At 42.4% G+C, this 129,888-nt stretch overlaps 3 protein-coding genes across 5 annotated transcripts; 1 reads left to right on the top strand and 2 right to left on the bottom strand.

The window, feature by feature from the left end:
• Nucleotides 1-20,284: 20,284 nt before the first annotated feature.
• On the bottom strand, nt 20,285-45,689 carry MOGAT1 (monoacylglycerol O-acyltransferase 1). Of its 3 annotated transcripts, XR_015773442.1 has the most exons (7): nt 43,944-44,092; nt 33,945-34,123; nt 33,333-33,534; nt 30,580-30,754; nt 26,907-27,106; nt 23,699-23,940; nt 20,285-23,556 (listed from the first exon to the last, which is right to left on the bottom strand). XR_015773442.1 is itself a non-coding variant. In XM_014256191.2 (6 exons), the coding sequence occupies exons 1-6, from the start codon at nt 45,468-45,470 to the stop codon at nt 23,786-23,788; spliced, it is 942 nt and encodes a 313-aa protein (XP_014111666.1). In that variant the 5' UTR covers nt 45,471-45,689; the 3' UTR covers nt 20,285-23,785. The 3 variants fall into 3 exon arrangements, 2 of the variants coding, with proteins under 2 accessions (XP_014111666.1, XP_087917089.1); XM_014256191.2 differs by lacking the exon at nt 43,944-44,092 and adding an exon at nt 45,440-45,689 and having other exon boundaries at nt 20,285-23,940; XM_088060963.1 differs by having other exon boundaries at nt 20,285-23,940.
• FARSB (phenylalanyl-tRNA synthetase subunit beta) lies at nt 45,043-82,283 on the top strand. The gene is made up of 17 exons (XM_005527026.3): nt 45,043-45,134; nt 46,094-46,149; nt 47,077-47,231; nt 47,733-47,805; nt 48,097-48,212; nt 48,664-48,814; nt 50,018-50,126; nt 52,361-52,431; nt 53,718-53,779; nt 53,866-53,917; nt 55,380-55,441; nt 55,852-56,059; nt 56,483-56,563; nt 59,558-59,650; nt 61,743-61,860; nt 67,094-67,246; nt 82,011-82,283. Exons 1-17 carry the CDS (start codon nt 45,077-45,079, stop codon nt 82,160-82,162), a joined length of 1,770 nt encoding a protein of 589 aa, XP_005527083.2. The 5' UTR covers nt 45,043-45,076; the 3' UTR covers nt 82,163-82,283.
• Nucleotides 82,284-87,001: 4,718 nt separating this feature from the next.
• SGPP2 (sphingosine-1-phosphate phosphatase 2) lies at nt 87,002-120,994 on the bottom strand. The gene is made up of 5 exons (XM_014256130.2): nt 120,809-120,994; nt 107,254-107,412; nt 97,733-97,912; nt 95,479-95,568; nt 87,002-90,405 (listed from the first exon to the last, which is right to left on the bottom strand). The coding sequence occupies exons 1-5, from the start codon at nt 120,992-120,994 to the stop codon at nt 89,863-89,865; spliced, it is 1,158 nt and encodes a 385-aa protein (XP_014111605.2). The 3' UTR covers nt 87,002-89,862.
• Nucleotides 120,995-129,888: the final 8,894 nt, after the last annotated feature.

Raw genomic sequence — 129,888 nt, 5'->3', positions numbered from 1 at the left:
TCGCTGTAGGAGGCAGGGTCGCTGCAGGGCCTGTGGCCGCCCTTCGGGCTTGGCCGGGTTTGAGGATTTACAGGCGCGTGGCAGCTGCTGCAGGGGTTCCTGGTCTGCATCTCTGCTGGCAGGGCTCACAGAGATCGCTCATTTCACATCCACCTGACCAGAGCTGCCGTCACCTCAAAGGTTTTGGTCAGTGCTGCTCAAGGCTGAGTTCCTCTTTAACAATTCCTGAGGATCTTTTGTTAATACTGACTCATCCAGGTCCTGCACATGTTCCTTCAGAATTAAAGGTTTTCATTTAACGTGTGTAATACAATACTGAAACAAAACAACCGAGCGCCTGCCAAAGAGAAGCGAAATAAAAACAACGAATGGGAAGAAGGTTTCAAAGCGCAGAGGAAAGCTTTAGTTCCTGCGGGTGGTGACAGCCACCATTGTCACAAGGGTAGGTTTGTTTGGCTCAGTTGGTGCAGGTCAAGCTCCTGGCACAGCACATGGCAAGGGCAGAGCAGGATTGCAGAGCTGAGGGCATGAGCCTGCACACTGATGTACCTGCAGACCATCAGCAGTGAGTTACTTTGAGCCATTTATAAACCCTGCAGCTGCCACCGCCTGGGGCTGTGTCCTACCTGCAGCTGTTCCTCCTTCCCCTCACAGACACCACGTTTCAGAGGCAGAAGACTGTTTGCATCTGCAGTCATCTGCAGAGTTACTTGAGTGGCAGAGAATGTGCTCACTCTTGCTAAAAGCAGATTAACAGGATGTATACTTCTAATCCGAAGACCAACTAAGTCAGTCACCTCAGTTACTGGACAAAACACTTCCAAGTGTTTAGAACTGGAACACAGGAGATGGCTGCTGACTGTTCTGAAAAGCAGGAAAATAGTATCCACAGGAGTTATCTGAACTGTAAAGGTCATGAGCTGCTTGAGCAAAAGGGATGCTACCTGAATTATGGGTAGGAGTACAGAGACATACTTAAAACAGTTGCACATTCACTGGAAAAAAAGTGAAAAAGGATAAGCAGACATGGAAAGAGAAGAAACTCAGTTTTCAAAGACTGAAAATGCAGACGTTTGTGCAACAGAAGGGAATTCAGGTGTTGTCTGCCAAAAGATTTATTAATGTTGGTAGAGACATAGTAAAGTCAGTACATACGTTGTGGTCATTAGCACAGGGGAAAGTCCTAGATTTGTGTTACACCATCTTTCACATTTCTTTCAAGGCAAGGAAGACTCAGGATAAAACTACAAAAGTGATGTGATGCAAAGGAAGGTGGGAGATAAAGCACTGGACAGCACAGAGCTCATCTGCTCAGCATCAGATCTCATGCTGAACCCTCTGCTCTTATTTATATCTGGGTTATCATCACCAACTGACCCATAAAACACCTTGGCAAAAGCCTCACTTTAAGAAATGTTTGGAATCCATAACTTGAAATTAGATGTTATCCTTATTAAACTGCTAGATCTGAATACTATCAAGTTCTATGAGAAGGAGATTTCAAAGAAACTTTAACATCCAATACAGATTTGTTTGTAAATTTTGTACTTCAGCTTCACCTTTATTACAGTAGGGTGCATCAATTTAAGTTTGTCTGAACTTTTCAGTCATTGGAAATCCAAACATTAACTGTGTAACTGGCTATATTTATTCAAAATAGACACAGCTATTTGCTGTATCCATAACAGGGTATGGATAGGAGTAAAGGAGGAGTTGATGGCACCTAATTCAGCTGAGCATCAGAAGAAAAACATCGACTGCAACCTACAGTGATATAGTAACTTCAACTTTACAGACACCTAAGGCTTAAGAAATTATATATGTATATACACAAACATCCACATGCTGATTTAAAGGCTCATACATGTATGTAGTATTTTCACAAGGTTCTTCAAAGATTCCCAATGTTTATATACAGCAGAAGTAAAGCTCTTCATGATATCAGAGATATTACCACACCTTTTGCTTCAATGTAGATTTTACAGAGCAGGGCTTTGGAAGATACTGGTGTTGTGTTACTTCAGCACTTTCCTTGCACAAGTCTATGCTGAGTATCCCCTGGGGAAACCAAAGAACGTGGGGCTAGATAGCACACATAAGAGTCACCAATAAAATGAGGGATAATGGGTGTAATTGGAAATTTACCCTGCACAAGGCACTACACTAGTGACTGTGGGGGACAGTGGCCTTTCCTACACAAGTTATGCATAACGATAGGAAATTGAAATAGTAGCTTATTTATATTTTCATTAATAAAGCACAACAGTGCAATTAAAAGCAGGAAAGAAGTAGTTGTATTGCCCTAGAGCATTCAGACAGGGAAGGAGTATATGGGAAAACATGCATGGCTGTTCCTAACCACATTAATGTATTCACAAATTCTTATTTGGCTGGGTTCTTTTTGATTTCCAGAAGGAGCAGCTCATTAACTATTCTCGCTTTCCCTTTTAAAAAGTTTCAGGCATGAAGTCGAGGAGCAAAAAACCCTGCCATGTGTTTTGTTCAACAACAGAGAATGAATAGCAAGTGGTAAATAGCAGGGAAGATTGCAAGTGATCTTACAAAAATACTGATTTGGAAGTCATCTGACTCATCAGGAAAGAGAACAGCAAGCCAACGTTATATTTGGCTAATTCTAGCTAATATCCAGGGAGAATTAATAAAAACAAAACCACGAGTCACACTGAAAGAGGAGAGTCTATGAATGGGTAAATATGTGTGGAAGGTTGGCGTTAATCTTTCATGAACAGGCTGCTGCCCACTGATTCTTGGGAAGAAGCTGGGGGGGGAACCCAACAGTGTCACAGATATGACAGATGTGGGAGCTTTTAACTAAAAATACTTGGAGGGACACAAAATTAAGGAGTACAGGACAGTATATATGTTTAAACTAAAATCAAACTGACTTCTTATGTGAAATAAAAGAAATCATTAAAGAAGGGCTTGAGTGGGACAAAGCTCATGGTCTCAACAGAATGTATTTCAGTGTATGCCTTCAAACCTGTGAAAAATGAATGACTCTAAAATTACAAGACTGTCTTCATGACTCATTAAATAATTGAATGCTACAAGTTAATACAGTGTTAGTTTAAATTAAATTTATTGTAACTAAAAATAACATTTTTCAACAGTTTGCTTGGAACTTACTTTGCTTTAGTTACAAACAATAACCTGTTCAACAAAGGGATTCATACCCATGGTCATTGTTAATTAAACATTCAAACTGAGATAGTAATAATTTATATCTAAAGATATCCTGTTAGTGTGGCATTTTGAATGCCCTTTTAATCATAGAGAGGGCTGAGCTACTACTGACGGGGCAGGAGGAGCCAGCTGGGATGCAGGTTCTGGCAGCAGAAACAGCTTGTGATCCTGAAGTGATCATTCTCACAGCTGTTAATTTTGGGGTGTTGCTTTAAAAGATGGAGAAACATTTCTGGACCAAGCAACATGAGGTTTCATTGCTAAATAGTCCTCGTGTACATATCAGTACATTTGACTAATTTTTATCTGTGAAGGTTTTTGTTTCCAAATAAAGAAACAAATGAGCAAGTTGCTAAGATTAAATTGGAAAGCAGCAAATTCTGGCAACATGCCCCAATGATTAATTATTTAGTAGAACACTTGGTCATATGGGCATGCCTAGAGCCACTTTTCACGGAGAGATTGATGACATTAATAATAAGATGATCAAGGGTATAGTGGAAAATTTATCACCACTTGACACAGTCTCAGCTTAAAATACTTCTTTAAATTCCTAGCTTGTATGTTCTCATCCTACATCTCTGTTGCTAACCCACTGTGATAAATCAGAGTGTCATTCAGGTCATAGCAGGATAACCCTGCAAACCTGAAATTTCTAATTAGGGGAAAGCATATACACGGGTTAAATCTGTTAAACAAGCTGCAAGGCACACTCGGCAATACTGCCGCACCCTGGAACTGCCATGCCATGAGAAACTGCGTCACCCACGGAAAATCAGGGAAAGGATTAAAAATAGAATTTATTTCTGCTCCTGAACTTTCTTGCTCAAAAGCTGCCTGTCGTTTTCTAGGCCAGTGAAAAGTTACAGTGGAGCTGAGGTGTCAAAGGCAGCCAAGAGGAATCAAATCATCAAATGGTGTCTCAAACCTGCAGAAAAACATTCATCCCTATGGGCCCCAAAGAATGGTATCCTGAGAATCTCACAATACAATTTAATCATCAAATAGGCCATTAAAACATCCAAGCCTAGGCCTAAGTCCATATCTGAGCCTTCCACACTGTACTCCAGCAGCTGCCCAGAGTGGGATCCCCCATGACTTGCTGTGTGCCCAGGTGTTGCTCCGTGGACATGGATGCACTGGACATGCTGCAGCCCAGTCCACCACCACCCTTCCCACCTTGGTGCAGAACAGGTTCAAGAGTGTTTCTTCATTCAAACAGCACTGGAACAGAGCCCTGTTGCTTTTTAGACCACCCTAGTAAGACTCATTAGGTTTGTCTGGATTACCCTGTGTGCACCTGGTATTTGAGAAGGATAGAGAAAAGCCCCTTCTCTGCACAGATCTGCTTTCTTTTATTTATTCTGAATAACATAGTAAACAAGTACTGTTACATATAGAGATGGCACATTATAAACTCTGTAACAAGACAGTGAGTGGCCAAAGCAATCCAAGAGTGCTTTCCTGGTCTACCACGTGAAGACTGCAAAGGCTTCCAACAGTTTGGCTTTATTCAATGGGCTTTGTTTAGTCAACTACTCTACAATGTTTTCAGAAAACAAAACCACTTTGCTGTCTAAGGCTTCAACCAGAAAACAAATGTGGCCAAGGGTTTTCAAAAAAGAAGCTTAAATTTGGGCTCTTGTGCAGGTGGGATGTTTAGGGCTATTTGAGAAAATTGAGGTAAACTACCACATCTTTGGCAGCTTGAGAAATGCCATGGCTTAGGTGGGTGCCCAAATGTACCCAAGACATGTTCTGGGAGAACATCCTCCATTTATCCTGTCTTCTGTGCAAACCACATTCATGGTGGAACTTCCCCTCACAGCTGGCATGTGTAAAAGTCAAAATTAGTGTATACACTTTAAAAAGAAAGATATTGCAAGAAGTTCCAGGTCTGGTGTGTAAAAACCAAGTGTTAATGATTAGTGACTCACAGACTCCAAGGTGCTGTTAGTCAGTACACTCAGAGAATGACTATTCAAACTGCATTATGATTCATACATAAAACTGATTTTGAATCTGGGGTTGCTTGCATCCTAACAGTTGCATCTGATTTCACTTTGGGATAACAAATCAGTCATGTGAAATTTAGTTGGCAAAACTTACAGTTCATTGACACACTTGGATTTCCTTTGTAGTGCAGTACAGCAATGCTTCCATAAAATTGTTAAACCTCAAAAGAATGGCTTTCAGTGTGTTTTATAAAGGAAGGAACATCTTTCTTCTGGCACAGATATAGAAAGGGAGCCAAAGCCATCCCAGTTTCAGTAAGCTTAACTAGGGAATTCTTCAAAGAATCAGGGCTGTAGCAGGAGTGTCTGATTCGGCAGGCTGAGCTGATCAGTGCCAGGCTGTCTCCTGCTCTGCCCCTGCAAGGCAATGCTTTGGGGCTTGATCTATTTAGTGCCATTTGCCCATCACCCTTCTGCAGAGCACTTCGGAGTCACTGCAGCTACACAGGAGTGCAGGGGCAGACATGTGCCAAGCAGAGTGGAGAGAAATGTGAACTGTTTCCTTAAAGCCTCACTTATGACATTTGTACATGTGTAAAAACAGGGATTATTCAGGGGCTTACACGTCCATGGGTTCTTCTGGGAAATGTTGAGCTGAATGTCAGATCTGCTCAATTTTACATTTACAGTGCTCCTTACTGATTGCACCAGACAGTCCATACAACCTACTGCTTATGGGAACCCTCACTCTCTAAATCTCTCATCAGTAATGATAAAATGAGGCTCATTAAATTTTGGCTGATGGACATATTCCTTTGCTTCATAGCAATTTCTCAGTGATTCAAAATTTAATATCAGAAACAACAGACTACGAAACAGAACTTCCCTAGCTGATAGGTTTTATATGCCTAGGAAAATAATTATATGTTAAATAAAGCAATTGCCAAATTCAGTACTTCAATAACAGTACTTGCAAAATTCCATATATTTTAAGGCTATCCCACTGCAGTAATAGAGATCACCGATTTAAAAAAAATCTAAATTAAATACTAATATACTTACATTTTTACGTATTACATACACTAACATTCTATTCTATACCATGAAAACATATTAAAAACATATTAGAAAGCGTTAGAAACATATAGAACTGAGAACTTGCAGTAACAAGTACAATCAGAAAATACACAGAAAATAAAAAGAGAATATGCATAGGATAAAGGCAGCAGCATTTAAGAGTAAGGTCTCATTCAGGATTTTAGAGCTGAAGGTGCAATAATGAAAGTATGATTTTATAATCCTTCTACACCTTGGCATTATTCTGAAGTAAATCTATGAAGGCATAAGTAAGTGAAGACAGTGCAATCTCTTTGATGATTAAAGTGATACAACACTGAGTTCACATATAGGGTGGTCTGGGTTTAGGGAAACTAGGCCAGTGATAGCTGGGAGCACATGGAGGGTTCATCCTCACCTGCTAAGGATTAGCAGGATTAAGATTAAGGGAGACAGTTTATGCATGAGGAAGACTACAACCACGCTTGCCTAACGACACACAGACCATGATCTGCATCACTGCAAAACGTTCACTTCTCAGCTAATGGCACATATGTGTGTTCCTCCAGACACTGCATTCTGTACCTTTTCACTCCTCTGATATTTCAAACACATAAACATTTTCAAGAAATAAAAGTAGAACATATGCAAATATGTAAAAATTGGAAATAACAAATGCTTTGTATGTGCTATGAATGTTTTTTAAAGGATATCCCCTAAATGTTTCAGATAGGAGACCAAAATCCTGCTACATTCACAGGAGAACACCATGGTTCAAAGAAGTCTGAATGTTCTGAGTGGTGGTCACAAGCAGCATTTGCTCCTGAATACTGATGCTGGACCTTTCTGGAGACAGCCCAAGCCAAGAAGTTCTAACCCCAGTCCAAATAGCCGTTACCTTTGGCAGGAAGATAATAAACATAAATTTATCCTCACACACTACAAATCACTCACAAAATACACTCGGAGTTGGTCTTTCCCAGCCAGTTAAGTTACTGGGCCAATATTCTCTGTATTGGGTGTGGACTGGGAGCATTGTGCTTCTGTGCTGTCAGCCAGCACCACCACAGCACAGGTGTTCAAGGGACCTCCTGCAAACACACATTCTGGGGTTTTAGTATTCTGAGTTCCCACACATACCAATTTGGGAAAAACTGAGCATTCTTTAGCTGGAGATCACCCAGTTACTCACTGTAAATTTTTTTAATTGTGGCTGCACTTTGCTTAGTGCAATTTGGGTTGTTTTAAAGGCATTTTGTCTCATCTAATTCTCTACTTGAGGCGAAAGCCTGGAATTCTAAATCACGGTCATTAGCACAGCTCACCAAGGTCATAATCTCATATAACCTGTTTTACTCCTGGAAGACTGCTCTGAGGACTCGACTGCATGCACTGAGTCAGCTCCCTTTTCTTCCAGAATAGGATGTTACCACAGCAACAGCATTGTTATTGCTTGAAGTAAGGTATTGCTGGTCACCAGGGGATGGTTTGGCAATAATTGCTTCTTATGTAAACAAGCAGAAATGAATGATGTTTTGTGGAGACCTAGATAAAAGTCTTGTTAATTACTTTCAAAGATGTATGGATGTAAAATCTCAGATAAATAACCTCTCTGATAAATATTGAGTCATTATAGACTTAAAGTTCTATTTCATCTTTTATGTTAAAAGAATAAAGCAATAGTTTTGTAGTATGTGAATGTGTTAGAAATGTCTGAAAACTATAGGGCTGTTTTATTGTACAGTATTCTTAGAATATATTAGAGCCTTAATTTTTTTCAAGGTATTAAGTCTGCAATAGACAAGTAGACTACTCAGCTGAGACTGTAATTACTGTGATATAAAGGTAGTGGTGAATAATGAATGTTGTTGCTGAAAGTATATTGTGGAATAAAAAAATCCATGTGTGGAATCTGGATACCTTCAGGATAGGATCAGCCAGAAGAACTGCCATTAGATGTTATTTGCTTTGTTCTATCTGAGGCGAACAAAACATGGTACAAACCATTAAGAACTAGTATTTATTGAGAAACATACTTTAAAATGCTTTCTTTAACTCTCCTTACTACTTCCTTCTTTGACTTGTGCAGGGGGGATATCAGATTTCATAGCAATGCTAAGTTTCCTCTGACTATCTGAAAAGACAAAACTCCTGGAAAAAAGATGTCTAACTGTTCCATCTTTATTTCTATACTTAACTTATGCTAATTCATGAAGCCTTTTATACTTCTTTACTAGTCCATCAATCCCCTCCTTGGTACCCAGCACTGAAGGTAACAATCAACATCACAGTCATTACACCATGAAAGGAGCAGTTATTTTTTAAGTGAGAAAAAAATCCTGCTTGCAGTTTGATCTTAGAAATTCATTGGTACCATTCTGCAAACACGATCATGCAGTGTGGAACAGATCTACACCCCATCACCCTTATTGAATAGTGTGATATTATATTTATTAATGTCTTTTGCCTAGACAAATACTAAACAGCCAACTCTCAATTCTAAGGAGTCAAGTGATCTCCTAACCTCCTGAAAACACCACTCCCAAAGCTCTTCTAGTCCTCACAGGGAGTCTTGGAGAAACCCACAGTTTTCCTATGTTTCATTTGCCAGAGACAAGTACAAAAGAAAAACTAATCTTCACCTAAAAAAATCCCATCAAATAAGATGCTGGTGTTTCTATAAACAAAGTCTGAAATCATGACAGTCTTTGAATCCAGAAGGATGAGTCTTAGATTTGCTATTAACATTTTTTAATTTTTTCTGTAGTGCAAGTAAGGATTTTTTTTTAGATTGAGGCTTGAAGTGGGGCTTTCAAGAGACACTTATTGCCTACAGAACCCAGTTCTTGGTTTAGGAAATATATATATGCTATGGCTATATATAGGGGATTGGCTAACCTAAGTCCCAAAAAAGGGACGTTTTTGTAATGTTTGAGGTGCCAGCTGCAGGGCAGACCAGCTGTGAAATGCAGGCAGGAGAGCTGCCACTGGTATTTCAAGAAGATACTGTATTTCAGCAAGGGCTCAACAAAACTGGCACCAGGGAAGGGCAGGCCAAAACACAGGTAATCCTCCTGTTGAATTAAATATTTGGGTCCCCTGAAAGTTCTGATTTTTCCCTTCCTGCAAGAGCTGTAGACATCAAGTACAACTTTTTCTGGAGCAGGCTATTGCCAGCATGTAACTCACACAACTGAGCTGCTGTAACCCCTGCTCTCCATCATCCCCAGTGCTTGTTGTGCTAAATGGAACACAGCCCTTGATCTCACAGCAGTTGTGCTAGACTAGGATCAAAGACTAGCAGCTGGCAAATTAGCATGTGGGACACCAGCCACAAGGAAAAGGCCTTTTCATACTTGAAAAACAACTTGCATACTTCTGCTGCCATGTAAGAGAAAACATAGTTATGGTTACATACGTGATAATGAGTAACAAGGATACAGATCACTGGCTCTTGAATGCATGGAAATGTGTCCACATCATCCAAAATGCTGACAGTGCCAGGATTCATCACTTGCTTTTAGTGACACCTCCACCTACGTGTTTTTTTCCATCATGAGCTAAAATTTCAAGATGCAGCAGTACAAGCTAGATATGGATGTCCTGAAATGACAAGTTATTCACAGAAAGCCAGATACATATACATATATATATAAAATGGGAAGTTCATGCATGTGTATCCTGTTTTGTCAGCATTATTTGTGGTAACAGCCCAGTGGTATCTGTGGAAACATGACAGGTTTGGTGATCACCTCTCACCAGCTGCATTCCAGGCCCCTTAGCCTGGCCAGGAGGTGGCTGACAGCTTCTGCTCAAATAAGACATAAATAAGGTGGGAAGTTAAAACTGAGACAGCTTCTTCAGACCTTGGTGGCCCTGAGCAGCTCTGATTGATTTTCAATCAGTCCTTCAGTGGGAGGTGAGGAACACAGGGCAGTGGGCCTTTGATGTCGTTGGCAGTGGTAATTCTGGGACCTGCATCCTGTTGGCAGGATGACAATTCTCATTGGGATCAAGGAGGCACTGCTGCTCCCCAAAGCCAGTTATTTTAAGTCACATCTAAACAAGGAATTATCAGCTCAAGATCAGCCTTTCTCCCCTGCAGGTTCAATTAGGTGCAATACTTGGTAACTGAAAAGCAAAATCACACCCCTCTCACTTGAGCCAGACTGCTCTTGGCTTCAGTGGGTGTTTGCTGCTGAGCTGAAGAATTCACAGCCTGGCCAGAGGTATGTGGGTAAATACCTGGGAGGCTGACATGCCCTGTGTGCCTGTTTGCTTCAGCAGAGGCACAGCAGTCTCATTTCAGACACTTCCCTGCATGCCAGTGCCTGACATCCCTGCCTGTGGGAGGGCAGGTGACTCTGCACCATTTCTTGTACCACCTGCCTGGCACCACGGCGCTTTCAGGTGGTGGTTGTTTGCCTTCTCTCTTATCTCCTGAGCAAAATTAAACCAACGCTCCACCAGAATCTAAACTGGACTCTGCACTTCACAGCTTGCCCTATGCACACTCCTTTCCCTTCTTCCCTCCATACTCTGCAGTGATTTGCAGTGGGTGTTTGCTGCTCCAGCCATTGTGTACTTGGTGGCAGCACATTTGCACCAGCAGTCTGCATCACTGCTGTAATGCAAGCAGAGACTAAAAGCCTATTGCAGACAAGGTCTTAGAAACATGAAGAGGCTTGCAATAATGAAAACAAAACAAAAATGCTCTTAACACATCTATAGGGTTTTTTTCTGTGAAACTGTTTCATGAGGTTGGGTTTTTTTAATTCATTGCTAGGCCCCTATGAAATATTATTGCCCATTAAAAAAGAAGATTTACATACCAAAACAAAAAGACGCACTGTATTTACTAACAACCAAATGCCAACATCTTTATAGGTTTCCAGGAAACCTCAGGAAACCTCTTTCTGGGCTATAGGGCTAAGCACCAGCCAGGGCCCCTGGCAGACATCAGAGATACACCTGGGCAATGATGGCCAGCTCCAGAGTGAAGCTTGGCTCTCCTTTTCCCACTGCTGCATTAAAAACAGCATGAGTAAACCCCCTTTCTCCACAAGTCAGAGCATCTCTGTTAATGTCTGTTGGATGAAGACTTCATCCTATATCCAAATACCTCTGGAGTTGAGGTGGGTGCAGATCCAGCGGTGGCTCTTGTGTCTTTCTGCAATCCATGGCGCTGCTCCTCAGTTTCCTCACAGCATTCCTGGCCCACATCAGAGGCTGCAGCTCCAACAACTTCTCCTCCAGTGCGTGGGGTTCCAGAGAGACCCCGCTCAGTGGCTGTGCCCTCGGCTCTGGTCTGTCCTCTCAGCTCCTCCAGCTCCTCTGGCTGTGGCTGCCTTCCCAGCCAGCCTTCTGGAGTGATTCAGCTCAGCGAATAAACAAAATGGAGTTTCCTCCCTGGGGGAGAGGCATGAGCAGCAGGTGAGCGGTGAGAATACCAGCAACCTGCTGTCACAGCCCAAGACTGTCATTTCCTTACACCACATGTAATTAAAGCCACAACTCAGTCACACCAAATTCATTTGTTCAGTCCTTGTTCACTTGCTTTTAGTGGACGGGAATAATTTGGAAGCAGCTGGAATCATGGCATTGGGTCACCTAACTACACATGGGTCTCGGCTGTGAAGTCAGATTCCAGGTATGTATTCTTCAAACTTAAAATCAGAAAACCTCTGTCAGACCCCTTTCCAGTTCTTTCTGCCTATTTCTTCTGTTGCAAAGATTTGCTTGAAATTACTGATAAATCATGTTTGAGGTATATGGGCAGACCAGAAATCCAGGCGAATTTTGTGTATATATACATTTTTAAATGTTCCATTTAATGTCATCAATATTGCTGTACTGAGTGAAATAGTTTTGAGAATCCAGATATGCACTTCATCTGAAAATATGGAACAAGCCTGGGCCTGATGAGAGTGCTGATGGAACTAAAGTACACTTAAAAAGAAAAACCTTGTATTAATTTGATCTGAGCTATTGTAGAGCAATCACAGCCCTCAGATTGCTTTTTATAGTCCAGTAAGTTAAACCTAAGTGCTTTGTGAGAGAATTAAGAGAACCCAAGCTATGAAAAACATAATTCAAAATTTCTAAGAGCTATTAGGAGTGGAAATCAGCTCCAGAAAGTTCTGTCATTTTATTACATATGTGTTCACAAATGCATGTAGAACTACTTATTTACTCATTAATTAACTTTTTGTATCTCCCGTCCATTGTAGCTCCTTTGCTGCAATCTTCTAATCCAAAATTAGGATTGCAATACACGCTTTTTCAAACATTAACAGGTCCTGGGTTTATGTTCTAATTCTTTGTATTTCAAATGTTCATAAGTTATTAATTTATGAATTTAACTAATTAATTAGCTGCCTGTGCTGTAGAGAAATCATGTTTTACCTACACTCACACTGTTTTTTTAAATGATACTGTTTATTCTGATCCCTGAAAAATTAAAATATATTCCCAGTGAACACATAATAGAAAGCTACTTTTTCTGTTGAAAATTTAATTGAAGGTTATCCCAAGTAATAAGGAAAGCCCACAGCAGCACTGGCATTTACATCAAACAGTGCTGGTGCATTACAAAGGCATCTCTGTACTGCTCATGATGAGAGAAAAGATTAAGTGATACAAAGGGCCGGCTGGCGCTTTTTTAATAGATTCTGGCAACAAGGTTACAACTCTGGACAGTGGCCAAGAGTGCAGTTTTCATGTGCAATCAAGGGTATAGCTTAAAACGGAGAAGGAATCAAATCCTCCTTTGCTGCCAGGGCTGGAGAGGGGACAAGCCAGCAGGTGGCCAGAGTGGAGCCCAGGAACCACAACTGGGGACAGTTGTACACTATACTCCAATTAATTTTCATATATTTTTTAATGCAAGTGATTAGAAGCACAGCTGTCCCTGTGCACTGCCCAATGACAGGTGGTTTTGCCTTCTCCCAGATTAAGTAAAGCCAGTCAGTCTCCAGAGGGCACTGAGACCACCTCCCAGTGGTGTCAGCCCCACGCCCACGGCACCACTGATTCCACTGGGACACCTCCATGGCAAGGGCACTCCAGAGGCCTTGCTAAGACAGGCCAGGCTGGGGAGGCTGTCCCTGACCCCTCAACCACCAGAGCAGCCCTCCCTTTGTGGAGATGGGTCGGGAGTGGCAGCAAGCTGAACGGGAATTGTGAAGGAAGCAGAAAACATCGTACCAACATGGCCTTGGAGGAGCACCTCACCTCTCAGCTAAAAGAACGCCTTTTCACAAACACCACTCTGCCCTAAGCAAAGACATTCTGTTTGTATCAGAAAGGGTCACAGGAATCCTGCAATGTGAATCTTCATTGGAAGCAATATCAGATGTTTTTGATGCAACTGTGTAAAAACTGTAATGGCATATGATTAGCAATTTCACAGGGAATTCACAGGGAAAGAATCAATTTCATGCTCTTCTCTGTATTTTCTAGCTCTTACCATCCTGCACGGTGAAATCCTAGACAGCAAACAGCAATACAGTGAAGCAATATTAGAAGAATATCCTTCCAATACTGAAAAGAATACATCACATATGTTAGCAAAATTTTGTAATAATGCCCTACAAATATCAAGCAGGTCATCATTATTATTCAGCTGCCACCACGAAGAACTTAAGACAAACAGTGTAATAAACAGTTCTAGAACTGGTAATTTCCATGCAGGTATCCAAACCAGTCAGGTTTTTCCCAAAGGTTCAGAGTGCCAGGCTATCATCAAACAAAATCAGGTGAAGAGATTCTTGTACAAACAAGACATGGGGTTTAGTATTCCAACTCTAAAACAATTAGTTGAAGTCATTCAAAGTCATTTCATGTTATTACCTTCATACTTTTGGTTTTGTTCTTTTAAATGGGGATCATTTTCTTGTACTTTTTTATTTTACTAATGTAAATAATGTGTCCACTTAATTTTTTCCATATCTTACAGAAAAGAGCATATATGGAGTATATACCAGCTTTTAAAACAAAAATTATTGTCTAAAAGAGGAATTTAGGAACTCTCCTTTGTATGAAAGTAAATTTCAGTGCTCAGAAGAGAAGATCCAAGTTGATAACAGTATCACTTTCTAGTTTTACCTCCATGGCATGCTCAGACAGAGATAAGAATCAGAGCATTTCACACCCATGAATGGTTTTCTTCAGAGGGGAATGAGCTTCTCAAGATACTCCAGATAGGGCTGCTCACTCTGCACTGAGGTTCAGGATTTCAGCACTGGATTTTGAGAGACAAGACAATTCAGCCTATTTCTCTTCTCTATATTCTCAAATTCTCTTCTGGTTTTTACACCAGTGTTTGTACAGACTGGTTGTCAGAAGTGGGGTTCCAGGTGCCACAGGGGAAGCATCCATGACACAGCCCTTCTTGCCAGTGAGTGCCAGCAGGATTTGGATCTGGCCATAAACTCCCAGCACTTTGCAGCAACAGATACCTGGGAAGCAGCAATCATGCTGTGCCATAGAATTTAACCCAGGCACAGAGAATGAGGGCTCGTTCCCTGATCCCAAGGCAACCAGTTAATGAACTCTGATTTATTACAAAATGGTCAGTCCTTTGTCAACCTGTTCCCTGTTTGACAGCCCATTGTCCTGACTTCTAGGCTAGACTGTTTAGACTACTGGGTCAGACCTACTGTTAGCTGGTTGATAGGATTGAGGACAAGTTTCCCTTTTGTATTTGCTTTCACATGCCTCAGGGAAATTATTGCACCATCAGCACCTGTAATCGGAATTCATTGGCAGTAACTTCTCCCAAGGTCACTACAGGTTTTCAGGACTCAATGCCTCTCTGAGGTGCTTCATGCCCACAGGGTTTGTGACACTGCTCTGAAGTCCATCATACCTATGGGCTCTGTTTTCTTCAGCAGTGCACATTTCTCAATAGTTCCTAAGGCATCTGCACTCCTGTGGGACTATCTGGGTGATGAAAAAATTTGCAGTGCTTTGCTCTGAAATGTCTGAAGACAACACACCCAGAAAGGCAAAAAGGTCTTGAAAACAGATTCCTGTGAGGTTTGCAGGAGGACCCTGGGTCTGCAAGTCAAACAAACAAGAAACCCACATGGGCTTTGAGTCAGACTGATCATCTCAGAGGATCAACCCTTTTTCCGCAAGGTGTAGCAATTTCAGCTGACCTGCTGGTGACTCCTGACTTTAGTCTCATGTAAAAGTAAAACAAGCTTCTCACATGAGACCCAGGATAACACACTGTATAGTGGGAAAGTGAAATCTTCTCAAGTTTTCCTGCTGACTTTGAGACCTTTCCCCTGGCACCATATGTTTTCAAAGAAAAAGAAATTGCTACGGACCAACACATTTCAGCCTTCCCTGCTGTTCCTCTGATTCAAAGCAGATCTGAATTGGCTGCATCAGATATATTTAAGAGTGAAGAAAAAAGACACATCACTTTGGACTTATTTCTGTAGTGTTTCTCGAGATGGATGCCTTAAAGTCTACAAACACTTGGTCTGTGACCAGAATCCAGCACTCAAGGACAGTGGAGATTATGGATGTACCTACATTTTGGTTCAGCTTAGGGTTGCATATTTGAACTGAATCTCCCAAGCAAAGCAGTAAGAATTAGTTAAAGGTATGACTCCTGATGAGTAAAAACTATAAAACTGAAGGAAAAAATTCCTAGGTACAGTTTCACTTCTCACATAGGAATAGCACAACATGGGACTAGAAACAGACATTTCTTCCATAGTTTTGTTGATTCAGTGAAAGCAGTGGATACCAGTGCCCATCCTGCCTTTTCAATACCTGTAAGATTTTCAGCACACCTTGACTCCTGAAAAAATGACAACAGCTATTTCATTGTGACCCTGTGTGCTCCTGTTCACTGTTTCCAACTGAAATTTCATCTTTCTTCGCTTCTCCCCAACTTCCCCCGTTGCTGTACCCAGCCTATAGAGGCCCTACACTACACACACAGGACAGACTGCAATTCAAAGGCCAAAAGTTGCTAAAGCGCTTATACAAGTTAATTACTGTGCCTGTTTAATCCCATATAATGCAGATTACTGCTGTCAGCTACTGTTGGGAGAGCAGTTGATGTAACAGGGAAACCACTCTCCTCAAGAGTGAGGAGATGCTGACCAGTTCTGGGAACAAAAACCTCTTGTGCTGTTCCCCAGCTGCTGTCAGGATGGAGGAGCTGGGAACAAAAGCTGGATATGAAAACCAGGCAATTTTAAAAAGGGTATCACCCCCCTTATTTCAAGAGGAGATTGTCAGCTTTGGCCCCATGCCCCACTTCTGCACCTTGTGATGAAAGATTTGAAGTTCCAGAGCCCACAAAACACCCTGACATCAAGTCATGAGTCATGGTGAACTCAAGCCACTAGACCCTACTTACCTATCAAACAAAAAATCCTAATAATCTTTCCTTCAAAATGAATACCAAGAGGTCACAGAAAACCATCCAGTTTGAAAGGCCTGTTGTCCCTCTGGGCAGGAGAAGGTGGAAAGGTGGAGGGAGGCCTTCCTGGGAACTTCCAGTTCTCTCGAGTCCAATCAAACAGGATTAATTTACAGACATTACTCAGGTGAAATGCCCTTTGGCAGAAGGTTTGCTTACACAGGGCCAGCTTATTCCCCGAAAGCACACCGCATTCAGATGGCTCAACCCAAAACTTAATGTCATGTTGTATTTCAGGATTTCAGCTTTTCCTGTTCTAAAGAGTGAAATAATATGGGTTGTCTTGATTTGTAAGAGGTAGCCAGGAGTACAGAATTTCACTTGACACCATCGGTAACCCAGTTACAGTAATAACATCCCTTTTCTCAACCCACGCATTATATGACAGTTAAGCAAATATTTTCCACCTCAGCAGGTTTTATGGTCAAATTACAGACTTTTCTCTTTCTGGTTCATGGCTGATAAAGCTTTGACTGATGGAAGTAATAATGACAGAATATGTGATAAGGTGGTCTGCCACTGGCTGAGAGTCAGGGCACGGGACACTAAATTTCCACATTTTTAAAAGCCCTTTTTATTCCACATGACTTACAGATGCTCAAAAATTTAACCATTATTTTTAAGAGTATAATCAAATCTAAATCACATCAATCCTTTGCTTAAATGAGAAATCTAAGTCATTTGTATTCTGAAAAATTAGATTTTACAAACAAAAGATGTGAGAGATTAAAAGATTAAACTTTTATTTCCCATAATTTGTTTTCTTTTTGTTGAAGATCAAAAAGCAGTTATATATTACAATAGTTTCCAGAGCAGCAACGGTTGTGTTACTTTTTCTGCGCGTTCCTTCCTCCCAGCGTCAGGAATTAAAATGTCAGGCTACGAAGTCATATGCAGCCAGAATTTTTTCCAGGTGAGACACTGAAGCAGCAGGAAAACAGGCAGCGGATGAAGGCATCCGAGCAGCAGCACCTTCCTCGCACAGCCTTAAGCTCCCCGGAGCCCGAGCAAGCAGCAGCTCGGTCCAGGAGGAGGAGGAGGAGGAGGAGGAGGAGGAGGAGGGCACCTGCCTAAATCCCGATACCCGTGGACGCGAGTTGAAGAATATCGTGCCCTCTCCCGTCCCCTGAAGCCCAGGAATGCCTGTTCCCAGCATCCCGTTCCCAGCACCCCGGCCCCGGCTCCCGGGCCCGCTCCCACGGGGCAGCTCGGCCCCAGCCTCCCCTCAGCGGGGCGGCGGCGCGACGGCGCCACCTGCCGGCCACCGAGCTCACTGCGCCTGCGCCGCCCCGCACAGCTCGGCCCGGCCCCGCACAGCTCCGCCCGGCCCCGCACAGCTCGGCCCGGCCCCGCACAGCTCCGCCCGGCCCCGCACAGCTCGGCCCGGCCCCGCACAGCTCCGCCCGGCCCCGCACAGCTCGGCCCGGCCCCGCACAGCTCCGCCCGCACAGCTCGGCCCGGCCCCGCACAGCTCCGCCCGCACAGCTCGGCCCGGCCCCGCACAGCTCCGCCCGCACAGCTCGGCCCGGCCCCGCACAGCTCCGCCCGCACAGCTCGGCCCGCACAGCTCGGCCCGGCCCCGCACAGCTCCGCCCGGTCCCGCACAGCTCCGCCCGGTCCCGCACAGCTCCGCCCGGTCCCGCACAGCTCCGCCCGGTCCCGCCCAGCCCGGCGTTCCTTACGTTTGTGAAACTTTAAAACCCAATGCTGTGTCACTTGCCAGAGCACCGCTGAAATGAGAAATAGGATAAACTTTAGCAATAAATCAATCACCTGTTTTAACATGGACCTCAGTGCGTTTGCAAGCACATACATATCCGTATTATTTTGTGTAAGACTTAGTCCTAAACAACTTCCCTTGGAAGACACTATAATTCACCTCTCTAGAGGACAGTATCTGTTCTGTAAATAGGGAGAGTGCCAGATTTCCAGGTAACACACCTATTCCCTAGGATTAAATACTGCTTGCTGACAGAATGGAAAGGTGAGCCCACTGTTGATTCTTGTTAGCCAAGAAAAGCTCACATCCAATGTGACAGGCTCTTGGACTGTTCATTAAATTTCATCATAGCCATTCCAAAAGCAACAGGGATCCATTTGTGCCAGTGGGAAATTTAACTGAAAATAAATTGGACAAACAGGTGTCAGCTGGCCAACAGTTTTAGTTGTAACTACTGTCCAAGATGGAAAAAGATCCAGGCTAGATGTACACCAAATTGGGCAACAAGTATTTCTTATTCCAGAATACTTTAAAGAAGTCTCTCTCTTTGCACTGGAAAAGGCTTTTCCCAAGCTTGTGCTATTTGTGAAACTTAATGTTAGGGTATGAAAAGCAACATTAAAGGATATGGTTCCTCACCTATAGTTTTTAGTTACTTTTATAAATGGATATATTTCTCAGCATATGACAAAGAAAATCTATTTCCTTTTTTTTTTTTTTTTTTCCTCTCCTCACCCTTTTCTGCAGCTTTATTCTGTCTATTAAACTGGGAAAATACAAGGGAAGTCTGGGATCTGCACTGTAGGCACTGTTTGAGCAGTTCAGCTGACATGAAATTGATGCCAACCTTAAGAAACCTCAGCTGAAACACTGTCTACATCCCTCAGGCCACCCAACTGCCTTCAGAATCCACTACCTGGCTGAGGAGGTAACATCACTCACCTATCACAAGCAGTGGTGATAAGGATGAGTGTTGCTGCAGCACCTTGGGAAGCATGAATGTCCAGTTCCTCTCCATTCCTTGTTTTCCTCCACTCCTTGCTTTACAGGTATAACTTGTTTTTTTTTTGTATTTCAGCAAAACCAGGATGTAATGTTGATCCATTGATGAACCATGACGCACCTCCAATTTACACATGTGCACACACATAATGGGGCTACTTCAAAACAATCCAAGGCCACTTTAAACCCATTTTTCCTCTTTATACTCTTCTGAGATGTAAGGTGGCATCATTCCATAAAAAAAGTATTAAGCTAGTAACAAAATACTATTAGCCTTTGCCAGTCTTTGGAATTGATACTTGTCACTACAGCTGTTAATGCTCCATTAAGCAGCTGTACTTAACCCCAAACAACCAAATCCCAATAAATACATCGCTGTTGCCAGGTGAGCGGTTTTCCTCTTCCCAAGAGACAAATGTAACCCATTTTTTACTCCAAGCAGCTGTTTACCTCCCCACTTCCTAAAGTGAAGCAGAGTCTCTGTAGGGAGTAGCCTTTCTAGGGTTTGGACTAAGATTTGGACTCCTTCATGCAACTTTCACTTAAAATCCAAACCTTTCTTCAAAACTCCAAAAGCTGTTATTCCATCAGTTCCTCATAAGATTGCCCACCCTCCCATGTTCCAACATCCCCGCTGTGCCCCTTGGCACTGATTGAAGGCTGCTGCAGCCCAGCCCTTCCCTGCTGTGGGTCACTTCTTCCTCAGACCTTTTGGAACCCCATCAGGAACCTGGCTTCAGGCTCTCCTCAGGAGATTGCAGCAAGCAATCCATCCAGATTTCTCAGTGTGATACGAGCACAGCCTGACAGCCAGGCTAATGTGACCCCTTGAGTTCAGCCAGGATCCTCACCCAAAAGCAGCGAATTCCAGTATCTGAATTCCAGTCAGCACAAGCCCACTTTGGTACAAACCTTTATTAGCTGACACCTCCTTGCCACAGCTATCATTGAAACAGCTGACATTCATATTTTACAGGTACCATAAAAAGTTACAAAGTATAAACTATGCTGCATAGTCCACAAAGTAAAAATACTCAGGAATGACTTTCTGTCAACAGAATTTGGCACAGAGGTGTTCACACACGAGGGAACAGGCAGGTAATTCATCCTGAGTGTGTCAGGGAGGCAGTGTTTGCACGGTTTAGAGGCAGAGCTTCTCCTGTTGATGGATGGCTGGCTTCTCTGGGATTACCTGTGCCATTAAAAGGCACAAAGAAGAAACACCCCACGAAGCAGGCCCCAGGCAGTGTGGCATCCCCACCAAGAATCTGAGTACTGCCCAGTTCTTCCAGTTGCAGCTGTGGGAGGGTGTGTCACCATTCCTACCAGCTCCCTGCCCTTGCTTTGTCCAGCATGAGCTGCAACTGGAGACTCTTGCTCCAACAAACATGGGCAGCTTCCTCGTGCCTGTAGCAGCGCTGGGATTGGTGCCTGTGGTAGCCAAAATGGGTCTGTGGCTCCCAGGGCTCTGGCCTTTAGGCTCAGAATTGTTTTATAGATCCACACACTAACACACAGGTCAATACCTTAGATAACACCATGTCTGTCACATTTAGAGACAGAAGTTCTACTTTCAAGTAGTCCTGGGTGCAGTAGACAATAATGAAAGGTACTTTGGAAGGACCATCATAAGCAATATGCAGTGGTAACTGAGCAACAATAAATATTTGAGTTGTTTGGAGATTCTGTTGTTTTTTGTTGGGCTTTTTAGTTTTTGGTGTTTTTTACCATCTCCATTGTTACAAAACAATGACAATATCAGTAGCCATAGCAACACAATCCCTACTTCTTCTTCCTAAGCCAGTTATGGATGGTACAGAGAGCCCACAGATAATTTCCTCATGGAATTCAGAGGAAAGCCTGTTTATAGGGTATCCTTTGGACCAGATATTGTCCCAAAATCAGTGTCCACATATTCCCAAGAAATTTTGATTAATTTAATCAACAAAAAAAAAATGTTACTTTCCATCCTCAACCCAATGCTAATATTTTTAAAATTTACAGCCTGATTTTCTCTATCATTAAGGTAATGGAAAAAGAGCAGACTGAGAATGAGAGGAAATATCTCATTAGAGCAGATGATCTAGGAGAGAGCAGTCTGACATAGACTCCAAATTCTTCTTTCATGAATAATCCTCACTGCTCATCAGGGCAGGCAATAAAGAGTCAAATCCAAAGGAAATTTCACATAGCTGACTAAGAAAAAGCAAGAGCTCAGGGGTCATCCGTCATTTGCACAATCCTCAGGACCCTGAGACCTCTTCCCAGGTAACAAACCTGCCATGTCTGATCTCCCTAGAAACATGCCCTTTCCAGAGCTGAAACAGTCCTGATTTTAAGCTGGTGTCAAACTTGCAAAACCACAGTGCTTCCTCTTCCCAAACCCTTCTCCTAAACCCCATTTTTGCTGAATGACAAGCCAGCACTCAGTATTTTCCATGCATAGAGACCAGAGATCTCAGGCCAGGGAAAGGTGGGCAGAAAGTGAGGAAGCAAGATGCCTACACCACAGTGATCATCAGTGATCAGCAAAGGCATGGAAAGGGAGGGCAAGCACACACGGTACCAAGCTCAGGTAGAGGTGGATTGTGGGCACATTGACAGCAGTCTGTCAGGGAAGAGGGGCTTCTTCAAGCACTGAAATTCCAGCCCTGGTTCCCAGAAAGATTGTGTCATTGTAGGGAAAATGAGAACACGACTCAGTGTTGGCTCAGTGTTGTTTACATCCGGATGACAAATGGGCACTAGAAGGAAGAGCCCTCTTAAGGAAACCACCTTGTTGCTGGAGGGCTTTTTGAAGCACATACATCTGCTCTGTCTGGCAAATACTTGTTTGGCTTTGGGATGTTGGTTCAGCTGGAGCTCAGTCCATTTCCACTCTTTTCTTTAAACACCTTCAAATTGCTAAGATATTTTCTTTCCAGAGTTCTACCTTGTTCTCAAGTCTGTTTCTTCTAAGAGCCTACAGCCCATTGAATACACAAGGTGTCCAGTGCTGCTGTTCCTGGAGCACCTCAGTGCTCAACTAAGCCAACTGAAGATACCCAGGCTGCCTGACAAGCCCATGCATGACCTGTCAGAGCACCTAACTTATGTAATGTTTAGGCACCAAAACTGCTTAGAATAGAGCAAACTCTTCACTAACATCAGATCTGCAAAGTCTGCAAGCAGATAAAAAGCATTTACAAATTCAAGAATTTATCTCATAAAAATTCAGTAATATATTACAATTCTTCCCATGCACAATACTCTCCAAGACCTAGGCATTTTCACTGAAAAATAGTTTGGCTAAGATTTTTTTCTTTTCTTTTCTGAAGTGGATATCCACATTTAGGATAGACCTTTTCTCAAATTCAGGCACCTGGTTTATATACAATGCATCCTCTTAACCTGCTGCACCCTAGAGCTATGCTCACACTGCCTCGGCACTGCAGCTGTGTCACCCTGCAGCACCAGCTTAACACACACTTCCCCACATCTGTCAGTGGGGGAAAAAAAGGCATTATCAAGTACACTTTCCTTGGTGAAATTTCAGAACTGACTGAACAAATTTGGCTCCCTTTCCTTCTGCGCAAGTGCTTGACATAGGATCATTTTTAATTTGTACAGGATGAAGAGTTCACATGATTCCCTCACTTTTCCTGTTCTGTGCCTGCCATCTCTTCTGAAGCTGAAACCACCAAAGCTGCTTCATCTTCCAAACTTATGATCCAAAGCACAGATTGTCCAGAAAAGTCACATCATTCAGTGCTTCCCACCACCCAGCACACACATACACACAAAAATCTCAACACACTGTTCTCCAAACGGAAGGTTTGCTCTGCTCCATGACTTGGACAAACCATTTTTTCCAGTATCCTATTCAGGGCTGAAGGCTCCTATTTATTCTTGAATTCTCATGTAAGTGGTTTACAGTAGCCATCTGCTGAAATCATACACCTTCATTCCTGTGGAAAAGCAGCAGGGGTTTTTGACGTTCAGAGAACAATCTGATATCATGTTTGATAAATGCTGGTAAATCTCTCAACCTCTAACCAAAGGCTTCTTGGGTTTATACTTCTGCTGCTGATCTCCTGCTGGGGCAATTTCCTATGCTCAAGCTGTGGGTAGGTACCATGGTGGTGAGAACATCTGTGTGGAGTCTCTCACTCGTATTTCTGGCACACATGAACCTAAAAGGACAACTCAAAATAGCACTGGCTTCGAGGCTTACATCCCAATGATCCCTCCCCCCACTGCCCAAGAATAAGATAAAAATCAATAAATCATCTAATAATCCATTCTTAAAAGTATTCCTTATACAAGGATAATTACAGATTGCTAAATGTGGATTGCAAGAAAGACATCTTTCAGCAGATACTGTTTCTTTGCACGAGATTCGGAATTACAAATTGTAATTTGCTACTCGAAGATGAGAGACTTATGTGCAGGGATGCCATAATTGCTTTTGTGTTCTTCAAATAATTTCTTTAGTTTCTGTAGATACAATGCATGTAGCTGATCAATCTCTTCAGTGGTGGGGTTCAAGTTCTGTTTTACAGGGATGGGGCTTCCCACTGTAAATCAAACACAACAGCATTAGTGTCATTGATATCTCTTTTTAAGCAGAACTGCTGTCCTTTCTGTAAGAGCTCCACCACAGCTCCCAGCCAGATGGCAGAATCACAGCACAATTTTCTTATCCTGGGGTCTGATCCTGCCTTTCACAAGCCTGAGTCCTGGGTCTGGTTTTTCACTTCCTTTTGCTCAAGTTCAGGTAAAATTAATTAAACCCCACCCCAGCATTTCAGTTTGGCAGCAAAAGAGTGAATGAGAAGAGAGATAAACTCTAACTTGAAGGAGCAGTTTACACTTCAAGATACAATCCTGTGTGTTATGTGCTGTCTAAAAGTTCAACACAGTATTTAAAAAATACACTTTCTCACTGTCTTCTGATTTGAATAGTAAAACTACTCAGTGTGAGGAACTTGCTTAAGAGGACAGTGGTGCCCTCAACCACACAGTCACATGAACATGACTGAAGGAAATATTTATCTTCCAATTTATTGAAAATGGATATCACTGCACCAGAAACGTTGTTGGTAACCTCAGCCTAGGAAGGGGTAGCACATAAATCCCCTAAACCCTGTGAGGTGTCTCTGAACCATCCACTGCCCACAAATGTCCCTGGAACCAAAATGTTATCCAGACACTGTGCAAAAGCCCACTACCTGCAGGTGACTCCATGGGAATCCAGAGGGCAGCCTTCTCTTCCACAAAAAGCTATGGCTAAAAAGTGGATTGCTAAGAGAAGTTTCCCATGATCTCAGTCTTTCCTGTGTTGTTCAATCACCATTTTTTGACAGCTGTTCTTGCATTAGAAGCACTAAGACCTTAACAGACCCGACGGGGATTACAGAGGAAGTCTAGAAAAACAGAGCTAAAAGCACCCTCAGGAATTTTCCAAAGGCACCTGAAAATTCCTTTCAACAGATATTGCCACTTCAGATTGGATGGTGATGATTAAAGGGAAGCCTAGCCAGAACCACAAAGAGCTGAGCCTACATTTTCCTGCTGCAGCTTCAGCTGCCACCAGCTCTCAGACCCTGTGTGGTGCTGAAACTCAGACTTTACATGGCTGGGGTGGGAACCCAGCCCTGCATTGAGCAACACCTTAGAGGGGTGTGAAATCAATATACATACAATACAGGATTTCCAGAGACAGGACAGGAAAGAGCAAACAGACCCCAAGCCCTTCTGCAACAGTCTCTTCTCCCAAGAGTGAAGATTTCTTGTGGGACTGAAAACTACACTCATCCCTCTAATATTATGTGCAGCTTTAAGGAACTTGCTTAATTTGATATTTTAGACTTGTTTCTATTCCTGAAAAGAAGTAATAAAAAAAAAAATATATAAAAATAAAGGAAAAACAAAAGTACTTCACTCATCAAGCCCCAAACACTCAAAGTTCACAGATCTTGGCTTAGCTGGATGGCTCTTGGATCCATGGCTCCTGAAGCAGGACTGAAATCACCCATACCTGGCCACGTTGGCAGCACAGCTGATCACCTCAGGTGAGCTCACTGTGCCTCTGCAGCTCTCAGGAGCTGAGCCAATGCTTTCAAAGCCATGTTGAGCCATACCAAGAGCACCCCACACACTTCAAAGGACACAGGGATGTTGTGATAGTTCTCAAACATGGGGGAAGAGACACAAAAGGCAAAGAACCTCGTGAGGTCTTACAGGTCCTGTTGCAAGACTCGAGTCTTGCTGATTTGTAGCACTCCTGTGCTTTTGTCATGATGAAGAAATGCCTCAATGAATAAGACATTTTAAGCTTCAGAACAGTCCTGGTGTCATCAGCCCAAAAATAAAAACAGATTATAGATCTCATCCAATACATCTCATTCCAAAGCTTTGATAAACTCTTTGGCTTTAAAATAAGTGGCATTTTTAGCCTGCCTATGTATAATGCAGGCTTTAAAAATTAAATATTTTCAAGATATTCAACTGCATGAACTGATAAAACACAGATCTGCTTGAAATTTCACATAAAAAGAGCTGTTTTTGTCTTAAACATTTTTATTTGTTCCATACTATGATCAAGTCAACCACATATAAAGGGAGGGCCACCTTCAAAGTCCCTTGTGGAACACCAGAAAAGCTCAATTTTCTTTAGTTCACTCAGGTCAGAATCTGGCTAAAAATGATTTATCAAAAAATTTACAGACAGACAACAATTGCCTTTGCATGAGACCCAGAATGACCTATTTTGCAAAGGTATGGTTGTCAATAGCACTTGTAAAACCATCAAAAATATGTTCAGTTCCACACTCCAGTGAGAGTAGATGAGCAGTAATGAAAGCTTTTGGGGAAAAACACTCTCCCAAACTGCCTGGCATGCACACTCACAATTAAACATGACAGGCTCTGTCCAAGGGAAAAAACCAAGAGGGAAGGAAACACCTCAAGACCTGCAAAGCCATCCAGGTGGCAGCCTGCCCAAGGGCTGTGGCACCACAATGCATCCTCTCCCTTTCCTCCTGCATCTCTCTCTCTGTCCTGAAGAGCACCAGGTCAGGACCACATAAGCACCTTCCAGTAGCCCTGCTCCAGAGCTTTCCTGGGGTGGCTGTGCATCAGCTGGAACATCCAACTGCTACTTCTCTGCAGAGCTAAGAAATTAAGGTTCTGGGTTTCTCACAAAACAACTGCAGCATCCAGAACCCACAGCAACTGCTGCAGAGCTGTGGCAGCCCTCTCATAAAAACTGGACAACACTTGGATTTCTTTATGGACTGTCAAGGATAGAAACCTATGGATAACTGAGAATGAAGAGTAACATTTGGGCTGGGACAGAAAGGGGAAAGGGAGAAAAGAACTGCCCCCTTTAACTGGGAAGGACAGTAAACCTCACATACTTGTTTTACATGCACAGTAATCAATTCTGTTAGGACAGATTTATAAATTTATAGATATTAGCAGCACACTGATGAATTTCAAAACATTTGCAAACACATTAGAAAAGGTGCAGGGAACTTACCAACAGTATGAATAGGTTGCCTGTAAGGTATTAAGCCAAAACTGTACTGGAATACTCCTCTAGCATGAAATAGTGGTAAAGCAAAGCCCATTATCTTTTGCAGCTTCTCCTGTACATTCCTGAGCCATGAACCTTTGGGGTTTGCAACTTGCTTGAATAGTTCATTTTCACCAAAGGAAAACACCGGGACCAGATGAGCCCTGTAAAACAAAGAGGACACTGAGAATTCTACATCAGCCTGCACTTACACTTCAATTCACATCAGCAGCATGGAAACAGTTTCACAATAACCAGCACAGAGAGTTTCAGCAGCTTTGGATTTCATCAGCAACAGGCATTCAGCTCTTCTCATGTGCAGCAGCTTTTTGGATGCCTTGGCTGGTTGGTGTTTTAAAAAAAGAGTAACTGGCACACAGCTAGCAACTTGCTTTTGGCAGTATTTAGTTGGTTGATACCTATTGCAATTTGTGACTGTTTGGAATTATGAAAATGAGTAATTGCACATATCATAAGTGTGTCTTTATCCACCATTATTTCAGCAAGTCCACCTTTGTTCCACTACATTTTTTTCCCTTGGCAAGCAAAGAAGCCTCATTGCTAACCTTATAATGATCTCAGCTGGATGGCATCAAAAACAGATCTTGGCTTTCCCTTGTCTTTTGACTGTAGTAATGCGTGCCCTTGATTTCAGCACAAAAACCATGATAAAAACCAGACACCCTCACAGACACGAGTGCAATGCCAAATTCCTCCTCTGCTGTCCAATTCCTAGTGAAACCCTGCTTCCTCTGGACTTCTTCAGAAACAGTAGCACTAATCCGTTATTATCAGAGGTCACATCTTACCCACAGAAATTGCATGAACCCACTTTGGCTCTTGCACAGACTAGTGAATTCTCATTCAGTTCATGAATTGGCCTGGAAGGAAAGGCACTGACTAGCTCCTGGACAAACTATTTGAGTGGGTAGGATCAGTGCAGCTGTCTTCAGCAGGTAAACCCCATCATTGTATTTAAAACCTTGGCTGCAGTATGGTTTTTGATTAATGCTTAGTTTCATTAACTATTCTACAGAGTTTAGAGGAAAAAAAAAACCCAGGGTAATCCTAAGCAGCCTCTGAATATTTTAGGGATGTTTTATTTTCTTTACTTAAATCTTGATTTCTGTATCTTAGTTCTATTCTGTTGGCACTACCTTTGAGAAAAACCTTACTGCAAAATAGAAGTATTGCTAGAACATTGTCAGAATGAATTTCTGCAGAGCTGTGAATGCCTGAGGAGGATGCATTAAGGACAGAGCTGGCTGGAAAATGCTGTGGACAGTCAAAATCCACCTGTACAATAAAAAACAACTGCTTCAACAGCTTCTTTGGCCTGAGAACTTACACAACTATCATTCCCACATACTATCCTGACTAGTGTCTGCTCAAAGTTTCTTTCTCCAGTGGATTTATCACCCTGCCACCTGTAAAAGAAATATCATAAAGCCTGGTGCTTACTGTGGCTGTGTAAACACTCCACTTTTTACTACAACACAAAGACAAACAGGAACATCTTGTGGTGCAATAGCTGTGGTGTCCTGACACTGTGGGATTTGTTTTAATCTAGTGAAGACTTTTGCAAGATGCTATGTAGGAGGCTGAGACAGAGAAATAAGTAACTTACGATTGTGAAATTAAAGATAAGTTATCTGATTCATCATTTGTTTTGTGTCTTTAGGATTTCTTCACTTCATATCAGGTATTTGTACTACCTTGGACCAAAGTGTATTTTGCAGAAGTGCAGAGGATTTTTGCTGACATATTCAGGCCACATTTGACAAACCCCTAGCTGAGGAACACAGCTTTTCTGTGCTGGCAGCACAGGAGCCAGGGCCACAGAGTACAGCCCTCTGCACTGCCCCTTCCTTCCTGTGATGGTATTTGCTGCTGCAGACCATGAGCACCAGGAATGTGTGCAGGCACTGGTGGCAGATGGGTCATCTCATCTGCATCCCATGAGCCTCCCTTGCCCTGTCATTTCCACTTGATTTGGAAATTTTCTTCCCATTTTGTTAAAAACAAGACATCAAAACCAGAAGTGATGCTGAGTCTTTGGGCAAGAGCTCTGTTGGACTCACACTGGCCCACTGCCCTGCTGGGCAGATGAGAAGTCAGCATTCCTGTGCTTCACACAGAGGCAGGTTTTTGTGCTGGTGTTTGTAGGAATGACCTGGAGCCTGCTGGTTACAGTGACCATGTGGGTTGTAGCCCTCAGCCACTCAGGCAGAGGTAGGAACTGCCAGCCAGGGGAGGGCTCTAGACAGCCATGACCCTTTTAGAAAGACAAGGACCATCACTGGAATCTAAGTAAGTGAAGGGGTAATGGGGCCATTCCTGTGTTTTGTAAGTGTCCCACTCTTGCTATTATGTGTTGGAGATACTTTTGAAATCAAGGTCATGAGAGGCACAGGTGTATCTGATTTCTCAACCCAAATCAATTTAGATGAGAGATAACCACCAACAACCTTTGTGATATTACAGACCAGACAGCTACCAACATACTCAGAAAAAAAAAAGTACCTAATATTCTTCTAGTCTTTATGGTTACAACAAATAAAATCTAGTGACTGTTGAGGATTCCACTGAATTAATCAGCAGTTGAGCAAAGATTGAGTAAAGACTCACTTAGGCAGAAAACTCCTAATTCAAATACACAAGATTTTTTTCTGGGTACAAATTAGATTAAAATGTTACATTCCATTAGCAAACAAATTCTTTATGAGGATCCTAGTGATATGTATAAGAAACATCCTTAGAATTTTGGCACAGAACAGTTTCTAGAACAGTTTCTAGTTTTTTGCACTCTGTGTAAAAGCAGAGAGCTCCTCTTCTCAGAGACTGCCTTTTCTCCAGTTAATAGCTTAAAAAGCTCTTACAGATTTCTCAAAACAAGTATTTTTTTCTCATTGCTTCACATGTCAATGTATAATCCTGGGAGCTGTCCAGAAAGTATAGCCAGAACAAATAATTGGTTTCAATATTTCTAATACACAAACCATCTAGACCAGACCAGAACAAATACAATAGCTTTGTGTAAATCACTCAAAAGATACTGATACCATCTCTGTTTAATTACATACTGATGGCTGCTTGATTGTAAAAAGTTACCTAGTTTTTCTTGAGATTTTCACCAAAAATTCCCAGGAATTTAGTTTTGCAAATGGCAATCTTCAAAAGAGAGTCTTTAGAATAACAGTGAAAACAAATCTTCCTCGACCATAATTTTCAGTGATTTAATGAAACAGGGCCTGGCTATCCAATTTGTTTGCTTGTTTGCTTAAAATGATAAAAAATTTCTACCTTATTGTGTCTTCAATTTACAGAACAGAAAGAAAGTCTGCCCTACTCAGAAAACCAGCCAAGATTTACTAATATTTTTTCATAATTCTTACTCTCTGCAAGAAACAACCGAAATAAAACAAGATATGCTAATAACACCTACTGTTACAAATTATGAAAGTCAAAGCGAGTTTTCAACACTCCCAGATTGGATTTAGGTGGACAGACTGGCTCCTGTGCCAGACATCTGCACATTCTTAGATACTTAGACTCTTTCAAATTCTCTAATTTTATATAATATGAACTATATTTAAGAATCAACCTGCATTCAAAGCAAGCTTCATGGAAGACCTACCCATGTTTCAGGGCCATTTTAATAAAGCCTTTCCTCTTGAGGATGTTCAAGGTCAGGCTTCCAGGATGTGCATTCAGAGATTCCTCTGCTCCTCCAATCACAATGACGGATGCATGGCCACCTCCTTCATTGTTCAGCACATGTGAGACACTTTCCTTGGATGCAGAAACCATTCCTTCAGGAGAAAACATTTTAAGAGTGACCACTGGATCTTCATGTACAAGTTCAGTGGAATTTAAGAATATTTTTAAATATAGAAATGATGTTTCAAAATTATAACAGCACAGAACGGGTTTCAAAGGTTTGTATTCAACCTCCTCACTCTGCAATACTGTGTTTTGGGCATGTGCTTTGATTTCACACTGATGATTTCAATGCTGTTGCCTATTGCAAGAGTTTTGAGTTCTTCAGGGTGTGCTCTTCTGGCAACTTAACTCCCCCTCAGAGAGACTCTGTGCCCAAGAACAGAGGAGGTGAACGGCAGCAGATACAGCAGATACTGCTGAGAGGCAGCAGCTAAAGCTGTGCAGCAGGTGGATATAAACACAGGCACAGAGGGGTTAACAGAATATACAGAGGACTTGTTAACTCAAACATGGAGTGCCAAGAATACCCCTCCATTCTTTTCAAAGCTATAAAGCAGCAGCTCCATCTAAGGCAATGGCATGACATCATTAGAAGAAGCAGAAAAGACTCATTTCTACCATTCCTAATAGCTGCATCAGCTCATTCTCTATTAACCAAGCCCAGGCATTCATCAATATTTATGCTAAAATAGTAGATTATATGAAGCTTTTCTGGTACTCCTGCTGATCCAGACACTTCTAATCAGAGGCACACTGCTGTACAAGACTTTATTATCTCCTTAGGTCTTGCTCTGGACTTGGTGCTTTGAAAAATCCCTTTTCCAGCAGATATGCACCTAATCTTTCAAAGGTTCCTTTTCCTTCTTGCTCTAAGTTTTATTTCAAAGGTTTATAATGATCTCATTTACCCAGAAGCCATGTTCAATTACACTGTGTTGAATTAATATAATCTAAGTGACAATTTAGAGATCAAGTCTAGTTTATGTTGTTGGTTTTGCAGAGCTGAAATTTTGGATGTGCTGCTCCCTGCTTGGTCTTTTTTCTAATAGGGACATTACAATGTGGATTATAAGAATTTTGTGAGAGAGGGAAGATGCCTGGGATCTACATTTGAGAGCTGACCACCAAGAGGAATAGCTTGCAACTGGAGCAAGTCCAGACATCAGTAAAAAGCTACATCCATTTGCCACATATGCTTTCACAGTCACCGCTACTCTGAAAATGCAGCTGACCTGAGACTCACAAGTAATTCAAGTGATGCTCATTCATGTCAGCATGCATTTTCCCTGGAAAGGAAAGCAGAAGCTGCTGCCTTTCCCCAGGACAAATGTGCCTCCTGCTGAAGCTGAGCTGTCAGGCTGCACACAGGGCAATGCTCTGTGCAGCCCGGGAGTGACGCAGCTGTGCTGCCAGAGGCAACAACTGCACGCTTTAGACAGGCAGAAAAAGACTGGGAAATGAAACATTGTGCCAGGAGCATGGCTTTCAGGACATGGAAGATTTTGCAATTGTTTTGTGATTTGACTGGTGACCTGTAATACACCAAAGGTCCCCTCTCATTTATCAGCTGCATACCTGTGAAAACAGAGCTCCAGTGCTGGCTATTCTTTAGTGTTTTTTACTGCAGTCATTACTCATTCTGCAGGTAAATATTTGTTCCCATGGGTCAAGATGCCAAAAACATGTAAATCTGACTTCCAGACAATGATTAAAAGACAGTGTTTAAAATTGCAATGTTCTACCATTGCCAATCCCTTGTTTAGCAATAAAGAACACCCTTAGAAATTACATTTGCACGGAAAGGCATTCTCTGATATGTTGAAGTATGCACACATAAGTAAATCTGATATTAATCTGGGCAACATCCTAGACATGTTTCTGTGAATGAAGCAGTGGAACAGCTTCTCTGAGATTGCAGCGTTTGTGTTGCAGTCATGAATAAAGTTAAAACTCTGCCTCCCAGACTTAGTCTTGTGTATCAGAACATGCTTAAATGCTGTAGTTGAGTGAATTTAAGTAAAATAACTCCTGTATTAAACCACTGGGGGGGAGCGCTGGTGCTTATTTCATTCTTCTCATTTTCCTGTTCCACCAACTTGATTGCTTGTTATTTTTTTCTTTTATTACTTAGTACCCATCATGAATATCACCCCTTTTTGACAAATGCTTCTCAGAACAGAGCAAAAAACTCTTTAGAGTTTACATATCAATTAAAATTACCCAGATTTGCAACATGGGATTTCAATGAGAAGCAGGTAATTAAGTTCTGAGTATAAAGATATTTGTAATGTGTAAGATTAAGCCCTTCGGGTAAGAGATTAGCCTGAATTTGTTTTACGTGTGCCTGCTAAATAAAATTACAAATTATTATGTCCTTCTCTTTTTGTACATAATGGATACTCAAGACTGCTGTCTGATAGCTCAAAGGAAAATCAAAAATTTATTTTCAGAAAAAAACAACAGCTCAGTAATATAGTTTATAAAACTATTAGTAAAACCTTCCAAAATTTTTTGCCACAACAGTTCATTATAAAATAGTGGTTAAATTTAGCACCCACACTGATCCTTCTGAAATTACTTATCATATATAAGTAGAGGAATAGGCTCTACATTAGTAACAGAAGCTAAAAGATGGAACAACAGCTGAGACATTCTGCTTTTACCTACCAGCACACATTATGTATTCTCTGAAGAAGGGACAGCCAAACCAGATGGGCATGATATGAAGATATGGAGTAAGCCCAGGAAATAAATTTTTGAAATGAGATTCGGTGCAAAAGTTTCCAAAGGCTCCAGCTACCAGGACCCCATGTGGGTGAAAGCCAAGTAAGTAGTTGTGATTTGGGTTCAGTTCTGAAGTTTTTATAAGCTGAAAAATAGAGTCAGTGGTGGGCATTATAATATTTACCTCAAAAACAACAGTCATGGAGATTGCACATTGACAGGACATAGAAGCAATGACAGTGAATTTCCTTCTGAGCACTTAAAACTACTGTCCTGCTTTACAGATAAACACAGCTTAAATAGGTGTGTCAGGATACCATTTAGACACCATTTACAGTCTAGCATTTACTGTCCTGAAGCACTACCTTGTCACCCAACAGTCCAACGAGAAAACCAGGCCCTGTCCCTTTTGTCACTAAATCTCAGATTTCCCATGCTTTAGAAAGAAGTTAAGTTCACCCTGGAGCGAGTATTAGAATTTTAGCAAAGATAAGTCTTAGATGCGTGCCCATGCTTATGGCTATTCAAGCTGTTTGTGAGAAACCTTTCACTCACATGAATGGGAAAGTATTCTCTGAAGTACTTCCAGACAGTCCAGCTTCTGACCCACTGGGACCGTCTGCCCCCAGCACATGGTGTTTCCCAGTCGAGGTAAAGCCACAGCAGGTACAGAACAGCAAGGAACCAGAAGTTGCCCAGAATCAGGATCACAAAGAATCCACAGCAAAACTCTGCTACAAGAGACAAAAAATGAAAGCATAGCAAATGTTAATCACATCTGTGTCCTTTTAAGACCTGGATGCCCAGCCCTGATATGTTTCTACAGATTTACACAAAATGCACACAAATTGAACTCAGCTTATTCAACATTGCGTTGTTACAGTGAAGGTGAAACATCGCAAGGGTGTATCACCTCCATCTATTATTTCTTCCTCTACTGCATAACTGGATGTTTGGCAGAGAGCATCTGGTTTACCTAAGGCAAAATAAAAGGAGACAGCAAGGGCTAACGAGGATGTAATGCTTCAGGGAGTGAGAAGAAAGGAAAGCTGGGTAAGGAAAGAAGGGAAAGGAAGCCATGGCAACATCTCTTCTAATTACAGGGATGTTGGGTAATCATTTTCTCTTTCTAGCTTCACTACCTATAATATGGGGATGGTAGTTCTCCTCCCAGCCAAAAGTGCTGGGTCAAGGAGATGCACTAGACAAGACCAAAACATGAAAAGGTCCCACTTCAGCCACTTAACACGTCAGTCAATGGAGAAGTTCAGCGCTGCTATGGAGGCACAATAGCAGGCAAGTCCTGATACTTTCAAACCCAATTAAGTTGAAATTGTAACATCCTGCTACAATAGTGATACAAAAGAGTTGTATTATACACAATTCAAGGAGCAAGAAAAAGCTGTTTGGTTAAATATAATGTGTTACTTGTGGCTCAACCTTGAAATAATTACTCAGGGAAATCCTATGGAAACTTTACGTTTGTAGAACTTGCAGAATTTTAGTCTTGCAGCGTGTTGAGCAGCCCTGCTCTGAGATGTCTGAGGAGTAGAAGCTGCTGCTCTCTGCCCTGTGGTACCCCTGCAGCAGCCTGCTTGCTCTACCACCTCCTGAACAAACCCCATCAGGCTCATGGATCAGATGCTGAAGTCCAGGTTGCAAGGGAGCCAGGGCTTTAGCATCACATACAAGCAAAACAGGACCTAGTTCTCAGTGGAAGACTCAATGGGCAGAGTTGCAGGAACCCAGCGTTTGTCAGGGATATTTTAACAATGCAGAAGCAGTACTTTGTCTCACAATTGTGTGGCCTTCATGAGGGCAATATCCTGTGAAGTCCTAGAAGAAGTTACACCAGTGAAACATACTGAACTAAATACACCACTAAATAGAGCACACTTTAAAAGAAACAACAGAAGTACTTCAGGCAATAATTTGGCTCACACAATGCAAAATATTATCAGAATAAGCAGATGAACCAAGAGTAAAACCCACTCATCCTAGTTCAGATCACCTTCATTCAGGAGAGATATTACTTGGGTGTTGAAAAGTCAGTAGATTCCCTAGACTATGCAGATTTCAAGCTGAGATCTCAACTTGGTCTACAGGCAGACTTGCATTTCCTCCAGTCTGAATATTTACTTTTTCTGTACTTTAACCAACTTGCTCCTGTGCCTAGTTTGACTGTGCCTTCAAAATAAAATTGGATATCTTGTCTAGAAGGGGATGAACATTTCCAGCAGGAATATGAGCAGAAAAATATGGAATTGCATTTGCTCTGAAGAAGGGAGAAGGAAATGACCATAAAGAAAAGCAGGAGCAGGATAAAATCTACCATTTTCAAGGATACTTCATTCTTCAGTACAAAAGTTCACTGCTTCCTCCTCAACAAGCAACTTCAGTCTTACACAGAAAAGCATTTGAGTAAAAGCTCTTGAAAAACACCACTGTTAACTGAGGCCCACAGACCCCCAAAGTCAATGTGGAAAACTCACAAGAACTGAAACAAGTTCTAAGGAACATCATTAGTGCAGGACAAGTAACACAGGTGAAATATGACACTCAGTTTCTCAGGGAATCCCACTCTAGCACCACTCCAAAATAGGGCACAGAAATCTATCGAGGAAAAGTCATTACCTGTTTCTTGAAGAAGAGATCCTGAAATTATAGAAATTTCTAGGAAATTATAATATGGACAGGACGCCAAGGTTCTTGGTTTAAGTTTGAACAAGTATGAGAAGTTTTTTTTCCTAGCTGCTATAAATCAATTAATCTGCTATGCAAAAATTAGCAAGTATTTATATTTCCTACCCTTCCTTTCAGAAGCACTTTCGACTTAACAGAGAATCAATCACATGGCTTTTTAAACACAGAATCACATGGCTGGCTTTTTACTCTCAATTTGCTAGCAAACAGCCGAAAAGAGCTTTGTAGCCAAGCATCCTTGCTGTGAGAGCTAATTACATCAACAGTGAAAAGGCCCAGACAGCAGTACCCAATCCTATGCAGATAAACACACACCAGATCAACAAACTGCTGCTCTGCTTTAGCTAGGACACCTTCCTGAGTGTACACAAGGTATGGGGAGATAAGTATACTGTTAGCACTTCCTAAGGGGAGCACAGCATCCTGTAGGACTAAGATGATTAGTGCATTTCCAATGAGACATGTGAGGCGAATTCCTTTTACCATACCTCCTCATTATTTCAAGGAATTAGCAGTCTGCAAGGTGATGAGCTCCCCTTAGGATGACTCAAACCCAATGAGCCTATAAACACAAACCTGATGTTTTCTCCCTCAGACAAGACAGTGAGTAAATAAATAACAACCATTTTAGCTAAATACATAAACAAGTTCCAGGCAAAAGGTGAATAACTTGGGATTTGTCATTCTACAGCATCATTGTGTCCTTGGATGTAGTCCCAGTATACGTTCTAAGTGTAATTTTTTGGTTGAACTTGAATTAGAGCTTTGAAAAATCTCTCTGTATATATATATATATATATATTGGATTTTGGGGATGGGTGAGGGGAAAGGAGGAAATATAGATTAAAAGACAAATCACTGGCATGGAACTCTGAACACTGGGTTTGTGAATCAATGTTGGTGTGTCACTTCTCCTCCATTTCCTATTTACAACATATGGATACTCATATTTGGCAACAAACGGATGAAAACCACTCTGTGTAGTGTTAGCTACCAGCACTGAAAGCCATCCTGCCCAATGGTGTTTGTTCACCTGATTCTTCAAACATTAATCAGGCTCTAAGCTTGCAGCTGGGGGCACCAAATTTATAAAATAGTTAAATACCAGAGATAGGAAGCAGGAAAAGAGCACAGGTTAAATCTGGAAATTGGAAGGTTCAAAGTCATTTGGAGTTACTAAGGCATCAAAAATGTTCCATTAACATCAGCTGTGAAAGCCACCAAATGCAAGATTGTTCCTAGGAGAGAGGGCTCCCATTCTGCTCAGAGCAGTCATGGACAGCATGCCTGGGCAGTGCAGGCGTGTCCCTGGTGCCAGGGGTGCTGGTCTCACCCCAAGCAGCACTACAGGCTCTCTGCAGTGATCCAAAAACTCTGCAAAGGAGCTCACTCTGAAATCTCAGGACAGCTCTGAACACTGAGCTGGTTCCTGCCATGTCCCACATACAATTAGCAAAGCTTTCTCTAAACACATGATGCTGCTCTGTCTTAAACGAGCTGGAGATGTTCAGAATTCAGCAATTTGAACCTCATCCCACCAAGGACACGGTAAAAAAACCCCATCTTTATCCCCCTAGCAAATATACAGATGCAGAAGTGATTCTTAGTATTGCCCCTCCTGGGGCTTTAGGAGTATGTGTGTGTGCCAATACACACTGCAAGGTGAAAAGCTCATTTCTTACATCTGTGGACACAGGGGAAAAACAAAAACCAAAAAGGAAAATGACATTCTTCAACAACCATGTTGATGTATGTACAACAACAGTGCTGTTCCCATCCTTAGTTTTCAGAGCAGCAATGTCTCTGAGCTAGGTTGGGAACAGAACTTTGGAGGGAACACAGAAGAATTGTACCATGATGTTTTCATCCCTAATGAATATCTGCTCCTCGCTATCATTCCTCAAGCTACCACTGATCAGTGGATTTTGCCATTAAAACAAATTTCCTCACTTACAGGATACTTTCATGAAGAAAAAGGAATTAATCAGCCTTAATTTTTGAAAATATTCTCCAAATTATTTATATATATCATGAAGAAAAGGACAGAAATTCAAATGAAGGAACAACTACAGTAAATGGACTCCAATATTCCCAGCAAAATAAGACCTGAGACAATAGGCAATATCTGAGAATAGGCAGTCTGCCAAGGCAGCAGTAAGCAAGTTCATGCCTCTGCAGAATATTGCTCTGCAGCTTTTACATAGAAAGCCTTTTTAAAAGAAAATGGGGACATAATGTTAGTCCTGTCCTGTTTAAAGCCCACTGCTCTTCAATTCTGTCAACGAATTTCCACAAGTAACACAGGAACCCACTGACACTTTATCCATAGCAGATAAGGACTCCCCAGAAAAAAGGAAAAAAGGTGGGAGTTTATTTAAACTGACTGCACTGGAAAACTGTTGGCATCCCCAGGAATTTAGTAGCCATGGCCAGAACTGAGGTGGTTGGGCAGCCAGCATTTTTTGGATATGGGTCAGTCTCCTGTGAGGGCCTTTGTCAGGTTATTGGTTACAATTAGAGTCACAAAGATATCTGAGCATTCCTACCAAGGAAGCTGTATCTCAACAGTGCTGTGATAGCAAACACAAACCCTCAGCTTTAGAGGCCTGTTTTTGCTGAAATTTGGTTCCAAGTTCCCAAGACCTTCCACTAGCAAATACTGATAAACTAGAGATATAGAGCATTACACACAACTGACTTGGAGGTAGAGTGGCCTGGGTACCATAAATCCCCAAGTTACTAATTGCCAAATACCAAGACAGCATGCCAAATTTAGTCTACATATTTCCCATTTCTTTTCTTTCTCCTTAGGCATTCACAGTCACTTATTTTCACATAGAGGTTGTCAAGCTAGGGTCTCTGGCCTGACACAGAGACATTTTTTCTCATTATTTTTGAGAGATACAAACAAATATACACAGACATATGGTTAAATTCCCTCCCTAAGATGTAGGTAACAGAGGCAGCATTCCTAGAAATACTAGTCAGTAAGTATCCTGTTATTCTCTGTGATCACACTTTAGTCCCTATCCATAGATCACCAATAAACTTAACAGATAAATGAGCACAGAGTGACAAAAATAAGTAGAAATACCAGCCAGCTTGCTTAGGGAAGACTCTTGGAGTTTAGCTGAGTTTTCCCAAAGCATCAAAAGAGTTTTTTTAAAAAAGACTTTGAGAAAAACAAAACCATATTAGTTATTCAGCTGTAGCTGATGAATTAAATCAGCACCAGAGAATAAAACATCATGACATGTTTGCAGAACAGGTTAATATTTGCTTTAGCACATTACACTGACACCTTCTTTCTCAACACAGAAATCACTTATTATTCCAGCAGCAATCTCTCACTCTATGGCAAACGTTTCATCATTTCTATTCTTTTGGGGAAGCCAGATCCACAACTCAAAACTGTGTCCAGCAAGTTCAATTAACAGACTGCTTCATCCTACATGCACAGAAGTTTAATCACTAGAGAACAGGATGTAGTTTAATATATACCAATGTCTTCAGCATATTATTTTGTGGTTTTGTGCATCTATTAAAGCATACCTTATGTTATATACTGATTTTGCATTATTAAGGGTTTCACAAACAAATACAGGGGTGCCTGCATAACAGTCACTTCCTAAACCCCCAGTGAGGAGACCAGGGACACTGCTGGGCCCCAAAAGTGGGCCTAAAAAGATGCACCATTCTCACTGACCATCATCTTTTCTCAGAGAGGAACCCTGGTATCCCTGCTGGAGGGTTAAACTCTCATTTCCCTCTCTCTTTGTCTGGCCCAAGACTCCACCACTCCAACCAAGTTGCTCAGTTTTGCATTTGATTTTGTACATGCTCAAACCCCACACGCAAAAGCTCCATTTTCACATCAGGGGCACAGAAGTTAGCAGGAGCACATAGCTCACCTTCTAGCTTTACTTACTTCAAAAACGTTGTCATTTGATTTGTGTACATTAGAGAGAAAGGAAAACAAAAGGCTGAAGCACTGGGAAAGCAGCACTCCAACCAAATCTGACTGATTTTTCTTTGTTTTAATGGTTTTGCCTTTAAATGAACCCTTTGATCTACCTCCTACCTGGGTGCTACTCACCTCCTGATACAAACTGAACCTCGCTGACAGATGTGCAGTACTGAGGCACACACCTCACATACACCAAGGATAAATGCCCACTGCTGTGTGCTGTGTGAGAAACAGAAAATCTACACCTGTTCCCAATAGGAGGATATCAGACATAATGGCAAATGCAGCAAAATTAATTCAAAGTTCTTTAGAAAACTATTTCCAAGCTAAAAAACAAAGATTTCCTGCAAACACCAGGCACATCCGCTGCATTCATTGGCAGTGACAATTTCTTTAGTGCACATGAACCTGTGATACAAAAATGGAGGTTATGTAACCTCTTTGCTTTGTCAGTCCAGCAGCACTTACAGGCTTGGAGATTTTATTTCTCCTGGTGACTTTCTGCCTGGGGTTGGGTTGGACAATGGCACAGAGAGATCACACAGGCAGCACACAGCCTCACAGGCAGACATGGTGTGGGTGTTGCACGAGCTCGGAACAGGGCAACACCTGGCCCAGGACTGTCAGCCCCTGGCCAAGCGAACAAATCTCTAATAACTGTAATTACAGGCATAAAACTACCATCTGTAAAAATTTTCTGGTTTGGCCTTTTATAAAGTAGATACTACAACACTGCAAAACTTAATGTCTTTGCTGTTTCAGAAATATAACACTAAAGGCTTGACATTATGCTTCAGCCTGAAGCTGCTTAGGATTTGTGCTTAATACGGTGAGAAACAGCAAGACTTTAGCATTTGCCAGTTTTCAGTTTTAACAGCTTTAGTTTTCTAGACTCAAGATTGATAACACTTGTCTTTCAAAAGACAATTAAAACACTTTTCTCTTTCATGGAACTTATACCCAAACTTTTCTGGTCTGCTGTACTCGGAAAACATAAGATAGAAACCCACATGGCATTTTCAGCCAACACACGGTGGGAATCCACTAATGGGCTTTTCTCTCATCTAATCCAGAAACTCTCACATACACAGCCCAGTGTTTCAGAACTTATTTTTGCTTCTGGTGTCATGCCCCTGGATAATGAACAGGCAAATCACTGTTACAATGAAAACTTGTCTTTTCCCTTTGAGGGTGAACTTTGGCAGCTTGCAGCACACAACAAGGAAGCACAGGAACTTACAGCCAGAATTTTAAAGAGGTTCCTTTTGTATATAATGAAATTCTGTGCACATCTGTACAGCTTTTTTTGAGACAGAGGCATGTTTACTCTGCCTACACTGCACAGCAGAAGCAATGGATCTGGAGTACAGATCCAGCCCAAGCTGGTACACTGCATGAAGAAGCAGAACTTTGCTTGTACCAGGCTGCTGCTGCCGTTTTTTCAGTATTTGTAGACTGATTCACTCTTTCTACAGTCGGGATGAGATTTAGCCTTCAACAACTACTTCATATCTATATGTCAGGCCAGCTCGTGAGTCTCACAAGTAAGAGGGCATTTTCAATCATCAATTCCACAGTGTCAGAAAATCATGCAGCATTATAACAAAGCAAGCCTGGAGAGCAAGGGCATTTTACATTTTTCAAGATAAAACCAACAGTCCTCTATCCAAGTCACATTGTTCATTCTACGTTGTAATAGGCTCATATTCCCCTTACAGCTTACTCAGTGTGCAAAATCACTTTTTAATGCATCTCTCACCAGATTTGAAGAATATCACTGACCAATTCAGCTTTTGTCATTCAGGACACTAATTTTCAGAGTTCCCTTACTTGATCTGTTAGTCCTGTAGTTCATTTTACTAAGCTATGGCACGTTACAACATACCTAGATGGACAACTTTAGCAGCTAAGCCAGTACCCAATTATTCACTGCTCTGAACAGAATCCCTCTATCTATATCATGAATCATTAGTTGTCATAGGGTATTATCTGTTCAAGTTTTCACATGCAGATATGTAACACAAGACAGACAATCAAGATTGTGCTTGGCATAAACTAGTTCCACACACACATAAACCCCCAAAGAACACCTAAACCTCCAGCCTATTCTGTGATGAACTCACACAGTATTTCACTTGTCCTGAGGCATCTCCTCCCCGATTTGAAAGTGTCACTATTGAATCCAAAGCTTACAAACAAACAACAGCTGTTCAGGGGAAAAAAACCAAAACCAAAAACTGAAAAATCCATACATGGGGCACTCAAGAACATCAGAAACCAGCCCATTTCTCACCACTTTAAGTTATTTAGGATTTATCCACCTGAATTTTCCTGCAGCTAAGTGAAACTTTTTGGCCAGATCACTGGCTGCCCTATCACTGAAACTGTCTGCCTACAAAATGACAAGGTCACCTTGGTCAGCTCTAAAGATAAACATCCCCATGGTGCACAAACAGATAATTATTATTAGAATCAAATTGTTAATCAAGCATTCTTGCAAATCCATTTTTTCATGATCACATGAACTCACTATACTCAACATAACCGGCCATAAGACCATTTCCAAGTTGATTTTCCTTGACGTTCCCAGGCAGTGCCAGCTGCAGATGACAGCTCCCTACTTCGCCCACTAAACTACAAAGAGTCTTCTCAATCACTTCTAGTAAGCACAGGAAGATGTGGTTTTCTGCAGCAGTATTGCTACATTAGGGGAAAAAAAAGTTTCCTTCCACTGCCCCTGAATTTCCACTGCTTTATGAGACTGAAATAATGGCTCATGCCAAAACCTAATTCAATAACAGATAATTAAAAGTACAGACTACTTACAATGTAGCCACAAACATAAACTGTTTATCATTTAACTACATATAATTTGGAGGTAACAGAACATCTGCTGATTATTCTGTGAAGATGCTTCATACCTCCATACTTCCCCCAAATCTTTCATGCGTGGGCGAGCCTAAAAAAAAAATTAATCTGAAAGACATCAGACTACCTGAAGGATAATATATTTGCAAGACATATGAGGAAGATATGTGCCCATCCTTTTCTCCTTGTAAATCCTAGAGCATAGATGATCATGAAGTGTTCCAGCATTTCCAATAATACACAGGTGGCTCTGTACCTCAGAACAGACTGCTCAATAACCACTACCCAATTTATACAATCCAAGGATTTAGTCTCATAGAGTTAAGGATTTTCTTACCTTATCAAGTGATTCATTTCATCGAATTTGAGATACCTACCCATGTGAACTGGATTTTCTGCTGTGAATAGGTACTTAGTAATAGGTGTCTATTAAGATATTAGGAACATTAATTATAGAGGAATAATCAGTGGAAAAAGATTACCAAGTAGAATTAGCAACACTTTCATAAAGCCAGTGAGAATATTTTTCCTATATTTACAGAAGTGTCTGCATTTGAGTCAATTCACTGACAATGCCCATTAATTTTCATTACCTTGTTAAATGAGAATTTTATTGAACTACAGCATATAAAGTTATTTTACGAAATTACCAATGAAAACAGCATTAGTCATGTACCAGACTTGGTCACGTTCAATAAAAAAGTTGCTGTCAGAAACCTACTGGGCTTCTCAAGGAGGAGCCACAGACATTAGCTTTTTAAGATCATATTTGAAGAAGAACCCGTAGAAAGAAATAGACGCCCCAAAAAGAGGAAAAGCCATCCAAAGCTTTCACGGAAGAAAGAAGTGCGATGCTCTTGCCCGCCCGGGGATCTGCTCGCCCCCGGCCGCTTCTGCACCCACGTGGAGCCGCGGGCTGGCACCGAGCGATGCCCACGGGTAACGCCGGTCACCGAAAAAGCCGCTTCTCGCCCTTTTCTCTCTGGGGCAGGGGCAGGGAGGAGGAAGGCTGTTACCCAGAAGGAGGAATGAGAAGATCCACTGCAGCACGGCGACTGTCTGGATCCTCCTCTTTAGAGGGATATTGATGGGGGCAAACTCGACCTTCATGCTGTCGGAGAGCAGCGCGGGAGGCGCGGACCTGCCGGCTCCGGCTCCAGCCGCCGCACCTGCCCGCTGCGTGCCGCTCTGCCGCGGCCCCGGCCGTGCAGGAGGCGCCCCTCCCGCCGCCGGCGCTGCCCACGGCCGCGGGTCCGACAGGCGGGGACGGGGAGGCGGTGCCGCCCGCCCCGGCCGCGGGACCAGATCCCGGAGCAGGAGCGGGCAGAGCCCGGGCGCGGCTGCGGGGGCTGGCGGCTGCTGCACCGCCTCCTCCCACGGGTGGCCGGCGCGGCTCCCCCCGCCCACAGGCACCGCGGCTCTGCCGGAGCGAGCCCCGCGCCTGCGATCCAGGTGCGTCCGCACCCAGCACCTGGGCTTTTCCCCTCGGAGCGGCCGGAGACCCGGCACTCCGGGGCGTGCTTAAGGCTCTTACCATTAAAGAGCTTATGGAGCTGACCCAGAACTTAAGAGTTCCTGCAGTGTTTTGGAGTCAAGCGTTTCGTTTTTAATTAAACAAGAACACGCACAGCCTCCTCCCGCCCGCGGCGTTTCGCCCGGGGTGTTCGTGACAGGGATCGTCAAAATAAAACTTCGGAGTGAAAAAGAAACCACCCCCCGAAACTTGCACAGCGTTGCCTAAACTGACCCCCACTTCTGCACGGGGACGGCGGCAGCGCCGGGATTCCCCATCCTCCACGGGGACAGGGACAGCGCGGGGACTCACGGTCCCACACCGGGGCCGGGGACAGCGGCACCGCCGGGACTCGCGGTCCCACACGGGCCGTCCCTCCCGCCCAGCGCGGGCTGATGTCACCGCCGTAGCTGCCCGCCGCGGTGCCGGGGTTCGGCGCACCGCCCGCCCCCTTCCCAGCGCCCGGACGGGATCGGAGCAGACCCCCGGCCGCCCGGCCGCGCTGTCACGGCGCCGAGGAGCGCGGGGGGCGGCGGGCGCGGGCGGGGGGCTGAGGGCGGCCCGCGGGCAGCGCGGCGGGAGCGCGGCGGGGCCTGGCGGGTGCGCGGCGCAGGCGCAGCGCGGGCCCGGGCCGCCATGCCGACCGTCAGCGTGAAGCGGGATCTGCTGTTCCGGGCGCTCGGCAGGAGCTACAGTGAGTGCCCGCCATCCCCGCCATCCCCGCCGTGCCTCCGGACGCCCCCGCCGGGCTGCCATGGCCGCGCCGCCTCCGCCGCTGCCCGCCCCGGCCGGCGCGAAGCCCTGAGCGCGCACGGTGCCGCCGCCCTCGGTGCCCTGCGTGTCCCGGGGCTGTGCCGGGACTCTCGGGGAAGCTCCGGCCTCAGAGCGCCGGTGGCTCCCCTGCCGCCGGCTCCCGCCAGCCCACGGCACGGCAGGCACAGCCGTGTGTTATCCCTGGCCCCTTCGGGCCATTGCCCCGACACGCACTGCTCGCGATACCTCGGGAAATTGCAACCACGCGTCTCCGCATGGCGGTTTCTGGTTGGAGTGTCACTGTATGTTTCAGGATCTGGTTAAACGAAGAAGGAGAGAGAAAAGGGGAGAGCAGGCAAAGCGAGCAGTGAATAGCATGGGGTTATTCAGCTCTTCGTTCTCGGCTCAGGAAGCAGATTTAAGAACTTCTTGGCCGGAGAGGAGCGTTCAGTGGTTTAGACGAGAGGTGTTCAGCCCGGTGCAAATCTGCATTGTCAGATCAGGCATGTGTAACTCACATGTTACAACGCAGTTGATGCAACCTCTGTAGATCAACCTGAGTGATCAGAATAGGAGCTGCCCAGTTACTCCCTTCTGATTTCATTATCTGTTCAGGCCAGAGTTGCTCTGACAGACTTGGCTGAGGAGCTGAGCTCCAAAGATCAGAAGCCCTCTCTTGTGGCTGTCAGAATATCATGTCAGTAAATTGACTATGTACTTGTCCGACAGTACTAAAGAAGCTGGTCCTCAGATGCAAATATAAGGAAAATTCTTTAAATTACTTTTACCTTTTTTTTTCAGAATAGAATTTGTTACCTTGTTTGAAAACATTCCAAACTCAAACACAAAAATAAGAGCGAGGTCTGCTTATTAACCAAAGTTCACCCTCTTCTTTCACAGCGGATGAAGAATTTGATGAGCTTTGCTTTGAATTTGGTTTGGAGCTTGATGAAATTGTAAGTAATGTTTTTCTTTGTTGCTTTTTGAGTAGATATAGCATATAGACAGCATGGTTTTTTGGTAAGAGTTTGTATAGCACTGTTTCCAGCATGTCCTCTGGTATAGTGTTGTAATGGACTGTATTAACACCGGTGTTTTGAATCTGGAGAAAACCCCTCAGATTTACCAGAGTTACTGCTTTGGAAGCAAGAGACTCCAAGATGGCATATTGCAATACTTTCTGGAGGTCAACACTCTGTACCGCTTACTCTTCAGTCTCAGGCACTGTTTTATTTAGCAGCATAAATATGGCCACAGAGCATGTATTGCTCATATTTTACAAGATCTGTTTGGCTTTGTTTGAAATGCAGTTGTCTGTGGAATATCCACAAAAAACATTTGTCCTGGACATTGTTACCTGAGTTGTAACTAATTTATATTTCATGTTTTGATTTAGATTCTGTGCTTGTGGAGATTTGGTGGCCCTGATAACTCTATCCATGCAAATCTTGCTCAAGTAGACCTGTTTTGTTTTTGCCATTTAATTTTAATTTATTGGCCTTTTAATGATGTTTATCAAAAGATAACATCATATGTTACACTTTATTTCAGTATAAATTTGATTATGACAAGTCACTTGCTGATCTATTGCCAAAAATAAGGTCTCAGATCTCTACTGGGATCTGACACCTGGGAGATTCTTGCTTCTATAATGTTTTTACTTAAAATTTTAATACTGAATTTTTCTTTTGTTACACTGCTTTACTACACTGCTTTAATTTGAGGTTTTATGTAATTTCTTGTATTTAGTATGTCCATTTGCTGTATAAATGCAAATTAGTGTTAAACTTCTAATCAATCCAGTTTCTCTTTTGATATCACTATCATACTGCTGTCAATGTTGAGATATATGAGGTTAAAACTACTTTTTTGCTTCATTTCAGACATCTGAGAAGGACATTATAAGTAAGGAAAAAGGTGAAGAAAAGGCAAAAGGTGCGTCTGATGTCGTTCTCTATAAAATTGATGTTCCTGCCAACCGCTATGATCTGCTTTGCCTGGAGGGCTTGGTCCGAGGACTACAGGTCTTTAAGGAAAGGTAAGGCAGAGTTGTGAGATTTCTTGTGTTGTTTGTTATTTGTTGAAATATGGGTCCATTTCTGGTCAGTAAACAACTTCTTACTTGCTTGGATTTTGAGTATGATTACGTCTGTAGATCAGATTCATCAGATGTTCCTCTGGAGAGGATCTATTGCATAACTTATAAAGACTAGACTAGAATGTTAATGGATTTTGTATCTGTTCTAAAAAATTTTCAATTGCTGTTCCATTTGAGAATTATCTTCTATAAAGAACTTCTACAGAGAAACTTTCTTGTGATCCTTTGTAGTAAATACCAAAACAAATAATTCATTTCCCTTTTCTGCAATGATTTTATCTTGCTGAGTTCTATTTACTATCCCATAAAAAACAAGTTTTGCACAGTTAGCTAATTACATGCCAAGAAACATTAGCAAGAAAGTATTCTACATAAATCTGCTTCTACATTTGTAGAGTTTTCTGCATTTCAGCTACAGACTTACTTCTGTTTTTCTTTTAGGATAAATCTCCCTAGGTTTGAAAAGATAATACCAGCTGAGGGTGAAGGTCAGAGGCTGATTATCACTGAACAGGTAAAAATGTTTAGTGCACCTTTGTAAATGTATTGAGAGTTGCTGAAGCAGCAAGATCCCTATCAGTATGATTTTGTAAGAGCAGTGAGACTGGAAATCCTATTTGCAGAACAAGAGCTAAAGAAATTTAAATACCTCTATTTGGTGTGATCTGTTCTTAGGAATGAGGAGGGGAGGAACAATAGACAAATTGATTTGGGTGTAGCAGATAAAATCAAAGTTTCAGATGCAGCTCAAATCAAAGTTTCAAATGCTCTCCTGAAATCTGCTTGCTGCTGTTGTGAATTGCAGACTGCCCAGATCCGGCCTCACGCTGTAGCTGCCATCCTCCGAAATATAACTTTTACCAAGGACCGTTACGACAGTTTCATCGACCTCCAAGAGAAACTACACCAAAATATTTGCAGGTTAGTGCTTAAATAAGCAGGTTAGTGCTTAAAGTAGTGTATAATGTCTGTGTGTATGATTTTATCACATGTTAAGAGTGCACATCCCTGTTGCAGAGAGGCATTATGGTTATGCCAAGGAAAATCTTCTATAGGAGCTGTCTTGATCCTTCTCATTTCTTTCCATGCTCTTGTCTTCTGCCAATATTGTTCAAAATAAATAGCTGTTACAGTTCATTCAACAGTTGAGACAGAAGTGTTTAGCAACGTTCCCATTGGATTTGCCTTGACAGTTGTGTTGTTATTCATAATAATATTTATTAAAATGTTATCAAATAATTTCTAGGCTTCTCAAAATTATCCTTCTGTTTTTTCAGTAAGCTCTGTGAATGCATAGAAGTATAGAGCATCATACTCTAAGAAACTCCAAGTATTACTAGTAAAAACATTATTTTGCCTTCTTTATTTCTAGGAAAAGGGCATTAGTAGCAATAGGTACCCATGACTTGGACACCATCACTGGTCCATTTACTTTTACAGCCAAAGCACCTTCTGAAATTAAATTTAAGCCCCTGAATCAATCCCAGGAGTACACAGCCTCACAAATTATGGATCTGTATAGGGTAAGTGGAATTTTTCAGACTGATAAAGGAGGAAGATAAATTTCCAAGGCTAAATATCTCTCATATTCTTGTTATTAAAAGTTGTTCTTACAAATAAAACACAGTTCTTCTGTAGCTTAACAGCCAGTGAACGTTCCATATTTTGCTTATCATGAGAAATGCATGGTAATAGTTTATTTTTATTTTCTGTGAAAAATACATTGTGGTATTTTGGGGCTAACAGCAACTCTTAGAATGGGTTTGGTAGAAAACTTCTGATTTATCAACATGAAGATTGCTTTTCATGACGCTCTTAATAATACTGTAAAAGGCTTGTGTATTTATCTACTATAAATGTCTGGTGTAAAAGGGTTGGAAAAATTTCAGGTCGATATTAGCAGATTTTTTAATGTTACCTTCATTTGGCCAGTTTGCTTGGGAAAGATGGTGGATTATTTACCCAGCTGCATATTAGGCAAGTATAGCTTTTGTGTAAAAGGCTCGAGTTGTCTAGCACTGCTCCTGGCTCAGCAGCCTGATAAAACCAGGCAAATGCTAGGAAAAGATCCTATCAATTCTGATTTTACAATGTTTATGTGGGCCAGTTCCCATGTTAGTATTTGAAAGTGGTACTATTTATCACTGTCATTACAGTAGACAGCTCTGCTGGAATACACATACTGGCCATGGAGGCAATTCCTCAAGTATCTCTGACTAAAGAGTAAGGGAGCTCAGAAACAAGAGGGACTGAAAAAGGAAATTAGGTTTTTGGTACAGCACATACTTATGTCATTAGAATAAATGTAAGTTTTGAATCAAATTTTAATAAATAATAAATATGTCAGTATCCAGCAATTTATAAGTAAAAGTATTGAAGTGGTAATTTTTATTACTTTCAGGAAGAGTTCCTATAGACTAGGGGTATTTGGCAGCGTTTGCCTGCTGTGGTGAACAAGGGTATCTTTTGGGCAGCATGGCCTACACATGTTTGAGAGAATCCTTAAATAATCTTCAGCACTTTTGAAGAAAACCAAAAATCCAGTTCTCTCATTTCAAACTTTTCCTGCTGCTGGGAGCAAACACCATTTCCTAGTAAAGTACCTAACTCTAACCCAATCCTTCCCACCTTCTAAAGTCCCCTTAATTAGTCACCAAAGGATTGTGGCTCTATGGAAGTTCACCTGTGAGCTGCAGTGAAATTCAGGCTGTGCTTTGTTTTTCCAGAGTGACAGCCACCTTCGGCACTATTTGCACCTGATTGAAAACAAACCACGTTATCCTGTCATTTATGACAGCAATGGGGTTGTTCTGTCCATGCCACCCATCATCAATGGTAAGATTAGTTTTTGACTTCTTTGTACTGTTACTGCTGTTTTGTGTGTGAATTAGTGTCTGACAGAAACACTGATGTGTCATAGGGATTATTGTTTTTTTCTTAAAATAGTTAAATTTAAAACTTAAAATTTCATGAAGTCTTTTTTCCTTCTTTCAGTTTAAAGGTAGTAAAATATTTTGCTCCCTCCTAGGCTGCTAGTGTTCCTTTTTCTCATCTTCATCAGAAGGGTGTAGAAGTGCTACTGCAAACCTCTGCACTGAGCTTCTCATACTCTTCCCCAACTCGATTAAGTTCCTTGTGACAGGAACTTTTTTTAGGAAAAGAAGTCTGCAAGAAATTATTTTGTAAACTGGTAACAGTAACTGGTAACTGCAACTTTGTACTCCATTTTCTGAGGTTACATCAGGGAACTTAGCAACGGGAACTAGTTTTTATGGATCCTATTGCTATCGCACTAAGTGATTTCAAGACTTTAATTGCTTAAAGAGAATAAATTGGTCTAGGCTTTTTTGTATTGTTCTAAACATGGGTTTCCACTGAATGCAAAAGAAACCATGGGTCATTTTTGAGAACCTGGTTTACTGAAGCCATTTAATGGCATGGGAATAATTACTCTTTAAAGAAAGATAATTCAGTATACTTCTATACTGAAATACAGGTCAGGAATCAATAAATTTCCCTGACCAATAAATCTGCACTGAGAATCTCTTTGGATCTATGCTTCCTAATACACCTTACCCAGCTAACCCAAATCTTTAAAAGGCAGCTCAAACTCTGTGGCAGGGACTGGTAACAGTAGCTGTTCTAAATTGAATGGGGTGTAAACCACTGTGCTTGATCCCTTTTTGTTAGGCTCCTTCCAACTTGGAGGTGTTCCATGCATAAGTGCTGCATATTGTTTATATTTTATCAATTAAAAAGGTTGAGCTAAATTTAACACCTGCCTCTGCTTTAGAGAACAGTATCTAAGATGGGCTTCCAGGTCAGAGGTGCTTTCTAAACAAATAATGCAATGTAAACATCTCTATTGGTTGTTAGGATTATCTACAATCACTGAAGTGAAGGCTTGTATTTGCTTTGAAGTGAGTCCAGAGATGCTGAATACATTCCATCTGCAATGAGATATAGCACAGCTGTAAGGGGGAGTAGAAGATCCCTCAGTCCTAAGATCTCTGCTGCACCTAACTCCATCTGGCTGTGACCTAATTTCTCAGATAGGAAACTAAAACAGAGAAGCTAAGTCAGGGTCAAACAAAGGAAGGAGGAGTTTCCAGTTCCCATGTATATGCAAGTGCTTTCTTTGACTCTGGTGGGGTGCATCTGCATTAATGAATGGTGCAAGAAAAGGCAAGCAGAACAGAGGGGCTGGATATGGCATGTTCCCACACGATTCTAGGACTGTGTGTGCCCATTTCTGCATGGTTCCCAGCCATGGAATTCACTCCAGGTGTGCACTGCCCATCTGTACCTAACACGCAGAATGACTTCTCTGTACAGCTGCTCCAGATTGCTTGTGGCTTACTGACAGACCCCACTTTTGTCGGGAGCCAGCCACTGGGGGCCTTCATCCCAGTTTGCAAAAGAGACACCTCAGGTGCCTCTTCCAGACAAGAAAATCTTTGAATGCAACAGGGATGTGCTTCAGTGCACTCATAACTCCCAGTACAGACAAAGCAAATTCATGCCTAGAAGGGACCCGTTCTAGGACCTAAACCACTACTGTAGAGCAGCCTATAGGGTATCAGCAGACAGTGTCAAGAGACCACAGAATGACTGTTGATAGTCATTAATCTAAATCACTTTTTAAAAACCATTTCATTTGTTCCTGCCCAAGGAAATGACATATATCACAGGTGTGATGTGAATGTGAGACTAAACCCTGGGAAGATGGGATGCTATGGCAGTGCAGAGCCCTTTGCTAACAGCAGATGGCCACTGTTCTCTTAGCTGGCTTTTCCAGCTGAGGATACCTGTAGATCCCTGTGTCTTGCAATGTAAAGCATAATCCAGTCAGTGTGTCTGATCTTTCTTTTTCCTTTCATTTGATTCATAAATTCAAAAGTAAAAAGAGCTGCTATTCTGCCAACAGCTGTGAATGTTGGTGCAGGAGATAATGGGATTTTTACATTGTGGAAGATGACAATGATCTTTCTGACACAAAATGAGTCAGTATCAGTCTATTGCAATAAAACTAATATTTCTTAACATGTTTTTGTTTTCACATGTTTTAGGAGATCATACAAAAATAAGCCTAAATACCAGAAATGTGTTTATTGAATGTACAGGCACAGATATTACAAAGGTAAATTACTCTTTCCTGCTTTTGATATGCTTTAATATAATTGCTTTCCCTTTGGATAATAGAGCTCCAATACAAAGACCTACAACAAGGCATTTACTGTCTGGAGCCAACCATCCAATACAAAAGTTGCAGGACTGTGGAATTCCCTGGAAACAGTTTCAGCCTTGCTGTATAGATAGCATTGTGTTTTCATTAAATTTTGATTTTACTGTATCTTTGAGTTTACACTAAGTATTAAGCTTGTATGAGAAAATAATTGAAGCAAATTAGAGACTGTTCTTTTTGAGCACTTTTTCTAAATCTGAAAAGCTTAGAAAAGAGTAAAATTTACTAAGACTTCCTGTTTTGGCAGAATACTCTATCAAGATTCATGTCCTACTGAAAATTTGGGCTGAGGGAAGAAAGACAAGGATTTTTCTACTTAGTTATCTTTATCAAGCAGGGATGCCATGCAAATAATTGCTAAATTCAAGTCTTTCCATATGCAAATTCTGTAACTCAAAGCTGAAGCGTGAAAGCCAAGGAGTTATAATTGCCTGTTCTTGAATATAGGTTGTGCATTCAGTGATAGTTTCCCTAAAGTCTGTAACTTGATGCTTAAGAGCAAAACTGCTTTTAACTTACCCTACTACAAAATGGTATGTTAACAACACAAATAAATTTTCACGTTGGGGAGTGGCTTCTAAGCAAACTAATAAATAACTGTTTCTTGCTACTGCTTGTCTTGATACTAAAAATAAATACAGTATTATTCTGTTTACATGAAGGAAATTACACTGTCAGGCGTAAAAAAAAACCCTTTTTGGACTGAGAAGTTAATCTGAATCTTATTATGTCCCATTATACTCATCACTTAAAATATTAGCTGTAAAACAAAAAATTTGCAAATGAAGTTATTTGATAATGTATTGGTAAACAATACAGTCCTCCAGCCTCTCCTTTCCCAATTGAATTTCAGTAAAATGACTAATTAGACAGAAAGTTAGGAAGACCCAGCTCCAAATAGTAATAAAAACCCTGTGTTTCTAAAGAACAGAGTTTAGAAAAGATATGCCAAGGCTTCAGAACCTTGAAAACCAAAGATTTTCAAGCTTTTGCACAGATGTCTGCATCAGAAGGAAAATGTTTTTTGAAATTCAGTCTAGAATTCTAGACTGCTAGAAAATTGGAATAGAATGAAGAGAGTGTAAGATGAGACATTTTCCCTGGTTTTTGTTAAGGTATTTTATCTACTTCCACACAAGTAGATAACAGATTTTTATGTGATTATTATGTTTGTTTTGTAGGCAAAAATTGTTCTTGATGTTATAGTCACGATGTTCAGTGAATATTGTGAGAAGCCATACACGTGAGTATAAATCTCCAAGCAGAGAGACATTACATTTGTGCCATGTGTTAAAAACAGTTTCACTTATATTTTTCTGTCTCTCTCAGTGTTGAAGCAGTAGAAGTGGTTTATCCCAATGGGAAGACCCACGTCTATCCGGTAAGCACAGCATTAGGATATCTCTGTGTCCTTAAGGAGAGGGCTTTATTTGCAAAAAGTCTGGTAAGAGTTTTCTTTTCCTGTGGCAGCATGTGCTGGTTCTAAGGTGTAGGGTAAAAACCAAGCTTGGCACTTTCTCTGTATTAGTGAGTCAGAACCTCCTCTAACCCCACAAAAAATAACTCCAGCCCCAGCTTTTCCTCGTCTAGGAAAGTCCTTCTGAAGCCCCATTGAATTGTGATGAAGTTAAAAATACACTATTATGTTTTAGAGTGCCTGTGATAGGACCTTTTTCAGGATCAAGTAAAGATTACAATCAAAGGTCATCATCTGTGTCCAAACCTACATGTTCCAAATCAGGAAAAATTAATGCAGGAAGAGGTCCTTCAGCCTTAAGCCTATGGACAACTGAAATAAGCCTCAGCATAATGTACTTATCAGATCTGGAAGTTTTAATGCCCTTCAGTTAAAATAACCTTGTAACACTGCATTTCTGTCTCTCACTTTACAGACACCAACTATGTACAGGTCTAAAAGACAGAATGTTGACTTCAGTTCAGAGCCCCAGACAGACCTTTTCACAGTAATGGAGTCTTACTTTTTTATCCTCTTAATAAGTAGAAAGAGAGCAATTCCTCCTGTTTCCTGAAAGTAACTGAAGACAGATCTGTTTGAGTTCATAAAATCAGATATACCACGGAAGTACAAACTGTTTAGAGGGAAACTTATTTTTGCTGAGAGGTTTTCTAGTGTCATTTTATCTTTTTCTTTTTACAATGTCAGTTTTAATGACCAGAGGAAAGTTGTAGAATCCTGAAAAGATATCCAACAAAATAGAAATCTCTGCAGTCACCAAAGCAGCTTCCCTAGATAACATAGAGAAAAAAAATCCCCAAGTTTCAGTTGCTATGGTTTTTAGGGATTTGTATATCAAGAAGTTTAGAAACACATGAAATACATAAATACATACAAAATAACTTTCTTAAATACATTGCATACTTGCTAAGTAAAATACTGGTAGATATTTATGTGCCAATAAAGAAATACAAAGTTTTCCTTCCTTTTCCTCCTAAAGGCCATTTGATCTGTACAAGACCATGAGATCTCATGCATGACCATTCTGTGCTTTAGGGCTTTGACTTAGGATGAACTACTCACCATAAACTTTCAGTGACTGTGTTACTTGCATATATCAGAAATTATCAGAATTTTCAATAACGGGGATTTCATGCTGCATTCACCTTTCCAGCTTAACCAAGAACAGCTTTTGCATCATGTACTAGAGTATATTTTCAATAATCCTATTAACTTTAGAATGCTAAATATAGCCTAATATTCCACATTTTTCTACTGTGGGTGTCATTTTAGTATGGCAATTAGAAACTAGATTACTGAGATTGAATCCTCTTAGGTAGAAATGGCAGGCACTGTCTATGCTTAAAATCTTTGTCTTTCTTTTTAGGAGCTGGCTTATCGGACAGAGAAAGTGAAACCTGAATACATTAACAAGAAAGTAGGAATCAGGTGTGTTACTGCAAATGAAAACATAGTTTTTATTAACCATGACAAAGGTACTAGAAGACATTGATTTATTGTTTTAAAAATGTTTAGCTTATGTGATTTTTTTTTTTGTAATTTATCAAAAATTCAGGTGTTATCTTGGGTAATTAGATCAACTCTGAAACAGAGTCCCCTGCTTTCAGGGAAAGTGAATGATTCTTTATGGCTTCACACAACTGTTATGAAGTAAAGGAAAATGACCATCTCATAAGTGGGAATCTGAACTGGTTCTGTTTGAATGCTAAGTCTTTGTACAGTCTATAAAGCACTTGCAGATTCTCCAGGATATGAGGCAACGCAGAAAAAACATTGATTACAAAGCCAGTCAGTATAGTGCAAAATCCATAAATTACCACTCTCTTGTTTTGTTTCAGTGAAACTCCATCAAGCCTGGCAAAGCTGCTGACTAGGATGTGTTTGAAGTCACACGTCACAGGGAATGGGAACCATCTAGAGATTGAAATCCCTCCTACCAGAGCAGACGTTATCCATGCCTGTGATATCGTAGAAGATGCAGCAATAGCTTATGGTTATAACAACATTCAGATGGTGATTCCGAAAACGTACACCATAGCTAATCAAGTAAGATTGCCCCTTCAAATGAATGCTCTGTTGTCAGTAAATGACTGCTGCATGCCAGAAGGGCTTTGGGGAAAACAGAACCTAGGAATTAAATATTTTGACATGCTTTGCCTTGAGAAGTATTTACCGTGGATGGGATACAAAACAGATGCCCCACTGATTTGAATAAGTCTAAGACCAGTGGTTGCTGGTACTTGAAAAAAGACAGGGTTTAAGTAGGGAGCCTGTATTAAATCTCTAATTGGGAGATTCATTTCCTTAGGCAAGCCTAAAGGCAGCTGGCTAATGCTTTCAAAAATTTTAAGCATACAAGCATAGTCCCTCCCTTGTGAATTCACCATCATGTGGCAGGCAGAATCACCCCGGGAAAGAATAGCAAAATGCTTTTAGAAGGAAGCTGAACACTGTTTTGTTTCATTTTAGCTTCCCCTCAATAAGCTCACAGAACTTCTGAGACTGGACTTGGCAGCTGCTGGATTCACTGAAGCACTCACTTTTGCCCTGGTATATTACGTTGATTTCATGTTTTTCTTAATTGCGTGTTTGAACAGTGATGCAATCAAAACTGCAGAGGGTGGTCTGAGGATATGTTGTCATATAAATGTACCAGTATTTTCCAGTACTGTTTTGGCAGCTGGTTGTTTACTAGGACTTTGGAATCATAATATAATATTTGGTGAGTTTGTAGGTCAGAGAAATTAAATGAGTCACTGTTAATGTGGTATGTAGTTCTAAGTATAGAGAGGGAAGTAGCTGCTGAAAGACTGGTTTTAGTTTAATTTGATTGGATGGAATTGTAAGACAGCAAATCTCTCTCAAGACTTGGGTCACCAGATGTGAAATTCATCATAATTCAATAATTGGAAAACCAACATGAAAATTTAGTACTTTCTGGTGGGTATTCCTACAGTGTATTGAGAGTTACCTGTTTCTGTAATTTTCTTTAGTATTGTCACTTGCCCACGATTCCTTGCATTAGATAATTCAGTCTGAAAAGAGCTTATTTTAATAGCCATGAAAAAGTTACAATACACAGACACTAAGGTGGCATCCTTTGTAAATTTCACCATGGGTAGGGTTTTGAATATAGATAACAAATAGATATGCAGTAAATAGATAACAAATATAGATAAAAAATATAGCATTGTTACCACTGGTTTTAGCAATTATTTGTTGCAGCCATGCCAGTAGTCTTTGACCAAGAATTAGGACTCTGTAGCAGCAAGTGCCACTCTGATACTAGCCGATGCCATAATTTGTACTATGGAAATTATGCGGCAGGATTGTTGTGCTAAAATGGAATGTACAGTAGGAAACAATATCTGTGTCATGGTCACTTGCTCATACCCCTGAGTTGTGAACTGGATCAGAGAACCTGATCTACCATTAAAAACAAAAAAGTTAAATATGCTCCCATGCCCTCCAAATGTAGATGGTAACTGCCCATAAATGGAGACTGGCATAGGTAGCTATTGAAAATGTACTATACATTTTAAAAAATCCTTTCTGTCGCAAGATCTGCTCAAAGCCTTTGCTTGAAAGTCCAATTTGTACACGTTTTAGCGTATGGGGGAGCTACCATCACATATTCTGTTAAAATCTCTGTGGAATTTCTCAGCTTCTTCCTGAACCTAAAATTGACTAGATGGTGAGAGGTATAAATCCTTGAAAGTACACACCCTCTTAAGAGAGAGAGTGATCTGCTAACGGATTATTTTTTACTAATTTACTCAGATGTTTTAAGATGCAGCATTTCAGGCTCCTAAAGCACTTCTGGCAGTTGAAAATTTCAGGTACTGCAACCAGATTTGGTAATTTGAATCGACTGAATAAAATTTTAACACCTCCAGATTTCACAGGGCTTCAAAAGCAAAATTTGCTCTCATTCTGAAAAATATATTCCAGTTTTAACATTTGGTTATTAAGTCATTTAAGTAACCAGGACAATAAGTAGTATTGCCTCCTGCAGTGCTAATATCTGACAGAGGTATTCAGACCTGTGGTTACTACCATGTTGAAGAAACTACATATAGTCAAGCTTTTAAAGGATTTTTTTCATTAATATTACTATCCAAAATTAATATTTCCTAATTAATATTTCCTAATTCATTATTCATTTTTGAGTGCTGCACTCTTGCTTGGTTCTTTGAACCACATAGTTCATTTTTTTCAGCAGCAATAGGTAATATGTCTGGAACATTTAATGTATTACCTTGCTACAACTGAGAACCTTTATGAACTGCAACAGCAGAATTTTTGAAGGTCATGCAGTGTGTCATGGTATCACATTTCTTATTTGTATTTCTGCTGTGGCAGGATGAACCTCACAGTCTGTTATGTCCCCAGCGCTTTATTAACACACCAGTGTGAGGCTTATGACTTTGATAGCTTGGATATAATTTATGCTACAACATTCTGTACCCCAGTGTTATATGATAAACACTGCTTATGTATTTGTGCACTCAATCTGTTTCTAGGTTAGAGCCCCAAATGAGATTTGTACACAATAACATTGCCTTCTGTGAGGAGCTCCAGTTTAGCCAGAATGCATTTAGTTAAATCACAGTAACATGCTGTAGTTTAGATACACATCTGAAAACTGTTTAACACAGTTCTCTCCTCCTAAGTTCAGCATTCCTTGTGTTATTTGGGATTTTTTTTAATGATTATTCAATAACCCACTTTTTCAGATGGTATCATCTGTTCATCTTTCTCACAGCTGGTCTATCAACACACTTTGTGAGTGCTGCCAGTGCAAAGGGAACACTTCTAGGAGACTGCAATACACAAGCAAATCCTCAGTTATGTGCCTAGTCTGCTACTGGTGTCTTTATTACTCTAATAAAGCTATAAATTCTGGAAATCTGAAGTGTGGATCTTAGAAGTAGCATCTGTTGCAGTGTGTGCACAGACATTGGCTGAGCCTGATAAAGAGAATGCATATTGTTTTACTGACCAGCTTAAAAATACACTTTTAGAATACAGGCTTTAAAAACACTTCAACCCTAAAAAATGAACATACTACAAGAATCTTACGCAGCTCTGAAAATTGAGGGCTTGGCCATATGAGCTGTTTTTCGTAGACAATACTGTACTTTTTGTAAGTGTCCCTCAAGGGATTGTCTTTGTGTGAAAGAACAGATATCAGTCCCTCTATAAGTGCTATTTGCAGAATAAAGTGCTTTACCCACTGCAAGTCAGGGTGCAGAATCTGAGCCTGTTTTTAAAATAAATGCAACAATCCGTGACAGAAGCCTAAATAAACACTTGCCTTTTTTTTTTTAATCCCGCTTTATTTTATTTAGTAATTAACATTTGTAAATAAACTAGTTTGCCTACTTAGTCTAAAGTCTAGGGCTTAATTTGTATTATGAGTGTTATGTGTGAGGGGATATATTATGGGGCAGTGCTACAATTCCATTGTTCTTGATACCAAATTTCATCACTGGCTGTCTATTTTAACTCCTTGACCTTGATAGGTTTTTGTCTCATTTGCAGTGTTCCCAAGAAGATATTGCAGATAAACTTGGCACAGACATCTCTGCAACAAACGCCGTGCACATAGCAAACCCCAAAACAGCAGAATTTCAGGTGAGATCAGTTACATTTTGAAAGCAATATTGTTATGGATTCTGTATTTTAAAAGGAGAGAAAGGAACCTACAGGAAATAAAATTTATGAATGATAAGCTACATTTCTTGCATTAAAGAGCTTGTATATGTTTATGTTCTGAACATGTCATCTTCTGTTACTCCACTGAGAAATCTCTCTTCCAGTGTGAAATACTACCAGCTTTTCAAGAAAGCAAAGTACCATGCTCTGTGTGGCAGAATGTGGCAAAACTGAGTAGTCTTATTGCAGAAAATCCCAGATGGTTGATCAGTTCCCTCATCTAGAAAATGTATTCAATAGAGAAGGAACTATTAGACTTGGCAATCTCTAAACTTCATGAGATTTGGGGAGGAAACATTTGGGTTTTTTTTTTTTAAATATTGATCATTATTACTCTTGTTTTCATTTGTGTATTTTTTTTTAAAATCTGTGATGCTCTTGAAGTATCTTAATACTCCTTTCTAGATCATTTGATCTTAGCTAGAGCAGAAACTAAGAGCTCAAGTATGGTATTCTCAACAATTCTGAAAATACCAAAGAGTGTACCCATAGGTTTTATATTTCTTTTCAAGAGTGTTGTTGGCTTTTTTTTTAAGATGCTTTCTTTAGTTTACAAGGAATGTAAATTTAGAGCTGCCCTTTTTTTTTTTCTTGCCTAACAAATACAAAGGTAAACTCACTTTAAAAAGGTTTTGAACAGTTTCAGGAGTTCGTTAGGTATTAATATTTTGTGATTTGTGAGGTTTTTTTCCCTTAAGACCTTCAGTACATCTGATTTCTCTGAGTTTCTGAAATACCTTCCTAGATCTTACCTCTAATATTGATGACAGTCTTCTGCTGTTCTGAGATTCAAGAACAGACTGTTTGCACACCTTTTATTTGGTACCACAAATAAGCACTCATGCAAGACACCACTGGAACCTGTTTAGACCATTACCAGCTGTTCACTTCTGTCATTTAGCATGGTGATTACAGTGAGCAATACAGAATGTACCCCCAACAAACAAAGTGTGAACAAAAAGAGAAAACATAGCAGCCCCTCTAGCCAGATAGAATTTCAGACTCCTGTTCTTGCAAGACTGCAGGCCTTTGCAGTAGCAGTGCTGCTAAGCAGGGTTATTATTGGATGGATACTTCCTTGTGGCAAAAATAGCTTCAATTTTTTAAAATCTGTAGGCCTCCCTGAAAGTTGGGAAGAATTGCTCTGTGTGATGCACTATAAACTTTCAGCTTTAGATGGTAGCTGGGATGAGATTCTCAGGATAACTCTCCCCAACTCCTGTCCTCTGCCAGCAAGGAAAGGGCAAGATGATGCCAGAGTCCATCTTACACTGAGTGTGCAGCTGGAACTCCTCATTGGTTAAGAAAAGTAGGATAAAGAGACAGAAATGCTGCATGACCAAGCATAAGAAGTAACTGTGGCTGAGCACATGGTGACTTCTAACCTACAGTCAATGAGCAGTCACTGCCACCCATCTGACATTAGATTTACTGAATCAAACTCTTCTAGCTTGGCAGATAAAAAAGGTGCAATTCAAAGGAAGTATTTAAATGGAGAACACAGGAAATGTTACTGTTCTTACAGATACATTCACAGACACAATTGTCTCTCGCTTGGTTCTTTGAACACATCTATAGATTTCAGGTGTCCATGACTGAATATTACATAGCATTTTCCTATAAAAATAACATTTTAGATAACACTTGATGTTTCCAAAACTGCACTTAGAATTTGCCTTTTGTATAAATGAGAGTAAATTTATGGGAATTTTTTTCACTTTTCTGTATTATTTTTCTACCCTGCACTGCAATTCAGCCACCTGTGAAATGGTACCACTTCTTAAGCTCCCATATAAACTCTTTGAGAGAAGGCAGTATATAGAACATGGAGAGCGTGTACATTTCCAGGTTTAGTAACTCTAAATCAAGCTAGCTTAAACACAGGAGATGAGTGCAGTATTTGCAGTTGACTACTTTTAAATTCCTGTTATGAATGGAGAAAACAAAAACAAATGGAGAAAACGGTATTTTGGAAGGTGTTTGACTTGCAGCATCTCTGTTTGTCCTGCAGGTGGCACGTACAACCCTCCTTCCTGGGCTGCTGAAAACTATTGCTGCCAACAGAAAGATGCCCTTGCCTCTCAAACTCTTCGAGATTTCTGACATTGTAGTAAAAGATCCTAGTACAGGTAAGAAGAGCAGGTTCCTCAGAATCTTTGATAATGGAAATACATTTACATACCAAATGATAATAGTAAATAAATCTGTATTTCCTTTAAAATAGGCATTTCCATAATAATAGTAATTTCATACTACAATGGGTATTAATGTGCACAGCACAAGATTTAATGGCCTGGTTTACAGGCTGGATTTTAGAGTGTCTGGAAACCTTCATTTTAGATGCTTTCTCAAAAGTGCAAGGAGATATACTGCAACTATTTTTAGGCATCTAAATATTCCTTAAAATCTGTCACAGATACTGAGAAACTGCAAACATAAAGACAAGAAAATTTTGCATCAAAAAATAATTGCTCTAAATTGCTTGTGTTGATGTGCCTATTTTTGTTGCTCTTAATCTAGTGCTCCTTTGTCTTCTTATCAGGAATGTAATTGATATTCTTATCAGGGATGTATCTCCTGAAAGAAACTACCTGCTCATCATGTTTGCAAGTGGCACAACCCCTGGGATGCAGAAATACCAAAGGCATGCTGCTGTTACAGTTCTAGAGCCTGTTTATACCACTGCAGTCTCAGTGATGTGTAGGGCTGTGCCAGCTGGTAGAAAGCAGAATGTCTCAAGCCTGGGAAGAGCAGCTTTTATTTATAGGCAGATTCTATCCCAGAGAGAATTTGGGGTCAGTGTGTCTCAGCATGAGTCCCTTTTCTATCATCTTTAAACAGGATTTCTTGTATTTGTTCTCCCAGATTATTTTCTGAGAAGTTGATAACCAATATGAAGAATGAGATTGGTAGCAGAGATACAGGGTTGAGAAAGGAGCAAGTCTGTGTAAAAAACTGTATCCATAAATAAAAAGCTCCACAGTCTAAAATTTCCTCTCTCATTAATAAAAATATTATCCTTATCTTTCCATTTCACCTAGCTATTCTAAGAAAGCGTGTCTGCTTTGGAATTGTTCTGTAGCCTTAATTGTTGTACGTGAAACAGGCAAAGCAGCTCGTTCACTTTCCAAAAGCTTCCATGAAATCCTTCCTCTGTCTTGGGGCCTCTTTGCACTGATTTCACTGTATACGATCAAAATTTCAAATTATCTTTGTCTGGAAAAATATATCATAGTAAAATGAACTGTAAAAACAGATTTTTAAATGTTAAAAATTTGCCTAAATTTTACTGATTTGTGTCTTTCTCTATGGTATATTGAGAGAAAAGGAGTGCCCAAGCTACAACTTTTGGGAGGAGTTGAATGGATTTATGCCTTGGTAAAAAGGCTGACATTACTTTAAATTCAGTGGTAGCAATGGTTCTGTTGTTTCATTATCTGGTTTCAGATTTTAGTGGTTGTGTTTGAAGGATCTGGGATCTGCAAAACAAAGGTTTATATAAGGCCTAAACAAAATGGCAAGTAAATTGCTTTGGTGAGGAATTTAATTTGTAGATTACCTTTTTTCCTTTTTGAAAGAAAAAAGAGCCTTGCCAAGCAAAACAAGCAGTTTTAGCGAACCATGTAGGCTCTTTTTTATTAAATACAGACAGTTTGGTGGTGCAGCTCATTCCTTGTTGGGCATGCAGTTAGCTAGAATGCACAAAATGTGGGGCAGACGGCAGAATAGTATCAGCATTCTTCAGAACCAAGAGTGGAACTGTTTGTCTTGGACTACGGAGCGCATTTACTCTGGCATTATAAAATTTGGGAGTTCAATTGTTACTTTTATTTCATGTTTGTCAAGTGCAGCTCTTGAAAGCTTTCATTTATGTGGATGGCTGCTTAACAGTTTTATAAGGAATGATTTTGTGGTGTACTTAGTTTTGATGGGAATGATCGCAACAAAGACTTGTGAGGCGACAGTGGTGGGCAGCCCTCTCATGGACTGAGCCCTTACAGACTGTGAACAGTATCTGAAATGGGCTTTAATGTTATGTTTAGAATCACTACTATCTTCCCCAAACTGACTTCCAAAATTAAACTTGCCTAATAAATCGTCTGGGGAGGGCAGTGGGGGGCGTGGAGAAAGGCAACTGCAAACATTGAAAAACGTGGGGTCGTCCTCTCACATATGGAATGAGATTTTCTGCACAAAGCTTATGTCATCAGACTGACTTAATTTAATTTTATTATTTCATGATTTTGGCATGCAGAATTTCCAATTAATAATTTCAAAAGTATGGGTCAAAAGAGAACTGACATTAACTGTATTTGAAATGGCATCTTGCAGTCATCCATGTGTAAATGAGCCTAGCTCTTTTAAACACTTTAATGAAGTACCTTCTTACACAGCTCTTGTGTTTACCCAGGTGAACTGAACATATTTCTCTTCAAACTTATCTGACAGAAAGTTTTGATGTATTAAATTAGCAAAATGTGTGGCAGTTATATTTAGTTACATTATATATATATATATATATATATATATATAATGTATCATATATAGGGGTTTTTTTTTAGTTATATTTAATATAACTAAATGGAACCAAATCTGAGCAAAAATTTTTTTTCTCAGGGCAGAAGGAAATGTACTGGATTTGAATATGTTGCACAGCATTTGTGTGGATGATTTGTATCACTAGGTAATCACTTCTGTAGGATAGTTACACTAGTTTAGGCTGTAAATCAGCACCTTTACCACCAGGCCTGAGAGAATACCCTTTTTCTCACCACAACAAAAGAAATTAATCCATTGGAAAATCACCTCTGACCAGTGATCTTGGAGAATCTGGCAAGCTTATGGTAGCACACATTTAGCACACTTTGCATCATCTGTGAATACAGCTGCTGCCACCTTTTGAAGCATATTTCCAACTGTCTGGAAGTGTTGGTTATCTGCAGAAAATAGTTTGGGAGGCTAAAAGACAATTTTTCATGAGCAGGTGTCCCTTTTCAGATCACCAGGTCATTTTTCTGAAGCAGCTCTGATTTGGAAGGGAACAGTGTACAACGTTGCTTTATCTTCCTCTGCACTCTTGGCTCACATATTCCTAAGCAGCTGCCCATCCTTTGGATTGTTTTTCAGCAGCATCCCCAGGAAGTGCTTTGAAGTCTCAAAAATATATACACACATATACATATATTTATGTATAATTTGGGTTGACATACTTGGCAAGCTCGCTTGAAAAATAGAAATGTTTCATGGCATGACATGAGAGCTCTTAAATGACTTATAAAGAACTGAAGCATTTCTAACATCTGCTGGCTTTTGCCTACAATTCCCAATATCTTTTTTCCTTCCTATCACTTGTAGTGAATGAACTTCCTCTGTTGTGATAGAAATCCATAAAGGAGCAAGTTTTATAACACTTGAAAAAAACATTTCCTTTATCAAAGATTCCTAAAATTGAAAACATGACATGTAAAAAATGTGTATGTTTATTTCTGATGCTTTAGTTAAGAACTCTGGTTTGAAGGCACCACTGACTATCTTAATCATAATGAAATAAAAATTCAGATGTCACAAAATCTGCTACTATAATGATTAATAAAAAAAAGGAAACCATTCTACTGAACATCTAGCCCAAAGAACATGCTGTCTTAGGGAAGGGAAAACAATGTTTTTCTATTCTGTTTCTCAGTATAACATGAAAATAAATTGTTGTCCATCTATGACTGCATTACTTGTTGGTATCTTAGTAGAGCTGGCAGAGACACATGTGACACACAGACAGAGCCACCAGAGTGCTCAGACCCAAAAACAGACTCAGCATTTATTCATATTTTCTCTGTAGCCTTTACTTTCCTGTGTTGCCATTTTAACTTCAGGATTGGATTCTCCAGCATTATTTAACACTGCTCATTATTATAATGACAGGAAAATAATGTTGAATGACAAATTGCAGACTTGCTGCCACAGTAAGTCCAGCTTTCAGTGACTGATGAGAGAACTTGCAGCTGTGGTACCAAGTAGCTGCCCTAGAAGTTTTGGATGACTTCTGTCTCAAAAAGGCTGAGCTTTCATCTTGGGTGTAGGCTCTGCTCCTCTGTTTTACTGTCTGTTTTAACCTGTGTATTTCTGGTTGCTTGATAAATGCTTTCCTGTTTAGTTCCTGGCAGATTTTTATATCACTAAATGTTTAGTTGGAGCAATAATTTCTCATGTGGTAGATATTAATGCTCTGACTAACTCCAGCTGAAAGCGCTTGTGAGGGCAGGAGAGCTTCTGAGGGAGAAGTGAATCAATCTGCCAGAGGGCTCCCCTGCTCTGTGGCCAGGAGTAGATCAGGGACTTCCCAGCATAGATGTGATTCTCATAGTAAGAAGCAGTGGATTTATCAGCTATGGACTCCATCTGCCTCCTCAGAGCTGTGTAAACTCCTGGTATCCACAAAATCCTGTGAAGAAGTTTCACTGCTTTATGCTGCCTGAAAAACCCATTCCTTTTCTTGTTTCTTTGAGCTTGGTTCCTGTTGACTTGATGAAAATGCTGAAACCCACAATGAATGAGTAAAGCCTCAAAAACCACACTAGTCCTAGACAGTGTGCATTGCAGTGGGGTAGCCACAAGGTACAACAACATGCTACTATATGCTCATTGTGAAAATTTAAAAAAACAGAAGCTTATTTTGCTGAAATAAATGTCAGAAGGCGTAAGGCAGGGGTTTGACTTAAGGAATTGTCCAAAGTGGGAGATACTTATGTTTCTGTCTTAGGAATGTGTGCAGTGCAGCACATTTTTCATAATCACTTGGTTGCAAGGATGTCCAAGATGATCCCAGAAAGCATCAGTTGTGATTTGGGAACCTCTGTGAATTAAGATATTTTCACAGATCACCATGCTAACATTATTTCACTCATTTCAGGTTGTGGGCTGGTTGTTTTGTGCTGGTAGTTGTTCTACAGCTGAGTTCTATAAATATTTAGCTTTCCCACCAGCATCACAAGCTTCTCCATGCCTACTGGGTATTTGCATTTTGGCTTGCCTGTTTTAAATTTCTTCAACACTTAGCTTTATGCTTGGTACCTGTCACTGCATACAAGATATTTGTATGTAACAACACTCTTTCCTGCTCAAGGCCTAGAGTACTTTAAATCTTACTTTACATTCCTGACTGTGAGAGTCCAGTGGGTTAAAGAAATTCCGTTGTTTCCTCAGGCTACATGACAGGTCTGTCAGAAAAGCCATTTTACATACTTATTTCTCCTTTCAGCCACAAGTGCCTCATGGGGCAGTAAAAGAAAAGTGATGCAAAAGGCAAGATTAGTTAGAAGTGTGATAAAGTTTCCTGGGTAACATAATTGCTTCCTTCTTTTGCAGATGTAGGGGCGAGAAACTATAGACGTTTATGTGCAATTTATTACAACAAAAGCCCAGGCTTTGAGATCATCCATGGTTTGCTGGACAGGGTCATGCAGGTCCTGGAAGTACCACCAAGTGAAAAGAATGGCTACACCATCAAGGCAGCTGAAGGTAAGGAAGAAAGAACTGCAGTGTACAGCAGAGGTTGTTCTGGAACTTAAATGTTCCCCTTCAATCTGAGGAGAGTTTTTGGTTGTTCTCAGGAACTAAGGGTTAATATTGTTATATGTGCTGTCATACTTCAGCATGATGGAATGATAGTAAAAAGGCATTGTCTGCATTCACTGATTGTAAAATGGGATTGCTGTCTTTCTGTGAGCTGTCCTGAGTAGCTTAATGTAGTTTGTGAGTTCACAGCTTTTAAGTGGAATATATAATATTGCATATGCCCTGAGCTTCGTGGACTGTGTGTAATGATTTACTCTGCTGATGGCAAGGGTACATAGGAATCACTGAACTGATGAATATGCCAGACACCCACTGTATTCTTCTTGGCTAACAGAGCCTGGAAAAGGCAACTTCTTACACCTTATCTTTTGGTTTCTAGCTATATCTATAGCTTTTTTTTTTTTTTTTTTTATAGGTACCTTTTATTTATACATTCATGTGAAGATATATGCCTCATATATCTTTCATTCAAAGAGCTGCTGTCTTTGAGACTGACCCTGCTGCTTAGATAGTTGTGTAACAGCCCTCTCCCTTCTCCATACAGGGTGAGCTGCACATGAATTAAAAATAACATCCTTAAGTACTGAATCTCCTCTGTATGTGCCTGTGCATGTAAGAGAGAAAGCAAGTAGGCTGACCTGATTCCTTCATTGCAAGAATACAGGTTGATGGAAGAGAGCAGTACCAGCAACTCATCTATTCTGCTACCTAAAATAACAGTGTAGAAAAAACAGACTAGAAAAGCATGGCCACAGGGATGGCAGTTCTGATTCTACTTACATGTCATGGTGTTCAGAAGTATGAGACACTGACTCAAAGTGACTCAGCTTGAAGAAGTGCCTCCATTCTGCACTTCCTGGAACAGTGGCACTGACACAGGGTCCCTGGCAGCCTGACCTAACTCTCCTGTTCATACAACTTCAATGAAAATCTGGTAGATGTCTCCCTGTTCTCTGTTTGCCAAGATGCCAAACAGAACACTTGAGCTAAGTAGTCTCATGGCACTTCAGTGCACCCTTATGTCAGACATACTTATGGGTTTTTTCCCTGCTTTTTTTGAAAAAGTATTATTTTGCTCAGTATTATTTAGGCAGACTCTCAATGGGCTTGTTGGAATATTGTTAATAGGATTCCCAGGTTCACCAGAAGAATGTTTAATACAATTATAATTTTGGTTCTAATTCTATTAAGCCCAGAACATGTAATGCAAAGCCTCTTGTTTGGAAGGGAGGTTGTGGTAGTGGGGAGTTAGGAGGAGCCTCTGGGAGTTGGGTACTCAGCTGCCATAGAAATAAAACTGAAATGTTCTGTTCCTATTCAAAATTCTTCTGTAGCTGGTTTTTGAATAGACATATCAAGAGTTTGCATTAGCACTGAAAAATATTTGCTAATGTTTTATATTCTGTGTTGTAACATGACAGCTGATTTTAAGCAACTGGAAAAAGACCTCAAATATAATCCTAACACAGGGAAGAAGTTATTTCTAGTTATTAGTGCTGCTCAGTATTCCTGATGCTGTGAGATTTACAATGCTCACTCAAAATCCCCGCATTCTCAGGACATTACTCCACGACACATTTAGTACAGAGGGTGGATTATGCCTTGTCATGTGCAATATATTACAAGCAGTTTGTGGCTTTTGGTTATAGCAAAAAAAAAAAAAAAGCATCTACTACTTTCTGTTTCACCTGTGATTCAAAAACTCTCCTGGGATGGCACATGGATTCTTTGCAGTTGTCTTGACATTGGAATCTAACCTTGCTATCAATGCAGATGGCTGATACTCTGGTGCCATAGCAAATGCAGTGTTACTGCACCAACTTTGCTTGAGACCTTCACTGCAGAGATGGCTGGAAGTCAGAGTAACTTGGAGAATTTTGTTTTGCTTTTTTTAATGGTTGGTTTGCTTATTTGTTTGTTATTTTTGTTTTTTTTTAAAGTTGCTTCACAATTTGTCCATAAAGCATGTGTGAGAGAGATGCCAGCAGGTGCTGGAGTAAGGTAACTGCTTAGTGAAACAAAGATACCCTGTAACATCTGAAAGAGACCTCTGGATATTGAAATAATTCATAAGAACAGTGCCAATTACTTCAGAGGTTTGAAATCAGGATATTTCAAATGGCACAGATTTTTAGAGGCATCTGCACAAAGCTGTTTTATTGCCTGTGCCAAATGAAAAATTCATACAGCAAGAAATGGGTTTGTCTTAGGGCTCTGATTTAGAGGGATTTAGAGGTATTGTCTCTGTCCATAATTTTTAACAAAGCTTGAGACCAGTAAACAACACAGTGTAAAGGTAGGGTTTAGTTCTTGTGTAACTGATTAAAATAGTTCCACTGATTATTGAAAAACAATACAGGGAATAAAATCCAGCTTTAAATAAGCAGTAGAGAATAGATAGAGATGTATTGGGCACATATTTGTGGATTATAATTATAATTCTCTGTGGAAAATGAAATGCCTGTGCTACAGTGCTGCTTGGTCCATATGTGCAAATGATGGTTATTTGAGCTCCTTCTGTTCTGCCAACACCTAAGTGCCCTGTGATCTGACCTTAAGGTCAGAGTGGTTTTGCCTCTCTAGCAACACCTGGGAAAAAGTACAGATGCTAGAAAATATGGGTGAAATTGTGATGTTCCCCTGGCCTTTGCACTGTGCTTTGGTGTAATCTGAGCTAGGTAATAAGTGGAGATAGAGCTGTTGAGAGCAGCCTTAAGGAAGAGAGGCTTTTGAATGACTGAATTTGAGGATTTTGACATACATTTGACACTCAATGCTTTCCACTTCCCTGAAAGTTACTTATACAACCTTTTTGTTTTCCTATTACCACTAAACATACAAAATTAAAGTTTTAAAGACAGAAGTCTGAAATGTTCCCCATTGCTTTAAAATGCCCAGAATTAACTTTCTGAGAATGAATCCTGAGAATTCTACTGGCCTAGAAAAACACTCTGTTTTTTCTCTTTGCTTTATGGCACGTGCATCCATAATCAAATGTAGATGGAAAAGATATGATCAATCCTCAAACTTGTATGTGCTCCATAATAATTTAAAAAAAACCATAAAACTTTTGAGACTAAACCATTCCATACCATTGATAAAATGTAAATATCAGTATGGATGTGTATGATAAGAATGTAAACAATTTTTAAAATCTAAAAGTAGAAGTGGAAAGAGACAACAAATTTACTTATATATTTTCAGGTAATTTCATAAAATTATTTAATTTTTAGTTCTCTTTCATTGGTTTCAGTTCCCTTGAACTGAAAACCAGAGGCATCATTATTATTATATTGGAAGATATTCTTAATTTTGACTTTTATTCAGGAATGGGTGTGTTTTCTGCAATATTTTAGTAATCCTGTGCTTTTGCATGGCCATCCAGGATGACAATTTTCTTCCAGAAATCAGGACAAGAGTCACAGGAGGTGATGTTAATCATGGGGTTTGGGTCCATAGCAAAGCCTTACTTAGGCTGAAAAGAATAAAGAAGGGCTTAGGAGATCCTGACAGTGGATTATAAATCCTAGTCTTCAAAGGAGTGGTGTGAACTGGAAGGTGTAATTATCTTCACTCCTAATGTAACATTTAAGAGTCCCTTATTTAAGGAAGAAACCCCTGGTTTTGCAGCACCTTTCAGGAGTCTCCATACTTTGCACATGGGATTTAACTGAGCACAAAGTGAAAAGGGAAGATAATATCCCTGTTTTATCAAAATGAAACAACTTGACAGGTTCACAGAAAATGTTACAGAGAATCTGTGCATTGCTACTGCTCCCCTGCCTTCCCCACTGTCCTCCATGACAAAATTGAAATATATTCCATATTCAATCTCATGAAATCAAGCAACCCCTAAAAAGAATCAGCTTTTTATTTTTATTGTGACATGAGCTTCCTTCTTCTACAGTATTGATTCTCAGGGATTTCAGCTAACTCTTGAATTTTATTAATTTAAATTTTTTTTAACTAAATGTTCATGCCATTCATTCTTTTAAGGTAATGATCAGCTTAGCAGATCTGGGAAGTCAGCCTGTGTTCAGTGGGAATGTGTACATAATAAATGCAGAGTAACTCTTGCTTCATTTAGTAACTGACAGTTGTTTAAAAAAAAAAAAAAAGAAAACAAGAAAAAAACAGAAGAAGCTGCACTCCCTTCTTTTTACTGCCCTTATTTAATTAAATGAAAGGTGTGGTAAAGTGGAGAAAATTTTAATTCCACAGTAACTCATAGTAATAGCTTTCCATTTAGTAAGGTTCAGCTGTGAAATTAGAGGTGTAATAGTTATCTCCATAACTAAGAACATCAATAAACATTGGCTTTTATAGTAATAATTACACAATAAACAACTTTAAAAGAAGATTTAGACCGTGAACCTCAATTCACAAGACAAGAGGATGGAAACCTGGGACTAATTCCAAGTGAGAGGTATGGAATTGACCTGCAGCATCTATCTCTAGTGATCAGCTTAAATTGGGAGACTGAACTATATGCAGATGTTTAGTGCTCATATTGAGCTTGGCATTATTAATACCTGCCTTATTTTAAGAAATTGTAGCTTGATTGCTCTTAAGGGCAATCCTGGCCTTTCAGCTGCTTGTCTTGGCAGCCATTGCATTGGTCACAAATGTCAATAATTGTCTGTTTACTCATAGATAACTAAAGGAAATGTGCCAATTTTACCAGGCCTCCAAATATCATTTCAGACATACTGGGAGGTATCATAATTCTTAGCCCACTTAACTGGCATTTTTATAGGTGCCATTGCATAGTCTTTCAAATGACAAGTTTGGTAGGTAATGAAAACATCCATTCTTAATAAAACACATAAGCTGGTCATTCACTGTATTCCACTCCTGTTAGTTTCACTTTTGCCAGTCCCCCATAATTTTTTTGTCACCAAGGATCAACTTAGGTCATCCACCTTGGAATGCTGGCACCACATTAACTTTTTTTTAGTACTGCTGAATTCCCAGTTTTGTAACTCCAACAGGAGCAGGCAGGGTATTTGCTCTGAGAATTGCACCACAATTCTGATGCCTGAGACTCCTGGTGTTGTAGAAACATCTTAATCCTGGTAGATGTAACTAGACATATTCTTTATTTTCTCAGTGCACTGGACAACACCTTACTCTACTCAACAATACCTCCCCCCCACCCCAGATGAAAAGAAATATTTATTAAAAACTTAGTACACTTCGGATTCTTTAGCCAGTCTTGTTAGTAAATGGAAGTACTCTACCTACAATTTGTTTCCAGTATTGCTAAGTCTTTTTAAAATGCTGTCTTTACTGCAGCCAGTAGTTAATCTTTCCTAATTTTTTTTAGTTCCTTGATGAATTTCAGCCACTATTATTAATCACATATTCTGAAGTGCAAATTATTTCTCTCATTTTTGTCTCTAAGGAACTTTCTGATTTTTGACCACATTCACTTCAGCACTAAATATGGATGGGGTTTTGGCCAAAAACATTCCTCTTTTTTATTGTGAAACTGCTAGTACTAATTTATCAAACAAATTGTTCTTGAAGATCTTCCACTCCTGTTTCTGTTTAGTCCCCTCCCTACCTCCCAGAAACCTTAGTGAATTAATAGTGAGAGGTAAGAACAGGTTCTTTTTTTTTTCAAACCTGACCAATTTTAGTACATTTAGAAGTATTACCCTAATTCTGCAAGATGTTTCAGAAGTGGCAGCATTGATCATTAAAATGGCTTAATTATAAATCACTCTGCAAACTTGGATGTTTGTCACTAGCTTTTGTTGCTTTTCCAATGTTGGCCACTGCTTTGAGATCTAATTAATTTCTCATCCTTTTTTCTTGAACAGATTTTTCTGTAGCATCAAGGGAACTTAGTTACATGAAGAATGACAGTTCTAACAACTCAAAAGTGCATTAAATTATCTATTAAAGTGGGTGTGGCTGTTCACTTAATGTCCCTTTAATTGTCTATTATCTCAGGTCTCTCTTTTCTTTCTGTAATAGGTCTTCAGATTTATAGGAACTAAATCCTCATAAATTTGTGCCAAGCTTATTTCTGTTCTATCAAGTATCTTCCCACTCTGGGGTTAATGACTCAAATTTGATTTTAACTGCATTAATACCCAAGGAGGTACCCGAGAAAGCTATGAAGTTGCCTCTATTATTGATGTAGCCAAAATGGGAGTCTACAATATTTGGGGTACCTCCAGATCAATCTGGTTTATCAAAATTTGGCAGCACACTGGCACTGGACACCTCAGAGGTGTCCTGCTGTTGGAAGTGATGCAGGTAGGCCAAGCAGCACAGAATTTGGGGCAAAACACAGAGTTTGATTTTAGAAATAGGTCTCATTTCATTAGCTTTGTGTTACAGTGTTGATTTTTAATATGAAAAATAGGCTCTCTGAAGTGAGTTTGAGAAGGGCTTTTTCCATTCCTGTGGAATTTCAGCTCTTCTCTGAAACTTCTTGAATGTTCCTTCTTGATACCCTTCAAGTATCAACCCTTATCCCCAAAAAGGTGTGTGAGTTAAAGTACATTATTTTAGCACAGCATGGGATAATAAAAGGTTGTTTGACAGGCTTAGACTTCTGTGTCTTTTAAACTTTCATCACCAAATTATGTTTGACACACTTTTTTTCCCCATATATGAAATAAAAGAAATTCAATTAGAGAACAAAGAAAGTATTAGTTTCTCAAATCCAGAAGATTATTTTAGAAGAGAAACTACTTTTAATTGACTCATTTAGAAGTATGTGTCCTGTAGTGGGAGGGGAAAAAAAAAAATCTGTGGCAACACTGTGAGGAAAGGTGTCAAGTCTATTTGAAAACAGACACAAGCTATCTTCTACTGTCAAGCTGTCTTCTAGTGCCTCTTTTTGCAAGTATTAACTATTAAAGATTACAATATTTTTCTTCTCATTTCATTTTATTCTGACAGGTTAGGCATGCTCCAGGGACTAGTAGCATTTCTCCTGATGGTTAAGGGCTTTCATTTTCTATCAGTTTTTGCCAACCAGAACCATCTAAATCACTGGCATTTGTGTTCCTTGAGCTCAAGATGTCAATGTCTTCTCCCTGACAACTCTTTGCTCTTCTGCTCTTCCTGTACTGGAGAGGCCTTCTCAGAGTTTAATTCCTTTGGTTTTGCCCCCCAAAGGCAACTATCTTTTTTAATCACACATCATAACAAGTCTTAACAGAAAAAAGTCTTCCTTGCATCAAGAATTTTAAATGTCTGGCACAGCTTTGCATTGTATAATTACAGATTTAGGTAATTTCCAACTTTTTACATTTTTAAATAGAAAATTATTTCTTAATCATCAACCACATTTTCAATATTGCAAAGCTTTCTTTATAAAAGAAATAAATCATCCAAGGCAATAGCAGAAATAGCAGCAATAGCACAGCTCCTTTCTCAGGGTGCAGGGGCAGTTCTGGCTCCTCTGAAGAAAGGCTACATTTGCCTATCCCCACAGCTCCATCCTTCAATTCCATTCTCATCTGCTCAGCCTTGCTGTGGCTGGAGGCAAACTGAGTGTGCATCTCCTTTCATTTTCACTACCATACTGATATTAATGCCACCATAAAATGTGAGCATGTCAGTTTTATACTTTATAGTTTAGCACTTCTCCAGTCTGGTGCAATTTTTTAACTTGGATATGAAGGCGGAGGGGTGGTGCTTCAAATTTAATCTTACTTTTATTTTTCTTTTTATTTCTGCAATAACATTTTCATTTGCAAGATATTGGCTCAAATGTTTAGATCAGTGTGAATGCAGGCTCCAAAGATACCTGTTGCCCACAGTGGAGGAACTGACTTCATCTTTGCTTGTGGTGCACATGTTAGAAAGGAGCAGCTACACAGAGAAATGCTGAGCTCACACTCAGCTCAGGCATTTCTGTTCTTGCTGGAGCCACTGTGTGCTTCAGCCACGAGGCACTGCTTTGCAACATAAGCCTTAGTTGCTAAAACTAAATGATGAACAGTTCCAGTGACTGCTGAGATTCATTGTTTAATGATATATTATTCCATGCCAGATTGTTGAGTCGTTTTCTGAAAGGCATGAAATGGGGGGAGCTGTGAAAGCAGAACATCAGGTGGCTCTTGGTTATCTCAGTCAAGTCACTGGGAGAGGAGGGCAGCTTGGTCTAGGACATGAGTGATTAAACAACATGCAAACCAAATGTGACACACTAAAGTTGACCTGCAGACTGGCTTAGTGCTGGTTCTTGTTATTCTCTAGTGCCTGTATGAAAGCAGAGCCTAACAAGCTAAAACCTGCTGCCTTGCTGTACACACATAGACTATGTTATACCCCCTGCCAGAAAGCATATGGTTTATTGTTTCTTAGTTTCTGACAGATTCTGTTGTTTGCAAGGATGAATCATTCCTTTAGATATCCAAAGAGTGATAAAAACACTCAGGGAACACAAATAAATTAAGTTTTTTAATATTCAAATCGTTATGTTTTCTAACTCAAGTGAAATAACAAGACTTCTTTTTTTTAAAAAAAAAAAGTGAGCTTTATTTGGGATTAGGAATTCCTTAGTTTTGTAGACAAAATAGCTGTGACATAATATCAGCTTAGGTTTGTGACTTTTAGACAAAGTATAACATTTCAGATAAATCTGGATAAATCAGATAAACCAGCCTAACAGCAAAAATTAGCTGTGTAATGGTAACTTTGCAAAGCAACTAAACTCCAGTGGAGAGTTGCTTTTTCTCACAACTGCCCCACAAAGGCAAATTTTTGATCTTTATACACAAATACTGATTTCTAGATAAATACTTGGAATTTGATAGATTTCTTTCTAGGTTTCCTACTTAATTTTTTTTTCTGGATGCAGTATTTAATAAGAGAGCCCCAGCACTGAGTAAGAGAAATGCTGTACCCAGATCAGTGACCCAAAATATCTGCATTCCTTAGCCTCAGCATCCACCCAAGTATTACCTTCCCTTAGGAAAGGCAGGAACACAGTGATGTTACCCAGATAATTTTAAGTGTCTGAGGCTGCTGTAATCCTGAGGATAACTGGTGAATGAAGAGGTGCCTCAAACCTACTGCATTCTTGAACCACTTTCTGACATCCAGCAACATCAAACAACTTCTGTTAAAGCTCCTGGGACACTCCACAGCAAGAATGAAAAATCCAGCTTATAGGGTTGTATATGCAGGTTCTTATGAGATAGAAGAGTTAGTTTTCCTCACACCCTCCCTGAAATACAAATTGATAGAAACTCAGCCATTGACTTAGTTGTAATAGGAGAAGATGATTTACTGACTGACCACTGCAAATCTATGGATGATTCTGCATGTTCCCAGACTTATTGTCTGCACAAGGACTCATTATTCAACTCTATTTTTGGATATCCAGTGTAGCAGTCCAGGTAAATAATTGATTGTCACTTTACCCTATTCTGCTATGCCCTGTATGAGGAGGCTTTTGGAAAAACAGAGGAAGAGATCAGAATGAAGGATGGATGTCCTTTAGACAAGGACATAGTCATTCACATCACACAGATACTGATTCTGTGATTTTTGTCAAGTGTTAATTATTTTCTTGTGAGGGTAATTAAGGCACATGCCTTAAATTTAATTGTACTCATTTGAATTTCCTGGTGTGTCACTACAGTTAGGTGTGATCTGGGGAAATGGCAGTCATTCTGGCACAGTTTTAGTCAGGACTTACAAATCAAGAGTCTAAAGTTGACAAATCTCCCACTGATCCCAAAGAATGGTTTTTCTGGGCTTGAGAATATAAGGAAGAAGAACTGCTGACAATGTGCAACTTCTGAGAACAATTGGTCTCTAAGTATGTTCCAGAAGTCATGCAAGCTTTGAGATGTCTGTGATTTTAGGAACTAGCTGAAGGTAAATAATTCCATGACAAGATCTGATTTTGAGGTTGCTATTGGTTTGCATAAGGTTCTGGGACCCCTTCTGTGCTGTGTATATGGGCAGAAAGAGGGGGCTGCCTTTTAACACGCTGCCTGGGCTGATGGTGCCCCCTGACTCTGCATTTGATTTGCATTTTCTGCCAAAAGAAGGAATTGGTCAAAAGTGGGAGGAACTTGATCTTAAAACCAACATCTAACCTCACAAAACCAAATTCCATGCAGTGTAGCACAGGCAAAATACTTCCCCAGGTGAGTTGGGATGAGGTAGTGAAAGGGCAGCTGGAGTCACTAAAGGGAGGAGAATTAAGATGAAAGACTACTGAGGCCAGATAAGCTCTGCTCCGTTACCTTCTTAAGCTTCAGCTTCCAGTGTTCCTTCAAATTACAGGAACAAACAAGTGGGTTTGAAGGCTTAGTGCAACTGCAGACCTATAATACAGCTTTAATCTATTTCTTTTTGAAAGGAAGAGAGAGTAAGGTAGAGAAAAGAAACTGTGCAAGGTGTTTGACAACAAAGAGTGCAGGGAACTTGGAGCTCTTTGAGGGTCAATTAGCCAGAAAATGTGCTAAAGACTACATGCTCTGTTGGATTATTGGCCAAAGAATTACCCCAAAGCAATCAAAGTGGCCCTGTTGCCTGAATACAGAAAGGCAATTACGGATTTTGAGGACATGCTACAGAAGCTTTAATTAAAGGTATTACTTCTACATCACTGAACATTAGAAATTAAATTCTTACTTGCAGCCACGAGAAGTAGCTTTTGTCTTTCCCTTGCGTGTAGTGTGTCAGCATAAGACAGGGCTGGCTTTGGCATCCCTTCTTTAGCAATGCGTATACGATTTCACCCCACCCCTTCTCCTAACTACCACTTACACACCTGACATATTAAGAGGTGGATTGCCACTGCTAGACCTTCAGGCTTTCTCTGGCACTGTCTGGGTCTTTATCAGCAAGGACAATACAATCTCTGACTAGATTTTCAAGGTGAAGTTTATTTGTGTGCAGAGCAGAAAGGATTAACTGTCAAGAGGGATAAATCTGTTATCCTTAAAACAGAAGGTACAGTAAACTACAACGTTTAAATCAATTTTGACTCTCCGTGTAGTTGAGGGTACAACCAACCAGTTTGACCTACAAAGAGCAGCCTTTCAGGATAATTACACCAGCAGCAATCACAATCCCTTCCTAACACACCTAAGTGGGGCCTCCAGATGTGCTTTTGTGCCTCCCTGACTAGGGACAGTTTCTTGGGGAAGACCATGCTCTTCACAACCATGCTATTCTTGGATGATACTGCATAGACAGGCAGGACAAACTATGGTGAGCTCCTGCTCAAAAGCTGCAGGTCACAGCTGCCAATGATTCTGGAAAGACTCCTTTTGGCATCAAGGCTTTACTGGAGCTTAAGAACGCTGGGCTTCAGCTTCTGTTGTGACTTACACAAAAAAGGTGATGCTGTGTGCACTTTGCTGATTTCCCATGTGTGCAAGTAGCTTCAGCACGTCTTTCATACAGCCTTGACTCTCACTCTGAAGCTTTTACTTTACTTCAAGAGCTGAAGTCACATAACACTGCCCAGTTCATAACACAAGCTTTGCTAGAAATCCTAACCACCATTGCTGTTTACTTGATAATACCAGAAACACACAAATTAGGATAAAAAGAATCCTTACCTTTGTTCCCTGATTATTTTGATTACCATCCTGGTTTGCTGCCCTGCTCCATGGGTTTCTCAGGTCCTCCTGCAGCCTGTCTCTTGCCCTAGCACAGTTCCTAGCCACAGCTAGCAGGTTCCTCTAGCTCATGTCTCCTTTTGTGCTTGTGGTTGGTCCCTCATCAAAGCTCTCCCCCAGCTACAAATGCTTGGGGTTTTTTTCCCCCCTTCCTGCTCAGGCTTTTCATGTTTCTTCTGAGGTTTTGGGGTTTTTTTCCTTCTTTGCTTCCCTTTCAATGTCTGAATTTTTTAACCTGGAATTTACGTTTGCTCCAAATTCTGGTTCCATGGCAGAGGCACATGGAGCAATGCCAGCTGGTCCAATGCATGAGCCAACCTCCTTCCCTTACCACCTGTGTGGTCAAAGGAAGAGTCACTGAGATGAGGAAGGCTTTAGATCCCCCCTATGGGATGCAGTCTGGAGGCCCTTTTGGCAGGCAGGAATATACTTTGAAGCATTCTGTAGTGCAGCCAATTACCGTAATAATAGTTCCATTATTAACCAGAGTTCATAAACTCTCTGTAAACCTGTTTCTCAGCTCATGTTTCTTTGGTGCAAGAGCCATGTGTTGGCTGGACAGATGGGGGCCCTAAAATTTTTAACAGGTTCTTTCATTTTTATCTGCTTATTGTCTGATCTTTTCCAGCCACAGAACTGTGCCCTGCAACTGCAGTGTTTGCAGAGTGTGGGGCACACCGGTGACTGCCCTGTGAAGCAGCCAACTAGCAGGGTCAGCTCAACTAGAAATTGAGACATTGTTTGAAGGTCCTGTTTCCTGCACTTTGGGGACCTAAATGTTCCCCCTTGATATTAATTATATATTTCCCTCTTCACTGCAAGGAAGTGCAAGGAAAAGTAACATCATGGTCCAGCATCAGTTGCTGTGTGAGATGGAAAATTCTCCTCAGTGTCTAACCCATAGCCTGGAGCAGCATATTTGGAACTCACTGGGACTAGGAGACCAACAACTGGTGATGGATAGCAGAGCATTTGTTGTGTATGAAAACAGCATTGTTTCACACAATGGGAAGTAGCACAGATCTGGGAAACTGCCCTTGTTGAATTGACTGAGTACAGTATTATTTTAGACCCCATCAGATATCTACTACAAGTTTAAAAACAGTTAAGTCTCATGACATAGCTGTGTCTAGATGTGCAAGAAGATAAAATAACTTTCCCAAGACTACACAGAAGGAAGCTCAGAAGAACAGACAAGTCAGACACAGCTTTTTAACTGACCCTTTGTCAAAGCTCTTTTTTTCCTACAGATTTATAGTGGGGTACCACACCAACATTATCAACTTCTGCTTGGTTCTTGCTCTTGTGCCAGTTCAAGCTTACAATCAAGTGTCTAAAAGAAAGTCTCTGTGTGCTGCTCACATCTTTGGTACAATACCAGCTTTATTTACAAATGGGAAAGCCTTTACCACTAAGTAAAAGGCAACTTTATTTTTAGGTTATGTATTCACCCACAGTCTGCAAAGTGATCTGTATTTGTGACATTTGACTCTTTTCTAAATTTGTTTCATCTTGTTTTGAATAGTGCAGCTTGGCAGTGGCAAGTGTCTCTTTGGCTCGAGTCATGTGCCAGTAGCATCCAGGGTGAGGTAATTTCACTGTTGTACATCCAGTGTAAGTGGTTGGTTTGTGCTTGTAGCTAAGACTGGAACTGGATAATTTAAAAGATTTTGCTCTGAGTATTTTTAAAACAGCCTTTAAGCAATGTTACTGTGGTCATTTACTACTGTGGTCAGATTTCACAAGGTAGCCAAAACTGAAGTGGACATTGAAGGTAAAATTTGCACTTGCAGCAACTTGGACGAGAAAAAGACCTAATTGCTGTTCTTGTAGCTGCAAGTTACAACTACAAACCTCATAGGAAACACTTCTTAAATATTTCCACTGGGCAGCTAACAGAGAATATCTCTGGGCTTGACCACTAGTGACCAGAGTATAATGAAAATGTTCTCGAGGTTTGAGGTTCATTCGGACATCATTGCCTTTTTAAGTTGCTCCTCATACATACAGTAAAATGTCCTGGACTGATGCTGAACTTTAAGTAGCATTTGGTGTAACCAGATGTTGGGAAATTCTTGTGATCTTTTCACAGAGGACACTGAAGGAAGTAGCATTAAAAACAGGGCTCAGGAGCTTTCTGAGGATTCAGAATCTGTAGGATTCAGTGGCTTTGTTTCATCCTCTCCCCTTTCCCCCTTTGATGTCACAGCATTGCCTGCAGCACTGCTCACAGGATGTCCCACACACTGTGCCTTGCTGCCTCACACTTGTTCAGAAAGAGGTGCTTTCCAAAGGAGCAACTGGCTGGTCTGGTTTGGGTTTGTCTTTAGAAGGGCTATCAGATAAAAATGCCACTCACCTCAGGATAGGTCACCTCTTGCAGTAGACAAGCTTGAACATAGTGCTGGTAGAGCCACCACACACAGGGAAGTTCCCAGGCAGGAAAGTCTTTCCATGAAAAAGTCTACACAGCTGCTTCAAGTTCTTCATGGGAAATTTAACTACTTTTTAAGGAAAAACTTCCATGTAACATTTAAAAATTGGGACTTGGTTTGAGGTAAGAGGAAGATGATCTTTGGCTTTCTTTGAGTGTTCATTGTTTCACAGTTTTATGGTGAATAGGAAAATTCTTTAAAAGTTTTTCTCCAGATGAGGAATGCAGGTTGTTTTTAATTATGTGACAGGCAATCAAGGGTGACATGCCTACTTACCCTTTAGATGACAGCAAGCTTTATTTCTTTAAACAGACTAAGGTGGGAGACATTTGGAAGTTAAGTAGCCTACAGGCTGCAAAAGTTCTTCATTTCAGTAGCCCTCTGACTCAACTGTGCTAATTTCTATTGCAGGAGGAACTTAGTCAAAACAATTGGAGTGCAAAAAGTGCCCATGCTATGGGCTTTACATTTTACTTTTAAGTCAGTGTTTTCTCATTCTCTATCAATCATGATAACTTTTAATGCAAGAATGTGAGAGCCCCTTCTGAGCATCTCAGCACAGAGAACTGTTTAATACTGAGAGCTTTGTTCTGCACACTAAATGCCTATTGACTCCTCTGGCCCAAAGAAATATTGATTTTTCTCTCACTTTCTTTATAGGCTCTGCTTTCTTTCCTGGTCGCTGTGCTGAGGTCTTTGCTAAAGGTCAAAGCATTGGGAAACTTGGAGTCGTACACCCTGATGTTATCACCAAATTTGAGCTCACCATGCCTTGCTCTGTCCTAGAGATCAATATTGAGCCCTTCGTGTGAAGATGTGACTTTTATCCTCCGCCAGCTGTCCACTGTCACATGCAGCACCCTCTCCTCTTCTGTCTGCCTCCCGGGGGACATCCGCTTATGCTTTTATGTTCCAATAAACCAGAAAAACAGATCCTGTCTCCCTGAGTAAATGTGTTCTTTACAGTGCAATCTGGCTGGCTTCTGCAGGGAAGGAATGTGGGATCCCGGACTAGGCTGTGCCCTCAATGTTTTCAAAGGGCAGGGGGGAAGAAACAAGTTGGGTCAAAGCCCAGCGTTTTAGAAGAGAAATGTAATGGCAGAGCACATGATTAGTTTTCAAAATCAGAAATGTTCCACAGACACAGCTTCATACTGTAACTGATTATGGCTGCATAACAGGAATCTCATTCTTTTCTTACTGCATGAAATAAGATAATTGATTAGAGCAAATGTTGAGTGAATGTGAGCAGAACTAAGGAGTTGAGCTTTTATTCTATACGGTTGTCATGTGCTCATCAGTGGCTGGGGGAGGAAAATAAACTTGTTTCATGAAAACCAGAGCTATTTTGTAAGCAAGATGTGTGTAATATCTGCTTCCCTGCTCCAGACATAACTGTTGGTCCTTTATCATTCTAAATTCAGAAAGGGGAGGGGGTGGAATTAAAGTTTTTTTCATTGTTGATGTCAGCCTGGAGGTTTTTGAAGCTCCAAACCAAATGGGGAAGTGCATTTAAGAGCATATGCCCATGGTGTTTTGCATGAGTAGCAGAAAACTATCAAAGCCTTTGTCTGCCTGAGGCTGGCACGTTTGTCTGCAGAAGTGCGCATGGGCCCACTGCACTCCCAGCCCCACCAGGGCTTTCTGGACCCCAGCTGTGCAGCAGAACCATGTAGATTTTGGACAGGGTTACTTTTCTGGCAGTTCTACCCCTGCCAGTACAAGAGAACCTCTCATGGGTCAGGCTTTTCCTTCTAGGTGGCTTTCTGTCAGCAGTTGTGTCACAGCTTGGTGCATTGTGCCTCTACTCTCTGAAACTGAGAAGCTCCATCCAGCACAGTGATGCCCAATCCTTCCTTTCTGCAGGAATGTCACCAAGTGGGTGGTCAGTACACTGAAGCAGCCCTTGACTGGCAGCCTTGTGGAGCTGACTGTCCCTCCTTTGCAATATTATAACCATTGCTAATGCAGCAGGCCAACAACAGCCAGTGTTTTGTGCTAGGCCGGTGCACTGCGGCTCCTTTCTGCTGTGAGAGCCGGGAGGGGCCTGTCCTAGGGGGGACATCTGGGAGTTGCCAGAGAAGGGTGTCACAATGACTGCCCCACTGAGCAGAGAGAGATGTGCCATGCTGAGGTAAGCTTGTAGTTTTACGAGCTGCACAGACCCCGCTCACTGGGCCCATGAGGGCTTTTCAATGGCAGTCCCATCAACAATCTCAACAGGTGGGAAGGCAACAGGCAAGGCTTTTTGGTGCAAGTGATAATCCAGTATGAAATATGCTCTACAGTTACCCATCTGGAAACCCTACGGTTCCCCTCAGATGGAAGTGTAGATTTTAATTATCTCTGCATGACAGACGTGAAATGAGAATATAGCTATTGCCATACGTTGCACGACTGGCTCCAGTGCCCACGGAGAGTGAGAAAACTGCAGCTCACAATTTAAACCTCCCAGGGGATTAGGCAGCTTGGCGTTTGCAGGATCTCTCTCTCCATGATGCCTACACAACTGTAGCCAGGCAGGCTCGCAGTGTGGGAAGCAATCCGTAACGCAGATGGAAAGTATTAACCCCCCCTTGTTTATTGGTGTGTCATGCACGGGGATTAGGACGACAATAAGGCAGATTTGCATTGCAGCAGAGTGCAGGCATATTTGCGTGCACTAAATATATTTCTCTACACAAGATTTTCTGACTCTTTGGGTGTCCCAATTCTCCTGTGAATTTAGCTGTCCTTTGAGTGTAAAGACTAGATTAAGCTGGGGCTAAAGGCTTGAGCTGCAGTGGCATGTGTTGTGAGGCTTTTAGGTATGCTTCTTTTTCATTTCACCATTTGCTCATGCATTGGCAGCTAAATGCTCCAAAACCATGAGCTTTGTCCCAGGTAAGTACCATTACTTGCTAAAAGTAGAGGATGAGAATTGAGAGAAAGGTTAAAAAGCCTCTTCAGAGTCCCTGACCCTTCCAGTTAACTGTGGTGCCAACAGCCTTGCAGTGAAATTCAAGCTCTGCTGTAGTGCTGTGCTCAGGATTAACTGTGATTCCTGATGAGTGGGACACTTCATATAAGTCTGGTATATTTATTGCGAGGCTTTGTCTTTCATAGCTCCAAAGCAATTATCTGGTATTTACAGCCTGCTCATAGCTTTGTGCAGTACTCGAGGTAGTTATTACACAGCTTTGTGCAGGAGCCAGCCACTGTGAGCACTGAAATTTGCTTTTAGCCTTTGCTGTAGCCATGGGCTCTGGGAAAGGAACCCTTTGCTGCTGGTGGGGGCTTCTGAGCAATCTTTTGAACTTGGGTTTTCTTTTTAGACAAGAGTTGGAAGTCGGATTTTTAACTACTGCTCCTCAATTGTGGATTACTTTTGGCCTGCTCCTGCTCCCTGTGGCTACTGGGTCATTGCTGGGGATGTGAACACAAGCAGACAAGGCTGGGGAGCTGGTGACAGAGATCAGAGCTGGTTTAGTGTGCTGTCTGGGCGATTGCTGGATTCCGTTCTGCTAACACGAGCTCTGAGCTCTGGGTTTGTCCTTGCTGTGCTTTGGTGGTGATTTTCCAAAGAGCAGAACCCTGAGCCAGCCTGGCTGCAGCTCCCAGCACAGGCCCCGTGCCTGCAGGTTACCCTTGCTATTGCATAAGGCTGTTTACATAAAGGTGATGCCTGGGACTGTTTCCATCTCCAGCCTGGCACTGTGCTCGCTTGAAATTTAAATCAGCCCTGGTTTGGCAGGTGAGTGTGGAATAGGCTGGGCAAAAGCAGTGCCAGGAGGCTGCCAGGGGATCATGGCCTGGCACACGCGACACCTCTGCCCGCCCAGTGACCTTGAAACCGAGGCTGCTCCAGGGCGGGGTGGCAGTGGGACGGCAGGACAGAGGGACAGCGGGACAGATGGACAGCAGGACAGTGGGCAGGTGGGAAGACAGTGAGACAGCGGGGAAGCTCTGACAGGAGCAGGAAGCAAGCGAGGGCCTTGCTTTACTCATGGCTCAGCAAACGTGCAAGATCCCACCCACTGCCCAGCTGCACTTCCACCCTGTTCAGACAGGTACCGGTGTTTTTAACTTCTCCTTGTAGCACAGTTGGGAAGGGTCAAAACTGAAACTGAGACTGTTTTCTTCTGTTCCCTAAATTACATCAACTACATCCAGAAAAGCAAGTCATGAGCTTGCTTATGATTTTGCATAGGAACTTAGATGGATTAGGAGGCTGGGGTCATGACAAACTGGAAAATCAAAGCGAGGAAATCCAGTGCTTGGTGCTTTGGTTCTTAATTCCTGCCAAAAGATGCAATATCCGTTTGACTTCTAACAGAGTAGCTGGTTCTGCACTGGGGCACCAGCACACAGAGATGCTCTAGCCAGGAGGAAGCCTGGGTCAGCAGCATGTACCCAGAAAGTGATTTGCAAAGAAAACAGGTCAGAGAGGGCAGTCTCTGGGCAGGACAGAGTGGACTATGCTATGGGTGAGGTGCCTGCTACATCCCTTTTGACAGTATAACAAAGGCAACTTAGATTGTCTTGCATCACCCCTGTAGGCAGGCACAGAGGGAGAGCTATAGCACAGGACCAGAACAGAGCACAGACAGTACTGAGAGCACAACAGCACAGGCTGTGATACTCTGGAAGTTACATCCCACTCCATTCACATCAAAAGCGGTGTTTTACTCTAAACACTGGTGTGCCTACCCGAGAGGATCCAGCTGATGCCTTTGTCTTACAAAGCAAAGAACATGGCCAGCAAGCCCACCACAAAACCTCATTCTCTATCACCACCCTGGAAATGCAGAGGCATCTGCACTGCAGGGATGAAGAAGTGGGGAGGATTTCCAAAGACAGCAAAGACAGATTTGTACTGAGGAGCTGGTGCTTCAGGTTAATGAAATACAGAAAGGGTGATGTGTCTCACCTTGTCAGGAGACTTGCCTCTCCAAGCCTGGCCCTGCAGGAGTGGCTATGGTCTCCTGAGCATCCCAGGAGCACAGCCTCAGCACAGAGCCCAGTGGCAAGCCCTGCCTAACCCAGCTGGCCCAGGCATGCTGCAGCAATTGATCTTTTCCTGATCAGCTGTGGACACTTGGAGTGACACCACTTCCAGGCAGGATGTGATGCTGAGAGAAGGATGGGGCCCTGGCTGGTTTCAAGTACACTTTTGGACCACAAAACCTTCTCAGGCTTCTCAACTAATGCAAAATATTCTGCAGTTCATGGGTTGTCATGCTATCATTGCACATATTAAATTGGCTTCCAGTTAACTGTTTTGTCTGTTAGAAGTAGATATTGCAGGAGAAGGAAATTCCAGTGCCCAAAAGTCCCCCAGCACTAACTACATGCATGTCACTCATTTACATTTACAAATATTGTAACAAATAGTCATCAGTAGACCAGTAATCTCTTTCTAAAATGCTTTTAAAAAAGCAGGATCCCTCTGGACAAGCCAAAGTATGGAGCTAGAGTGAGCAGGAGACATGGAGCCACAAGCAGGACAGCTTGGGAAGAGAGGGACTCATTGCCTTTGCATCAGTCATTTATAAGTATCAATAGAAGATGCAAAACAAACAGACAGACACCAAACTCTGAAAAATAGGTTTATTTAAAAATTTGAACCAAATAGAGTTTGCATTTATTGCATGAATTGCATACAGGTGGATATTATAAAAATACTTGTGAAGCATTTAGATACAATTTATAAAATCTTCATAGCATAAAATAGCTGTGAATCAGAACAGAAATTTTACACATACAGCTGCATGAATGTCCCTGACAAACTGTGCCTTTCTTGGGAGTAATTCCAATCCCCAGCTTAAATGCTCATCTTGCTGCCAAGTTTTTTCCCAGTTTTGTGATGTGGCCCCTCTGCAGGGCTCCTGTTGTGCACTGCACCTGTGTTCATGCAGCACTCTTAACACAAGGGGTTTAAAGGTGTTTTAAACCTGATGGCAGCACTTCTGTGGTGTATGGGAGGGAGAGAGGCTGAGGGTGGAACCCCATGGCTGTGGTGGCCCACATCCAGCACTCACCCAGGGGCAGGTGTGAGTGGCTGTGTGCCCTGCTGAAAGGCTCGCTGGAGCTGTTTGCATGCACATGGAAAGTCCACACAACCTGATACAGAACAGTTTATCCACAGCCTGAGCAAATCTGAAAATGGTTGAAATTTCTGCTTGCATTTCTTCTGGAGACTGGCAACCTGATTTAGAGTGGTGCAGCTCTTTCATGTGCAAGCCTCACACTGCTCAGACAGAACTCCCAGCTACAGTTTTGGAATTATGTTTATCCAGGCAGTCAAGGGATGGCAAAGCACCTCCTTTACATTCCTCAGGTTCATTTTCCTCGCAGCCAGGAAGACAAGTGGACATGGTTAGAAAGCTGGCTCTCACTGTACATTCTGCCAGGCAAGGCACAGGAACCAGGCTTGAAGCTCTGCAGCAATAGCACGGTACATTTTCCCAGCCAAGCAGACCACGTTCACTGCTGTATTTCTCAACAGCTCATTGGTCCAACAGCTGAAATATATTGTTTTAAATAAGCAGCCTGAGTTATAGGGAAGACCTTCCAATGGACACGCCTGCCTGCTATTCTACAAGTGTACACACAGTGTTGCAGGATGCATGGAAGACCAACTGTGATGTTGTGCAGCAGCAGAAAATGATGGCATCTTATCATTGTCATGCGCTATAGTCATCAGAGTCACTACTCAGCTCCTTCCACAACGCAGTTTATGGACTCTACTTGTCACCCCTGCATGACAGGAAGGACTTTTTCCTTTCCCCTAGCCAGGGGAACTAAATTGGAGTTAAACAGTTTGAACTCAAGCCTCAGTGCTGTGATAATAACTCTGCTCAGTTGTTCGTAGACAAAGGATCCTTTAGTGGAGGCTTTCTTATTAATATCTAAGGTAAATTTGTTGTAAATCACAAAAAAAAAATTTGTGTTAGCTTTTCCTTCTCTTTTACATTTTGGGTTTGTTTTTTTGTTAAATTGTAATAATGAGTAAAAACATCCACACATCACTGGCCTGGTCCGGCAGTGCCATCAGAAGGCACTATGAGCTCTGCCCAATGATGGCACTTTGTTCTTGGCTGGTCACTTCTCCCCCCACCCCACCAGCCACGTTTTCCCTGGTGCCCCAAACCTGAGCCCTGCCTTGGTTTGCTCTACTGCTCCAGGAGCAGCCCCACAGCCAGGCAGGCAGAGGCACAGCCTGCTCCCCAGCAACCCCAACCCCGCAGCAGCAAAACAGCCATTGCTACTGCTCTGGCAGGGATTTTGGCTGTGTGCTTGTCATATTTAGTTGCTTGGGAAAGGGTATCTAACTATGGGACACAGTGGGGTCAGTGATTTCTAAGCCAAAGGTACCTGTGCTCAGCAATTCCCATGAATCCTCCAAGTCAGATATTTTAGGCCAGTTTCTTTGTGTTTGTGTGGCAAGGGCATGGTAATAGCTAAAAGGGTGACTTCTCTCAGAAGGTGCCTGAAGCTTCCCCTGTGTCCAACAGAACCAATGCCAGCTGGCTTCCAGACAGATCCACTGCTGGCCAAGGCTGAGCCCATCAGTGACAGTAGCAGCACCTCTGGGACAACAGAGTTATGAAGGGAGGGAAAACCTGCACAACTGCAGGCAGACAGAGAAGTGAAGATATGGGAGAGAAACAACTCTGCAGATACCAAGATCACAGAAGGAAAAGGAAGAGGTGCTCTGGGTGCCAGAGCAGAGACTCCCCTGCAGCCTGTGGTGTAGCTGTGGTGAGGCAGCTATGTCCCTGCAGCCCATGGAGGTCCATGAGGAGCAGAGATCCACCTGCAATCAGTGGAGGGCTCCACACTGATGCAGGGTGATGCCCTAAGGAGGGTTTGAAGACCACACTGAAACAGGCTCCTGGCAGGACTTTTGATGCGTCAGAGGACCCACGCTGGATGAAGAAGTGCATCCCATGGAAAAATTCACACTGGAGATGTTTTTGGAGAGCTGTCTTCTGTGGGAGGGACCCCATGCTGGAGCAGGGGAGAAGTGTGAGGGGTCCTACCCCTGAGCAGGAAGAAGGAGCAGCAGCAGCAACATGTGATGAACTGACTGTAACCTCCATTCCCATCCCCCTGTGATGGTGGGTAGGAGGAGGTAGAGACTTCAGAAGGGAAGTTAAACCTAGAAAGGAGGGGTAGGTGGAAGGTGGTTGTAATGTTTGGTTTTATTTCTTATTATCCTACTCTGATAAGTTTGGTAATAAATTAAACTTACTTCCTCGAGTCATGTCTGTTTTGCCTGTGACAGTAAAACAGCTGAGTGATCTCTCCCTGTACTTGTCTCGAGCCAGGATCCTCTCCTTATATTTTCTCTCCCTGGAGAGAGGGGAGTGATAGAGCAGCTCTGGTGAGAACCTGACATCCAGCCAGAGCCAACCCCACCACACCAGTGCAGAAAGGCACAACACACTTTTTGGTCAAGTCACCAGCCTGGATTATCACATCTCCGAAGCGGTGGTGCCGCAGGTGGCTCGGTGAGGAGGAGCTGTGCTCACATCAGGCCCAGCAGCTGGTGCAGCAGCGGCACAATCACGGTGGCCATGAAGCCGACGGAGGAGTACGTTACAAACTTATAGGGCACCTCGACTTCCAGGCGTCTCCGGGCTTCCAGGTCGCGAATGGGGAACTTGTAGTGATAGCCCAGCATGCCAAGGACCACACTCTTCATGAGCCAGCGTGTCAGCAGGACAACCAAGATCCCTACGAAGAACCTGGCTAGCACAAACACCATTGTACTGGTGATCAGAGGAAATCCAGGCTGAACACTTTTACTGGTGTAGGCTGAAGCAGCGTACTGATTGTTTAACCAAAATCCCACAGTTGCTCCGGCTGCTGCTCCTAAGATCGTAGTGGTGTCTCCCCTGGTCGGGCTGTAATAGTCTAGTTTGGGGTAGTTGTAACATAAGACAAGAGGCACAGCTATGGAAAACAGTGGGCAGAAGGGGCTGGTTAACAGCAAGTGATCTATTGTGTCCCACGCAGGATACAAGAGCACGAGCAGCACAGCTGAAATCAGTGCTCCTCCGATCACATCCTGTAAAGAAATCACATTTAAAAGGCTTTGTGAGACCTGGAAGGTAAACCAGGTACTTGGGTGATGATAAAGTACCAGTATCTGCATTGGTGGGGCCCAGCAGTGGAGGAACACCCTGAATCCAGTGATAGCATTATCCACGTGCAGAGACAACCTGAAGGCTGTGCTAAACAAAACAAGACAATCCATGAACCCAACCTTAGCTTATGCATATGCGTGTGTCTGTGGACACACATTCTCCTCCTCACCTGCTTTCATGTTTTGAGGGCACTCTCCACCTACGACCTCAGAAAAGGCAGACACACAACTCCACCTCTGGGACAACACTGCAGTGAGCTGCCTTCACACAAACCCCTTCCCTCCTGTAACCCTGCAAGCAGTTTCATCACATCAGTGTGATTATCCCTTATTGCTCTGCATAAAGGGGAGATGCTGTCCTTTGTCAGAGACACGCTCCCATCCCATAAACACAAGCTCCAGGGATGGAAAGTGCAGAGCTGTGGGACATGGTGTGTGTGCCATGGTTTCTGCCAGCAGCGGGAGGGAGGCACCTCCGGGCAGGGATACAGCAAGGAGAAATTTGTTGCCCAAGTCTCTGAAATCCGGCTTTTAGTACAGTGCCTGAAGCAAGCATATAGTTAAACCCTAATTTATTAACAGAGGCAAATAAGGTGTTTTGAGAACTTGATAGTTGTCAGCCACAAAGCTGAGAAAGGTGACAGGAGGTAGCCCCTAACAAAAACTATCTGTAGGAGAGCAGCCAGGTAAAAAGCAAGAAAACAAGTTTCCCTGGGCTGCCCTTCCAGTGTCACATAGAGGCAGCAGTGTTAGTACAGCCACAAAATGCTCTGCAAAAGCTGACATTAGTCACAGACAGAAATGTCCTCTTCTAAGACTATCTTTTTCATGAGTCACAACAGCTGACTACTACCATGCATGGTCACAGTCCAAAAATTATTTATGTGAACTCCACTTCGAGTTAGGCAGGAATGAGTTGACTTTTTTCACAACAGAAATATTTAATGACATTCTGGTAAATGCATTACTCCTATATGGCTGAACTGTTTACAACTTCCATTAGATTCACAGCACATTTGATTTTAAACAAATCAAATTTTAAACAACTCCTACAGCTATTTTGTATATTCCTAATAGAAATTTCCATTTATTCCCTCATCTGAAACATGAGGCTAGCCATGGAAATACAAAAACTTGATCACAGATGTCTAGTGTGTAAAATACCATTATATCATATACCTTTAGTTCACAGTAATTCATGTTTTGATGTCAATTCCTAGATGATACCCTTACACACAAAGCATGTTTTGGCCCAACATGAAGCAACTGGGGGCTGCTTCCAGCACTGACACTCAGAAATCCCATCCCTAATCTGTACATCCATTTCCCACACAGATGTTTGTCCACCTGATATTAGAAGAAAAAGTCCTTAATACCCCTCTATGGGTAATCAAGGAGCAGAACTCAAAAGCTGTTCACATGCTTTTCTATTCCAATTAAAGACATGTAACCAAACATTAACATTTCCTCACAAAAGCTTTGCTCAGATTTACCCAGCTGACTCCAGAAGTTCCCAACCCAGTTGCAAACACTGACTTACAAATCTGATTCAAGTTTTCTGAATTTTGTTATCCTCCCATTCAGCCCCAGTACAGTAATGTGGCTCTTGAAAGTTTCAAGTGGGACCCAGACACTCAGCTCTGCCCCTGACCAGTGGCATTGTACCCATGGTCTCCAAACTGGGTGCACAAAGCAACCCATGGGGCCAGGGGGGGAAATAATTTTTGCATGTTCATAAGTAAAATAAAATGTGCATTTTTAAAAAGTAGTGCTTATTTCATCATTATCTTATATTTGTTATTTCTGTGTGCTTTGTGGACTCTCCCTGCTGTGTCCCCCGGAGCAGGACCTGAGTTTTTCCCTGGGCAGGAGCTGCTGCTAGCACTCCCAGGAAGCACATTCTTGCCTGTCTGCCTGTGTAAACAGATTAGCCTCTCGCCAAGCCCGCAATTATAAAGGAATTTTTAAATAAGGGCAGGCACGGATTTTGCTCAAGGTGCAGTATTACCTGTAAAATTTAAAACCTCCAGTTGCCCTGCTGGGATGCTCCAGCTCCCTCAGCACAGACAGGTCCTCCCCAGGCTCCATCTACCTCCCCTAAAGCCCCTCCACAGCCATGCAGCTCAGCCCTGCTCCCACACAGCCCCAAACATCTGCCCTGCTTCCCCAATTTGCCAATCCTAGCAAGGAAAAGAACACTTTTCCTGTTCTCTCTGGTAGATGGTCACTTACTGCCTGAGTTCCCTTACATTTTCATTTAGTGTGAGACACTGCTCACGCTCCTCAACTCCACTCCTAAGGACTGTACTACACAGCGTGTAAAGTACTGTGAATATGTTGTGTGTTTATCAGTTTTAAAGTATTTAAGATAATTTCAGGATTAATGGTGGTATGAAAAAAACTGAAATACAGCCCAGCAATGGGGCAGGGTGGGAGCTTCAGAACACCCCCATCTCCCCCCACCATAGGAGGTGTAATCAGAAATAAATGCATCAACACTAAATGGGTATATCTCAGGGGGAAAAAATCCCTTCAGGGTTTTTTGGTTATAAAAAGTGACCATGCTGGTCAGCCCAGGACATTACTGATTGTAACTCAGGGCTGTTGCAGTACCAGTGAGGTTCTCACCACATCAGCTGTGGTTCTGAAGGGAATGGCTTCAGTAGATGTGAGACAGGAAAGCTTGTTCACTGCATTGGGGCAGGGACCAAAAATCGGGCCAGTGTTTTAAGATGGAAAGCAAAACAATATTTTCTAAAATACAGCTCTCAGGACAAAAAAGGCAAACAACAACAATTACCAGCCACATAGTCTCCAATTGCTTTTTGCTTCTCAAAAATAACCCCTAAAAAATTACAGATTCACTGCTTCAAAATGTGTCCAAATTTTTACTTTTTTTTACTTTGCCCTTTCCAGGTAACTCCACATTCCCTCTTTACCAGGTCCTCAGACTCCATAACTTAAAAGACCTATAAGAAAGGACCCTGTGTTTTCCCTGTTTTTCCACACACACGGGACACTGATGTTGAGGTGGTGGAGATGGGTGGCTGTAACTAAATTACCTGTCAGCAGTGCCAGTGCATTGCTGCCACCCCATTCTCTGGCTGGGTGATGCTCTCCTGTTAACAACAGCCCAGGCCATGGGTATTTGCTCCCTTTTCCCTGAGCATAGTATTCATTCTGGTACATCTGGAAGGATGCAGATAGCTCCCATACCAGCTGACTGCCTCTCCAGGAGGTCTTTAATTGTAATATCTCTTCTAATAACATCACTGCACTTTCTGATACCACTCCTCATTCAAAGCAGGGCCAGCAGTGCTGAAATACAAACAGATTTGTAGAGCTGAGATGACAGAAGGTGAGATTCTGCAATGGAGCTGCAGGAAAGCACAATGCGACTTGTCACTCTTCCTCTGGTTCTTCAAATAGGAAAAATTCAGTTACACCAAGTCCATGGATATTTGTTGCCCATTCCTTTGCTTTACTAAAACGCTAGGGCCACTTAAAACGTTATTGCCTCCTTTCTATTAAGGCCTCAGTTAAAAACCCAGAGGCTCTTTCAGCTGATGGCTTGGCTGGGCACTGCTGTGCCTCAGCCCTGTGGCATCACAGCTCAGGGCAGGAGCTGTCCCACCAAGGATCAGAAACAGCTCTGAACTGCACTTCTTCCCCAAAGAACCATCACTGCAGGTGGGACAGCAGAGCCAGTCACTGTGGGTGTCAGGCTGCTGCAAAGAGAGGGGATGCATGTGGAGGCTGGGATCACTGGGCCTTTCCCCAGCTCCATCCCCACCATGGCACACACAGGATAAAGAACTCAGCCAAGTACATTTGCCCTTTTGAAAGGCAGCATTGCTCACACTTCAGCTAAGAAGCCTTTTTTTTAAATTTTATTTTTATTTTACAGCCCTTTTTTATCATGTCAAAAGCACAAAGGACTTTTTCTTCTTTACCCTAAAATCCATCTAAATTTAGAGGGGTCTTTCATTATGATGGGCCCGCAAGAGAAGTATGCAAAGAATTTTTACTGATTGACTTAAGGTCAGTAGCCCAGGAAGGGTGTCTGCAGCTTCGATGTAAGATATTGTTTTGATCCACTGGGCCTAAAAGTAAGGTCAAGCTATATTTTATAGCTAACCCTTATCTCATGAGGGCTCCCTTTCTTGCAGTCATCAAGTCTCATTACAAACATAATTAGTATTTAGAAGAAAAGATTCAATTATTTATGCATGTGCAACCAACAACCCATATCAAACTCCTGTGAGGAAATAGCCAGAAGTTTTAATCCATATTTGGGAAGCTGAACTGCCCCTGTGACCACTATATATAACAGATCAATAAGGTTTCCTCTTGTCAGGAAAGAACCAGCTATCACAGGCATGCTGAAATTTGTTCCTAAAGCAGCACTGATGTCTCTAAGCAACTGTGCCCAGCAAGTCTGTCATATAAAGCGGCAGATATTTTATAATTATTTTCAGACAAAGTATTTGCGCATCTCAGTCCCTTAAGAATTCATTTCCTTCCAGCTGAAAACAAGACACGTGTCGTTTTTGAGGGCCTTGACAAGGGCCCTGCTGTGGGCCAGGCCCTCAAGGGCAGCGCGCTCGCCAGGCTTTGGTGACTCAGGGAGCCACAATTCCTGCCGGCACTCCCGGGCTGCCCCAGCCCCGGACTGCCCGCTGCAAACAGCGATACTATTGCACAAAGGCCTCAGCTAGGGAGCAGCGGCAGTTGCCCAAGTGCATTCCTGACAGTTAAAATTTCAAAATGGAGAACTCCAGTTGAGATGCCACCCTGACCTCACCCGGCTCCTCGGCCCGCGCCGAGGCCTCCCCGCACCATAAATCACTCCCCTGCGGACTCGGATTTGATTCACAGCCCGAAATGCAGTGGCACAACCCGTCTGCTCCTGCGGTGGCATGGCCAAGGCAGGTCATGCATTGCTTGAAGAGTGGGAGATGCTGTAGGAAAGCTGAGCTGGAGGCACATCCTTACCAGGAGTGTGTGCATGCCGGTGTAGAGCCTGCTCAGACACACCAACGTCGAGAACACAAACGCTGCTACCAGGCCGAGCTCGAATGGATACTGTGAAAAAGGAAAAAAAATATTAAATACACCCATTAAGCCAAGCAGCTGGACTGACATAAGGATCTTGTGCTGGGAGGAGGCTCCTGAGCTGCACTTTCCCCAAGAGATTAATGTGACCTGAGACAAGGCCTCCCCTCAATCAACACGCAGCCCTGCTAGAAGGTCATTTCAGTACCTGTGCTGCCTGCTCCTGGAAGCTCTGGTCTCACTGTAGAGACGTCTGGGGAATAGATGGTGTTTGCAGAAATGTTCCCTACAATATCTATCTGCAAAACCCGTGTTGATGTTAAAGAGCTTAAGGAAAAAGGCATAGCGTGTTGTACAAGCCGTGCCTGAGGTAGCACTGCAGGCTCAGCTCAGCCAAGAGGATTGTGACAGCTGCAGAATCTGACCAGAAGTGTGATCAATAGTCCTCAAGCGGTGGGCTGAGTGGGGAGAATCAATGTCTGGGCTGAAACCACAATCCAGCTATTAGAGCAGTCAGGACTGCTCTTCCCCGTGACACTTAAAGCTTCTTATGAAGCTGTTTTTGTTTAATATCCTCTCTGCGTAGCCTAAAAACATGGAAAGAAGCATTTAAATAAATCAACATTTAAAAATGAAAAAACCCACACTTGGTAAAGAATAAGCTTAACGTATTAGTCCTTAATCTACTCATTCAAACCCTGAAACTGAGTAGGTTACTGGGCTCCTTTAAGTCCATAAGGGAGATTTTTCTGTAAAAATTAAACCAACCCAAAATATAAATAAATGCAATTTATTCATCCAATTTGACACGAAGTCTCCATCTTCCACCAGAGGCTGACAATTGACCAGGGTGGCCATAGGTCAGCACAAAAATGCTTCTGTGGAAAATCTAAGCATAACAGCTCACTTCTGACCCTTTCCCCTGTCATACTCCAGCCCCCTGAACAGAGAGCTCAGTCCCAGCTGCAGATGTCACTCCCTGATCATAAAACACTATTTCTCCTCATTTCTCTAAGCCTTTGGAGCATTTACACCCACTTGACTCCTCCCTCAGCAGGCAGCCTGGGAGCTAGTCCAGATCAGTAATTGATGATTAGGGCATCTTGAGAAGATAGTAGCATAATGTACTGGGAGATTTTTTCCATCTTAATAGAGGCAATTAAACCATTTAATTATTTGACAGCAGCTTTATTGTTTCATGGCAGTTTCCAAGAAGCACAAGACAGCCTGTGGAGAGCTGCGTGTCTCACTGGTCACTTGTGGATTGAGAAGGTGTGGCTGACCAGGTCTTGTCAGCTCTAACACATGGGATGGATCTGGCCTTCCAGGCCTGACAAAAATTTCCCTGACACTGGGATGGGTTCCCTGTCCCCATCCCACTGTCAAGCTGCTCTGACCAGTTACCACACAGGGAGTAGGAGCCCTCTTGGTTACATGGGTTTATCCCTTGAGAGGGCTGAGAAACATTCTTAAATACAATACAGCCAGCAAGTTACTGCTAGAGTACTGGAAACACAGGCTTGGATTAATTAAACAGAATGAAAATAATCATCATAGAGAAATGAGCTTCCAGGAAATAAACCTTTTAGAAAGATGCTGAGGAAAGATGATGAGACTTCCCCAAGCAGTCTACACCTCCAGTGCAGTGAAGTTGCTGTTACTCCTCTGACAAGCAGATTTTCCAATCATGTTGTGTGCTGCTAATTAACACAGGTTAGAGCCAGGGATTTCCAAGGATTCTTTTCCTTTCATACATAAACCACGTGGCACAGAGCTCCTTTGCTTTCCCTGGGAGCCAGCATGTCCTGATGTGCAGCACTGACTTGGTGGGCATGGGGTGAGCACAAAATGCTGGCAATCAGGCACCTTCCCTCCATGGCCAACATGTGCAAAAACACAGTGAAGCCACCAAACCCCAGCAGGGCAGTGCAGCCTGACAGCAGCTCTGAGAGGAGTCCAGGCAAAAAAAGGATATTTCCACTAAATTTCTTTTTGTGTCTATTATTGGCCAGCTACAGGTAAGCACGGGGAAGAATACACATGTGAAAATGTGTGAAAATAAATAAAGAATTCCTCTGGAAATAGCATCTTTGGATTTGCAAGATTTATGTGGCTTGCTGGAAGCAGACACAGGCTTTTCTTTTTTTAATGTATTTTCTTTTTCTTTTTGTTGTTTTCTTTTTGTAACCCCTACCTTGTACTGGTTCATGGTTGCAATGAAAAAGGAGAAGGAGATGGCTGTAGCTGCCATGGCGTGGGTGGATGGCATCCCATACTCTGCATTCGTCCTCATCTCCAGCTTCACGACAGGTGGTGACAGGGGCCGAGGCCACTTCAGGATGTCCTTGGAGACCTGGCCTATGTACATCACTATCTGGGGACAGGAAAGGCCACAGGCTTGTCAGCACAGGCAATCCCCATGCAGCCCACCCAAGAACCACCTGTGCTTTTTCCTGTAGAATCCACCCCTCCAAGTGCAGAATTTATCCCCTGAATTATTAAATGGGTTTCCATTAGCTCAGCCAGCGAAAGAAGTGGTGGTTTTGCTGCACTGTATGGTAACCTGAGGAGAAGTGGGACCAAAAGGAGGGTTGGCTGATGAGATTCAGCAATACAGGACAGTGTGAGACAGACAGCTGGCTCCCACCCCATGCCAGAGAAGTTTAAATTTCCTCACTATCCCTTACAATACCTCTCCTGCAAAGAAAACAGCCATAAGAGAAATTTTTCCACCCCCACCTTCCAATCACTGCCTTAAACCAGCAGCAGCTCCCCCGTTCCCAGCAGCTCCCACTCCACCCGGCGCTGCAGAAACCCTGCTGGGACACTCCACCCCTGTGGTTATTAAATGACAGCCTCAGCATCCTCACAGAGGCAGCAGGGGGAAAACTGGACAAGCAACACGAGGTACCAGTTCTCCTGCCTAACTCCCCAGTAAAAGGCTTTTATTCCCTGCCTGGGACACCAGAGGTTTAAGTGGGGGCTGCATTAATTAGCTCCCGAGCACAGTAACACAGTACTTTTAGGGGACTTGTCACACTCTCAGGTCAGCAAGGGAAGCAGAGGCGAGGGGCAATGCTGTCCAACATCCCTGAGAGGTGCTGCCCATCCAGCCATGCTCAGGGCATGCTTGGCTCCTTAGCGCCCTCTTCCCAAAGGCAGCAGGCTCTCAGCATCCACACTGAGGGCATCTGAGAAAAGTTAACCAGGCTGTCCCTGTAGGATCTATTTGCTTTCTGTTGTAGTCCTCCTCCCCTTAGATAATGTAGCCACATATAGGCGGAGAAGGCTCTTTAAAACAAAGCCAAGCAAACCTTTTTTTTTTTAAATACAAAAATGAGGTCAATTGGTGTCTACCATGAAAGCTCAGTTGCTGTGTGAGACAGCTCGCTCTTCTGCTTCTCGTGCTTCCACCAGCAAAGGAGGGGGCTTAGAATAACATCCTTCCCTTGCTACTGGTGTTGGCCATATGCTGGAACAGCAACACAATCACCCACTGCCACATTCGTCACCAGGCACATTGCATCCCTCTGTCTCCCATCAGCCATTTAAAAAATGGTTTCACATGAAAAGAAAGATGGCAGGATTCAGGATTCACATGTCAGGACCAGGAAAAAGCCAGTCACATTCCTTCATCCGTCTCTCTACAGCAAAGCACATGGCAGGGAGTGTTAGACTTACAGCCAGCACCAGGGCCTGGAAAAGTGACTGCTGCTGCCTTTGCAGCTTTTATCCCTCATCATGTGAATCACGTTAGTGCCTTATTATCAGCAGCAAGTGAGACACACCTGGCTGCTCCTACAGACACACACAGCACGGGGAAGACAGTGAATACTCTGCCCCAGACTGTTCACAGTAAACGAAGGCTCAAGGAACAAATGTCTTTTAAAAACCTACTGTGTGGGTTTATTTAGTTAATGCCATCAGTTTCCAAATGGATGCAGGCACATGTTTAGAAGTTAATTAAATTCCAGGGTTGAAAGAAAAATTACTCTCTCAGGCAGAACATAAAACATTGAGGCTGCCATTTGTGATACCATCTGAGAGGCAAGGTAGGATGAGCCAGTTTATCAGCAGTCCTCTATAATAATGACTTCCACTTGTGGAAGTATTATTAGCACTAGAACATAAGAGCATTGCAGAAAAGGAAATGAGTCATCTCAAAAATGAAGGCTATGCTAGGACTCCTGTGATGGTGAAAAACAGACTGAATGCTGGAGGTGGGATGGGTAAGTGAAAATACCAGGCATCCTCACAACACCCTCCCCTTCCTGGCATCCCAGATTAAATTCTGACCCTTCTACTTTTTAGAAGCACATTGTATAGACTGTAAGGAGAGGTGAGATGACCTTCATAGAACGTGCAGGGGACTCCAGAATACGCTCAGACTGAGCACTGATCTCTGAAGCACCAGACCTTTACCTTTAGCTTATCTGGGTACCATGCACGTGGCTTTACACATATTATTCTGAATTATGAGGCAGAAGCAGCACTTGCGGGTGGGGCAAAACACCCCCCAGCAGCTGAACTGGCTTCCCGGGAGAATGATGGCAGGGGCACATTGCTAAAGGCCACCCCACACAGGTGGTGCTCTGTGTCACCTGCACTGCGGGGGCTGGGGGTGCTGCAGGGGCTGGGCACTGCCCAGAATCCGCACTGGCTCTTTGCTCGCAGCACGGCAAAGCAAACAGCGCTTCTGCCAGAGCTGCCTGCCCCGGGCAGTGCGGTGCCCTCCTTGGGGACAGCCCTGTGCCACAGAGCAGGGCAGGAGCAGCACTAGTGGGACCCATCCAGCAGTGCCCACCCCCACCCTTCTCTCACCCAATCTCATCCATGATTTCCCAATGCAATGAAAATGACTTTGAACTCTTCCGGGTTAAATCCTGCAACAAATGTAAGCAGCAATAAAACAAACAAACAAACAAAGAACAAAACCCCCCAAAACTGTAAGCAACTTAAAACCCAAGACCGTCCTCAAACTCTGCCGCCTACCACTACAGCTTGGCTGGGCTGTGCTGAGGGCAATACGCAACAGCAACCCTTTACAGGATTCCAGGTGAAGGAAAGGCAAGGCTTTATTGCTACTTTGGGTGAATAGCATTACATTTTACTACACAGCGGCAATTGGCAGTTGCTATAGCAGCAAGACAGCCTCTAGTCTTTTTCTGAGAGCTTCCTCTTAATTTGCTCTGAGTCATATATATGGTCTATCTCCAAAAATACTTCTTCACCTGAGCCTTTGCATCAGGATAAACAAGACAAATATATCTTTGTATTTTAACAGAGCTTGCTTTAGTGAACAACTACAGAACCAAATCTGAGGCATTAGCATCCACACAGTTGTGGGTACCTATTCATTTGTTCCAACATCTGCAGGAGGTCCCTCTGGAGTGAGGGGCTGCTCCCCTCCTTCTGAGTATGAGTGCCATGAAGTGACCTGTTTCCCTGACATCCGTACAGCTGGTGTGTAAGTCAGCCATCTAAGAGACAACACCTGCAGATGTTGTCTGGCATTTGCAATGCTTTCCCCTCACTCCTCACATGCATCACTCCCTTTACAGGAAGCAAGAGCTCTGGAAGCAGATTTACCACCACGGTGCAGACACACATGGAACAGACAGACCCAACTAAGCCAGTTCCCTGTGCAGAGAGGGTTCCTTGTGCATTTCTCTGTGGCAGCACTGCCACAGAGTGCAATTTCTGCTGTGGAATATTCCTATGGCAGCTGCCCAGACACTGAGCCTGGCAGGACTGAGGAAACATGCTCAGTGCTGCAGGTGTGCTGTGTGTGGACATCTTCCTTCATCCCTGCCTTGCTAGAACCTCTGCACAGGATGGACACACCTGACCCTCCCACTGGCATATGAAGGTCAGGAGGAGCAGTTCTTTTTGTATTCTGTAATATTTCAGCTAACAAAAGGGAACCAGCTTATATTTGTTTTCAACTTCTGATTTTGCAGCTGTCCTTATCTTCATTATTGATCTATTATAAGAACAAGACAAAACTCCAGAGAAGATGTGGTCAAATAACATTGGCAACTTCTTCCCTGAGACTCACAGTGTGGCAGCCTGACTTTGAATCTGCTGGTTTAGCTCCAAAATAGAAACTCTATAACCTGCCTCTAGAAACCCTGACCAGCAGTAGTATATGTCATCTTCTCAGAAACAAAATTTTGAAAATGATGTTACTTTGGGTTTCTTTCACAAGCACTGTGCACTGGCAGGAGCAACCAAGCATATTGAAGAAAAAAAAGAAGGATGCACTATTAATGAACATTTGCAGATCAGTCAAGCAGAAGTAAAGACTGTATGTGGTTGCTGAGGCAGGCGTGACTTTGATTTGCCATAAAGAAATTAAGCCAAGCACCCAGCCTGCACTGCTCTATTCTCAGCATCCCACAAGTTAAGTGGCCAGATAAAGACTGCAGCAGATAGTAGCTGTGATTGTGTCCCCCAGGCATCACTCCTTTCAGAGTGAAAGAACAGGGCAAGGAAAAACACGTTCCTGTGGAGGTACTCCTCCTACCCCCAAGTCAATGTCAAGAAGTAAGGCTTGGCTTCAGGAAAGCACACCATGAAAGTCACTGAGCAGCACTGTTGGCCTCTTGCCCTGGCAGCAGCCCAGGTGGAGGAAGCCCTGCGGAGCAGGGGAGCCTCAGACACCTCCAGCCTGGGCCCCTGAGCCATCCTCATCCTCCCCCATCCCCTCCTGAAGCACGGGGCTGCTCCCCATGTGCCAACAGGGCTGGGATCCTTCTCGAGGCACACACACCTTGTGGGAGAGGGTAGCTGGCTCTCCTAGAGCTCCAGGACCTGCCATTTCCACATTGGCTATTGTTTCCCAGAAAATACATCAGCCTTGCGCTGGCTGCACAGGAACTTTTCACTTTTACCAAGGGTTTGGCCAGGGTCAATGGCACATTCAAGGTTGCAGTCAGCTGGTGGGATGCTCAAACCCTTGGGCTGTCCCAGCCACCATGAGAGCAGCAAATCCAACAGGCAGATCTCCAGCCCACCACAAGCAGCACAGCATTCACATCCCAGCAAAGGACAGCAGGAGACACAGGGACAGGGAAGACACAGCAAGGGCAGCTTCTCAAAAAAGGATTTTTTAAAATATATATATATATATAAAATTTATATATATATAAAATGTATATATATAATTTATATATCCCTATAACCCTATATTATTCATATATATATAATTTATATATAATTATAAGTATATATTATTCATATATATATATATATAAGGAAGGAGGACTGTCTCAATTCAGGCTTCAGAAACACAAAACCAGAACAAGATCAATAGAACCTTGAGCCTCCAGAAGCACAACCAGCCAATACCCTAACACATTACTGTGTTTTTAAAAGAAGCCTTTAGACAAAATCTATAAGGTAGTTGACTATCTTATAATGGGCTTAGAGAAGGAAATTTGGGTCCAGACTCCTAGTAGCAGGGAAAAGTTTTGCCACATTGATCTGGTTTGTCATCTAGCATCTAAAACTGGCAAACTGTTACACCTAGAAGTTGTACTGCAATACAAAAGGTTTCCAGTTTAAACTTCACCTTAAATGATTCACAGCTCATCTCAGTTATGAAAGCCTCATTGGCACTTTTTCTTCAAGGGTGGAGTACAGCTACCAGCTCTTGCAAAATTCCCTTTCAATCAACACTTTATCAACTTGCACACACCATTTGTTTTTGTATTCTGACATGTAGTTACTTATGTGCCTGAATACAGTTTTACATGTTCTTGTGCAGTGCAATATTTTGGTGCTTTGAAGAGCTTGGCTTTCAAGTGACTGTGTTTGTCAGCAGTTCCAGGCTTGTTTCGGTGAAGTGTTGCAAAGGCACTAAAATTAACAAACACATAAGAATTGTTAAACCCAAGGTTTGCTTCCAAGTGTGTTTTCAATCAGTGCACAGCAATATCAGTGGCATCACAATTGCAGGCAAAGTCCTGCTGACCAGGAAACTCCTGGTGACCCTGAGAGGGAGTTCAGAGCTCATCACTGCTGAATAACTAAGTGCTGACAGCCTTTAGAAAGCTGTTCCTCTGAAAAGCAAGATGGAAAGCTAAACTGATATGGGTTCAGACCCAGTACCTTTTCAGACTTGCTGAAGATGTCCCCACCCAGTGCTGCTCAGGGAGTCCTGAGGGGCACACACAGCCTGGCATCACCCAACACCCAAACTCTGCCTTCCTTCAGAGGTGCCACCTACCCCTGAGTCAGCAGCTTATCACTGTCACATGCCAGAAGCTTCCACACCTGCCCCAACAAAGTCCATGCTGGCCAGCTCTTATTTACATTGCATGAATTAGTTTTATAGGCTCTAAAGAGGCGTGGCCTGAGGAAAAAAAACCAGAAAAAGATAATTCCAGGCATGCTGAATAGCAAACTGAAACAGTAAGTATTTTTTCCAGGTCTCTGCCTTTGAAATTCCACACCAAAATAAAGATTTCAAACCTGAAGCAGTGCAAAAAGAAAAAACAAACAAACAGAAAGTGAGCTTTCACCTCTTGAGCTGAGACATGCAGTAAATTGAAAGTACATTTGGGGACTGTGTGAAGCTATTTTTCATCTCTGCACTTCCTGGCTGAAATTGCAAGAGTCACAGGCATCAAAGCCTTGCCTGTGCAGTTTCAAGAGTACTTACTTCAAATTGCTGGAGAGGAGAAGCAAAGACAGCAGGGTACCTTCATTACTGACTTAGCACCTTGCTCAGAGGTTTCATACAGTCATTTCCTCCATCTCCTCTGTTATGTCCACAAAGGTAAAGGTAAAGCCTGCATAAATACTCTGAATCCTCAGAGACAAGGCCCCATGGAAGCACAACATGCTGCTTTAAGCTGCCAAAGCATCGGGATGCAACAATGGTTGGCATTTCCTACAGCCATCCACCTGAACAGAAAAGCACAAGTAGCTCTATCTGGGGACCTAGGGCTGGGCAAGACATTCCAGGGTTCCAAGTCCACTCCTCTGCTGCTGCTGAAATAAACTCTATATTTTTTCTTTCTGCCCTTCACTCTTAGAGAGTTATTTCACAACCTTTGGCTTCAACTGAAATTATTTATGACTGCCTTATGCATGTTTCTTCTTGTGACTGTAGTTTTATTTTAAGAAGCTCCTTCCTTCCCATGGTTTTTGCAGCCAGCCCCATTCTCTCTCCAACTTCATTTTGTTAGGGATTTGTCTAAGCTTTTGGTTTCTGCTCAGAAAATAATTTGTTCTTTAATCATCCCTGGCCCTTCTCCAGTTTGAAATTTTCTTTCTCAAATGGAGGTGACTGGCTCTGCATAAACTATTACAGATAAGATGGCAGGAAGTCTTTATCAACAGAATTAATGCTGCTTTAATTTTTAAGGGAAGAAACTCCCCTGATTCATCCTGGGACACCAACATTGTCATTTCCAACTCACAGCAGAAACTTTCAGGTTTAAGTGGGAAACAGCACAAAAAGTACCACCCTCAGCACCACTTCTGCTTCTCCAGAGCCACTTGTCCTGGCCAGTGGTTTCATCATCATCCCTGACAGCCAGATTCCCAACATACCTGTGTGCTCTGCCCCAGGCTCTTGAAAAAGTCATTGTTGGTCCACTCTTTCTCCCTGCTGAAGAGCTTCACTAACAACCTCTCCTCATCCTGAGCATCCCCTTTAAAGGGGAGCTACTCCTCCCTTTCCCTTGAGGCTCTCCCTTTGATACCAGTTCCTTTCCCCAGATGGGTAAGAGCCTTCTGCAGAATATGCCTGGGTCCTGCAATTATCCCTTCATGCTCTTCCCAGCCCTCCACTCACAGCTGTTGTCAGAGACTGTCAGGCTGCCTGGATTTTTTCTGTCATCTAACACAGTTCTTCTTAGCCATGCATCATCATCATCATCATGCATTCAGAAGCATTTCTTCAAATCTCTATCACCAAAAACCTCCAATTTAGTTAAAAGCACAGCTTTGTCCCACTGACACCTTGGTGTTTTCCTTGCAGCTGAGCCAAATGCCACATGCATGACCAAGGCATCTGATGCCAGGCTGGACAGGGCTTGGAGCAACCTGGTCTAGTGGAAGGTGTCCCTGCCCATGGCAGAGGGGATGGGAGTAGGTGGCTTTAAAGGTCCCTTCCCACCCCAGCCATTCTATGATTTCATGACTCTGTTAGACAGACCAACACCAGCACTGTGAGTGCCAGTCCCTGCTCACCAATAAGACACCCTCCCAGCTGAGCATGCCACAACATTAACACATGACCTGCACAGACATTTTTAGCCATTTCACAATTACATATAATTAATATTTTAAAAATACAGATTGTTACAAGCCCATGTATTTAAAACAGTTTCCCCATTTCAGTATAAAGTGCAACTCCACAACTCAGTAAATGAAAAATTATATTAATTATTATAGTATCAGATGCTTGAATACTTTAATTAAGTCAGACTAGATCTGGCCAATACTCAGATGAATTCCTTGCAAAGAAAAGGCAAGGCAAGTCTACAGAAATGCATGTAAAGAACTCCAAAGGCCCATTCTTTTGAGCAATATGCAAACCCAGAAGGCAGTGACTATGAATTTTCATCTTCAGTGGCACATTTCCAGAATCTGTAGGTGTACTCCTGGCCAAAACCCAGCTCTAGTTATACTGTGTCCACCTACTTCTAAATATCACCTGCAAGTTATTTTTCATGTTCTCTTTATAAAATGTACTGACTAAGGTTACTGGCACAGTAACTGATGTCTTCTGTTCAAGACCAGGTGTATTTGAAGTGTATGACCCAATTCAAATTGGTTTTATTATTTCTTATCATATTATTTGGTCAAAAGACAAAATATTATTAACCAGAATTGACTAGATCACGGAGAAGCTTCACTGTAAAGAAATAAACATGGGTATCATATCTGAGTTTTAACCAAGCTTCAATTTCTTAAATCAGTGTAGATTGATAGTTAAACCTTCAGGCTATGGCACCTGGCAGATGTACTCCCTACCTCCCTTCTCTGTTCCAAAATAGTTTTATTTGGGCAGCAATATCTGATCAATACCAAGATGAGCAACAGCAGTGACAAAACACCCAGTCCTGGCCTATGGTGCCTGATTATGTCCTGTTTTTTCAGTGCTACAATAGAAATACATTATCCTATATACCCCAAACCCATGCTGAAGCAATGCTGAAATCAGTTAATTTGTGAATGCTCTCATATTAATAAAAATCAGTGCTTTCAAGGCTTAGCCTTCAACAGACAATATGATCTTTCCCCCTCAAGTGACTGCAGAAACACCCTGCTTATTCCACTGCAGCCTGCATATCCCCTTTCTATCAGGTTTATAGTAATTTCAACCAAGCCATAACTATATGAAGTTGCACAGAAGAAATGAGAATAAGAGAAAGATTTCTTAGAGTGATGGAAAACAATCCCTGAAATACTATGATGCATTGGGAAGGATGTGTTTTCCCAACTGCTCTGTGCAAACTCTGTCAAAAGCAGTTCAGTCAGTGATTGTGCTGAAAAAAAGTCAGTCCAAGATGTGGCAGAGATGAAGAAACCCTGAGTCAGATGATGCCTCTCTCCTCCTCTCTCAGTATTGCAATGCCTATTCTTCCTAAACATGAATAGTGTTGGTGCTTCTTTTGTTTGAGGGGTTGTTCTTGCTCTTGAACATTCATTTGCTACAGATACAGAATTTAAGTTTGAATTAATCATGGAAATACTTACAGACCAAACAATTATCATTCTTCTAGACACAGAGTGGTCTATATTCCAGTAGGTAAATGGAAGGAAAGTGATATAAAAAATCTCTTCACCCAAAGCAGCTGAAAACTTGAACAAGTAGTAGTAGAAGTAGTTCTTCACAATATACTTCTGTGTGCCACCCTGTAAATGAGAGAATTTTATCATTTTAGTGAAGTAGAAAAATATAGCAAACACTTAAAATATTATAACTGCTACAGCTCACAGTCCTTAAACCAAAACTATGCGTCATGAGAAGTGTCAAGAAATGGAGTTAGCTTTTATACTAGAACGAAGACTCTAGTGATAGTGCAGCTGCATTTCCTGCAGAGCAGAAATCTATTCAAACTAAGGCAGCAGTAACATGGACAAAGACTTTCAAGAGATGGGATCAGCCTTTCCTCCAGGGTAATCAGGTGTATTTCATAAAAGGTATTGACGTGCTAAGTTGGAAATTTCTACATCAGTAGACAAAGCCACCGCTGCTTTCACTGGAGATGCATTTTGAGGCAAAAAACTTAAACTGCAATTACTCAACTACTTCATTTAAAATCTGCCTCATTATAGTCCCTGAAGTTTGCTGCTGGGTGCCACTGCCACCAGCCCTCAACACTGAGCTCCTCCGTGTGCCCCCAGCCCCGTGCTCCCGGCAGGATCTCACGGGGTCACCCCCACGGAGGGGCCACAGCTGGAAGATTCAGCTCAGACGTGGGACTGGGCTCAGCAACCACAGCTGCACGAGCAGATCCAGGGGAACACAAGGCTCTGAGTGGGCAGAGACGAGAGCTGCACCTGTCACCATCAGATTTTCACTCCAGCATTTTAAGTAACAACCACGAGGTTGACTTTTTAAGCATTACCAGTAGATACATTGCGAACAGCAAACCTTTAGCACTTTATTTATTCATCTTATTTAACATTAAATTTCATTCAGTCTCTGGATTTGGCAGCTAGATGATTTCACTAGTTGTACCCCACCTAATATACTTGTTTTCCCTCTTCCAAAAAGGTGACACCCATCCCTGCAGAGCTGGGAAGCCACACAGCAGCACACATTGCTTAGGCCACGACTTTGGCCACTTGTTGAATGCATCTAGGAAAGGTTTGCTGCTGCTTCTGCTGCTGCCATTTGGGACTAGGACACCACTCAGAAGCCTCACTCTTAGCAGGAGCAACAGGCAAGTGAATCACATTTTGCAGGTACACATGTCACTTCAGGAATTAAAGAGTAGACAGACAGACAAATAGACAGGACTTTTGATTCAGTGGAGGAGCAAAGGAGACAATCTAGTTTCACTCCAACTTCCCCAAAAAATTAAGAATACATTGGCTGTGTAAATACAAGATGAAAGAACCTCCTAAAGATGAGAACTGAGAAGGGATCATGAAGGTCTCAGCACAGACATGCTAAGTTAAGATACAGCTTTGACATAAGCTTGTAAAATTCTCCAAATGGGAAAACTATTATGCTTGGAGCTGGCTATATAACTAAAGTTAGTTTTCTAAAGAGAAACTCTCATCCTATGTGCTAGTGAGAAAACAAAAACTGTCTAAGGAGTCTAGACATGCACTTCTGACTCATTGCAAAAGCCATTAGAAATTTCAGTCTCTTCATCTGCTTTTAATGCAGAGATGAGGCTAACTGCACAGAAACGACAAAAGCAAGATGGAAAGGACTTGCATCAATTCATCTATCATAAAACCCCCCACAACTTGAATTGATTTTTGCATCAATAAACAGAAAAGATAAGTCAACGTTTTTTGAAATGCCAGGGTCAGAGGAGTATTCCCCCATCTATCAGTCACAAAGGTCAGAGATGAGTTACTGGCATCCCTCTAGGGTAACAGCTCTATGCTGTGGCTGGCTGCATGACAGAGCAATCAGTCTGAGTGTCTCAAGTCTCATCTGCCACTTAGAGAACACCCCCAGTTCAATTAGCAACTCCAATGCCTCTGTCTGAGATCCTGAAACTGTATTTGGTGACACTTAACACGGCCCCACAGAAAGCCCTCTTCTGGCACCACTAACTCCTCATTAAGCATTAATCTCCAAGGTATTGGAGGAATTACGTGCTTGTGTGCTTGTGAGAGAATCAGACACATCCCTAAGGTAATGCTTTTATATTTGCAACCTCATGGGATGAGGGATAAAACTTTCTAATTCCAGTAACTGTTTTGTGTTGAAAGGTGTGGTTTATCAGGTTCTAAAAGAAATGTGAAGTTAAAAAATATATTCCCAGGCTGAAGACAGGTCCAAGTCCTTCCACATGATTCTTAAAATCTTTTATTTTCTTCCATTCCTTTTCTATCAGAAAACACACACACATATTTGGTTGGGGGTTTTGCATATCTTTTTTTTTTTTTTAACTCTACACCAGCAGTTGTGCATAGCCAATGTGTGACAGGGACAAACAGAGCCTGTCTGTGACACAATGCTAGCAGCCACTTGTCAGGCACACAGAGTGCCACAGAATCACTCCATTAGATGCTTGGTAGAGCATGGTAATAAAGTGATGTTTGCACTTCTTGTGATCCCAAAGCACTGTAAGAACAGCAAGCCTCCCCCATGCACCTTCAGACCTGTTAGCTCACATTTACTATCTACACCCAATATTTCTGCCAAAAGCAGAGTGCAGTGCTTTGTGAAGTGTCTTCCCTTTTTATTCTCATTCTAACCCCAGTGCAGAAAAATGCATTATTTGTGTTAACATCCTCTAACATTCCCAGAAATGTATTCAATCTCTAATTTTAAGTAACTCTTATCTTTAGACTTGGTTATTCTTAATGTGCTGCAGTGACCTGATGCCTTCCACAATGCATGAAGCCCTTTCAGCAAATCAGCTCTTCCATCCATCTCCATTGCTATTCAGTCTGGATCAGAGAGGTTTTAATGGGCAGCAATTAAGCCTGCAGATAAAGTCAGAATTTTTAGAGCATTTCAGAAGCAAGATGTAATAAGCCTCAACATTCACTGACACAGAAGACAGGTAATGTCACAAAAATGACCATTCTCATCAACTGTAGAATATCTATTTTGAAAAACCTCAAGTGCTCAGACTACAAGAAACTCTCATGGATATATGAGTCTCCATAAATAAACTACCCAGCTATTGGCACAGAAAACAGCTATTGAAGGTCATGCCACATTTGCAGTCTCTGCACAGGGATGGGTCACCCACACCAGGTGCTGCCACAGCACCCACCCAACCTCCCTGGAGCACAGGAGCATCCCCAAAACATTCCTACAGGGCCAGCAGAGCAGGGCAAACCAACACCGTGGTGCCTCTGGGGATACAATAACGCACAATGGCACAGCATAGGAGAAATCCATCATTTTAGAAATGATGTATATATGCAGTGTTTAGCCTTCAAAGCTGAAGCAAAGGAACACCAGCTGAGCCACTAACTTAATAGATTAAAAAACGTATTTTTAGGGAAAAGAAATAGCTGTGCAAAGATACTACTCCTTGCAATTCCTCTGGGAGATGTCTTGTCAGAGAGCAAAACAGACCCCAGCTTTTCCTGCCCTGTCTCTAGGGACAAGCAGTGCAGCATGAGACTTCCAAGGCTCAGAGTCTGACCCAGAGATCCCATTAACCAACACTCTGTTCTCAGCTCTAAATTACTTTGGATCTTCCACAAGATATACATGTTTAATTGAAGTTCTTGAAGTCCCTTGCTCCCCTTCCAAGAGAATTGCCTTGCAAAAGATTAGGAGTTTCCCTCCCAAGGTCCCTAATTAACACATTACATACTTTGCATTTTAAGGTTTTTTAATGTGGTAAAAAAAAATGGGTTCTAAATTTAGAGAAGCCACCAAAAATCAGGCACAAAACTAAAAATAAAAAATTCCAGTCTAGATGTTGCTTTACACAAAGACAATATGATTTATTTATTCTAAGCTGTACTGCTTAGAATAAAACCAGTAGGAAAAAGTGTTCTGTACTGGAGTACTCTGCATAAGCAGTCAGTTTTACATCACTTTATTAACTATACCAAGTTAAAAAATAAGCCTATCAAGTCACAAAAAAAATAATAAAATTGGTAACTAGATTTTGGAAAATAAGAAAAATCAAAACCCACGATTATCAAAGGCTTCAGTTCTCCCATCCAATCAAACACACTGAGTTTCCTGAAGATCCAACAAGCAGCCAAGAACACCCCAGCACCTACGCATTCACCTTCCCTGGAGCACCAGCACTGCAACCCATTGCTCCATGGAAGGCATGAGGTGGCCAGGGAACTGTGCCCCAGTGGGAGATCCTGGTGTGGCCATGAGCCCCTTACCCATGGTAGGGTGAGGGGGGAGCAGCAAAGGATACAAATACAAAGTCATGGAAGGAATTGCAGAGATGTCAGGAGACAGCAGGGGCAGGACAACAGCAAACAGCACCCACAAAGTACACACAAGGAGCCCCAAGGCATCAAAAACACTCCTAACCAAGCTCATACATATGTGCAGCTTCCCACTCCGGTTAAATGCTTTAAAACAAGTAATTAATTTTTACTCTCTGCAGAACATGAGGCAGCCAGTTTTCAAAAGCTGTCCAGGTTTACAGAGTGTTGTTGGAGGGGCCCTAGAGCCAGCCAAAACCTAAAAAATGCGGAGGTGGAGACAAACAGAAATCACAAGAAAATCTTCCTTAAATGTGATAACATTTTGTCCAGCTCTGCTGTTGGCAGCAGGTCTCATTGACCAGCACACAGAGGGCACATCCAGCTCCCAGCTGATGTGCAATAAAGACAGCAGCAGGCACTCCTGGCCTAGTGGGAAGGACGTGGCCTGGAACCATCAGATGATGCAGAAGTGAGACAGTCATTGCATGAGACATAATAATGCTCAAGCTTCAAGCCAGAGAGCCACAGCACTTTCAGGTCTCAGGTAAAGAACCAGTGGGGAGCCTGAAAATCAGGCAGGATCCTGGTAGTATTTCAGCAATTTCTTAACTCATTCCAAAAGGCCATTAGATAAAACTCTCAGCAAGGTACAATAGAAGAGCAGTGCAGCACAGCCAAGAGCACCAGGGATGGCTGGAAGCATTTGCCAGAGCAAAGGCTGAGACCACCCAGACAGACAGTGGGAAAGGTACATGCAGGTCTCCCATCAATGCTGTCCCCTGGGCACAATGCTCACCCAGTCACCACAGATACATCAGTATGTGTTCATCCAAAGACTCCCTTCAGCCTGTAAAGGATGGTCAGCTGAGACAGATACACACATCTGCACATCAACACACACCCAGCACACTGAAGATGGAATGGATCCAAAGCAGTTAAGACACTTCAGTTTATGTGTGAAGATTTCATTTTTTTTTCTTCATATGATTTCCCTTACACTCTGATTAGTAGTTGGGAGATAGACTGGATTACAGGTTTTATTTCTATATCTTGCTCTAGAAGTAACATGATTAGCCTTCTTCCTTATAGTGAAGGAACACACATAGAAGTAGCAGAATCAGCCAAGTCATTTCAATATGAAGTGGAATAACATAAGACTAGAGTTGACAGAGAATTTGTTTAGGCAATTAATAGGAAGAAACAAGGAAAGAAAAAATTATTATGTTGTCTTCCGTAAAGAAAGCTGTCTTAAAGAAACCAAAGTCTCTTTCAGATAGGGGAGTGGCTGCTAAGGAGGCTGAGATTGCTTGAGAAGGACCATGCCTGCAGTCCCTGGAAAGGACAGCCTCACATTTCCTGACAGCCTAAACTAAGGCTGGTGCAGCTTGTCCACCAAGCTGGCTTACACTCACAGCACTGTAGTGGGAGTTGGTCTAACCTGTCTTTACCGAACCAGAGGTGAAAACTCCACTGCTTGCTCCAGGCGATCTCCAAGTGCTTTGCTCTCCTGCCACCTAGCCTGAAACCTTCTTGCTGAAATTGAAACCTATGGCTATTTTCTTATCTACTGCAGACAAGGAACAAATTGCTTCCTTCCTGTGAAGGAAAGCATTATAAGCATTCAAAAATGACATAACTGTTCTCTCTTCCACTCCCTGATCACCTGGTAATTCTTACAGGGGGTACTGAGCATTTTCCAGACACAGCACCTAACATGCCTATCTTGAATTACAGAGCCCAAAGATCAGAGGTTACACTTCAGCAGTGCTGAAGGAACAGTCCTGCACAATGTCATTCATTTTGTGGGCAGTTTTCAGGTTTGTCACCATTGAACCATGTCAAACCTGTGATTTCAAACAACTTTTTTTCCTTCATGAAATTTCTACCACATCTATTGTTCCATTCTACAGTTGAGTCTACACCTGTTTCTTCAAAAAGTATTTGCTCCTGTTGAAGAGAAGCCAATTTTCAACCATATCTTCGGCTTGACAAGACTATTTGACTTCTGTTCTCATCCTCCAGCCTAACTGCACCTTCTTCTAAATTCACCTCACAGGCATCATGCCTCTCACACCTACGTTTCCAGCTAGTGATTTCCACATGGCTAAGAAACCTGTTCTGAAAAGATTCTCATCACTTTCCATCAAAAAGTGTCCATTGTGGCACTCAAACTCACAGGCCATTTAATTTCCTGTGTTCCTTTCTTAGCAGATGCCTGGGGAGTTGGCATCCATGATTCAGAGAATCATAGAATTGTTTGGGTTGGAAGGGGACCTTTAAAAATCAAACCTACCAGCTCAAATACTTTGGAGCTTTTGTTTGTTGCTATTAAAAAGGCAAGGCATTCTGACCTTCCTCCACACAGTGGTGTCGTGGCATCAGAATTATGGTTCACCCCTTTTCTTGCAGTATAATTCTGAGGAACTCCAATGGTCTACCTTCCACCATGATCTTCAGACTTTTGAGTACACACCTGAAAGCACCTTCCCAACATGCAGGGTAATGCCCTTGCATCTATTTCCTTGCCTGCTCTTTATGGAAAGCTGTTCCTCTCATGGTCATTCCAGTTGCTGGAGAACTCCCCAGGAGCCCAGTTCTGACACCTTTGTTATGAATCACTGATGTGTGTCGGCAGCATTTTTCTGCCAAGAAAGCTGCACAACACCAGCATGAACAGGGCTGTGCACTTCTCCTCCTTGAGCTCACCCCCCTCATTCCCTGAGCCCTGCTTTGCCAGGCAGAGGTTGGACACGGCTGTTTCAGCTGCCCTGACAGATGTGGTGAGTGAGCTTCTCGTGCACTTCAGCATCCTCCCACATTCCAGGAAGAGATGCCCAGTTTGTGCAATGTGGAAACGACAGGGTAAGAGAAACAAGCTAGGGAAGGGCTTAGGAAAAGGCTTCCTTCCTCCCTGCTTTACAGTGGAAGAACAGGTTTATTTAATTGCATTTTAATTTACGAGAATTAGACTGCAATTTTGTGGGGTGCAACGCAGAACCTGCACCTGGAAATGTCTGAGGAAGGTATTTTAAGGATTAGGTAGCACCAGCGTCTGTGGACAGAGGAAGGAAAAGGCAAGTTCAGAAACAGAGAAAGCAAATTTTAGGCAATTCAGAAAGATGGGTATTCCAGCTTCAAAACATATCAGATTTCTCTGAAACTTACTGTAGTTCATATTTCCAAAGGTACTGTGTTACTAAAACTGTTTTTGGGTAGAAGGATGTATCACAAACAGCAGTTTTCCAGCAGAACAGCATTAGATGGTCACCCTGCCCATACACCCACCCATCTCCCTCAAGCACCACCACCTCTTAGTCTTGATTTCCTGCCAAAATCAAATGAGTCAGAGTGTTACTAGGGCCTGCATGGGAAGGCTGCTGGATACCCAAGGTGTTCTGCAGAGATACTGAGGAGGAGGAATGGGAAGACACTCAACTTTGCCCCAGCAGACAGGTCTTAGATGATCCTCAAGAGAAGCTTAACTTAACCCAACCTAATCCAACCCAACAGGAGCTCGAAGGAATGGCCAGTGACAATGGAGAAACAGGACTTCACTGTTACACTTCTTTTCAGAGCAGAAAGCTTGTTCTCACATCAAGATTTTATTTTAGAAATTAAATGTAGCCTGGAAGTTTGACACCAAAGATTAATCATTTATTTCTACACAGCAGCATCATGAATCCAGTCAGATAATTTTGCACAAAGGTTAGTTCCATGGCAGATGTCTGTTCTGAGAGCCACAGAGCAGCAAGGCTTCTGGAACATAAAAAGAGTAACACCATACCATTTTCAGACGACTAAACTATTTGTTTTAATCTCTTACAATCAGGCACCAGCACAAGGTGAAGTGACTTCTTTGCCAGTAGACAGCTCCAGGATTCAAATCAAAGCAGTTTGCCAAGGTAGTGCCTTAGGAAAGAGCTTTGGGTTAAGTACCATCACACATATACAGGTGCCTTGTCCACGTGCTCCCAAAAGGCACAGACTCCTGTAAGGAGGAAGGGATGTGCTCAGATTGCAGCTGTGGCTGTGGAGAGGCACACGGGAGGACACCTCAGCAACCAGCCCACCTCTGGGAAGAGAGCCGCAGATAAGATGTTCTTAATTCACTCGCTGCCTCATTATTAGTTGCAATTAGTGCAGGCCATGCTGATGCTGTTTGTGATGGAGGAACACACAAGGAGACCAACATGTAACCTGATGTTGCCAAGTGCTCCTCCAAGGCCTGCATCTCCTACCCCACTGAATGAGCCCTGCTGTGGCTGCAGCCCCCTTGGTGCTCCCCCAGCCAGCAGTGCTTGGCACAGTGCTGGTGGCACTTTTTTGGCAGGTGCTTGCAAGCTTTAATACTTCAGTCAGTGCCAGCTCAAAATTCACCCTGGCACCTCACACCTGCAGGTGACATGGGTGTCAGCTGCCCTTCTGGGACTCCCCTCTCCTCCCTAGACCTGTCTTTCAGTCTTTTGCTTGCTCTGCCCTTTGCTTCAAGCCACAGATCCTGGTGGGTGGGCTGTATATTTGTCAGGGAACAGGCTCCTCACTGCTGATGCCTCTGGACCCTTTCCACTGCAAACATCCAGGCTTTGCTCTTGTGGCACATCTGAGGTGTCTGACACCGACTCCTCCTGTAAAATAAAGTACCCCAACATTCTCTCTTTGCAAAGGGAAATGGCAATGGGGAACACTAAAGGCACTACTCCTCATTAACTGGTTGACTTAAGTAAGTAGTTATAATTCCATTCAATGGAGCAAGCTGCAAAGGGGATAAAAACCACCTGGCCTGGGGTGGTAGTGACCACTTCATGTGTGCCAAAACCCACAGGCTCAGGGAACTCTGTTAGCAGTGGTTTGCAACTGGCAGCTGTCTTCAAAAGGAAACATTATACATGTTTTCATTTTTATATCTAGTAATAAATATTCCAAAGGTTAGTAATAAAATAAGTAAATCAGTGATTTAAATCCATATTGAAGCATTCACAGTCTCCACATCTAGACCAATAGCAGTATACCCTGGCAAAGTAAGTTACAGGTGCTAACCAAACTGGACTGATATGAAACCCTCTAAAGCAGGAAAGTGAACAGATATTTTAAATAAAAACATCATGGTTTAGACAACACTACCTGTACCCTCTAGACCTCAGATTTACTTGCCATAGCAGCCATTAGTCACCTTCCACTGCCCAGATGACCCATACACATTCCCTACAGAGCATGAAAGCAAGAGAAATTGAAAGAACTGGCTGCCCAAAGGAATTTTCCAGAACACATTTTCTCTGGCTTCTTGTCTGTTAAATCTACTCCTGCTCTCCAGAGACCCAAACGAGAAAAACGACAGCAGATTAACTTTTATTATTCTGGTTGATATCTAAACTAATGGCCCAAGACATTCAGCAGAATTATAAAGCAGTAAGTGGCTCACCTCCAAGCACTGGAATTAATCCTAGGATCCTGACAGCTCCTCATTATGAGGTCCAGTGGCCTCCAAAAAGATGACTCAGGCTGTGATCCAGGAAGCAATGAGTCATGAAGCACATCATCATCATCATCAGTGTAAGCCCTGGGCTGCTGGCACAGCCCCTCGGGTGCCCCTGTGCCAGCACCACTCCCTCAGCAGCAGGCACCACACAGGGTCTCTACTGCTATCAGCAAAGCTTCACAGACTTGTTAGCTTCAGGTGTTTCTGCAGCAAGATCCTGAAGATGAGATGGTAACAAACGGCAGGTACCTGTCTTTGCAGCCTGTTCTCCAGAGGGGATGCAAGGCTGCTCCCCGAGGAGAGGCAAACCCAGTGCTAACAGATTCTCACAGGGCTGCCACACACCGTGGATGTGACTCCACTGTCACCTTCCAAAGCACCGTCACTCAGGGCTGGCCAAAACTCCCCGATGAAACCATCTCACTCATAAAGATTAACACTATCCCTTACTGGCTGCTTAAACCTCAAACCAAGAGCTGGACACGTGCAGGATGGTCCAGCTCCCTCAGCAGCCACTCTGGGTGGGGGAGATCGGAACACAGAGTACGGGAGCGCGGGAGCGCTGCTGGGGAATGTGAGCCCTGTGCTCAGCCCATTGAAACAAGAAACTGGATCTCACGTTTCCCCAGCTGCAGCTCCAAACTGAGGAGCTTCCAAAAGTTCAGCTGTATTCTCTAGGGGAACAAAGTGTCAGTACTTGAGGCAAAAATGACTGTTCTAGCAGTGCTCATGGGCTTTTTTCACAAGGGTTTGCCTCTCCTGCTGAACCCACCTCAGCTACCACCAACTTACTGCTGCATGGAAAGGGAAACAGCATGAAACTAAGTAAGCCTGCAAAACAATTTAAAAAGAAAAAGCAAGACTCTGAGGCTGATGCAAAAATCTATTGCAAGGGACCACCACAGAAGAGAGGCCTTGACTCAGGCTCTAGAGCAAGGATGCTTCAAATTACCAGCCATCCCATCACAGCAAAAACAGTGTTTTCATCTATATCCTGCAAATAATCGACCACATTTTTGGTGACAGTAATACATGTGCAGTTTGAGATGGATGTGCAGTTTGTACCTACCTTCTCTGTTTCTGTTACCATCACCTGGCTGTTATCCTGGTTATTATCCTGCTCACCTGCAGCATGAGCAAGAGCCATACAATCACTAAACATCATCAGGCAGTTTGTAAACATTGCGCCGGTTTGGAGCAGTTCTGACAGTTAAGGAATAACTACAGTGTAAACATGAACTGTACTCTCTCAAAGGCAGGAAGACAGATCTCGAGATGATAAAGCATCTGGGAAAGGAAGAGTGGAGACAGACAAATCTCTACAAAGAACTTTGAATAGAAGGTTGTTTTTTCCCTTTGTACCCTTTCATTCAGGCTATCAATTTCAGGAGCAAAAGTCCACCAGGAGATTAGTGATAAGCAAAGCTCCACTTTTTAAATATATGTGGCCTTTATTTGGCCACTCACAGAACACCAGCTTCAGGTAGTAGGTGGGTGTTTTTATGAGTACAGCTTGAGGGTTCCCTACAAAGCATCAGGAAAAGATACCTTTTAGCTATTCCAGAAATAAATTTCTTGTGAAACAAACTAATAATAGAAAGCAGTACAGAAAAGAAACTAGTATTTGCCAGAGACAGCATGTTACAGGAAGTTGCTCTCTTGTCTTCTATAGTAATAAACCCAGGCAGTTTCTCCACTAAAAACCCATAGATTCAATATCTAGACCAAGCTAGGACATAAACCCAGTTAATGTGTTGGACTAACACCATTCTGTATCATTCGCAGACACCAGAGTTTGCATTTGAGGTATTAGAAAGTGATTCTAAATGATCTGGTAACCAAGGAACATCAAGAACATGGGTTAGGTGACTGATTCAATATTTAAGAAACACATGCAGCCACAGGTGTCACATCTAAGCATTTCATTCCTTGTCTGATCTCATGGCAACTCCTGTGGGGCAGGCAGGACTGATTTACAAAGATCCAGAAACACAGCCACTCATGCTGCTGCTGGCCACTGTAATCAAGCCTTGGGGCCTTTTTTTTTCTTTTAACCATACATTTAATCTCCAGGTTATACACAAACAGGGGCAATGATGAATCATGAGCCACACGAGACTCCAGGAGGGAGATGCAGGAGCAGCACTTTAGCACCTTTCTGCAAACACTTGCAGCTAGCAGCAAGAAAATTCCACTGTCCATAGAGAATTCATGGCCAAGGAATTTGCTATGTGAATGAGACTCCTAAACCTGCTTATTTGCAGATACATCAGGGGAACCCCAGGTCATTAGCAACAAAGCAAGGGGTCTGAGCCCTAGCCTCACTTTTCACATTTCTTGTCAGGTTGTGGAAGACCCTCCTTGTAAAAATAGACTTTTCATTTCCAGTTTCAATAAAAAGGAACAGAGAGAGCCTCTCTTTATAATGCTAGCACTTAATTGAAACACCATTCAATCTCTTACTCCCATTTCCGTTTTGGGGGTGTTTGAACCCATCTTTCATGTTTCAGAAGTGAATGTCATAATTCTGTGTCATAATTCTGTAGAAACAAACCCTTCTGCTTCTATCTCCAAGTTCCATCACTCAGAACACACTCACCCTTCACATAAAGGTAATTGTGCCTTACTTCATGAAACCCAAAACAATTGCTCAAGGTGAACAGCTGCATTCATGGAGCATTAACTTGACAGGATTTTAGTATCAACACTGGTACATGAACTACGCCACTGTTCAAAAGAAAGCAATATCATTTATATACATTATACAGCAATACATCTTTTAGTGAATTATCTGCATAGTTTACCCAAAAGAGCACTCACTGTAGTCCAGAAGTGAACAGACTGAACTACATCTAATTGAGAAAGATTCAAGCAGCAGCTAAGGAGGAATTTTAGATGCTTGAAATGGGAATCTGAGCACTGGATGTGAACAGGGAACAGTAAAATAGTATGGAAGGGAAGGAGTGGTAGAGTTGTGACATTCATGGCTGGTCCATGTTTATGTTGCAGGTAGTGTTTGGAAGCCCATTATCACACCTGCTTTCCAAAAGGCACCACAAAGCGATCTGCTAATGAATCCAAGCCATTACAGTGAGAGAAAAAGCAGCTTGTCCGACCTGTACACATGAGTTGCATCATACCCTTCCTTCCCTGTTCCCTTCTGATACACAGGGGAATTACAGACCTTGCCGGGAAACGCCGCGACCTGCCTGGCCAGGGGGAGCTGAGCCCGTCTCCATGTGCAGCTCGGCCGGGATCAGCAGGGCTGAGGCTCTGGGAGCGCAGGCCGGGCAGCGGGGCCGGCTGCGGGCACAGCCCGTGCGGAGGGCAGGGACCGGGGAGCGCTCAGCACCGCGGCAGGTGCGCCCCGCACGGAGAGGGACCCGCGGGGAGCAGAGCTGCTCCTTCCCAGCCGCATCTCCGGGGCCGAGGCTGCGGTGGCCCGCAGGCCCTTCTGCGGGCAACTCCCGCCGGCACCGACCGCCCCATCCCGGGGGAGCCAGCGACGGGGGAGCGCGGAGAGCCCAAAAACGCCTCCCCGGCGGGGCCAGGATGCGGCCGGGCTGCGGCAGCGCACGGCGCTCCTCGCTCTCAGCCAGAACCCTGTCTCCCTGCTCCCTGCCCGGGCAGGCTGCGGGATGCGGGGGGACCCTCCCGGAGCATCCCTGCGCGCACGGTGCCGGGGGCGGCTCTGCTGAGTCACAGCGGCCCCCCCGCCGCACTCACCTGCGGGCCGCTCCCTCCGGCCGGGCAGCGCGGTGCGCCCGCTCCATTGCAGGCGCCGCGGTCCCGGGGCCCCTCCGCGGGGTCGCCGCCGCCTCCGCCCTCCTCGCCGGCGGGGAAGAGCCCGCAGGAGCGTTGGAAGCGAGCCACGGGCTGGGAGCTGCGCAGGGTGCCCAGCAAGCGAGCCATGCTGCCGCCAGCCTCCGCGCAGCGCGGCCCCAGCGCGCCCCGCCGGCCGCGGGGCCGCGGGCAGGTGCGCCCGCCCCGCCCCGCCCCGCCCGCACAGGTGCGATATCCCGCCCCTCCCGCACAGGTGCGATATCCCGCCCCTCCCGCACAGGTGCGATATCCCGCCCCTCCCGCACAGGTGCGATATCCCGCCCCTCCCGCACAGGTGCGATATCCCGCCCCTCCCGCACAGGTGCGATATCCCGCCCCTCCCGCACAGGTGCGATATCCCGCCCTGCCCGCACAGGTGCGATATCCCGCCCCGCCCGCACAGGTGCGATATCCCGCCCCTCCCGCACAGGTGCGATATCCCGCCCCTCCCGCACAGGTGCGATATCCCGCCCCTCCCGCACAGGTGCGCTGCCCCACCCGGGAGCGCCCCTTGCCGGCCGGGCCCTGCTTTTCCCCTCCCCGGCTCCCAACCCCGCGGTACCCCCGGTGAGGGCAGGACATTCAGCGTGGTCTTTTTCTTTGGTGTTTTCTCCTGCCATGATGTTTTTCCTGTTATCTTCTTAACGTGAAGAGAGAATGCCCTGAATCACACCAAAATCTTTGGGAAAAACACTTAGGCGCGGATGCCATGCTACATGGGTTCATCTTCTGTCAGTTCATCTCATGGGTATAAAATACACCCTGAGCTGTCCCTGGTTTCATTTTGTCCGGTTTTGCAATCAGCTTTTATTTCTTTTCCCAAATATTTGCAGATCTACATTGTATACATCACATGTACACATACCCCTATAAGGATACATCTCCAAATATTTTCTCCCTTAAATACAGCTATGGAGTTTCCTACAGAAAAAGAGGAGCAATCACTTGGAAGATGCCCTTCATGTTCTGGGGCTGCAAACCTTGCCTGCTGATTCCTACTTTTGTAATATTTAACATCTTAGTTCCATCAATACATTTTTTTTTCTTTTTAGAACAGCCCATTTTTATTCCCAGAAATATATTTTGTACAAGGATTGCACAATCATCATTTACTCATTGTAGACTCATTTAAAGTTTGTTGCTTTTTTTTTTTTTTCATTCTCAAATACCCCAAATTATGCAAGATTGCACCAAGGATTTTTTTTATGGAGCACTTGGAAACCAAAGCCACATTCCTTTGCTTTTTAGGAAGTTGGTGTGTCCCTGTGCCACCGTTTGGGCTGCCTGTAGGAGATGCTCACCCAGGCCCCAGGAGTGCCACTGCTCTCGAGATGGCAGAGTCATCTCATCACCCATGGCCATGGGCCACATGGCCTCTGTGAGGAATCCCAGGGACAGGTCTTCATCACCCCCATGCACAATCCAGGGCAGACTTCACAGATCTCGTCTAATTGTTTGTGTGATTCATTTTCTTCTGTCTTCTCCAAATGCAATCTTCTATCAGTAGAGGTTTGCCCAGCCTCCAGGTGACATCAGGTGTGTGCAGACACAGCCCTGGCCGTGATGGCAGAGCTCTCCTGACAGCAGAGCCAGCTCACAGGGACTGAGGAGGGAGGCAGCCTGTGCAGATTATGTGTTTGTACTCTCTTACTTGGGGGAATTATTTATTGTTTTCCTCTGGGTTTGTTTCTTAATTGCTGTAAAACTTACTAGGTGCACTCATAAGTACCTGGGAAACATTTGTCTTCTTTTTCCTCTTCCTTGGATATGTGAAAAATCCACAGGCATGGAATTTTAATTAAAAATTGCATTTATATTGCTTAATTCTTTCTACATAGACTAACTTCATTAAAGCTGGATGCCTTCAAATCATAGTCCCTTCATGGTTATTTTCACTGTGTTGCAGAAAGAGTCTTCAAAACTATTTAATTCTTATTCTGTCCACCTATATGTCAAGGTGTACAAAAATTTGTAACATGTTAATTTGAAGAGTAAAATTACAGCCCTGCTGGTGCAGCTGGGAGCCTTGCCACTGATGCCAATGGGATAGGATCTCATCCAGAGATGCAGTGGAAAGCAGGAATGAAAGTGCACGGCTGGGGCCAGCACTTGGTGGGTATTTTAAAACATCTCTTTGTCAACCACAAGTCAATATTTATCTGATCTGCCTACATAGTTATGTCATTATAATACTTCCCAGGTATTAAAATAGAACTAAGCATTCACAGCCATCTTCTCCCTAATTCCTCTTCAGGTGCACACTCAGGTTAGTGGGAGTGTCTCACTGAGGATGTCAGCACCCAGCTGATGAGAATTCAGGTTTTATTAATCAAACTTACTCTAACCTTAATAGAGAGAAAAAATAAGGGGGAAATTTCTACTTATTGTTAATTTTAATATGCCTTGTGCATATTATGGAATCAACATGAGTAATTACAAGTACTACATGAGCTGTGAGCCTTTTTTTGCTGTGCAAAGTGATGGGATTTGTGGGAGTTATATTCCTAATATGGACTGATTTCTGGGGTGAAGGAAACTTTTCAGGTCCCATTGCATAGAATTATAAAATATCCTGACTTGGAAGGGACTCAGAGGGATCATCAAAGTCCAACTCCTGGCCCAGCACAGGACAGCTCCAAGAGTCACACCATGTGCCTGAGAGCAATGTCCAAAGGCTTCTTGAACTCTGTCAGGCTGGTGCTGTGACCACTCCGCTGGGGAGCCTGTTCAGTGCCCAACCACCCCGGGTGAAAGATGCTTTCCCAGTATCTTAGCTAGTCTTCCCATGAGGCCTGATGCTGTTCCTTCAGGTCCCATCTCTGAGCACCAGAGAGCAGAGATCAGTGCCTGCCCCTCTGCTTCCCCTGGTGAGGAAGCTGCAGCCTGTGCTGAGACCTCCCCTCACTCTCCTCTTCTCCAGGCTGAATAAGCCAAGTGACCTCAGCTGTTTCACACATGGCTTCTCTGCTGGACCATTTACCATCTTCATAGGTTTAGGTCACAAAGGAAACTCACTGGTGGCTTTTGGACATTTTCTTAGGAAGATGCTGATCAATCTAATCAAACTGCCTCTAACGCCTCCCCTCAAACAATTTTTTAGCTAACTTGCAAATACAAACCACATTCATCACAGGAGCAGAGGTTTCCCCAGACTTGTGCTCCTGTGGTTGTAGGGGGAAATGGCAGTACAGCAGAGACACAACTTGAGCAGCCTGATGACCCCAGGCAGGATAGACACTTATTTCCAGGCAATTCCACCTCTTGTCTGTCCAGTACTGAACAGATACAGACACAGCTGCAGGATACAGCAGCTTGGCTGGGGGGGACCAGGAGAGGGAAGCAGAAATGCTTCCATGATGGAACAGAGGGTCGTAGGAAGGACCACAGCGCAGGAGTGGGAGGTGTTTGGGCCATGGAGAGGTATCACCCTGAAATTACAGCCTTCTGATTGTATGGAGTATTGTATTTTCCTGTTATTTATTTTTTTATTGTTTATAATGTTACTAGTTTCTTTGTTCATTTTTCTTTTTTCTTTTCTTTTTGTTAAACCAAAAAGGGTGAGATGTCACCCCAAAAACTCAGCTTCTGAGCTTGCTAACATAGTTTTCTAAGGACTTTCCCAGGACAGTAACTGTAAACATAGATATGTGTACATTCTTTCTGTTACACGTCTTGTGATGGGCATCTCTCATGGCCAGTGCAGTGAGAAAGTGTTATCCTGACCATCCAATCCCTGGCCGTGGTCAAAAGCCTATAAATCCTGGGAGGAAAAATAAACTTTCTCTTCTTTTCACCACACCTCAACCTGTGTCCGCGTGATCTATTCATCTTCAGCGGTAACAGAGAGGATGGAGGATTTGAGGACAGAAGTAGGGGCAGAGGACTGAAACTATCTAGTAATGTGAAAATGTAAAAATCTGTAGGAACCTTATTTTACCATTTCTACTGCACACAGAATGACTTGTTTACTCTTGCTCAAAGCAAGAGTATGAATCAATCATCTTCTATTCCCTTTATGAAAAAATATTCTAATGCCCTTTTCCTGAGACTTATCCCCATTACTCCTGATGGGCAAGAAAAATACTCAGGATTTGGCTCCTTGAAAGATTTGCTGTAGAAAAAACTCCCCAAATTTAACAATTAAAAAAAAAATCAAGAACTGTCCCACACTTTGTGTGGCCCATAAAGATTTACAGATTAAGAAAGGCAACCTTCTGTAAAACCAGTGGAATCAATGTCTCTGCTAAAGACTAGATGAGTAGGATTCTGAGAGTGTTTAAAAGAAGTTATTTATAAACTGTCCAGTAGCAAAAAAAGCTTTTAAAGCTTTATCTAGTGAAATGGCCTTATCCCGAGCCAAAATATCTCACTAATAGCTGGTCAGTATTTAGCTACATTTTCACAAGGGAAGAAAATCACCCCTGGGCTGAGGAAAAGCATGAAAGATGAGAACACAAAGGGTAACTTCTGAGAAAGCTGAGAATAGTGCCTTGTGCTGAAGGCATTTCCTTAACAACAACGGGTGTCATTGTCATGATGGTGGATAATTTTGCCTTCAGCATCAACAAAGTTAAGAGTGAAGTACAAATTCCAGGGCTGGGGGTGGATGATGATGCTAGGAGAGCACAGCTCAGTTTTCAGATGTCAGCCTGAGTTTGCAGTCCTGACAGCAGACAAGCCTTGTTTTCCCTCATAAGCTGAGGGAATGGAGGAGCAAAATACGAGCACACCTTTTACTGCCACTCTAAGGCAGCAATCAGGCTTCACTGTGGAAGATCACACTCGGAGTAACTTCGGCTGAGATCCCTCTGAGGAGCCTGTGGCTTATTAGTTACAAACACAACTCTCAGAGCTGTAGTTTTCCAAAAAAAAAAAAAAAAAAAAAAACACTGAAGTGACAGGAATAGGAACAAATTGAAGCCCCTGAAAGCTGAAAGTGCTGCAGCAGGGAGAGAGCCATTGAATGATGAGATGTCTGTGGTACCAGGGAGAGGCTTTGGCAGTGTCTCTGATACCTGGAGGGGTGAGGAGACTGGGCAGGGCAGAGCTACAAACATCAGCACACTGTGACCTGGGACCACTGAACTTGGCAGTGAGATGTGGGCTGTGCCAGAAGTCCTAGACATTCCTTTGACCATGAAGTGAAGACAGAAATCCCACCAACTCATCAAGTACCACAGCATTGTATTTAAACAGGTTTGACCAATTTTGTCTTCATCTTCATCCCACATGTTTTAATTTCCTCAGTCATTTTCTCAACATATTTAAAGCCTAACTCTTACTTTCATCTCCCATCACCATTTTTTGGCAATTTGCAATTTTTAGTCTTTATACTGAGAAAGAAACCATTAAAATGTGGATGCTTTAATACCACAAGTTACAAGTACTCTTTTTATAAGACTTTTACTTTTTCATTATATTTAGTTGGCAAGCTACTGAAACACATTATTTTGGATCTGAGACTTTCAGTACTGAATGTCAGACCCAACCACCCACTAACCTTGCAGGCAACAAAATGGAGCTTTCTCAGATTAGCTGGAAGAACTGAAGATTTTGAAATATGTAAAAGAATCTGTAGAAAGTGCCCTTGGAAACCAACACATGAGAGACTATGGTTTCCACAGCACTCGAGCTTTTTGCTCTTGATTTAATGCCTATCAAAGGTCAAATAAAATCCAGTTTGATTTTAGAAAAAAAAAAAATTGCAGGAAAGGTCAATAAAGAAAGAATCTCTACAGGAGTCTGCACAGCTGTAACAATTCTCAAGTCTGCACATTTTGTCAGCCTTTTCTAAGACAAAATGTTTTCTATGCCAATACCTTCATTAGTTTAGCTGAATGATACAGAAATATTGGAACCTGGGATACCTCTGCAGCCTTCAGTGCCCTGAACACACAGCAATTGTCATTGCACAGATGGTTGGAAAATGTAAAGCTCCAGCACAAAGTGTGTTAAATACAGCAGACCTTTGGGCTCCAAACTGCTCACCAAGTCCTACAACTTTAGACATGGAGAAAAATGGAACTGTAGACCCATTTGTTAATAATTCCCCACATAATTTTATTATAATATCCTTATTTTCTATATATATGTGATTGTATTTTCAGCTTTAGAGAATGAAAGTACAAAAACAAAGCAAAGTTTAGAACTTGGGAAGATGAAAGCAGCTCCAAAAACTGCAAATAAGGGAATATGCTGAAGCTGTGGCTGCTGTCTTGAGTAGAAATAATTAAGTTTTCTGTTTGCAGTGTAAGTAACCAGATAATTCCATGTAATTGCTTATGATTTGCATTGCTTGAAATGGTATTGCTAATTTCCAGTGAAGATTAGCATGTTATTTAAGTAATTATTCTGCACCATATCACTTGGAGACTTCAACAGCAGTATATCTACTGTGAAATTCCTAGAGGTGTTCACAATGTTTCTGGTTATTTGTAGGCTATGCCAGACCTTTGCTATTGCAGAGTTTTAGGAAACAGCAGCAGAAGAATTTATAATGTTGTATTGAAATGTTGAACTTTTAAACCCCTAAGAATTTTTAAAAACTTAACTATCATAAGAATTGACCTAATTATCTTATTTAAAATACCATATACCAGCTCTCTGGGAAAAAAAAAGATTTTATCAACAACAGGCTAAGCTTGAAATGGTAAAAACTTCTCTTTCTCTGGGCTGAGTGTTACCTCAATGTAGTTGAAACTGTGGAAAGGGTTTTTAGTGGTTTTTTTTGCAGCAGCAGCTCCCATGCTGCTGTCTGGTGATGTCTGCTTACTGCACTCAGTGCCTGCACTGAAGGGATGGCACAAAAATAAGGGAATTCAGCAGGTTCTGTAAGTCATTGCCGTAAAAGGGCCTGGGAGGGTCTTTGCTAAGGGTGACCAGCTCCAGATCCTTACAACCAGCTCCCCTGGAAATGGTCAGGCTGGTAGTACACCTTTGCTGAAGAGTCAAGAGCACTGCTGGAAGGGCACAGCTGAGCAAACATCCTTCCCCTTTGCTTGCTTTATTCTGAGACGTCTCCTGGCAAGGGATCTGCAGTGAATCCTTATTCAGCAAGTGTAAAAATGGAGGCAAGATTACAATTCACGGGTAATTATCATCAAATACAGAGTAATACCCTACTTTTTACGAGTGCCTTTTCCTTCAAGAAAGCCATTATTCTGGAAAAGTCGGTTTTGCTGCGAGCCCACATGCACAGGAGGAAGCCTGAGCACAGCTCCCTGCTACCCACAAAACCGAACAAAAACTGTGGGAAAGGAGCTGGTGATGTTAATCCTGTTCCTTCTCCGGGGCACAAGTAATTGATACTCAGCAGTGCTGTGGAGCAGTGGTTTATCTTGCCCTGTCAGAGAGCACTTCCAAATGCTCTCTGTACACAGCATGTTCTCCACGGTTCTTGCTCCTGTTCAGAGCAGAGGATGGATCTGAAAGCCAGGTGCCTCTCTGCCCCGCCCCTTGATAGCTTCTCATTTGTGGCTCCTTACATGCATGAATCAAACTTCCTGCCATCACCTCTGAAGCTGCTGCTTTATGTCTTCCCAATGTTTATCCCTGCATTATGGCAGCATGAGTCACTGCTGCCAAACACTTGTTTGGAATGCAAGAGACAGACGGAGGGTTCTTTTCTTTCATCTAAAATCTATTTGCAGTATGGAGCTGGGCACTGCCAGGGCAGGTCAACCTGGCCATCAGGATTGTTTAGTCCCTGCAGAGACTGGGCCAACAAAAAGCATCCTGTGAAGAGCAAAAGAGGCTTTCCTGGGAGCTGCTGACCTCTTAAATTATTTTTTTTTTGGGGCATTTTATGAATTTCAGCAAAAAGTCTGTTCAGGAGTGAACAGTCCAGAGGAAAAATGGTGGGAGTGGAAAATGAGCAAATAAAGGGATTGAGATTTATGCAGCCAGTTCATAGGCTTATCTTCAGTTCATATATTTATTTAGTTTGCACGCATGAACTTTGCATAACTAATGCCTTTTAAACCGCTAAAAAATATATGCTCAGTCAATTCATTCAACTGTGAACAGCTTCGAAAAATTCTACTTTTCATTCTATGCCACCCACGTTACAGATGTCATCCTAAAAAAAACATAAATAGCTCTTGGGTTTTTCTGCTTTATTTCTACTATTTACACGACAAACCTTAATGTCATTGATCCTATTTTAAAGGCAGCAAAAAATCCCACATCCATATGTCAACGTTTTAACATTGATTGACTGGCAGTAAACCAAGAAGGATACATATGTACATTTTTTAAGGTATAGTAGATAGAAACCACCATTAGGAGGTCTGACAGCATTTACCTTGATTCATTAAAAATAACACAGGTTATCCACTTCAAATAGTGGACAGTGAAATTAACTGTACAGGGCAATGGTAAAAACCTTTAATAACCTGTGAATCAGCCCTGATTGTAGAAACTCAGCTGCTGATGGAGCAGGGCCCTGCTATTGTTACATGTGGATAAATTCTATATTCTGCCCATGTATTATGATTCTATAGAATCATAAATGATCCTTCACCTCTAATAACTTACAGTAGGAGTGATTTTCTACTGTACCTCATTCCAGACCAAACATTTAGCTGTTAAAATGGATTTAAATATCACCAAATGGCAGCCTGGCTAGGGGAGGTTGAACTTTATTTTTTTTTTTCAGGAGAGAAATGTATACTTTTATCATACTTCGTTACCTCCTTTCAAATGCAAACTCTATTAACTGCATGTAGGCTTATTTTAATATTATTTTTAACTATCTTAGTAAAATATTTTCTCTGCATCAGGCTTTTGAATGTCAGATGTCATCTGAGAGGTTTTCAGCCACACCTGAGAGAAGCTGCTGCAACCTCTGACCAGGAGGGTGGATCTTTGGGCAGCATTTACCATGGCTCTTGCACACACACTGGGCAAGCCAACAAGGTTTGAGACACCCAGTGACTGTTTTAGAGGAGACACCCATGCCCACCCCACTATCTCTCTATTTATTT

This window comes from Pseudopodoces humilis, chromosome 11 (genome assembly GCF_049639895.1).
Source record: "Pseudopodoces humilis isolate 2021_Gansu_Grassland_sample_001 chromosome 11, ASM4963989v1, whole genome shotgun sequence".
NCBI lineage: Eukaryota > Metazoa > Chordata > Aves > Passeriformes > Paridae > Pseudopodoces > Pseudopodoces humilis.
Note: the sequence above shows the minus strand (reverse complement) of the source record. Positions and strands in the feature narration are given on the sequence as shown.

What these genes read in the sequence shown, in the direction of transcription:
- MOGAT1 (XM_088060963.1), bottom strand. Translation starts at nt 44,037, where the DNA reads ATGAAGGTCGAGTTTGCCCCCATCAATATCCCTCTAAAGAGGAGGATC. An exon ending in GAGAATACTTTCCCATTCAT is followed by an intron (nt 33,535 to 33,944) that starts GTGAGTGAAAGG and finishes TCTATTTTTCAG; the next exon opens with CTTATAAAAACTTCAGAACT. An exon ending in AGAATACATAATGTGTGCTG is followed by an intron (nt 30,755 to 33,332) that starts GTAGGTAAAAGC and finishes TTTCTCCTGAAG; the next exon opens with GAATGGTTTCTGCATCCAAG.
- SGPP2 (XM_014256130.2), bottom strand. Translation starts at nt 120,994, where the DNA reads ATGGCTCGCTTGCTGGGCACCCTGCGCAGCTCCCAGCCCGTGGCTCGC. An exon ending in CCGGAGGGAGCGGCCCGCAG is followed by an intron (nt 107,413 to 120,808) that starts GTGAGTGCGGCG and finishes TCTCATTTACAG; the next exon opens with GGTGGCACACAGAAGTATAT. An exon ending in CAACCATGAACCAGTACAAG is followed by an intron (nt 95,569 to 97,732) that starts GTAGGGGTTACA and finishes CCTTTTTCACAG; the next exon opens with TATCCATTCGAGCTCGGCCT.
- FARSB (XM_005527026.3), top strand. Translation starts at nt 45,077, where the DNA reads ATGCCGACCGTCAGCGTGAAGCGGGATCTGCTGTTCCGGGCGCTCGGC. An exon ending in TATTGTGAGAAGCCATACAC is followed by an intron (nt 53,780 to 53,865) that starts GTGAGTATAAAT and finishes TGTCTCTCTCAG; the next exon opens with TGTTGAAGCAGTAGAAGTGG. An exon ending in CGTACACCATAGCTAATCAA is followed by an intron (nt 56,060 to 56,482) that starts GTAAGATTGCCC and finishes GTTTCATTTTAG; the next exon opens with CTTCCCCTCAATAAGCTCAC.